Below are 144,179 nucleotides of genomic sequence, written 5' to 3' on the forward strand. Positions count from 1 at the left end.
TAAAGTAAAAAATCCATCGTGTTGAACCCCCATGATAGACTTACGTTTTTGTGAGTGAATCCTCCGGGCTATGCATTTACCCTCACATAGTACCGTTGTTCCTTATAATGAGAAATTCACCCACATTAATGTTCTTATCAATCCATCTCTTGATAATATATAAAATTCAAAACTATCATAGATTCATGAAACATTCTACCAAAGATTGGGGTCTAATGCTTATCATATAGGTATGATCTAGGGTATGTCAAGGATGCACATCATTGCATATGTATAACAAATGGCCTAATCTCATCTAAATGAAGATTTTCTTCTATTGTATTGGCCTTTAAGCTATAAACATGACCATTTTTGTATTGCAATCGAATATTGATCTTGACATCATCTTGCACATGCATTAATGGATTTCATGAGTTCCTTTATAATGTGAGGATATACTACAAAGAAGAATATTTGCCTCAATTCACATAAATCATGGTGGACACTACAACATAGTTGTAGGCCAAAAGGAGCTAGCCATATTTACTAAGAGTCTTATAAGCAACTCTCAACATAAAACTCTTCTTCCCTATCCTTTCAATACTACAAGAATCTCCTCTTTACACCCATAACTATTTAGAGAAGTTATAACTCAAGGTTTTCCAAAGGCATTAATTCTAAATGTCAATATGAAATTATGGAAAATGCACTGAGCCTTCATTGAAATCCTTTATGATCACCAATCATGATGTTATTAAGGTTAATTTGTCCATGAAAATTAGCACACTTCACCCACTTTTTCAAGCAAGACTAGAGGCCTCTCACTTGTTGACACTCCCATACCAAAAATTGAAGTATCTTGTCATGTTTTTTGGAAAAAACACGTAGGTAAGCACTTGTTTTGCTTTGCACAATCTCTCTTATAAGAAATTATTCATTAAGGCCTTCCAAAAACCTAACTTCTAAACTAAATTCAATCTCTTAGAATAAGTTCTTACCCAAATCTTCCTCACCCTCCTTTTTAGGAGCCTCAAATTGGTGCATGGATACTTCAACTTCTAGTATTCAAGTGCCCTAAAAATATGAGGATCCTTACAAGTACACAAATCTCTCCTCTTAAGAAACTCCATAAGAAATATACTTTTCTCAATTTTAATACACTTAACATGGTAGATAGGTTTGACTATGTATGAAGTTGGACAATTATCCTTTCCCTCCTTTTCCATGTCCTCAATTTGGTGCATGGATGCTTCAAGTTCTAGTACTCAAGTACTCTAAAAACCATGAGGAACTTTAGAGCTACAAAACTCACTCCTCTTGAGAAACTCCATAAGAAATTTTCTTTTCTAAATTTTAATACACTTGTCTATGTATGAAGTTGGCAAATCATCATTCATTTTCTAGAGAACTTCTAGGATCCATAGTTTCTCCTTTTCAAAAAAAAAACACACCCATTAAATGCAATCTCTAACTCTATGAGCCATTGAAGAAGAGTACCATGCCATACATGCTCCCATGTTTTTGATAACTCTAACATAAAGTGCCTAAGAAAGTTTGGGGTTCACTAGAATGGGCACAAAGTTACCGTCTGATGCTCCATCAAAGAAACAAATCACTTGCTGTAAGGGATTGTCACCTCTTCCATCATTCCTTCAACGCCATGTAGAATCTTTGACTCGAGCGTTCCAAATAACTACTAATTGCCACATCACTTTGAAATCAAGTATCTTTGGACCAACTACATTACTAGGCAAAGTGTTTGCCCAAATTAAGATTAGGCCAATACCCTTTGTGTCCTGTTATTGGCCATCCAATATTTAAATAACACAACCCAAGGCTCATCAAGATGGCCCATCTTAATCATACTAAAGATGACCATGTTGAAAAAAGCAAATATAGCTAATGCTCAAATTATTATGTTGAAGAAATATAACAAGTAAAATGGATATGGCAGCAAGATACCCACCTCCCACAATGGTGGAGCAAGGTACTCACCCCTTAGCTATGGTTAGAGGTTCAAAAATAGTAGTCCTCAAGGAGATGATTTGATTAATGGCAAAAAGATGGTGAGCCATGTTATATCTCAACCTTTTATATTATTCCCTAAACTTATGCTTCATTACAAGCCTACCCAACCTAAAGAAGGTTTGTCCTCAAAGCTTGGAAATGATAGGAAATTTACAATGAAATGTACAAAAGAGCTTTGGAGGATGTAGATCCATGTTGAGAATAAACCCCATAATCTAAAGAAGGTCCCCATTGAAGTAAAAATTACAAAGAAATGAAGAACTACAGATTGTTATAGTTATCCAATCAGGGCTATCAAAGGGAAAACTACCATAACTTGGGATATCTAGGTCCAAATTTAGCAAATGAAGTGTCATTAGAAAGTAGACACCATATAAAAGCTTTTACATCCACAAACATGACATGCTTTAGCCTCTAAAAGACCACAACAAAGACACAAGACACACTAGTCTACCTGAAATAATCCTAATACTACAACAAACTTCTTGAACAAATTTACAACCATTATACACACATAATATTCAGGAAAGACACTTTGACATGAAACACATATCATATTCATGAATGCTGAATTGCTATTCAGAAAGATATTACACAGTTTACTATCATCACGACCATTCTTGATGAAATAACTTGAAGTAGATAGCATTAATATTCATGCTACATACACAAATAGATAGAATTAGCAATCATCTACAGGCTTTGCCTGAAGAATCTCTCATTCTTCATATACAGGATCTCAACGAATACAACTTGCTCACATTTTTTACCTGCACTTGCCTTTTAAGTGAAACATCATATGAAAGCTAAAGTCACTTTACACATGCTAATCCCATAAACCTAAATGCATATAAGTACTAAGGTATGAAATAGTACTAAATAGATGACAGAATCCAAGCCCTAACACCTATTAGCACAGCCCGGTGGATGACTAGGACACTCATGACTCAAACCCACAAGCATGCAACTAAATGATATGTAAACTAACCCAAAGAACATAATTATACATTGCTAGAGACCTTGCACCCCTGGACAAGCCACACTGAGTAGCAGTGAGTAGAGTCCCTCTAGGATACTCAAAGCTCTCTGGTGCAATTTCATAACCAGCCCTAAGTGTTAGTAAAGTGAAAATAGTAACTAATCCCTTAATGCAAAGTGAAATACACTGCAACCATTTCAAGGCAACATGCCAGTACTAGAAACTGATCAAGTACAATGGCATCCATACTATATCATAGAGAACAAAGATATAGAACCATGACTAAATCAATAAATCACTACTCCAATGGCAAAGAGTAGAAACTTTGATAAGGAAATATATCGATGACACTCTAGCATCTGCATCATAAAAAATATATGGCCATATACCATACCACTTAAATCTCAAACATGAAATTGCATCTCCAAAGAAATATGCAAGATAATCCAAGAAAACTTGTAAAAGAAATCGATTAAAAACTGCATCTACATCTACATCATTCTCATCCATAGCTTTAATTTTCACTATATCACCTCAAAAATATTTCTTTGCATCAATCCAAACTTATAAAACGTGTATCTACTGACTTTCCAGCCTATTTTCAGGTTTCAAAAACTCCTGATCTTCGGGTCGTTATTGTACTTGCTGTTTTTCAGCTTGCTGCAGTACTTCTTGCTACATTTCTTGCTTTTTAGGCTCTTTCCATACCATTTCTTGCTATAGGAAATTAGGTTACTATTGTAAGAATTCAAGTTGCAAGAATTCGGGTTGCAAGGATTCAAGTTGTTGTAATCCATACTATAATTTTGACATTACCAACAAACCTGAATACTCCTAAAATACTGAAAACTTGAAAATTCTGGCAAATCCAAAAAATCATCTTGCAGGTAAAGAACTTGAACACTTTCTGATAAAGAAATTTGCATTATACTTTTGGAAATGTCATCCAACTCATCAAAAATCATCACTGCTATGCTCAAAAACTATTTATCCTAAACATTATTACATGTACTTGCATAATTCTATTGGCTTCAATGTCATTTCCAAATTGATTAAAATACTTCAAAACTTCAAAAATATCAAACTAAACTAGAACATTAACATCTTGATCATCCACATCTTCATTGTCCCACTACAGGCTCAAATTCTTGAGTATCTTGATTTTTGGGAATTTTCTTACTGCTCAGGATTAGGATACATAGCTCTAGAATTCTGAAATAATTTATCCAATTCAGTTCTTGCACTTTCCTAAAGTTTAGACTGTTGCTTCCTTGCCAAAAAGTCTTCAGGATGATGTCATGAATAGTCTAAACTGTGTTGTGACCAATTTACTTATTTTCGGCTATCCCTTTGAGTCTATTTTCAAGATAACATGTTCTTGAGTCCTAATTTAATTTATTCTCCTCGTTCCTTAACCTCTCTTGAAATTCAGGCTGCTCTTGATCTTCAGGAAAACTTCTTGAATGTTGTCCTGACATATTTCAACATGTAGATTGAATAGCTTGTTATTCCAAAACTACATTTCTAGCACTGATAGTTTACTCATGATACCCTTGAATGATGCTCTCCACATCTATTTCAAACATAGGTACCATTAAAGAATTTTCTTTAAAAATAATTATTCCACATCAGTGTCTACTTTATTTACCATATCAATTGTTTGTGCATATAGATCCTCAAGAATAATATCTTGATTTGGAATATGAGAACAAGCCAATTGAGTATGTAAATCAAATATTACATTATTGTTTTGAAAAACAACTTCCTCAAGAGCATTAATGACCTCAGAATAATAAGAAACTTTCAAATCCATTGCAATCCTGACATGAAAAGCCTCTTGTTGAAGCCATGCTTTCTCTTCTTGAAGCCAATTAATGACAACTGCTACAATTTCAACTGCATTCCTCTCCTTTTCCAACTCAAAAGAAAGACATTGAATTATCTCGGTTGAAGATTGAGTCATAGGACATAACTCATACAAATCTTCATGAAAACCACGTGAATGGACTGATTTTTGCAATTCCTGGCTTTCAGCCTAGTGTTGTAAATTTGTACCTTGCTGAAAACTGTTCATTTGTTGTCCTAAAACTAGTTGAAAACTGATATGTTGTGTTGTCCTAAAAATTGCTCATATAGGCAATAAGTGTGAAAACTAGTTGAATTTCTTCAAGTTGAACAATTGAATGACCTGGAATAGTATTCAACATGCTGGAAATATAGGTATGCTGAAAATATACATCCAAAAATGATGGATTTTGTACTATAGGTAGTGGCATTTCAAGTGCTTGTAAAGCCTCTTCAATGAAATCTGACTCATTTGCTGCATAATCTTCCTCAAAACCAGTATTAAGAGAACCAAGAACATCATCCATAATAGCATATTCATTAAGAAAACCATAATCCTCATGCTTTTCATCCATGACAATATCATCTTCTTGAATATGCAAATGATCTTCTTGATCACTAGATTGGTCACCAAATTGATCAACTTCCTTGATGATAATTTCATCGCTTCTTTCTTCTTCAGTAAAACAGATTTGAGACCGATTATAACAGTTGGTGAGACTCCAAAGTATGGAAAATACCTTCAATTTGTCAATGTAAAGTGTGTGATGCTCCACTCTCCCATTGGTAAGCTCGTGTGATGGGTCTGGGGTACTCAAGGAATCTTGGATGCTTTGGCTCTTGTCCTCTCTCACTCCCTCAGTCTCAATCTTTGGAAAATCCATAGGCAAAGGGTAGAAATCATCATCATCTTTTGAACTTGAATCTTGATCCGAATCCAAAACATCATAATACTTCTCCTTGAGTTTCTCAACTGTTCTAAGCAATCTCTGAATCTGCTTCAAACTTGATCAAGACAACCTTCTAGCCTTCATGATCATAATTCCATTCATAGGCATCATCAAGTACATTCTCAAAAGACGTCAGCTTTTTCCATGCTCTATCCAGTCTTGAACCTGAACCTTTCTTTGTTGCTAAAGAGAACTTCTTGTGGATACCATTAAACTGCTTATACAAATCAACCATGCAGAATTACTTACATGACTTTCCTCTTTCACAATACTCTTGAACATATGGATAGCACTTTGAAGTGTGTCCATGATCAAATCATACTTTGCATCTCTTTTCCTTCTTCTTGGATTAACCCATAATGAAGCATACCTAACGTTTGAAAAGAACCTGATTTTCTTTTAGCCAACCTTCTAACTTCTACAATGATGGAGTAGTAGATCTTCAGCCTATGATATTCAAGTTATTCCTGAAGAATGCATGAAAACTCCTTTGTTGGCTAGACCTCTGAGTTTTCTCAAGCTTCCTCCCATATTTCCTATAATTCAAGTTATGCCTATCATTTCCATCCTACAATTCAAGTAACCTGAAATTCTTGCAGTTCAGGTAGCTACTTGAAATTCCTACAACTCATGTAACTACATGAAATTCCTACAATTCAAGCTATTCTTGGAACTTCCTGCAGTTCAAGTTACCATTTCTTTTTGCAGCTTTCCTTTATTTCCTTGTCCAAGTGACCACTAACCTTATCCTTCTTTGTCATCTTCTTCAAAGGATGGTAGTTCATGAAGATAATGAGGATAGCGAGATGAGTGCTAGGTCTTTTGCATGACATTTGCCTTGCCCACTCAAGTTAGAGATTTCTCCATTCTTGAACTAGCAAGTTTGAGTCTAAGGAGCTCTTAAAACACCCATAATACAAAACAACCATAGATTGTATATAATTTTTGGGAATACCATATAGACTTGTTGTAGACATCATAATTGACTAGAAAAAACACACTATCCTAAATATTAGAGCCCCTTTATTTCTTGAATTGAGATCAGCCAAAATAGCACTTGATTTGCAAGAATGGCATACAAACATATAGTACATAACATAATTGTTCATAGCAATGTGTTGTTCCTAAAAATTGAAGATCAAATATTTTTTATCTTTGAACTTCATGACCGCCTTTCTTTATGAATATGCCATCCTAAAATCATGATATCATGGCTTCATCTTGAAACTCTCAAAATGATTAGAGATATGAAAATTTCAACCTAAATTAGAAGTAAGACCTTCAAATTGGAATATGAAACCTGAATGATCTACCTTGAATCCACAGCATTGAAAACTTTTGAAGAGATCGAATTCTTCAAGAATAAGAACTTCAAAATGTCCTCCTTCAAACAACTTGACTACAGGATGTGTCTTATGCAAAGATGACATGATACACCTACAACTTGTAGAAGTGCAAAAAAATGTCTGAAGATGCAAAAACACCTTGAATTTTTGAAAAATCTTGCTACATTTTCCATAAAAAAAGAAACCATGTCTCCTACATCTTCTTGGAAAAGATTGGCTTTCTCTGATCAGCAATTACATAATTGCCAATATTGTCCTCATTCACAGGCTGACCCATGATAATTTCTTGCTTCATTGGCAAACCATATCCCTTTCTTTCTTCCCAAGCTTGAAGCTAAATCATGAGATATTTTATCATGAAATTGGCAGGATCACCAAAGTTTTTTGGCCTCTCAAGACCACAACAAAAACATAGGACACACCCGGTCTACCTGAAATAACCCTAATACTGTAGAAAACTTCTTGAACAAATTTACATCCATTATACGCACATAATATTTAGGAAAGATACTCAGACATGAAACACATATCATATTCATGAATGCAGAATTGATGTTCAGAAAGATATCACACAATTTATTGTCATCACGACCATTCCTGATGAAATAACTTGAAGTAGACAGCATTAATATTCAGGCTACAAACACAAATAGATAGAATCAACAATCATCTACATGCCTACCTAAAGAATCTCTCATTCTTGATATACAGGATCTACATGAATACAACTTCCTCATGTTTTCGACCTACACCTGCCTTTTAAAGTGAAACATCATATGAAAGCTAAAGTCACTTTACACATGCTAATCCCATAAACCTAAATGCATATAAGTACTAAGGTATGAAATAGTACTAAATAGATGACAGAATCCAAGCCCTAACATGACATTTTGACCAAGTTAGGGCAAATCAATTTGTGGCGAAAATTCAATACATCAAGCTGCCATGTTTAGAAATTCATTATTCTTCATGTAAAAGAAAAGGAGACAATATATGAGGATGGCTTCCAAGTAGAATCTTCTATGGATAAACCCTACCATTTAATAAGGTATTCAAAACTTTCTTTCTCTTTTCAATGACCTTATCTAGCTCATAGATAATGAGACCATATTCATCCATGGAAGGTGATTCTTCTAAAACTTGAATGGCTTTTAGTAATTATTGGTTTCTCAAAACTTTCTCTCTCTTTCTATATGATCTTTTCCAGCTCATAGATATTGAGACAATCTTCATCCATGGAAGGAAAATTCTTCCAAAACTTGAATGGTTGGACCCACACTTCTTTAATTGAGAAACATGGAAGATGTCATGAATGCACATTGAAGAAGGAAACTCAAGCTTATATGTAAGCTCTCCAACTCTCTTGAGAATTTGATAAGGATCATAAAACTAATGAGCCGTCTTCTTATGGCCTCCTTTTAAGGTTTCATACTTAGACTTCGACACAAGTAGAAAAACCCTATCACCTTCTTCAAATTCAAAGGGTCTTCTTTTCTCCACATAAGCCTTCATTACATCTTGAGCTTTGCGACTATTATCTTTATATTGACTCATCAAAGCTTTCATATTCTCAAGTTCAACTTTAGCTTGTGGATTCATGTCATCATGGAAAAAGGTAGAAGGTATTTGCACTTTATAACCATAAAGTGCTTCAAATGGCAACATGTCAATGCTCATATGATGAGTATTATTATAGAAAAGGTACCAATTCGCAAGGACAAAATGGAGTTAAGTCTGATCATTGCAAGACGACCATTCAAGAAATGGAAAATCGGCTTCATTGGGCCATTTCAATCCCGCAACACAATACTCACAAGCAAAATACATCATTGTTGCACATACTATCTCAAGAAGTGGGCGGAAGTACGAGCTAGAAGAAAGAATGACCCTAGGAACACTACCAAGTTTCTTTGTGATCTTACAATTCGGATGCCCCATCGAACTTGTTAGTGACCAAGGCACACACTTCATCAATGAAGTGATCGCTCATCTCCTATCCACCTTTCTAGTCATCCATCGAAAATCCTCACCATATTATCCTCAACCAAATGGCCAGACTGAGTCTACAAAAAAAAATCTAGTAAACGTCCTGATGAAGGTAGTCTCTACTTCACGTAGCAACTGGGATAACAAGCTCATGGAAACTTTATGGGCCTACCTCACAGCTTATAAAATGGCCATGGGACGACAAACTCCCTTCAAGTTGACCTACGGAACTGAAGCAATTATACATGTAGAGTTCTTTGTTCCTAGCCTAAGATTTGCTCATCAAGAGAGATGGGATGGAAAGGTGGCGTGGATAGAGAGTTCTTAATCGAGCTGGAATACCTATTGGAGACTCGGCTTCTAGCCACCCATGCACTAAAATACGAGAAGGGATGGAAAGGTGGCATGGATAGAGAGTTCTTAATTGAACTGGAATACCTATCGGAGACTTGGCTTCTAGCCACCCATGCACTAATATGCGAGATGGGATGGAAAGGTAGCATGGACAAAGAGTTCTTAATCAAGCTGGAATACCTATCGGAGACTCGGCTTCTAGCCACCCATGCACTAATATGCGAGAAGGCAAGACACAAAAGCTGGTTTGACAAGTACGTCAAGTAGTGAGACTTTGAATAGGGCGACTTAGTACTACTGTACTTAGTCAAGGGACATAAACAGAAAATGAAATTTCGAGGGTTAGGACCTTTCAAAGTGCGCGCTATCAATCGAACTGGCAATGTAGAACTCAAAACCCTAAAACAAGAGGGCATATGCTTCTTCAATGGCACCTGCATAAAGAGGTACTACCCTCCCATGCACCTACTACATGAGCCTCCGATGCTAGAGTCCCCTACCAATGTACGAGTGGCCACTATCTCACTGAGATAGACGATCAGAATGAGGAAGCTATAGAACCAGCTTACCTAAGCATAATGGTCACTACCAAGCAAACACACACCTTCAATGCATTGATCGATGAGGGAGCCGACTTTAATGTCTTAACTCATGGTCATTAGCTTCAAATCGGCAAACCATAGCTATATCCAACTAACGCTGTTTACCGCAGCACAGAGGCGCAGAAAATGGAAAAAAGGAAATAGCAAAAGGCACAGGACAAAAGGAAGAAAAAGGCGCCTTAACCGGTAACCAGACCCTGAAAAAATTAAAAGCACAAGCACGGCCCTCAGGAAGTCTTAGAGTCGCCCAAGGAAAGTAAAAGAGTAAAAAGCGCACCATTAAGTGTGAAAGCGCTCCCGAATCCTTGTAAAAGAGCGCCAGGCTCACTCCTGTGCAAATTGTATGCATTAGTTGGAAATATGATAGATTATAATGGTGGGAAATGAGAAATGGGCCTAGGCTAATGGCTGGCCATGTAAAAAGGGGAAAAGGGGATGATCGCCCAAAAGGGATTTAGGGTTTTGTATATAAAGTTGAAAAGTGAATGAGAAGCTCATTCTTGTGTGTGGCCAAATCTTGTTCTTCTTCTTCTCTTGTTTCTTGCCTTCTTGCTTGTGCTTGAGAGAGGGATTGAGAGAGTGTGAGGGAGTGAGGGAGTGATTGTGTGAGAGTGAGGGATCTTGGAGAAAAGCTCTCCATCTTCTCTCTTCATCTTCTCTCTTCATCTTCCCCTCCTCTCTTCTCTTCTCTTGTCTCATGCGTGGCTATGGAGGATGAAGCTCATGGGAGAGAGATTGAGGTTGCTTGAGCTTGCCTCAAGGATCGTGGAGCTACCGGTGTGCAAGAAAGAGAAGGGTACTCGATCAAGCATCAAGGTAAGCTCACTACACCCGTAAGGTAGGCATTGCTTGTCGGCTATGTGAGAGGTAGCCATGGCCGCTCGGTTCAAAACACTTGAGCAATAAGTGGTCCGTAGGTCTCGGGGTAGAGCTTGCAACTCCCCTTCAAACGCCAAATTTAGCCCGATCATATGCACTCTTCTTGGGAAGGTGCAAGGCTACAATCTCTATTGAGTCTGAAAGCATACCAATAATCTTCTATGTGTTGTCAAACACCAAAGATACAAGTATGGAATCGTTGTTAGGATGCACATTTAAAAAGCAAACTCATTGCAATGTCAACTATGAGTCCCATCATATTCATCTCGCCATAGGCAACGTACATATAGTCACAGCTTTCAGCAAGGGTTGCGCGATTCCTTCAAAGTCCACAAAGCCACCGGTATAGAAACCCAACGTCAAATCTAAGAAGGGGGATTGTGAGTCGTCACAACTGGCCAAGCCTCAATGCTAGTAACCCATTGAACCCAAAGCTGAAGCGCATGAAGTCCAATTCAAATGGGTACCTAAAAATCAAGGACCGACACCGCCTAGGAGCAGACACCCATGCCCTCACAAGGCTAAAGACCCACATTCGAAACCTAAGTGGCATAGAAGAGCTACCAATATGGGTAACACCCGTATTTGGGTACGTAAAGCCAAGATGGCCAAAGGCACTCCTCAAAAGCCACCCTCAAACTTGACCACACGAAACATCCAAACAAGTCAGGCACTCAAGCCACTAGAGAATCAAGCTACTAAGTCCATAGAACCTCCAAAGCCTAGACCAGTAGGGCCTAAACCAACCTATCACCTAAAACCACAGCTTGCTACTAACAAATCGCCCAAATCTAGCCCCTCTAGTGTCCCTTAGACCTCAGAAGCACCTAGTAGTGCAATACTTGTAGCTCCAACCAAACCCATTGAACATGAGGCCAAGCCACAACCTCAAGAGCAAACCAAGTAGCAACCATCAACATGCTAAACTCTCTAGTTCTATCAAACCTCAACCACCTACCAACCTTAGACCCTCTTATAAGCGGTGATCAATTCTAACCTTGGCAGCGGACTTAGCTAAAAATACGAGGGATGACTTGGTTGCTTACTTTAGACACTTGGACGCTACTTTCATGACACTAGTTAAAAGCTACGATCGACTAGACTTAGGTCTTTTGGAAGAGCCTATGGCAATGGAGTGTGTACACTCCCTTGTTCTTGGGAGGAGTTGGAATTTATATTTGTTAAGGCTTTCGAAGCAACTAAGGAGTTAATTGCCACTGAGATATCCAGAGAACAGGCAATCAAATAGCATCTCATTACATCATATAGCATAAACACAATTATGGCCATAGACCAAGAAATCGAGGAGTTGAAACACCTTGCTGACAACAACTTCTCTTTCTTACGGAAATGGTATGCTCTTCTTTGATTGCAATGGGAGCTAGAGGGATGCAAAATAATGACCAACGCTGAGCAGCGGCGTTTAAAAGGAATTGGAATATGACCCAACCTATGTGGCTCCAACTTCCTATAGGGTGTTGACTACCATCCGTAATCGATCCCTAGAAGAACACATTAGGGGACATCCTTATTTAGATTGTATCCTCACCGAGGAGGAGCTGCATATTGCTAACATAGTGGACTCCGATGACTTCTTGCTTGAAGTCCTCACTTACACTACACATGTAGGCATCCATCCTTTTGACATGGATAGCTATGCTAATTTAGAATATAATCTAAATTTCTATGCTTGGCTCATGTGAAAGTAAAACGCTAAGATTATCTGTTGAAGGCCCTCCATCCTCTAACCCTTTAATCCTAGGAAGGATTCTTCTCATTTCAGAGGGAGGAGGGGATAAGGTGAATCAAACCAAACACATGAATCAAATCAAACACAAAAGGAAAACAATAAAGGAAAAACATAGATTAGAAACCTCAATCAATGCCTAAAAACAAAAATGGAAGGATGAAACAACTTATGATTGAAGAAAATGTCAATAAAATTTGAAATCAATAGACTACTTGAAAAAAAAGTCTACTTGTGCACTCAAACATTTCAGTTCAGCATATGTAATCGTTTCCTTTTGCTTGTAATTATTCTAAAAAGCACTAATGGTGAATATGGCTTCATGATGGCACCCATCATGGTAGGCCAAGAAAAGGCTGGCAAATTGCCTTTTTCAAAAGAAGAGCCGGCAGGATATGGCCTTTTGATGGAAACACGGGCCTTTTACCAATGTAAGTTTTGGCATGTCTTTAACATAAAAGACGTGGCCATCGAGGAACACACCGTGAGGCAGATCATAGACCAATGCCATTTGCAAAAATACATGGAAGCAGTGAACCAAGGAGTCGATTATACCTGCTGTGCAGAATTTCTAAGAACTTTTAACAAGAACCGTGGCCCGTCGCCGTGCGAGAGGGAGAAAGAGACTCGCCAAGTACAGATTGAGCTAACCCCAAACCTGGTAGAAAGGGCCCTGGGATTGGCCAATAAGGTGGAACGCAAGCCAAAGAGAGATGTGTATGCTATACTAGGAGTGGACAAAGTGAAGGTCCATACCAACAATGGCATCAACTTGGCACATATCCCTAACCCTAAGATTCAACTCCAAGCAAAAATGGTGCACACGTTCTCTAGCCAGAGGTACAACACCATTGTGAGCCACATTAATGTCCCTTTGCTAGAGATCATTGCAGCACGATCACTAGATGAGGTGAATCTCAATGGTTTTGTGAGAAAGACCATCGAGACCTCGGCTAAGGCCCTGGCAACAGGAGGAGGGCCAGCAGGAGAAGAGTCCCCAACTCTATCAAGGCCAAAAGGAAAGCCTCATCTTCTAAGGCCTCAACCATTGAATTCGGTAGGGTCCTTATGGCCATTATTAGAGAAGCCTTGGGGCAAAGGGTAGAGAGAAGGAGAAGAAGGAGTTGGAGAGACACCACTAAGATCACCTTCTCAACAAGAGCAACATATGCAAACAAGTGAAGAGACGAAGACTAACGATAAAGGGGAAGGAGAGCTTTATATACTAGTCAACAGAGACACATGGAGCAAAGGAGGAAAGCTTCACACAGAATGCCCAAATACAATGTCCAATAATGAAATATTTTAACCGAGCACCTATGCACATACAATATAATAATTTTTTGTCAAGCACTTCAATAAATAAGTGCACCTAAATAAATATTAGCGCCACATCTTTAATAATAAGACGTGCACCTATAAAAAATGATAATTTTCTCTAAGCAATCTGAATATACACTATCGCCCAGTGAACGCCACCACTGCCTGCTCTACACATCAACTGAAGCATTCACAATTGTTAAAAAATAATAAAATTAAATCGACAAAAGTGAATACCTAGTAGTCTTCAACTACAAAATAATTAAATAGATTGGAACTCTGTCCTAACCTTAATTTAATACGAGTGCACTCTAAACTCATAAACGTCCATTAATTTAAATATGTATTTTGCGGAATCACCTGCTGTGGAGTCACCCACGTACACATTAAATTAACATGACACTCGAAAAGGATAGGCATCCTCGTCAACTTCTCGCACAAGGAATCCACCTTGTGTACGAGTCCTAGCAAATAAATATAGTTTTACGGAATCCACCGCAAAACCTCAGGAATCCACCGTGGAAAAAAAAACTCACGAATTAATCCACCGTGATCTCACATAATCCACCGTGGAATATGCATCCTGGCATCACTCACTCTCACTCACTCACTCGCTCGCTCACTCACACACACACACACTCTCTCTCTGTCCCCTTTTATTCTTCTTGTATTTCTCCTAATTTTCATTTTTTTCTTCTCTCCCTCTCCCTCTTTCTCTTTCTCCTCCTTCTTCTTCTTTCACTTTCTCTCCCCCTAGTCTCTCTAAAAGCACATAAATTTTATCTTTTCCCTATATATAATTCACTCTTTATGTTCATATTCTCTCTCTTCTTCTCCTCTCTCTCTCTCCTTTTATTCTCTCACACACACACTCTCTCTTTGTTCCCTTTTTTTCTCCTCCCCTTTCTCCTAATTTTCCTTTTTTCTTTTCTCTCTTTTACATTTTATATTTTCTCTCTCTCCTCTCTCCCTTCCCCCCTCTCTCAAAAAATATTAAAGTATAAAAAAAACTTTTCTCTTTCCTCTTTTGTCCCATCTCTCTTCCTCTTTTCCTCTTTCTTCTTCTTCTCTCTCCCCCTCTCTCCTCTCTTTTCCTTCTCTCTCCTCTTTTTTTCATTTTCTATTATTCTATCTCTTCATTATTTCTTTAATTGTTTATTTTCTCTTTCTTTTAAATTTTATATTTCCTCTCTCTTCATCTTCCTCTTATTATTTTTCTTCTTATTATTATTATTCTTCTCTCTCTCTCTCTCTCTCTCTCTCTCTCTCTCTCTTACATTTTATATTTTCTCTCTCAATAATTATTTTTCTCTCCGTTCCCTCCCCCCTCTCTCTCTCTCTCTCTCTCTCTCCTTATTTTTCTTTTCCTCTCTCTTTCTCTTTTAAGTTTTTTTCTCACGCTCTCTTTTCTCTTTATTTTTCTATTTTCTCTCTTTCCCTTTCTCTCCCCTTATTTTCTCTCTTTCAAATTATATATTTCCTCTCTCTCTCTCTCTCTCTCTCTCTCTAAGTCAAAAACTATATTAAAAATGCTTAATTTAAAAATGACCATTCTGTTTTCTCTTTCCCCCTCTCTCCGTCTCTTTCTCTTTCTTCTTCTTTTTCTTCTTCTTCTCAAAGTGTGTGATAAACAATCTAAAAAAATTTTAATTAATTTTTTAAAATATTTAATTAAAAAGAAAATTTAAATTAAAATGTTTAATCTGAGAGAGAGAGAGAGAGAGAGAGAGAGAGAGAAAACCTAGGCCCTACATATGAGAGAGAGAGGGGGGAAGGGGAAAATTTTTAATTAAAAAAGGGAGGGGAAAAGGAAGAGATAGAGAGGAGGGGGTTTTAATTTGAGAGAGAGAGAGAGAGAGAGAGAGAGAGAGAGAGAGAGAGAGAGCCTAGGCCCTACAATGAGAGAGAAAAGGAGGGGGGTAGGGGCTTTTAACTAAAGAGGGGAGGGAAAAGAGAAAAATAAAGATTACATGTGTGTGAGACATAAGCGAGAGGGGAGGGGAGGGGGTTTTAATTAAAAAATGGAGGTTTGGAGAAGGGAGTAGGTTCAGGAAGCCCTTTGGAAGTTCAAACCTACAATGCAAATAACAAAGTACCAAGATACTCTAGCACATTTAGAATTTCTAAAGGAAGTTTACCATTTTTTGTGAAGAGAAACAAGATAGTACTAGAAAGGAAAAATAGTGAAGTACCATACCATTGCTACTGTTGTACATATTGCATATGCAAAATTTTTGAAGTACCATACGTGCATACTCTTGTTCATAAAAAGAACTTGTTTTGGTATGAAAACCTTTATGCGTGTACTACCTATAGTCTTGTCTTTTGTATGACAACTTTAACCTATGAGAATGGTATAATCTAAAAATTCTTGTACAAAGAATGATGGTATGGCCTTCTCCACAAAAAGAATGTATTTTTTGCAATGTAAGTTTTCCTTCTTTGAGTACAAATATATATATACACATCCATATATAATTCTACAAATTATTGTCAATACAATGGCTAGTTGGATACTCTTTCATATCTCATTGAACAAACATGTATATCACTTAGCTTATTAAATGTAATTACGAGTCATTTTTAAAAATAACCATATCAAAATGCTCAAGCTATAAAAGATTTTGCATTATAGATCCCTATGAAAAATTAAAGAAATGTTTCAAAAGAATGACTAAAATATTCGAGCCATAAAACTCCTATAAACTAATCAAAGATCATGTCATAAAGATGAAGACGACAACATGATATATTTCCAGTAACATATTGATATGATGCAAACATAGTAAGGTATTTGCTTTAAGATTTCATATTATATCATCTAACAAATTTACATTTTAGATATAAGCTCACTCACCCTTGTTCCAACACCCTTGCTGGTAGGGTATGCTCTATGTGTGTATTGATCAAGGTATCAATCCCTAATTGGGTGGCATGGGGGGTTGTATTCACATTGATGCACACAAGGATATTTATAAAGGATGAATGTCAAGATAAACCTGGTTACTGAACATCACTATTGCGAATGTAATTCTAAATGCATTTTAAAGAGGAGGCTAGGGAAAGACCTATAACTAAATAAGCATACAAAAGCAAACAATAAGAGAAGTGTTTTAAAAATCAACCAAGTTAAAGAAACACTAATTAACCAATAATATGTAAATTTATGAGCTTAGTATAAAATTAATACAATATTCATGATTGATTATGGACGTGTTGGCTATTGCAAATAAAGTGCAAAACGTTTTAACAAAATATATTGCAATTGACAAATAGATATTCATTATTTAATTATCAGCATGTTAGCTAATATGAGTAAAATGCAAAATTATATTATCAATATTTTAAAAATGCATCATGTTTATTAATAAGAATTGAATAAAAAAATGGAATATCACATACCAAATATTAAAGAGATAAATAGAATTATATATTATACAATTGAAAATGTTACTAATATTGAAACAAATTATTTGATTTACATGAGTATAGCACTCTAGATGTTGTGTATTATGAAATATAATGTCATTTTTTATCATGTTGTGAAATAATAACCAATCCAACATGTAGATTGAAGACCTAGCATACAAAGACTTCCACTTTTTGTAGAAAGTGAGAGCATATATTAAGGAAAAGGTTTACTTTCCAACCCTTTTCTTTCAACATGCTAAGGGTTCAAGTCTAGAATAAAATATTGTGCATCGAGGAAGCAAAGTGGAAGCTTTCGCATTGTGACTGAAATGTGAATGTAGGTTTTCTTAGTGTATACCATGTATCTTTTATAGCCTATGCATAATGCTAAAAATAACTTATTGACCAATTTGGATGCAAATATGTAAAAATACACATGATGGAAAACAACTCGTAGTTAAGGACCTAGAGACTTATAAAAATATCCAAATTCTATTAAAACCAAAGTTTGGATTTATATATTTAAAATTTGAAGAAGATGATGACCACCAACATCCTTTGTTGCCTTTTCATGTGAAAAATAAACATGGGAGATTTTGGTTTAGTATTGGAATTGATATAATAAAAGGATGGTGTATACATCATAATATTAAATTATCCAAAACGATATTCCATCAAATGCTTCAACATTTGTAAGTATTTTCACCATACATTTTGATGCTCGATAAGTTTCCTAAAATTTGATAATTCAATACTTGGAGAGTCACAACATTAATTTTCCATAACAAGTCTCAACATAAAGTAGTCATCATGATTGCAAGTATATGGATGAAAGAAGCACCTATTTATCATGAAGCTGACAATGGAGGAATAATAAATACTAGTCTCTTGTCTGGGAGCCACAAAACTAGCTTAAAACCATAGAAGCTACTAAAACAAGATGTGCTAGGATTTCACTAATTTGATAATAGCTTTGATATCCATGATTCAAAAGTTAGAAAATTTGTGGAGTTTAGATAAACAACTACAGTATAAAAACTAGGCGATATTCTTTCAAACATTTGGTTGATTGTTATAAATGGCATTCTAAAGAAAGCAACAAAAGCACTTTTACTTTTTTAGATACCCAAAACAATCACTTTTCTTGAAATCGCCCAATCGTGCAAGGGAACCAATGGCATATTTTTAATTGTTATAAGCAACATGTACAAAAGGGATGTATTTTAATGGATACCCTTTGTACCTATAGGTACAAAGACCTATAGGTACAAAGAGAATAGGTACAAAGGGAATGCATTTTATGGATTCTTCTATAAAGAGCTTGCATAAAATGTAAGAGAAAAAACTCTATGCATAGAGACCCTTTAGAAACAAGAGCCAACGAATGGCTATGGCCTTACCAAACATCAGGAGGGGAAATAAAGTCGATATTACAATAAGGGGAAATAAACTGATATTACAATAATTATTAGTTTATGATGATTTAATAATATATACAATTACAAGTAAAAGAAGAAAAAGTATTAAAATGCATTTACTAAAAGAAGAAGTGAGAAATGACATTTTCTATAGTTAGAGATATAGATATTGCCTTAAAATATGTATGAGGATCAATGAATTTTATATATTTTAATTACTTTATGTGAACATTCAAAGTATTTAAGTATTTATTAAGAATTTTTTGAGAAAATATCAAATTAAACCATCTTTTCCCAAAAATGTCCCATAAAATCTAGACTTTCTCAATTCAAAGCATCCTAGTATTTTCTTCTTCAATTCCTATATTGTGTAAACTTAGCATGCTTGAAAGGGATCTCATTGATCTAATTGATTCAAAGAGTAATAAATTTTGAGAGATACCCATAAATATGAAAATATGTGGTAACATTATTAGAGGAAGAAAGAAATGTATATTGATATCTCTTAAGAGGCCAAAATGGCCTATGAAATCCAAATAATGGTACACCTACTAGTGTTGCTGCATAATAAAATTAAATAAAGAGAGAGAATGAATGAATTGACTAAACTCACAATTGTATGAGAGAGAGAGAGAGAGTCATTGCATATTGCTATCACCTCCAAAGAGCTCCTAGTTGTTAAGGGCCAAGATCTATGAGGGTAGTTAAGCAACATTTGCCCACCTTAGGGAGTAGTGGGCATCAACTTTAATGCTGACTTGGGCCTTTATCTCTAGTGTACAAGGTTCCCCCACAACACCTCTTCTTTAAATAACACATTTTCCCACCTTTTTGCCCTAGAGCACCACCTTTACACACACGCACACACACACACACACACACACGCATGCACGCACGCACGTGCACATCTCCATGCATCTAGTTCACCACTCTGCATGCATCTCATTCACCACTTTGCCACCAACCTGCGTCTTCACTTTCATGGCTACTTTGCTTACTCTATGCCTTCACCACCATGATTGCTCTCGCCAGGTCTTCTCTAGTTGCACTTGCTCCACCAATGGGTCTTCTACCCGTTACCTTCTATGGCTACCTATTCTGAAAGGTACCACCTTTGCTAGCTATTTGTACTCTCTAATATTGTATGCTTGGTTGTCTACTTCCTATTTGCGAATCACCTATGCCATATGCCTACCCATCCACAACGAGAGATGCTTATCTCATAGAGGTCTACATGAGATGCTTGCCCACTATCTTTGACCTTAGTATGGATTTGAGGTAGCTTTGAAGGAGATGATGGAGGTGGCAGTCTTGAGGTGTTGCTTGAGGAGGAGGAGGTGGGTGGCATGTAACTTGAAGAGGGGACTTGCACAATAGTGTGCATACCTTGCCAACACACACACACACACACACACACACACACACACACACACACACAGAGAGAGAGAGAGAGAGAGAGAGAGAGAGAGAGAGAGAGAGAGAGAGAGAGAGAGAGAGAGAGAGAGAGAGAGAGAGAGAGAGAGAGAGAGAGAGAGAGAGAGAGAGAGAGAGAGAGCACCATGATGGAAAGAAAACTACCACGATGGAAGATGATTGCCTCCTCCACTCAACCCTTGAAAAAAGACCTCTTTCTTGTTTAAATACGAAATCTTTCCTCCTTGTGCTACATAGCCTCACGAGTTTTCTTGTTGGTTTAGGATCCTTGGGGCAAAGCTTTAAATAATATATAGAATAGATAAGCTAAATGTGAGTCAAACAATTGAGCCATCTAAATTATTTTCGTACTTTAGTTTTTGTAAAACCTTTAAAGAACGTGTCGTTGAATATAATTCAAATGTTGGCCCCTTATTGTCACTCTTTTGTGAACTCTTCAATATTCAATTACAACTAGGTGTGCTTGATAAAAGCATTAAAATACCCCAAATTCTTTTTTCTGGTACCATATGATGAATTTAGTTGGACTATTTAAAGAATTTTATGCAATTCACGTAGGACGGAAAGGGTAAAAATGAGGCAACATCGGACGACGCTGAAGTGGTGGTTGGGTTACCCCAATGGGAAGGTTTGCATTAAGATTTGCTTGAGGTGGGGGTTCATGTGGATTTGTAATAAAGTGTAGGATACCCTGGTTGGATTATGCGTTGCAATCATATATATAACCGGTATTCACACGCCGCTACATTTCGTGGGATTGTGTGGTGCGAGGTTCAGCACGAGCAGCAACTGCGACAGATACCCGGTTGTGACGGTTTGGGGGGGGGCAACGTGGCGTCCACGTGGCACTAATCATAGGGCCGACCCAGAGGATAGCCCAAAATCTCGCAGCGCTTTGGAGCTCCCCGCTCCCTCCCTCTCTCTCTCTCTCAACTCGCTCTCTCTCTTTGTCTCTCTCTCAGAGCTGTTAAAGCCACAGCTCTGTATGATTTGCACTCTTTCCCTTACGTCTCATTTTGACAGAGAGAAATCGAGCGGTTTAAGAAGCTGAGTGCATGCATGCAAGATTGGATTGGCATCTGTGTGTGTGTGTGTGAGAGAGAGAGAGAGAGAGAGAGAGAGAGAGATGTCTGGACTTCTGGCCGTCCGCGGCGACCTTAATCCCATCCTTCCTACCCCGTTTCCAACCAAACGTGCCTTCCGCTCACATTTCTCATCCCTTGGAAGCGGCGGGGCTCTCTCATTGCCTCACAGATCGCTCGTCAATAAGTCCTGTAAGTGTTTCTTACCGTTCGTATGAATCTGCCATAACCTCCACATTGAAGCTGTTCAATTTGTCACTCTACCGTTCCCTGATATGTTAGTATTATTGTCATATCACAACCTTTACATGGAAGCTGTCCAACTGGTCATTCTGTAGTTGCCTGATGCAATCAATGAAGTGATAGACTCGATGTGTGCGGGACACTCTGTATTGGCTTAGAAGAAATTCTTGCACAATATCATCCCTACTTATAGCCATTGTTTTTTGGAGCTTTTACGTATGCCCGAACTGTGAATTGCTTGGTGAAATAGGCCTTAGAAGGTGCTTGGAATCTCTGTCAGTCCTGTAGAAGAAGGCTTGCGTCTCCCGAACAGATATTTCTGTCCTCCTGCAATCTCTGTTCTCCTGCTGTCACACTTTTCTATGTCTATGCTGTGCCAGTTTGTGCTTCTGATTCAAGTGCTCGAGTTGCTACATTTTCATGTATCTGTAGAGCAATTGCTGATCTAAGTCGGCCAGCTTATCACATTAGAGCCTGAAAAGAGTTGATATATTGTCTCAAGTGAATATAATTGAGTCCATTTTGAGCTTTCAAAACTTCTGAAGGGAGTATAATAGTACACCTGGAACACACTCAACGCCTCTGAAATTAGGAATACACCAACATCGTAAGCCCTCGTTTACTCCAGATAGATTGACACCTCACAACTTTTTGACAGCTTTTTCCAAAAGATCCCAAACAATGTGCTGAACTAGGTGGCTATTTTCATTACTGTCCAACCTTCTATTGGATTGCTTTCCTTGCCTTGGAGGACCTTTGATGAAGGTGGCTCATCTTCTTTATTCTTCATCCTTGAGTATTGGGGGACCTCTTTTATGTGTGTGGTGTCTGCACATTTCTCTCCTGCCTCCCAACAAACGAGGCTTAATCGGTTTCTTAAAGATTATTGTCAGATTTTTCTACTATTGTGGGCAATAAGCACACTTTTACTTATTACGCACTATTGGGGGTGATAAGCATGCTGTTGCTGTTTGAAATTTGGATGGGTCACTAAAGTGGTGGAAATCAAGCCTTAACACATAAGTTGGAAAACTCTTAGTTGCCTTGTGACCTGCCTCATTGTGTGTAATGTTCACATACTGTAAAGACAGTAGCCTATTTGTGTTGGTAACTAGAGAACTATCAGATAGAATTTCCAATAAGCTGCATACCAAATTTCAGGTTCAGGGATTTGGCAAACTTTTCTGGCGGTACTCTCCTCTCAACTTTTGGCACACTTATATATCTGGGTCAAATTCTGGTCTTTTTGGACATGGACACAAGAAAACAGACGTTTTGCGAGCTAGTAATCCCTACTTTTCTTTGATACAGATGGAGTGTTTTGACTCTTCTGCATGTTACTAGCCTCATTAATTGCCATCCACAATGCACCCCTATTCAAGGTTCGAAAATATGATGCTAAATTTATGCAATTGATTTGTTTGAACATACTTCTTGTCTCACCCTTGCAGATGACCAATCTTCCATTAGAGGACCGGCACGGGAGCTTCTAATCTCTTAAACGGGTGTGGCTCCATGGTCCATTCATGTCTCCTTTGCCATCCAGGATAGACTCTATCCTGCCTCGTCTCTACAATCTTTGCAGCCTTGTGAAGCGTAGGAAAATCAACAGAGTGAAGGGAATCATCTCATATCCTCTAGCTCCTCTCTCGTGTGGCCTCTGCTGGGTGTCTGGGACCAATGAAACTACCTTATCCTTTTCTCTCTCTTCCCTTAAGAGGGGAGTCTCCTTCCCATGCTGAGTGCCAGGGACCTGTGAATAAAAAACCAGTATCTGTGGGGGCTGCAGTTGGGTGAAGTTAAAGGTACAAGTGCATCTAACATGGGCACAGGTGACTGAGGGAAAGAAGGATGCATGGGCTGAGCTGCTTCGATCAGTAGTGGATGGGGAGATGAAGGTGCAGCACATCTATCTCTATTCATACTAGTAGTTGAGGATGCCACCAGGTATCCGCAGTTGGTCAGGTCCCTTCTTTACTGAACCAATACTAGGCCTGTTCTCATCAATGTTCTGAGTTGGTTTTCTACCTCTCCTCGTTCGACTCATTGATAGGCCAGTATGTTAATGCTTCACAAAGGTATTGTATCTCTTGGCATCCAGTAACATAGAGGCACTACTCTAAATGGCTACTCAGATTTAGATTGGACTGGCAACATTCAAACCAGGCACACACATGGAGGATATTACTCCATTGTTGGGAGGTTTCATATGATGTTCTAGCTGGAAGTAGCTCAAACTTGGAGCTACAGGTCAGATTAATTTAGGTCAGCTAGATTGCAGCCACAATGGTTACATATGTGGGGCACACTCCTTACATACTCAGTCTTCATGTTGGTATTCACTCTTTTTCTTGTTGTCCATTTCTCCACTTCTCTGTTTCCATCAGAGAGCTTTCTTAGCAGGACAAGTGGTTGGAGTTTATCAAGGGCTTCAAGAGGAGATTGGGTGATTGACGAGTTTCAAAGTTCTCACACTTAACCTAGTGGTTTGGATGCCTAGCTTATTGAATAATAGCTTCTTTACATTAAGTAATTAGTTTTCAATGTTTTGGTTGTGCATGAAATTATATTGTTTGTGATAGAAAGATTATCAACTCAAAGTTTGTTGTATGGGTTATGAGCTACATCTGTATATGGGTATGTTTTTGACTTCCTTATTCAAGCCCATCTTTTTTGTTTGCAGTGGGATGCAAACATGTGCTTTTATGGAAGTCTCGGGTTTCCAAATTCTGTTTACATGCTTCAACAACGGATTTTGGAGCAGACAATCAAAATCACGAAGAGAAATTGCGAGTAGAAGAAAGTTGGGATGATACATCCCTAGATAGGTAATTTCACATTCTTCTTCATGGGGTTTGTAGAGGAGATTTGATTGGTGCTTGTAGATTTTGCTAAAGTCATTTACAATAGCTTTGCTGATTGCTGCTGGACTTCTTCTTAGTTAGTTGATCATTATTAGTTTGTTTCACTATGTGAACCCAAAGCTTCAATGAGATTTACATAAAAAATTGATTTAGCCCTTGCTTGCTAAGTGTTGGTGCTCTTGTGCTTTTGCTATATGTGCATCATCTGATGCTGAATGCTGAATATATTCTGCTGTAGTGGTTTTGGGCTGATTGACCTTTTGGCCATTTTGAAACATTAGCATATTTGTTTACATGCAAGCATGCATGCTTTTTCATGAGAGAGAGAGATCCTGGAAATTGCTCTTCGCGACCATCGCTTTAGCAACTCTGCAGCATTGCCCGTCGTCTCCCTGCAAAAGAAGGCTTGCAGCCATGAAGGTGGTCGCGGCATATCTGCTTGCACTACTCGGCGGGAATGCCTCCCCCTGTGCAGATGACATCAAGAACATTCTTGGCTCCGTGGGAGCTGAGGCTGATGATGATCGCATAGAGTTCTTGCTGAGCCAGTTGGAAGGAAAGGACATTGCTGAGGTGATTGCGTCAGGAAGGGAGAAGTTTGCATCTGTCCCAGCTGGTAGTGGTGGCATAGTTGTGGCAGCTGTAGCAGGTGGTGGTGCTGCTGCTGCTTCGGCTGAGGAGAAGGAAGAAAAGAAAGAAGAGAAAAAAGAGCCTGAAGAGGAATCTGATGATGATATGGGCTTCAGTCTCTTTGATTAGAGCTCTTATTTGAGATATTCTGTAGGTTTTAGCAGCAGATACTCTTGTAAGGTTCTTCTGAATGCATTCTGCAATCAGTTGGATCAGATTTTGTTACCAAATTGCAACGAGAAACACATGTACTAGGCTTGTAGCTGTTTGAATCTAATGAATTGTGCCATTTAAGAAAAAAAAAAAAGATCCTGGAAATTGGTTCTCCAGAAGGCTCAGTGGCATCCAGCGGAGGACCGCTTAGCTACTAACTCTTTTCAATTGGAATTGTTGGCAGCCTCGCGATTACTTTCTTGGGAAGGCAAACATGAGCTCAGACCAAAATTTAACCGCATGGCACGTTTGGGCTTGACTTCAGTTGCAGATGCCACCCTTGCCAGTCGCAATGTGTTGATATCGTTTTGTACAGCCAAGAGGCTTTTCAGGATCCCTCGTGGATACCGTGATTTATGGGGACAGCTTTTGATGGTACTCCAAAGCAGACAACCCTTTCCTGCCCTTGCTTTGGATCGTCCTTGGCAGGACTGGGACCTTGCAGGCCGACTGAATTTGGAAAAGGCCTCAGCTAACCAGGTGTATCATCTTCTGATTAAAGATCATCAATGGCTGATTACTAAAGCTAATACTGTATGGGGATTGCGTAAATCCCAGTCATGGTGGAAGGTAACTGTGATGGAGGGCTGGTTGAACAAGACACCTTTCAAATGCAAGGTCTTTCTTTGGAGGGCGATGATTGGTGGTCTTCCTCTTGCTTCAGCCCTTTCCAAGTGTCGAATCTCCAACGGCAATTGTTTCTTTTGCACCACCAGTGTGGAATCGGCCCATCATTGATTTATTTATTGCCCTCTCGCTAAGAAATTTGATTGGGTTTTTGTGCGGCCCAAATACCCCACACCGGCACAGTCTCATATGAAGATCTTGTTTCACTTTCTTAGATACTGGGGCTGTTGGCACAATTGGACCATTTGGAATGCTTTTCTTTTTGATTCAGCCTCTAATGTTCAGGGACATATTGCTAGGCTTAAAGGTCTCTGGCATTGGCAGATAGATCTCATTCGGCACTTTGACTTACTCCCTCGGGAGGACTTACTTCCCTGGCATATGGCAATTTCCTCTGCGTCTTTGCCATGACTTTTGTAACTCTTTTGTTGTTTAGTATTTTATAAATATAACATCCATTACGAAAAAAAAAGAGAGAGAGAGAGACCTGGTCTTTTATGTATGAAGGGGGAGGTCTTGTGGTTTGTAGTTGTGTATGCATCTAATACAACTTGAGACCATTGCCAACTTTGGGAGGATTTGTAGTCTTTGTCCATGGCAAATTATGGGCTTGTCATGGGCAACTTTAATGTTTGTTTGTCCATGGAATAGGTGACTTTGCCTCACTTTGTTATGGATGGCCTTGTGCGTCAAGCATGGGATCCTATGGTTGCCTTGGCTTTGAAACAGGACATGTGGTTGTAGTTACATTCTTGTGAGTTCGGCTATACATATTGATGCCTTCAACATTTGGAAACCTGGGCCCGATTGGATAAAATATACGTTTTCTAGAGTGATTCCTTCCTTTCAGCAGAGATTAACATGTGGGTGGAGAGGCATCATATTCTTTCGGATAATTACCCCTTGGTTTTGGACATGACTCATCGACTAGTGCATGCCTTCAAGGCTCTTCTTGCTTGCTCGTCTTTGCGTTTCAATCAGATTTTTCTATTGGATGATCAATTTTTTGGATACATGCAGTAGCTAACTGGTCAGTTTAGCATGCAAGTTTTATTTGGGGGACATTGATGCATGGTCTGTTTTTAGGGATAATGCACGTGCCTTGTCTTGACCCCATAGTTGCCAAGGGTTTATGAAATGGTAGGTATGAAACGGGTTTCATTTGAGATCACACACACACACACACACACACACACATATATGGAGAGAGAGAGAGAGAGAGAGAGAGAGAGAGAGAGAGAGAGTCATGTGATGTAGTTTGTGCTTCTTGATGATTTTGGGAAAAGGTCAGCTAATCAGATATATCATTAGATGGTGGAAGCCAAGAGATGGGTCATGGGGAAAGTGAATAGATTATGGCATCGTAGAGACAGTAAAAAGAAGTGGAGGGAAAGATTTATCCAGCTTTGGAAGTCTAAGGTCCCGTATCAGGGAAAAGTGTTCATGTGGTGGCTGCTCATTGGGGGTCTTCCAACGGGCGAAGTGCTCTGTGCTCGAAAGATCTCTACTGGCGTTGTGTTTTCTGCACTACATGTGATGAGAGATTGATTCATCTCTTTGTCTCCTGCCCTGTTGCGTGACAGATCTGGAATTTCATTTCCCGTGTTCGGTCCTCGGTGACTCAGCACCGCCAATCAGTTCGTTCGTGGATTATGGGAGATATGTTCTCTATGCCCTCTTTAAGTTCAGATTGTTCCTGCCTATTTCATTTCCTTAGATGGACAGCTTTGTGGCATATATGGCGTACTCGCAATGCCTTTATTTTTGATTCAGCATCGGGCATCCATGGGCATGTGGTCCGCGTGTGAGGAATAGTGTTATGGCAAATGTCCTCTATGATGTCAGCAGACCTGGTTCTTTTGGATATTGCTGCTCCTTGGATGGCGATTGTTCATTCTACTCCAGTTGCTCCTTCTGTGTGATTTGATAGTACTGTTTATGTAATAGGTTGTTCTGGTTGTTTTGATAGCCTGCAGGCCTCATGTAAATATTAGTTACTTAGTTACATAAAGAGTGAGAGAGACAGAGTATGCTGACCTCTTGGTCTGATGTAATAGAAAATAATTGTTATAGATAGAATGTTGACCTGTGGTATGATGTAAATATTCACTATCTAATTCAATTATATTCACGAAAAAAAGAGAGTCATGTGATGTAGAAAACATAGATTGACATTATTCATTATTCTATACAATGCAAATGAACATTCAACATGGCATCAATATTTGTATGCATCATGATCCACAATCCATTTCCAACATCGACTTTAGTTGTAAAAGGAACAATTAATGTATGCAATCATCATGGATAACAACTCAAAATAAAACTATGGCAATCAATGCCAATATCCATGTAACTGTTGTCATGATGCTGTGGTTGTGAGTCAGATGTTTAGAGTAGCTAAAGTCAGCATCGCTATTAGTATGTTTTGGATTGCCTAATATGGTAGCTTGTATAGAATTTTGATGCTTGCTTTATATTCCATATGTTAGGTAAATAATGACAGGGGAAGAGGAACTCACAATGCTATGACAAGGAGTCTGGAAGGTGTATGAAGGGCTCAATACTCTTGATGGAGAAGCAGGTGTCATTACATGACCAGGGAGTACATTCAGTGTGGCTTCATATGCTTTTTGGCAACGTTTTCCATGTGTTTTTTATGGATGAAGGAAAAGAGAGGGTGTCAAAAAGTGGTGAGACACTCGTTGAACGGTGCTTATTCTGAAGAAAACTATGAGGCCTTAGGATTTGGCAATCACATTGAGGAAAGACATGCTGATGCGGAGGGTATTATGTTGTTATTAACTCACCTTGAAGGACATAATGTGAGATGAAGGAAGGAGGATGATTATACATAGTAATGAACCCATTCAATTTACCTTACTCTACATAGTGCGGTCATTTGTTGCCAAGCATTATCACATTGGAGGTCAGTCTTAAGAATCAACATAGTGGGAGGAGATTACCTCTTTTTGGAAAAGGTCATGCTTTTTGGGAAAGGGCTGTTTTTTTCTGGATGATCTTGGAGGGGAAGAAAGGGCTGCGCATGCATGAGAAAAAAGGCCCTTGTGAAGGAATGGCCTCGGTATTTGTGTGGCTGTGAGCTGAAGATCATATGGTGGTGACCCAACCAAGAAGGATTGCTGCTATCAGTATTTCTGAACGTGTTGCTTGGGAGAGAGTCAAGCTAGTTGGGAAGAGTGTTGAAGACAACACAGACACATGCCATGTTGGAGATACCTTTGCATGAGAAGATGATTACATGAAGCGGACATACTACAGTCGATGTCAGATTAGTGGGAGGCCCTACGTCTGAAAGTAGAGGATCCTGATTGTGATTTTTAGGGAGATTTGGTACTGTATTATCTGATGACTGACTTTTGGTTGAAAGCAGCATACTCTGATGTGGACATCTTCAAACTTTGGTGGACCAGCAGTGGAATCTGTCAACAAGAGCGGCATAATCATGACATGCTCGGAGAGGAACGACTAGTTAAAAGGGTAGCCAGGTGAACTTCATCAATTGGCAACCACAGTCTAATTCAGGGTGGTTGGTGGAATGAGCCATTGGTGTGTTGGAAGATCAATAGTTGTCTAGATCAGCTGAGCTTGTCACCTTGGAACGACTAGGCATGAAGGTTTTGTTGGTGATAATTTCAATACTGTAGTGGCATCGTCATCAAGAGAGTGCAGTGTGTCAGTGATAGTACTCGAGGATTGCGTTGCTAGTTCATGAGTTTGATCCTCCTCTACTGTATGTATGTACTATATGAGGTGGTGGTGTCACGAGTATGAAAAAGTTTACTATGTTGTTTCCTTTATTCTTATTGCCAAAGCTGGGTAGTCTGAAATGTAGTGTCCAAAACAAACATATAATGATGTCTATGGAGTCTTCCCTCAATGGGAGAGTCAATGCAAAGTTAACTTCTTCTATGCAACTCGAATCAAGCAATTGGCACTTGTGGGTTATATGATGTAGGCTCTTTAAGGACTCTTGCTTGAGGGCAATTGCTTTTCTACTTTTGTCTTTCTTTAAGTCTTATCCTCTATGGTTTGTGACTAGACATGAAGCCCCTTGATAACAAGCTAAGTAAATCCATGATAAATGATGATTACAAAAGTACCAAGACATTTAGAGTGCGGGCATTTGTGAAAGTTTAAAATATGTGTTTCATACATTTATGAAACGCCGTCGCCTAGGTATGAAATGAATTTCCTAAACTTATGAAATGGATTTCTTGCCAATTATGGTCCTGGCAGTATGGTATTCAGCATGCATCTATTTTTCATGCTGAATTGCAATATATGCACTCTTTGTTGGGACATTTGCTCAATATGCAATAAGCTGGGGACAACTTTGATGATTTGGCCACATGTTCTGAATGGTTGAAATGTAGAGTTCAAGCTCTACAAGAGGAAAAATGTGCTAAGTTTAAATGGCTGGCTTGTTTGGATGCATTGCATGATACTAATTGTCAGACTCATTACTTTTTGCTCGTTTGTGTTAGAAATATGCCCTTGAGAATATTGTGTGATTGATAAACAACGAAGGGGAAATGGTTGTTGAACCCACATCCATCATTTTGATGTGCCTTTAATACTACATATCTTTGTTGGGTTTGCAAGAAGTTCTTTTTGATTCTATTCTTTTTTCTTAAAGATACATTTGTGACTTTGTTTGAAATCAAGTCAAGCTTGAATGAAAGGAAATGATGGGAGTTGATATCACCGAGGAAGAAGTGGAGGATGTGCTATGCCATTTACCCCATAGGAAAAGTCTAGGTTGGGATGGCTTCCCTAATGAGCTGTTTTCAGCCAATGTGGAATAGCTTAAGGGCCTGTTGACTCGCCTTTGCCAACACGTCTAGAGATTTGGATCGGTCTTCGAAAGGCAGCTAATTCATTGCATGTAGAAGTGTTGGCCACATCGAGGCTACTTCATTGGTCAAATAAAGATTTGCAACGAGATAAATTTAATCGGATGCCTCAATTGGGCCGCAATCGTTACATGATGTTATTCTCAGGCAGTCCCATCTTTATTCTTTCCGGCACATACGCTAGCATTTTTGGGTACCTACAGGTTATAGACAAATTGCAGGACCAACTTTAGCGGTATAATCCATTGCTTGCTTTTCAACTTGCTTTACTGTGGTAGGATTGGATGTTTGTGAAATTGGATGATTTTCAAAGAAGGTTGGCTAATCAGATCTACCACAGATGGTAGAGGACAAGCAATGGGTCATTGACAAAGCAAATAAAGCTTGGCATGCCCGGGATAGCAAAGAGAAGTGGCAGGATAGTTTTCTTCAATTGTGGAGGCCCAAGATTCCTTATTAGGGGAAAGTTTTTGTGTGGAGGCTGCTTATCGGTGGTCTTTCTACCTGCTGGGGATGTCCTACGTGCTTGCAAGATTCGTGGGCCCATTGCATCTTTTGCACTATTTGTGATGAGACACCAATTCAAATTTCACCTCTTCATCTCTTGTTCTTGGGTCTTATAGGCAAGATGCCTTCATTGTCTTCTTTGCACTCGAGTTATGCCTGCCTTTTCCAATTTCTTAGATGGACAACCCTCTGGCACATTTAGCATACCCATAAAGTCTTTATTTTCGACTCGGCCTCAAATATTCATGGTCATGTGGTCGTAGATAATGTAACGTGTCCACTAACATCCTCTAGGACACGTCTTAGCAGTCCATCGGAAAGGTTGTCTAGAAGACTCCACCCGGCACTCCCATGGAATGTTGCGGGTTTTGTAATCTAGGACTTTCCACGTCTGCCCCGTAACGGAAGTGTCCTGGGCGCTTTCCACTTAGGATCGAACGGAATTGTTTGGTCGTTTGCTAACGACTAGCGTCAGACCTGATCGAACTTCTTTACGCAGAACGCCCGGTCTGAAGCGAATTCATACTGCACTTGGTTCAAGGAGAATGGGAAACGAGAGGGATGCAAGGCTCGACCTCTCTGCCAAAAGGCATAGTCCCATTCCGTTCCCCTAAAACAGCTTGAATCGGGTAATTGGTATTTCCAAGTCATCGTTCTCCTTTCTTGTTTCGGTGATGTCCGTTGAAGACCTTGAGAAAAGTTCCCGGCTAACCGGGACCACCCATCCATAGGACGGACCCATGGTCCATCCTCCGTACTTTCCTCGGTTTGTTTTAATTATGTAATTACCTACCACATTAGTTTGACACATACAAACAGCTTCCTTGATTAACCCTGTTAAGCACTGGTTCCTTCACGTAATCTTATCACAGGACATAAAGAAAACAATATCAAACAACTCCTTTATTATCATTATATCCTTTTATCTTTGAAATACAAGGAGTTCCCGCCCGTAGGCGTATTCATAATCCGCCCGAAGGCTATCCAGTAATCCTTCCTGTGATTACTATCCCAAGTTTCCGCCCGTAGACTAGTATGCGGGCCTCGAGATCCAATCCCGAGTCACGTTAGTCTCTTGTGCAGGACCCGGAAGGCGAGGGATTTACAGCCAGAGCCCCCCCTGGCACCCAAGCGTCCTCCTGCTCCAAGCAGAACTCAACGGAGAGACCTCTCACGGCGGGTTCGGTCCACGTTCCCGGCGCGGTTCACAACCCCCTTGGTTAGGGTCAGGCAGGCAGTCGGGGGTAACTGAAGCTGCCTCTCAGGCACCAACCTGAAGCTTTAGATATATTTTCATCCTTTAGTTCATTGAGCAAACAATGCAAACAGTCCTTTCTAAACTGTTACAAGCACAATCAATTTCAGTGGTCTTTTAGCTGGCAAACTGTTAAGGATTGACTCCTTATCTCCGAATGCAACCCGCATTCGATCCGGAATCAATTGCAACTTAGCAAGATTCCTATTATTCTTGGATTAGGGTCATACCCTTCCAATACATTAGGTTTGCTGTGGCAGGATCCAGCGACCCTGTCGCTTTAGTTTATTGTCGGTCATTTGCTTCAAGGCAAATACTTAACTTTCCTTTTCCTTGGCAAACTTTTCCCAAGAAAAGTGAATAACAGGATGATTACTCATCCTCAATAAATTAACTTCCTTCAATAACTTGTCAACCTCATTTCGAGAGATGACAAGACTCTTTGCGGACAAATTCCAAGACTATACAATGTTGCGCCTTGTGCGCAAGTAATGCATCTATTCTACGGAATCCTCCTACCCATTTCTTAGTGTTCCGACCACGGGTTTTAACCCTAGCCGAGTAACAGGATTTTGGGGTATCCTTCAAGTCATTTCTAATTAGGTTTGGCTCATGATTCTAGAATATGCAACTCCGTCGGAGTTCCATCATGATCCTTAGGTTCACAGTTTTTGTCTTAAGCGAGGTCGAATTATCCATGCACTAAATCCTAGTTATCTCTTAGGACTCCTATGTTTATACGATTCCTTGTGGTTTATATTACTTAGCCAATTCAATTATGCCTGTTTGCGACAAGGATGATCCTTCTAGGGTGATAAACCAAATCTAACGGAATCGAATTTGCGTAAACATGCGATTGATTGCCGTTTCCTTGGTGAGGTAAAATTACTTACTAATATGTACGCTAACTTTCCTAATTAATCAAGCCTACTACTTTGTAGTCTATGCTCTCGAACTTATGCATTGGCGAGTCATACAATCTTTCCTTGGTGCATGCTAATTTGGTTACTAACTTTCCCTAGGGCCTACTAGGTCTTGCATCAACAATCGTACCTACTACCTTGTAGTTTATCCTTTGGCATCCCATGCATTTACACCTAGTTACGACTCTTTAATGATTGATCCTTTTCTCATGAAGACTATGCAATTTCATAACATTCTCCTAGTCACTAAGTCGTGATGATACTCAAGCGAAAACTAGTGTTGCTCTATTCCATCGTATAACTATGTTGCAAGTCATACGTTCGTTTTTAGTGCCCTATTAGTTCTTTCCGAATGAAATCTTATGGTGCTAGACTTTCCCTATGAAATCATAATGTGCATATACGCTTAATTCATCATATCTAGGATGGCAACTAATGCACATATAAACTTCGTCTTCTTGCTTAGGATTAGATTCTTACCTTTAAAAATACCATCTACATGCATCTAATTCCCTAACCGTTCAATCTTTCATAATGCTCAAAAAGATGCATTTCTTTCAATGCTTTTAATTTAAACGTAACTTGAATTTCCCTTCCTAAGCGCGCCTAATCATTTCTTATGCGGAATTTAACACGGAAGAACCTGGACTTGTGGTGTCGGGGTGATGTCCACTTGCACGTTTGGAGTCGAACCTTCCGCGGTTGCCTCCTGGGATCTTTTAGGAGCCATCGTAGTCGTAAATTCAACTTACGAGTTGCCTTTGTGTTCGTATGCGGATGGTTTCCTCTTCGGAATAGACCTTGCAACAAAGCTTCAGAATTCCCACGAGCTCGATTCGGCGCGGTATTTGGACGGCTTGCGGAACAATGTCTTTGTCCAAGTCTCGTCGAAGGCTTTTGCGAGGTCTTTGTGGCCTCACCGTCTCCTTCCTTGGAAATCTCGATCTTTAAGGGATCTTCGGGGAATATGCGGTGGGAAAGGCCTTTTGGCCAAATGGTGGGAATTTGCCCTTAAAATGGGTGACAAAGGATAGGAGATTTTGGGTCGTGGGAAGGGGGTCTAGGGAGGCCCCCCCTATGGAAGCTTCTAAGAAGCTTCCAAAGGAGCTTCTTTTTCTTCAACTCTACGTGGGGAAAGGAGGTGTCGTGGACGACGTGTCGGCGGCTCGAATCTGGACGGTGGACAGGCGGCAGAATGGTCGGCGGGGCTGGCGACAGCTGCGTTCGATGGCGGCAGCAGCACGGCGGACCGTGGCAGCGGCGGCCAGGCTGGACTGGGCGGCAGCAATCGGCTGGCGATCTGGCGGCTTCCCACGACGGCCTCTCCTCCTCCTCTCAGAGTCTTTGCCCCTTCTCTCCCTCCTTAAGCACACGACTTCCTCCTCTTCTCTCCCCACAGAGTCCTCTCCAGTCTTCTCCCTTAAGCCATCCCCCCCATCAAGGGGGTGTTTTTATAGGCCGTGGGGGTGGGGAGTGGGTCTTCCCCCACGTGGGGGAAACTGCCCATGCAAACCCCCACCTTCCCATCCCCCCCACATACTCCCTTCCCTCCAGCCGTGCATCGGCTGGGGGAAAGGGATAAATACATAAAAAAATTTTGCAATCAATTTAATTGAATTGCCCCTCCCAAGAGGGTGTTTTCGTGCAGTTAGCGGTTTTTATCCCCCGGTTCAATTTACCATTTGCAGAGGACCCCATTTCACGCGCGCGGGTCACACATTACGCCGTCAACAATTTCAATGCAAGAGATACCCTTTTCACAGGGTTTACACTGTATACAGAAAGTTAATATTTACGGTACGGTACGCGGAAATATTACATTCTCTCCTCCTTAGAAGAATCGAGATGTCCTCATCTCGAGATAAATTGGGGATATTGAAGATTGAGAGAGCTTTCATCCATCCAGGTAGCATCCTCTTCGGAATAATCTTGCCACTGGACGAGGCATTCTCTCAAGGTTCTAGATCTCAACTGTCTCTCCCTGACCGTGCCCAATACCTTGACGGTGTCCCTCGCTGAGCTTGGGGCATTGCTTTCTGAAGTGACCGAGTTCATTGCAGTGGAAACATCGGATGTTTCGGCCATTACCGTGAGTAGGAACAAAGTTGTTGACGTTATTTGTCCTTGCCTTCTTTCTTTGTCCCTGATTGTGGCCTTGAACTCTCTTAACCTGGGGTCTGAATGCTCCTCCGCTTGGGTCGCTATAAGACCAATTCTTAATACTCCTTGGTTTAGCTTGCACTTCCTGAATTATGGGTGCCGCTCGAATGAGTGCATCCTGAAGATCTGATGGTCTCATAGATTCGAGACGGTATTTACAGGTGGATTTAAGCCTGCGCAAATTTTGGACACCTGCTGTGTCGTGTCCATTCGTGGCGCATACTTCAAGAGTGAGACAAACTTAGAGTAGTATGCGTCAAGCGTGAGTCCTAACTGTTTTAGCTCATAGAACTCATTCATTTTCTGTGTACGATATGCGGGTGGCAAATATCTCCCTTGTACGGCTTGCTTTAACTTCTCCCAGGTGACGGACCCCTCTGAAATCCCTTGATCCCTGCACCATTGTTTCCACCATAGTCTGGCTTCACCGGTGAGTTTTAATTTGGCGAGCATGGCCTGATTGGTTGGTGCAGTGCCAGCGGCTTCGAAGTAGTCCTCCATAGATTCAATCCAAATCTCAGCGTCCGTCTGGACGAATCTGCCTCTCCCGTCAAACTCGGGTGGCTTAATCTGTTTGAGGAGGAACTTCTTCTCCTGGATCACAGTAGTACTTGATGTAGGGGGCGAATTTGGAACCTGTACCTCGGGTTGTGCCTGGCGTAAAAAGTTTTCTTAACGTTATTATATGATAATTGCCATTAGCTTATCTTTAGTTCAGCTAATTCGTAACTCATAAAGCAACTAGACTTTTTGCAACAACTTTGATGCACAATCGGATAGTGATAAAAGAAGTCCTTATTTATATTTATATGGCGTAGCCTCATACAACAATTCCAGTCATTACATCTAGTTTGGGGAGAACAACATAGTATTGGATTTGTCTACAGGAACTGTGTAGTAGTAGGGTTTTGGGTCATGTATCTTTAGGAATCGATAATTCATCGGAAGTTCGGGATATCCTTTCCGCTGGAAACCATACTTCCCATGGCGGCCCAATACCTTAACTCTATCAGCTGGAATTACACGGGTTACTTCCTCATAAACATATGAGTTTAATTAAACTCTACGACCTCGAATATGCAAAGTCGAATTCACGTGAGCTTCCATAAAAATGAACAGCTTCACGACTTTCAAATCTTCCAACCACTTGATCCTCTTCAGGTTGGTCTGTAGATAGGCGAACCGGTGGGCAGCTATGTAGTAGATTCCTGAAGACCCAGTCCATCTTCGCTCTATATATAGAGGTGATGGGTTATAAATCCGCTCCAAGATGTTCATCATTTCAATTCTCTGCCTATAATGCGGAGAATGCATCGCAGTCATGAACATGATCCGGAACACCAGAAATTTATTCCACGCCTCGTAATTCTGGAAGACAGTATTGAAGATGAGAAAATGTTTGGACAGGAACAAATTCTTTACTTCACTTCTAATGAAATCTTATGGAAACAATTCCATTGTAAGTCGGCTCTGATACCAACTGTAACGTGTCCACTAACATCCTCTAGGACACGTCTTAGCAGTCCATCGGAAAGGTTGTCTAGAAGACTCCACCCGGCACTCCCATGGAATGTTGCGGGTTTTGTAATCTAGGACTTTCCACGTCTGCCCCGTAACGGAAGTGTCCTGGGCGCTTTCCACTTAGGATCGAACGGAATTGTTTGGTCGTTTGCTAACGACTAGCGTCAGACCTGATCGAACTTCTTTACGCAGAACGCCCGGTCTGAAGCGAATTCATACTGCACTTGGTTCAAGGAGAATGGGAAACGAGAGGGATGCAAGGCTCGACCTCTCTGCCAAAAGGCATAGTCCCATTCCGTTCCCCTAAAACAGCTTGAATCGGGTAATTGGTATTTCCAAGTCATCGTTCTCCTTTCTTGTTTCGGTGATGTCCGTTGAAGACCTTGAGAAAAGTTCCCGGCTAACCGGGACCACCCATCCATAGGACGGACCCATGGTCCATCCTCCGCACTTTCCTCGGTTTGTTTTAATTATGTAATTACCTACCACATTAGTTTGACACATACAAACAGCTTCCTTGATTAACCCTGTTAAGCACTGGTTCCTTCACGTAATCTTATCACAGGACATAAAGAAAACAATGTCAAACAACTCCTTTATTATCATTATATCCTTTTATCTTTGAAATACAAGGAGTTCCCGCCCGTAGGCGTATTCATAATCCGCCCGAAGGCTATCCAGTAATCCTTCCTGTGATTACTATCCCAAGTTTCCGCCCGTAGACTAGTATGCGGGCCTCGAGATCCAATCCCGAGTCACGTTAGTCTCTTGTGCAGGACCCGGAAGGCGAGGGATTTACAGCCAGAGCCCCCCCTGGCACCCAAGCGTCCTCCTGCTCCAAGCAGAACTCAACGGAGAGACCTCTCACGGCGGGTTCGGTCCACGTTCCCGGCGCGGTTCACAACCCCCTTGGTTAGGGTCAGGCAGGCAGTCGGGGGTAACTGAAGCTGCCTCTCAGGCACCAACCTGAAGCTTTAGATATATTTTCATCCTTTAGTTCATTGAGCAAACAATGCAAACAGTCCTTTCTAAACTGTTACAAGCACAATCAATTTCAGTGGTCTTTTAGCTGGCAAACTGTTAAGGATTGACTCCTTATCTCCGAATGCAACCCGCATTCGATCCGGAATCAATTGCAACTTAGCAAGATTCCTATTATTCTTGGATTAGGGTCATACCCTTCCAATACATTAGGTTTGCTGTGGCAGGATCCAGCGACCCTGTCGCTTTAGTTTATTGTCGGTCATTTGCTTCAAGGCAAATACTTAACTTTCCTTTTCCTTGGCAAACTTTTCCCAAGAAAAGTGAATAACAGGATGATTACTCATCCTCAATAAATTAACTTCCTTCAATAACTTGTCAACCTCATTTCGAGAGATGACAAGACTCTTTGCGGACAAATTCCAAGACTATACAATGTTGCGCCTTGTGCGCAAGTAATGCATCTATTCTACGGAATCCTCCTACCCATTTCTTAGTGTTCCGACCACGGGTTTTAACCCTAGCCGAGTAACAGGATTTTGGGGTATCCTTCAAGTCATTTCTAATTAGGTTTGGCTCATGATTCTAGAATATGCAACTCCGTCGGAGTTCCATCATGATCCTTAGGTTCACAGTTTTTGTCTTAAGCGAGGTCGAATTATCCATGCACTAAATCCTAGTTATCTCTTAGGACTCCTATGTTTATACGATTCCTTGTGGTTTATATTACTTAGCCAATTCAATTATGCCTGTTTGCGACAAGGATGATCCTTCTAGGGTGATAAACCAAATCTAACGGAATCGAATTTGCGTAAACATGCGATTGATTGCCGTTTCCTTGGTGAGGTAAAATTACTTACTAATATGTACGCTAACTTTCCTAATTAATCAAGCCTACTACTTTGTAGTCTATGCTCTCGAACTTATGCATTGGCGAGTCATACAATCTTTCCTTGGTGCATGCTAATTTGGTTACTAACTTTCCCTAGGGCCTACTAGGTCTTGCATCAACAATCGTACCTACTACCTTGTAGTTTATCCTTTGGCATCCCATGCATTTACACCTAGTTACGACTCTTTAATGATTGATCCTTTTCTCATGAAGACTACGCAATTTCATAACATTCTCCTAGTCACTAAGTCGTGATGATACTCAAGCGAAAACTAGTGTTGCTCTATTCCATCGTATAACTATGTTGCAAGTCATACGTTCGTTTTTAGTGCCCTATTAGTTCTTTCCGAATGAAATCTTATGGTGCTAGACTTTCCCTATGAAATCATAATGTGCATATACGCTTAATTCATCATATCTAGGATGACAACTAATGCACATATAAACTTCGTCTTCTTGCTTAGGATTAGATTCTTACCTTTAAAAATACCATCTACATGCATCTAATTCCCTAACCGTTCAATCTTTCATAATGCTCAAAAAGATGCATTTCTTTCAATGCTTTTAATTTAAACGTAACTTGAATTTCCCTTCCTAAGCGCGCCTAATCATTTCTTATGCGGAATTTAACACGGAAGAACCTGGACTTGTGGTGTCGGGGTGATGTCCACTTGCACGTTTGGAGTCGAACCTTCCGCGGTTGCCTCCTGGGATCTTTTAGGAGCCATCGTAGTCGTAAATTCGACTTACGAGTTGCCTTTGTGTTCGTATGCGGATGGTTTCCTCTTCGGAATAGACCTTGCAACAAAGCTTCAGAATTCCCACGAGCTCGATTCGGCGCGGTATTTGGACGGCTTGCGGAACAATGTCTTTGTCCAAGTCTCGTCGAAGGCTTTTGCGAGGTCTTTGTGGCCTCACCGTCTCCTTCCTTGGAAATCCCGATCTTTAAGGGATCTTCGGGGAATATGCGGTGGGAAAGGCCTTTTGGCCAAATGGTGGGAATTTGCCCTTAAAATGGGTGACAAAGGATAGGAGATTTTGGGTCGTGGGAAGGGGGTCTAGGGAGGCCCCCCCTATGGAAGCTTCTAAGAAGCTTCCAAAGGAGCTTCTTTTTCTTCAACTCTACGTGGGGAAAGGAGGTGTCGTGGACGACGTGTCGGCGGCTCGAATCTGGACGGTGGACAGGCGGCAGAATGGTCGGCGGGGCTGGCGACAGCTGCGTTCGATGGCGGCAGCAGCACGGCGGACCGTGGCAGCGGCGGCCAGGCTGGACTGGGCGGCAGCAATCGGCTGGCGATCTGGCGGCTTCCCACGACGGCCTCTCCTCCTCCTCTCAGAGTCTTTGCCCCTCCTCTCCCTCCTTAAGCACACGACTTCCTCCTCTTCTCTCCCCACAGAGTCCTCTCCAGTCTTCTCCCTTAAGCCACCCCCCCCATCAAGGGGGTGTTTTTATAGGCCGTGGGGGTGGGGAGTGGGTCTTCCCCCACGTGGGGGAAACTGCCCATGCAAACCCCCACCTTCCCATCCCCCCCACATACTCCCTTCCCTCCAGCCGTGCATCGGCTGGGGGAAAGGGATAAATACATAAAAAAAATTTGCAATCAATTTAATTGAATTGCCCCTCCCAAGAGGGTGTTTTCGTGCAGTTAGCGGTTTTTATCCCCCGGTTCAATTTACCATTTGCAGAGGACCCCATTTCACGCGCGCGGGTCACACATTACGCCGTCAACAATTTCAATGCAAGAGATACCCTTTTCACAGGGTTTACACGGTATACAGAAAGTTAATATTTACGGTACGGTACGCGGAAATATTACAGATAAATTTATGGCAGGCCGCAGATTTCTTTCATGATTTTAGCAAATGTGGTCCTTGACGTGGCTGCTCCTTGGTTTGATATTGTTTGCTCTACTCTAGTTCTATAGTCAGCACAATATTTGTGTGTTATTTTATAGTAGCCTTTAGGATTTGACTTGTGCTTGATAGGATTTTCATGGTTGGCTAGTAGACCTAATGTGAGACTTGTATCCTTTTTGTTTGGATTGGTTGAAGGCTGGATGTAAATATTCCAACCTTAATATACATTTATTCATGAAAAGAAAAAAGAGAGTTGGTGTGTCACTCACCTCATTCGGATGATGTTGTCTTGTCTAGCGATGACTAATGGTGAGGTTGTCGGGCTCTCTCTCTCCCTTCACAAGAACAGTATGTGGGGCAGACCTTGGCATACAACACCTTCATGTTTGTGAAGGCTGATCCGGATAATATTTGAAGTGCAATGGCCACATGTGACTTCTTTGCCCTTGCCTTGGAACTACACATTAATGCATCTAAATCGGCCCTCATAAGTTGCACTAAGAGCAATCTTTGGGCCTTGAGTTGGCAAGGTGAGGTGGTGCTTAAAGGCTCTGTTTTCAGGCACTTGGGCTATCCTTTGGGACATAGGTTTCGCCTAAAGTGCTAATGGATTGGATTTCCTTGGTATCATGGATAAGTTTGTGTATTGAAAATCACAAGCTTGGCCTTTCCATGTGAGATTAAAAATAGTGTAGACAATCATGATACGGATGGTTTCATATTACCTTCCCTTGCTTCCTTGGCCGAAGTCTCATTTATGGAAAATTACTTAACCTGTCTGTTTTTTGCTGTGGAAAAAAGATTCTACATGGATGGGTATCTCCTGGATCTCTTGGCAACACATTTGCACTCCCAAAAGAATGGGTGGTGAGGCTGTTTTGGACTTGGAGTTACATATGATTGCTCTCCATTGGTCATTGTTCTAGCCTCCAGGCCTTATGCAAGGGTAGGCAACCTTGGTCTTTGATTGCCATGTTTTTCCTGGAGGCTTAGGGTATTAAGAATGAGAATACTAGGATTTCTGCCTCACGATGACATGTGGTTAATGCTGATTAGCCTTTCCATCTTAAGTCTTCTATGTTGTTGAATCATTTGGTCCACTCATGGAGATCGGTCCTTACTAAATCTTCTTCGCACCCACCTTCAGATCGGGAGGTGGCAAACTCCCTAAGAGTGGAAATGCTGGTGGTTTCAAAGGTTCTCTCTTGCCAAGGCAAATAGGAACCAAGGTTGATGTTAAATAGGATGGCACGCTTGGGACTCCTCACTATTACTAATGCTTTTCTACTTGTTAGTTGGGCTGTTATATCCTTTAGATCAGTTTGACGCTACTTTTGTATTCCTTGGGGCTATTGCAATTTGTGGAATGCCATCTCCACCTAGTTATGGGCCATGCAACCTCTTCCCTCTTTGGACCAGGAGGCCCCTTGGCAGGATTGAATGATTAATGGTCGGTTGCTTTTGGGTCGCGCTTTAGTCAATTAGATATATCATTTGCTTATATGCGATAAGGATTGGCTTGTCCAGAAAGGCAATACCACTTGGGGTCTCTAGAAGGGCCAAGCGGGGTGGGTGGTAATGCGCTCTCCAAGCAAAGGATGTCCAATGGTTGTTGCTTGTTTTGTCAGATGTCAATAGAAACACCTGGTCATCAGTTCCTTACTTGCTCGGTGGTGCGGAAGGTTTGGTCACTACTATCAGCCATTTGGTTCCGAGTGGTTGGGCTATCAATACTTACAAAGGACTGGGTCTTTGGACATCCCAAGTTTGTGGACCCCATGCAAGCTGATATGAAAGTGCTCTTTTCTTTCTTACATTCTGGGGTTGTTGGCATATATGGACCATGAGGAATGCATTCATTTTTGATGCTTCATCGGGAGTGCAAAGTCATATAGTTCGCTTGAAATCACGTCTTCATTGGCAGCTCGACTTGATTGAGTTAACATGTATTCTCTTGTGATAGGATTTGCTTGCTTGGCATGTTGTAGTTTCTTCTGCCGCCCTTTAATCACTTTGCTTCCTTTGTACTTTGACTGTGATGTGTCAGATTTTAAGCACAATGACCTGGAGCCATCCTATATATTGTAACCATGTAATCTTGTACTTATGCTCTACAAAAAGCAAGGAATCGAATGGGCCACATGTGGGTATCTTGGAAACATGTTACTATGCCAAAAAGGTTGGGTGGTGCTTCCCTATTGGATTTTAAAATCCACATGACGGGTTTAAGGTTTGCTCTTTTATAGGCCTTGTGTATTCAACATCACCCTTGGACCGATATTGCTAGGTTTTTTATAGAAGAGGTTGGCATTTCACATGGGCGCACTACATTCTAGGCCTCCTAGTGGAATATTGTGAATCCCACTCAACCATTTAAAACTCCAAAGTCTTTTCTTCTTACCCACCTGATTGCATCATGGCAACAGTCCCTTCGCCTTAGTAGTATATGGTGCCCTCCAGATTTAGGTTATGAATGTCTTGTTGCATTTTCTTGTGAATAAAAGTCCTAGTTGGGAAGGCCTCACTAATGAAATCATGGAGGCTTATGCTACTTGCTTGGTTAAACTCTTGACAACAATCATGTGTCAACAAGTTTGGGAGACGGGGGGCTATGTCTACATTATGAAAGGAAAGAGTTATCAAATTGATTCCAAAAGTGCCCTTTTTGCATCAATGTTGAAACATTAGAGACAAATCTCTTTGATGGGCTCCATGTATAAAATTTTCTCAAAAGATGGCTACTTACTTGCACAAACATCTCCATAGCATCATGCATCCCCATCAGTATGGATTCATCAAAGGCAAAAACATTTTGCATAATGTGTTGAATGCGTAAATGGGTACTAACTATGCAAAGCACTCCAATTAGAAGGTGGTATTTATTCTACTAGATTTGGAAAGGCCTTTGATTACTTGGATTGGTCCTTGGTTGCAGAGCTTATGCATATCATGGGTTTGGGTGCATGAATGTCTCATTTGATACGCAATCTGAGTTCTGATGCCTTTTTGCAGGTCATGCTAAATGGTGGTGTCGCTAAAAATTACTCTTGCATGCTTAGCTAGACATGGGCCCTTTGAGTCCTTTGTTTTTTGCCCCTACTAAGTGTTGGGTGTAATAGCCATTTACGTTGTCCCGTGCATATATTACTTCACACATGTGAACTCACCCTAGTGGGTGTAAGTGTACCGTACCCTAAATATAAATACATTCTTTTATTCTTTGTGTGTACCACACTAGTACACACCTATCCATTGACTCACTCTCACACTATCTCACTGTTCAACACTATTCAATTTAGTTCAGTACTATTGAGCACCTCGACTAATGTGCTTGCTCTCTCTTTTTTTTTTCCCGTAAAAGGTAATTGTATTAATGTGCTTGCTCTGTGTGTGTGTGTGTGTGTTTCTCTCTCTCTTTGTGCTTCCGCTTCTACTCTACAAACTGGTATGAGAGTTGATGGTTCACGCAAGTAGGCAATCGCGACCGGTAGTCATTGCTGATAGTGCAATCGTCATCATTGGGACCAACACGCGCCAGTTGTGTTAACGCCTGCTGTAGGTGTAACTGACTGGTGGTCGATGGGGGGCGAGGCGAAGACTGCATGACAGGTCGGGCATGACTTCACGATGGATCAAGCCAGTGCTGTGGGGCTTCAGGTCAGCGCGATAGGTGACAAATTCCGATGGGTGACAAGGTACCGATAGGTCACGCGATTGCACTTATCGATGTCCGTCAGACGGGCGGGTCAATGGCACATTATTTTCCTTTAAATATTCAGAAAATTTTCACTTTGTTTTATTCTCTTCTCTCTCGGGTATTCACGCGAGCAAGCACAAAGCATGAATCTGTGTAAATTTACTCCTCAAAATTTGGCTCTTTTCCCTAATTTGGTGCTGGACACGTGTTTCAGTGATCCTTGATCCATAAATTGCAGACATTGAGTACACGGGTGTCTCAGAAATTTTGGGAATTTTCAGATGCAAGTGAAATTCTCACTTGGTTGGGCCAATTTCTTGAAAATTTGTGCACTCTTAGACCCCAAAAATTGGGGCTTTTGCAGAATTCGTGAAATTTCTGCAACATTTATCCAAACTTAATGCTCGGGAAGATGTATTAATGCAATTGGAGTAGATTCATTGCAAAAATTTTGGGGCTTTTCACTTTGGTGATGTATTTTAAGTCAATTTGAGACTGGACAGTGAAATTTGCAGCAGATTCACTGCTGAGTGGGAGTTTTTTTGAGCTTCGGATGCTTCAAATGTTGAAAAAGGGCAGCTTCTCTTGGTATATGTATTGCTGAATACTCACTATGCAGTGAAATAGTGGTAAATACATCATTTGGATATTATGGTGACGTATTACTGAAGTGGGAGATGTCTTTAATGCAAATGTATCAGTTTTGATTCATGTATATGCTGTAATCAGTATTTGAGACTGAAATTGCAGCTAAACATTTGCTTCTTGGACACCTTGGAAATACAAGAGTGTGTACTTGCTGTTACAGTTCAGCAACCTTGCTATTGGCTGAAAGCATTCAGCCCTTCATTGCAGTCGTGTATTGCTGAAGATGGTTGGCAGTGCATCTACATTTGACACAAAGAATCTCTTTGAGATTTGTAAACTCGATGGCAATGGTTTTGATCTTTGGAAAGATTGTATGTAGGGTATACTCTTTCTAAAGGATTGTGATTATGCTTTGGCAAAACATAAGCCTGTTGCTTTGTCAGATAAGGATTGGGCTAAAATGAATAAAAAGGCCATTACTTACATTAAAATGGCCGTCACAGATGATATCTTGGTTGATATAAATGGGCTTGATATTGCCTATGTAGTTTGGGAGAAACTTAAGTCTACTTATGAGAATACAACTCCTGTCAATCAGGTACATCTCATGCGGAAGTTGTTAAACTTGAAGCTTGATGAGTCCAAATCTGCCTTAGAGTATTTGAATGCTTTCATTGGTATTTTGAGTGAGTTACAGGATGCATGTTTGCCAGCTTTTGATCCTAAATTGAGGGCTATTTTCTTGCTCATGATCTTGCCCGATTCATGGGAAGCATTGGTTGTGTCATTGAGCAATAACCCCAACTTGACATTTGATGGTATGCGTGGTTCTATTCTAAATGAAGAGACTAGACGCAAGGCAAGTGGAAAAAACAGTGGATCAGCCTACAATGTAAGAGGAAGAACTGAAAAAAGATCTAATGCTGCAAATAAAAATAAAAGTCGCAAATAAAAATAAAAATCGCAGCAAAAGCAAGGAAAACAGCAAGATGTAACTTGTTATCAATATGGTTGCAAAGGGCATAAAAAGCACGATTGCAGGTACTTTAAAAAGGAACAAGAACGCAAGAAGTAGGCTAACAAAGAGATAGAAAAAGCAAATGTGATATCTAGTATTGTTATTGAGGAAATAGAAGAGGATAAAGATGTTGATTTGTTGGTTGCATTTTCAAATCCGCTTGCTATGACAGTGGAGGACATGCATATCACTAAAATAGATGTGATAGATGCTTTGTTGTCAGCTCATGATGGTTTGTGACAATCGTGGATTGTTGACAGCGGTGCTTCATTTCATGTAATTCCATCTTTGGAGTGTTTTTCTACTTATGCATAAGGTAATCTTGGAAAATTCTACCTTGGCAACAAACATGCATGTGATATTGAGGGAATGGGCACTATACACCTAGCTCTAGAAAATGGTCAGGAATTGATTCTTCATGATGTTAGGTATGCACTTGGCATCAAGAAGAGCTTGCTTTGTGTTGGGCAGCTAGACAACAAAGGTTACTTCATTACTTTTGGTGGTGGAATGTGGAAAATACAGAAAGGGTCTATGCTAGTCACTAGAGGTGGTAAAAAGGGAACTATATTATCTCTACTGCAAGGCACTTCTTGGAAAATTTGTTGCAGTTGCTGAAGTATAGTCACACATGGAGTTATGGCACAAGCGTCTTGGACACGAGCCAAAAGGGTTTGGAGACACTTTCTTCACTTGGAAGAGTTGATGTGAAAAACTCAAAGCTTGACTTTTGTGATGATTGTATTCTTGGTAAACATGTAAAGAGTCCATACTCTCATGGAGCCTCTAGGAAGTCATGTATCTTGGATTTAGTCCACTTTGATATATACACCATGCCAATAAAAACTCATAGCGGTTTCCGTTATTTTGTCTTTTATTGATGACCATTCTAGAAAACTATGGGTTTACTTGCGTAAGCAGAAAAATGAAGCATTGAATTCTTTTTAAAAGGTTTTATGCATTGGTTAACACTCAAAAAGGCTTAAAATTAAAATGTTTAAGAACAGATAACGGGGGAGAGTATGTATCTAAAGAATTCAATAAGTTTTGTGATGTCAATGGGATTAAATGGGAGCTTACAGCTCCTTACAATCCATCATCTAATGGTGTGGCTGAGCGAATGAATCGTATGTTATGTGATAAGATTCGGTGCATGCTGTCCACAACTAATCCCTCGCAATCGTTTTGGAGAGAGGCACTTAAAACCGCGGTGCATATTTGCAACCAATCTCCACATTGTGCACTTGAAAGTGGTATCCCTGAAGAGGTTTGGTATGGCAAATCTGCTTCATATGACTACTTAAGGGTCTTTGGCTGCGAATGCTATGTACATGTACCTGTTGATAACAGAACCAAACTTGACATGAAATCTCATAGAGGCATCTTCATGGGTTATGGCAATGAATGTGAAATAGGCTATAGAGTTTGGGTTCCAAGTATGAAAAAGGTGCTACGTAGTCGGGATGTGGTATTTAATGAGTCAAAGCTGCTGAAAAATGTCACATCTAATGACTCAAACAAAAAGAAAGTTAAATTACAGCATGATCAGTTACTTGAGTAGCCATTAGCCACTGAAAATGCAGCTCCTTTTGATGCTGAGTATGACAATCAACGTATCATTATTGAGCTAGATGAAAATGGGCAGCAAGGGGATGCTGAACATTAGCTTGAGCACCAAAATCAGCATGCTGAAAATGAATTACATCTTGAAATTGTATTACAGCAACTTGAACATGCAGTTCAATAGCCAAACAATGAGGTCATTGACATTCCCTTGGATGTGGATCCATTACTTGATAACACAGATCATTGGGTAAGGTCTACATGTGTTAGAAGTCCTATACAAAGATTTGATCATTCTTTGGACTGCATTTTACTCATAGATTAAGGTGAGTCTCTTATGTATAAAGAGGCCTTATCATGTGAATTAAAGAAAAAGTGGGAGCTAGCTATACATGAAGAAATGAAGTCATTGTATCAGAATGATACTTGGGATTTGGTTACATTGCCCAAGGATAGGAAAGCCATTCCTAACAAATGGGTCTATAAAATCAAATGTGTGGATAGCAAACCCAAATACAAAGCCAGACTTGTGGCTAAGGGCTATACACTAAAGGAGGGCATTGATTTTTAGGAAGTGTTTTCCCCTGTTGTCAAAATGACCACTCTTCGAGTGTTATTTGCATTGTAGCATCTATGGATCTCGAACTTAATCAAATAAATGTTAGAACAACATTTCTACATGGTGATTTGGAAGAAGAGTTGTACATGAAACAACTTGAAGGCTTTGTTATACAAGGAAAGGCGCATTTGGTATGCAAGCTTAAAAGAAGCTTGTATGGCTTGAAACAAGCTCCTAGACAATGGTATAAAAAGTTTAATGCCTTCATGCTTTCACATGGATTTAAAAGGAGTAGTGTAGATCATTGCTTATATATTAAGAAGGCTGATGATGGAAGCCTTATTATACTTGTGCTTTATGTGGATGATATGCTTATTGCTGGTAAGAATAAAAGCCAGTTTAATGCATTGAAAAGACAGCTGAATTCAGCCTTTCCCATGAAGGATTTGGGTGCAGTTGAACATATTTTGGGCATGTGTGTAACATGAGATAGAGAGCAACAACTCTTATTTCTCTCACAAGAAAAGTACATTAGCAAAGTACTTGATCACTTTTCTATGGCTGATGCTAAGCCTCTTGGTGTACCTTTTCCACCTTATCTTAAGCTTAGCAAAGTAGATTGCCCAAAAGATGATAAGGCAGCTAGTTCTATGAAGGGTGTTTCTTATGCCTCAGCTTGTGGATCACTCATGTATGCTATGGTTGCCACTAGACATGACATTGCCTATGCAGTGGGAGTTGTAAGCAGGTTTATGTCAAATCCTGGCAAAGCATATTGGGAAGCAGTGAAATCTATCTTACGGTACCTTAAGGGCACACAAAGAAAATGTATTTGCTATGGCAAGGGTATGTTAGATCTGCAGGGGTATTGTGATGCAAACATGGCAGGTGACTTGGATATTCACAAGTCTACAAGCGGGTACATCTTTACCTTGACTGGTGGGGTGGTTTCTTGGTACTCTAGATTGGAAAAAATACTGGCACTCTCTACCATTGAGGCTGAATATATTTCAGCCACTGAAGCTTCAAAAGAAGCAATTTGGCTTGGTCGTTTGGTCAAGGATTTTGGGCTGCCCACCAAAACACCTGTACTTAGATGTGATAGCCAGAGGGCTTTATGCTTGTCTAAGAATGCTATGTTCCATGCACGTACCAAACATATTGATGTTTGGTATCATTTTATCAGACAATTTTTGGATAATGGTCTAGTCACCCTGACTAAGATCAAATCATAGGATAACCCTGTAGATGTTCTCACTAAAAGTCTTGCAAACACTCAACATGAGCATTGCATTAGACTCGTGGGAGTTGGCTAAAGGTTCGCTTCGGATCTTTAAGTGGGAGGTTGTTGGGTGTAAAGGCCCTTTATGCTCTCCTGTGTATATATTACTTCACACACGTGAACTCACCCTAGTGGGTGTAAGTGTACCATACCCTAAGTATAAATACATTCTTTTATTCTTTGTGTACCACATTGGTACATACCTATCCGTCGACTCAGTCTCACACTATCTCACTGTTCAGCACTCTTCAGTTCGGTTGAGTACTATTGAGCACCTCGACTAATGTGTTGGCTCTCTCTCTCTCTCTGTGCTTCCGCTTACTCTACACTAAGGCTGAAAACGGCCTACAAGACAAGACCATGTACATTGGTAGTCATTGGTATCAAAGTGTATCATGCAAAGTGAAAGATGTGATATACAATGAAAAGGAAAGTGCAAGATGATTTACAATACAATTTGGATATAGAGATAAGAGGGGTAGGTGGATAGAGCACTAATGTTAGCTATATGACTGGATGATGAGCTACTGTGTGTGAAGGATTTAACCATGTGGGGCAATCCTATCTAATTCCATCTAGAGAGGATTGATGGGTGAGTATAGTATATGATACATCCCTGATGAGATGGTGTATGGATAGCATCTAGACTTGTATCTTAGTTCTACTAGGTGTTGCTCGTGCTGCTGATGGATCTTCATCATATCTCTTTGGTTTAATCCCTGTATTTGTTATTTTTGCATCCTTAGTCGGCGTGTGGCTCTAATCTCCTTAGCTCTTTGGAGTGTCACCCCTCTTTGTGTGGGGGTGTTGTGTGTGGTCCTTGTTTGAAAAAAGCTTGTGAGTTCTGATCATCTCCCCTTGCCTCTGTACAGTGCTCGATTGGAGTAATGATGTGTGGAACCTCTAAATTTCAAGGAGGAACTTACCTAGGTGTTGTAAATTTGGGGACTTCATGACTAGTATTAGGTACTAGTCTAACAGAGGTGTCCCCTTTGAATAGTGTAGGGTATCTCGCCTGGATTGTTTTGTAGGCTCGGCATTTGCATATGTAGTGCTCCTCACTCTCCACCTCCTCTTGGCATAGTCTATTAAGTATCTCATTGCTAGGGATACAGGCTGCTCCTTGTCTCAATTTCTAGTTGGTGAGAAGAGACCTTTAGTTAGTCAATGGCTACTCCCATCTCATATCTCGTGCGTATTTCTAAGTAGCTAGGTTTCTTGTTAAGACCATTTGCTATAGTCCTTAGAAAGTGGTCCCTATAGTATGACATCTTCGGGGGAGGGTTTGTTTGGGTGAAATCCACATATGAGAGAGATCAATGTCTGCAAAATGCCAAGGTGGCCTATTAGACCTAAGCATATAGTACAATTATAATGATATCTCATCAAGCAATACAATTAAACGGACGATCAGAGTATATGTAACTAGTGAATTTAATGTAAAGACTTATGGCTAGACTCAAACGAAGTACTAAAAGAAATAAATATAGAAATAAGAAGTAAATTTCAGAAACTGAAGATGATGTGGTCTTTACTCATTCAAGATTGTTAGGAGATTGTACATCTCATGGTTTAGGGTCTATGTTTTTCAAGCATTTATTATTTTGTGCCATACGTTTTTTAGCTGGCCGACTTGTGTTTAGGCGACCAGTTTTGGGCTGGCTGATTGGTCATCCACTTGGGCATACTTTTTGCCTACGTAGGTAGGCTCCCTCCTCAGTCTTGCACTTGCGAATACTCATCCTGGTGGAGAGAGGGAGATCATGCCCATTGCCGGTTTTGCCCTTCAAGGCTGACTTCTTTATTGGTGCAAGAGGTTTTCTTTCATCTCCCATGGTCATATCCCACAAATCCTTCATTTTCACCAGCAAGTTCCTCATCTTGAACTTCCAAATTTGGTAATTTTAACCATTAGGCTTGCTACTCTTAGACAGTAGTAATGTTACCTCCAACTTCTACCCCATCTTTAGCAAGCAAGTCAAGAAAGACGAGGAATAACATTTTACCAGCATTACAATGAAGGATGCCGACTGTTTCTCTCCATACTTTTTGTCAACGTGGAATTAACACAAATAAATAAATATTGAGATTAACACTGGGCTTGCTCTTCAGGGCTTTTGGATACCATATTTTAATCCAGTTGTGTTGTTTAAGATATTAGTGGACAAAGAGTTTTATTTTGAATTTTCACGTTTAGATATTCACAAATTTGATTGGACACCATCACGTGCTTTCATCGTGGCTTTTTGACGTGGAAATGCTGACACCCTGATGTCATCACACTCGACGTACGTACGTGACATCTGAGGGATGAAAACTTGACACTGTTGCCTTTGAATTGCCTCCCAATGCCTTCAGTTCTCATTGTACGTGTTGAAATGTATCACCTGCCCTTGAAACGATCTAATTCATGGTTCACACCTTGTTGAAATATGGAGGCCACTCTGAGACGATCTGATTCATGGTTCATGCCTACCTTGAAATGATCTAATTCATTGCTTCAGAATCAGTTGATTACCGTGATGATTGCCTAAAGTAACTACACTTCTGAAGATTTTGACCAATCATCTTTCTTTTGCATCACTTCTATCATGGGCAGAATTCGAGACTGGATTGACTCTTTTTCTTCATTCGTTTTTTTGACATGAATTCTTCTTCTTATTCCTTTCACAGCCCCTCTCTACATAGAATCACAATAAATAGATGATCCGATACTATTTGTTGGAATTTTCAGAATTATGAAGACCAAATTCAGGACCATTAAGATTGAATAAACGGCAGATTATCGTGTGTAATTAATGACAAAGTGAATGCACTGAAATTGGACAGCAAGAGAACTTCTTCTCTAATCTTCATTCATCTTCTTCTTCCATGAAAACTTACATTGCATGACTTTGTTGGGTAGCTTATCTGTTCAGGCCTTCCCACTTTCATTAATTAAATAATATCCCCTTAGTTTCCCTAAGGTTGTTCACCATTTTGGTGATTTTCACCAAATATGTAAATGTCCAACCAATATGGGTTCAATCGAAAGATATGAAGCACCTCAATTCACCACACTTTAATATCACAAAGCATTATTGTCAATGAAGAAAACATGCTATCATTAAATCCTTCACTAGAAAACAAACTTGTTGTATTCATGGCTCAGTTACCCTTTTTTATCATGAGATTTCATCATGTCTATTCTGTTTCAACTCTTTTTTTCCTGTTTGTTTCTATTTGCTCTCATTTGATAATGTTACTGTCAATGATCCAATATAACAAAGTTAGCTAAGAGGATATTTTTTTCAAGATTTTATGGAAAGGTGGATTGGAAGCTGCCATATTATCATTGATTTTACATCCTCACTGGCATGCATTGTTTTCCAGGAAGAAACAGAAAGGTGTTTTGCAACTGGCCATAACTGTTGCAGCTTTGATTGGTGTGACAACCTTAGTTGGTGTTGCAGTGACATGGGCAGGTGGTGGTCCAGCAGCTTTTGTTAAAGCAGTTGCAAAGTCAGGATTTGCAGCTGCATTTGCATTGATTTTTGTATCTGAGATTGGTGACAAGGTGAGCCATGCTTTCTTGAAAGTTCAATTGGATCCTGAGCGAGTTTGTTTGTGCATTTTTATTGTGATGTTTATCTTAAGGTATTGTTCTTGACCATGTGCTTAGTATCTTGCTTGACTTATTTGAAATTTCTTTATGATGCCACAGACATTTTTTATTGCTGCCTTGCTTGCAATGCAACACGCCAAAAGTCTGGTAGGATGACAAAAAAACCTGAACCCTTAGTTTTGCATTATTTTTGCATAACTTGTTAGATGATTTTTTTGTTAAAATTAAACTATTTATCATCTTTCTGTTTTTTTAACTGAGAGATGAACTTTGACTAACTACCAAAATGAGGGAAAGAATTATTTTTTCACCCAATCTCGAAAAAGAATTTGCCTCTTACATACACATCAGCTATTAGGAGAAGGGCATTAAGTGCATGAGCTGCTGCTGCTTGGAAACCGTCTTCCTCCTACACCACCATCATTGTTACAATACAATCTGGATTTTTATGCTTTTCAACATTGGTTTTATACCATTGGGATAACTTTATTGGAGTGAGGGTGTGAATCAAGAGTGAATTATCATAGGAACAGATGCAAGAGTGTGAGCCAGGGTGCGGGAGCCTAGACAAGCTAATGGGCTCTCCACATGAGTTGTGGCCCAACTGTGTATGAATTAGGGTGCTATGATTGTGGTGATGATTGGATCTAGATTATCACAATTGGGTGAGGTTGTGCGTGCTATCTTCTACTATTTAGGGTTAAGGTTTTTCATCGTTCCACGTCTTCCATTTCCAGGAGACTGGGTTCATTACGATGGTATCAAAGAAACTAAAGAAAAGAGACAATTCGAGAAAACGTTGTGAGCATGTTCCAAGATTTTTGTTGTGATGGGTGTTGCAGAAAAAAAGAAATATAGAGAAAATCAAAATATTGTTTTTATCTTCTTCGATTTGTGGCTTAGATTTTGCCATATTTGTTGGTTGTTTCTCCTTTGGGTGGGTATTTTTCCCAAACTAGCCAGTCTTCAATTTCTTGGAGTTGCTTGGGAATGGGGGTATTTACAATGGTATCAAAGAAATTCAAGAATGGAGATAATTTGAGACAAGGCATGGTGAGCTAACTCCATGATTTTTTGTTGATGGTGGTTGCAGAGAAAGAGAAAGAGAAAGAAAATTGCGGTCATGTTTCTCCCCTTCAATTTGTGGGCCAATTGTTGAGCTAAAAAATGCATCATAAACTGATAAGCTCTTTATTACAGCCCCAAAACTCAAATTAGCAAACTTTCATTGAAAAGAAATGCATTCTTAGAGTGTCATTGTCCCTTAAGCCAAACCCTAATTTGGGAGGATCCACTTGTATGTAAACAGAGAGGCTGCCCACCACTCGGCCCATCCTTGTTTTGCAGATCATTGGCGCCTTGTCTTTGCTGTCCACACCCCATTTTCCGGAGGACATCTCAGTTTGAGCTGCTATCTACAGCCAAGCGCTTGCATCCAGCCCTCCGTCTGCTGCGTATAGCTGATGGTGGCAGTTTTCCAGCGTGCTGCTACTACTGGCAGCCATCGCCATGAGCTGAGCGACCTTCTACTCCTGTGTTTGCTGCTGTATGACCTGTACCAGCTTGTGTTTGCAGCTTCCAGCTTTCACCAGCCTGCCATGTCATCATCAACAGCTGCATTTTCAGTCTGCTGCAGCTGCCCACCTCATTCAGACTCTTTTCAGCATGCTGCCTATTGTTCAAGCTGTCCTAGTCATTGGCACTGATCCAGTCTCTCCAGATCTGTGCTTGTTGCTGCTATACACTTTCAGAGGCTATCTATTGTGTTTTGGGATCTGTACAAAGGATAGTACACTCTCCACGATCGTTGAGACATGGGCTTTGCCTTGATCCTAGAGACATGGGAGTTCGAGGTTCAGTATTCACCTTGCATAGTGTGTCTATTGCATGAGCATTGTATTTATTTATCATTCTTCATTCACCTTTAGTGTTCATTGTCTCTAAGCTACCCATGAACCCTACTGAGTTCCCTTATCAGTATGTGCATTGCTATATGATTGTGTTTATTATCTACAGGCAAGTATTTTTTTAGAAGAACTTTTGCCATGACTATTTCTCCTTTGCAAGTGGATTTTTCCAACAAAGACATGACTGCTTTTAAAGTTGTCCCAGCATGCTTTTAAACAAAAATATGGGTTGACATCTTTTTGCACAAAGCTTATAGAGAAAAAGAAACAATGCATGAGGACAGGCTATCATGTGGGAAAAAAAGTCATGAAGGAGCTTCATCAAGCCACAATGGCGATGGAGAGGCAGCTAGAACAAATTGTGTGCACCCACAATCTGGTTGGAGAGTAGGCATCACATGCAGGAGATAGTGGTGATCAGGCTGGAAGTTTGCTGCACTCCAGCAAAAAGGGGCAAGGCTGCACCTTGGCAACAAGCAAGGGTTGCTTCTTATCTTCCCTCTTCTAGCCCAATGTTGGCATGGGATTGTTTTTTTGAGTTTTGGGATAGATTCTTTTTCTCTTTTAAAAGTTAAAGAATTCAGGCCAGCTTTTGGGACCATTTTGAATGCAATTAGAACAACTTTGTGTTCCAAAAAAGAGTCTAGATAGTCAATTTTTATACAAATGCATAGTCGAATACCAAAGGTACTGATAGTTTGTCTTCATTTGAAACTTAAGGGACTTCCCACCAACCTATGCTAGAGTCCGAGTCTATCAAGAAACCAATTGAGTTATGACAATCGAACTTTGTACCTCTTGCTATATAGAAAACTTCTAGGCAGAGTTGAACCCTCTCCAGGATCATCCTTCGCATATAAAGGTGCATCATCTCCATACTTCAAACCAAAAAGCTCATTTTCACTTTTATCTCACGTACCTCAATTTTGTGGCTTAGGGTGGAGGAAGCATGACATCTTTACCAAAAGAAATAGCAAGAGCATGGCAAATGGGTGGCCTTGTTAGATTGATCTCTCTAAAATAAGGCTCCTCCATCTACCTTCCTCTAATGTTTACCTTCTTGTTGGCTTAGCAATAGAATGTCAATACCTGTTAGAGTGCACGGATGTGGAAGCGAATGCATGGATGGGTGTAGATGCTAAACATGGAGAGAAGAAGAAAGAAAGAAAGAAAGATATATTAACATCTACATAAGGCCAATGTGGCCTATGAGACAAAATCCAGAGTACATCCATGTCTAATGTCATCTCATCAGTGAGGTAAAGATAACATTACGAATAAGTGGGTGGCCTACGAAACAATACTGAAAATAACTATATGATGGGACTATACTAGGGTTGAACCATGTGTAGTGTTATCCATCGATAGAAAAGAAAAGGAAAGGAAAGGAGAACCAGATCTGATAGAACCATGTACAAAAGTGTGGTGGGGACTATGGGCTGTAGTTGATCTCAAGATTTGCACATGATCTCAGCTACGATGCGGTCCCTAGTTGCTTCACTGATATGCTTGGTGGTGAGTCTGCGGTGTCTCGTGATAATGGCTCTAATCCGACTGTGGTGTGGCCTCCTCGAACATGGTCCTGGTAGAGGGGTCGTTGTGCTCGACGAAGGAAAGTGGCTCTATCCAATGTGACGCCACGGTGTGGCCTGTAAGGTGTTTGGTGGGGTGGCTCTGTCTCTGCTAGGTTGGTAGTGTCAGTAGGGTCGGCTCTGTAGAAGAAGTTTGTCACTGCTCTTTGTGTGTGTCCCTCTGGGTGAGTTGGCCTCCTGTCTCGTAGTAGTGTAGTTCGGCGCCTCTCGAGCTCCAGGAGGAAAAGATCTAGGCATCTCTGGTCCTCGTAGTCCATGATGCGACAAAGGGGTCCAAATCCATCACGGAAGAGGCAGTGGTACCGTCCTCGTATGTCATAGTATACTGTGCATGTGCATATGTAGTGCTCCTCCGTCTCAGGCTCTCGACCACAGAGCTGGCAAGTCCTATCCTCTGCTAGGGTATTTATCCATTTGCCTGTCTCCATTTGAAGCCTATGTGAGGAGGTGCGAATCTGTCCGATAGCAACTCGTACGCTATGGGAGAGATGAGTGTCCATATATGCTGGCACCATCATCAGAGAGACACGAGAAATGACTCCTGTAGAACTCCATCCTCGATCCTAGAGGGAGTGGTGGATGGATCCATGTCCTTGCTGTCTCAATCCTCAAGATATCAGCTCTGATCACCTGGTTCAACTCTGATCGGCTGAGAGAAAGTATAGGGCAGTCAAGGCTATATTCCAAAGGTGGAAGACAATCAATATCCAAACCATGTAGGCTCATCCAAATAGTCATCCGTGAAAACCAACAGTTCTTCTCACCTTCAGTTGCTAGTTGTCTAGATGAGGTTAGTGCCAATCTAGAGTATCTATGGTGTGGAAATTCCCATAGTCTGTGCCAAAAGGTCACTGCCCTGAAGAGTGCCTCTGTAAGTATAGGTGTTGCCCCTAGCTCTGCTCAGACAATGGGATGTGGGGTGGAGGGCTTACTCCTAATCATGCATGCTATCATCATGATCAATGGCCTTTCCACGCTATACCAACCATCATAATAATCCCTCTCTATTCCAATCTGATCAGTGAGTGGACTAAGACGCCTGTGGTACAAGCTGCAACCCCATACCTCTGCTCCATATAGTAATGTAGGTGTGACTAGGGTGTCAAACATTAGAGTTTGGTGCAGGGCTCGTGGAACTGTATCTGAGCACATTGACTCTCAAGTGCCCCTAGTGCTGCATATCCACGTGCCAGACGTGCCTCTGATGCCCCTCTCAACGAAAAACGCGGGCCAGAGAAGGTGACTCCCAAATAGACATATTCCCTCACATGCTCCAGTATGTCTCCCCCAAATGTGAACTGGTACATAGATCTAGTCACCCATGCTGCTGAAGTATTGAAAACCATGGTTTTGGTCTTCCCAAAGTTCACTGTGAGGTCTTTATCTCTACAGAAGATGTGCAAAGCATCTATATGGCACTGCAATCCCTCCGGTGAATCTGAAATGAGAACAATATCATCTGCATAAAGTAATATCGGTATCAGCACCCCTGCCAGGCTGGCTCCAGCTCCTCCTCCTCAGTCTATGTAATCAAGCACTTCATCTATGTATGGACCAAACAATGTGGGTGAAAGCGGACATCCTTGTTTCACTCCTATGGTACTGTTAATCCTCTCTAATAGCCCCCCAGGTGCTCGTCCATGACCTGTCACTGCCTCATACAATGCATAGACACCCCATCGTATACCCTCTGGTACTCCAATTTCCTGCAATCTCTGCATGATGCGTGTACGAGGCACTGTATCAAAAGCTTTGCGAAAGTCTACAAAGCAACAATAAATCCTCGTCTCGATCCTCCTCAATAATGGCTCTAAGTGTGAGAATATGGTCCAGCGTGGTATATCCTCGTCTGAAACCTGCCTGTCCTTGTGCTCTCTTGCCTTGCATTTCAGCCCACTCACTGAGTTCATGCTCCAATATAGATCCATATATCTTGGCCAAAGTATGACCGATCATGATAGTCCTGTAGTTGCTAGGAATCAGGGGATCACCATTTTTAAATAGCGGGATTATAGTATTGTTTGACCAACTCATAGGGAAACGTTCACATACTTTTCTATTGAACATGTGTGCTAATATGGGTGCTAATATGTCACAAGCATGTGAGAAATGTTCTGCTACTAGTCCATCTTCATCCTGTGCCCTCCCATTTTGTAATCTATAAATTGCATCCCTAACCATTTTCCATGTGAAGAATGACCATTGTGTTGGCCTACAAGCTTGTGGGGGCTGCATAGGTGGCTGTCCTGGCAGGTTATACAGCTGTCTCCCGTAGTCAAGCCATGCATCTGGTGATGTAATCTGTATGGGGGGCTGTCTTTCATGGAACATCTTCCTTGCGCTTTTGCTATCCCACCCCAATAATAGCTGATATATCTTTGCTTTTGCTTTCGCTAAGTAGTCTCGTTTCTTCTTCCGAACAAGGCGTTTGAAGAACGCCTTTGCTTGGCGATGTGTCTGAGTGCCTAGCTCCACTTCTCTCTGTAGGCGAGCTTGTGTGACTACACACTCATCATCATACTAGCTATTTTGGGGAGCAGTAGATCGTGTGGGTCTACATCAGGGTAAGGTGTGTGGGAATGCATACATGGCTGATCCATGTATGGCCTCTGCTAAATCCCTTGTACATTCTTCCAACGATCTACTCAAGTCCAATGTATGTAAACTGGTCTGCAGAGAACCACTGTAGATATGTGACGTGTCATCTGTAAAGTAGTACTTGGGATGTTTAGGGAGGCATGGTGTTTTATCTGTAAAGTAGTACTTGGGATGTTTAGGGAGGCATGGTGTTTCATGTTTCATATGTACACAAGAGAGCATGAGTGTCAAAATAACATGATCTACTGCTATGCCAATTGGTCTCTTAGATATCTTAAAGTTTTGGATGTCTGGTATCAATGCTGGTGAGCCTATCAAGTAGTCCACAGTACTTGCCCCTCCTTTGTGATTCCAACATGTGAAATTGTCAGATCCTAGCCATTGTGGCACACCATTAAAGATGGCTAGTTTATGTGCACTTCCCAAAGTCAATAGGTGTGTCCCATAGGTACTCACTTCTTTATCTTGGGCTCTCCTACATAGGCCTATTTCATCTATGTCGATCTCTTTGAACATGGCATTATCGTGCATATAAAAGTCACTCTGTCTATCTCCAGTGTGTACATTGAAATCTCCTACTAATAATATGTCTCCAATGCTAGCATATCTCATGATATCCTCATAAAGTACATCAAAGGTTGATCCATCTCGTGTGGCATAGGTAGAATTTGTAGGAGGAAAGTAGCATATTGCAATGAATATATCCGTGGTCTTCCTGCATGTATCCTAATCCATAAATATCGTGCATCATCATCTCTTTTCATTACTTGCACTATCCCTTTGAGGTCTTGCCAGTATAGTATGGCCACACCTCCAGAACCCCTAGTGCTTCCTGGTTTTCTAGCTGCTGGACAAAATGCACTTTGCCACCTGTATCCCTGCACGTCCGGTAGTTGGCTGCCTTTACATTGGTGTGTTTCTGTGTACATTGCTATATCTATGTTTCGGAAGCTATCTTCAAAGTAACCAACATCCAAGTGTAGAGCTCCATTACAATTCCATATTGACATCCGAAGTGTCTCGTAGGTCTCATACCGTCATGAAGTCCTTTTGTCAGTGATGATGACTCGTCCATCCCTATAAACAGCCCAGTTTCCCTCTTTGCGAGCCTCCAATATCTTGGGCATGTGTTCTCTGCGATGTGGTATTTGTGTTGGGGTAAGGTCCTCATTCAAATAAATCTTCTCACCCTTGAGGGCTCTCCTCTTGGAGAGGAAGGCCTTTTTTTTCTCTTTGTCTCCAAAGCGAAGAATAAGAGCCTTGGACTTAGAGTCCTCTTTCCCCACTCTCCAAGCACTGATGATAGGTACGTCAGAAGCCCCAATTTTGTCAGCAAGTGTCTTAGCATCTACCTGTGGGCTGCTCTTCTCCTCCCATCCTACTGCCCCTACATGTAAAACCCTAGCCCGTCTCCTAGCCTCTTCTTCCAAGGCAGCATTCATTACTTCAATTTTGTTCACTGATGTTCCCTTATTCTTTTTTACTACCTCAATCCATGGGTTGGCTTCTTCTATTTGCTTTTGTGTTGTCTTTGCCAATTCTGCCCATGAGTGAACCTCCCTTTCACATGCCTTTAAAGCCGCTTTCTCTTTTTGTAATTCTTCTTGCTCGTTCATTTCTTTTTTCTAAAATGTATTCAATTCTTCCCTCAGTTCTAAGATTTCAGATTTGTAGACATCTACAACATTCAACATTTCAGTTTTCAACGTGTGCATTTCGGACAGCATTTGTGCCTGTAAGTCATTCTTAATCTTTATGTGCATGTCTTGCATTTCTGCCCTCTGATTTACCATCAGTTCGGCTTTGATCTGCTCTCGTATTTCTTTCTGTAATTCTTGTCTCATAATTCGTTAGTTCAGAGCAAATCATGAGATGACTTTCTTCGTATTTCTTTTCATTCATAGTGCGTGAGGTCTTTCCATGCCTGTTAGATGCTGGGGAGACGGTCCAATCACGGACCCTACGGCCATACGTCTTGTACCGTGTGTTCTTAGAAGGGGTGTTGAACATTGCTTCCATGGACGGTTGTGTTAGTTTTTGATGAAATTCGTCTCCCAAATATTCATTTTCCACGGTTTGATGCTTGTATTTGTCTACATTATCCATCTCTCACACACTGTGTGCAAAGCCACTCAACTTGTACTTTGTACTGTCAAATCAGAGCAATTTCTACGATTCCTGCAAATTTTCAGGGTTTCCCTAACCCCTCACTAAATTTTTGTAAGCCTAGTAATCTTTTACTAGCCCAAATGCCTTCACATTGTTTACAATCACTTCAGAAATACAGATTGTAGCCCCAGCCAGTGCATTACTGCATACTCCAAGACATGATCAGTACAAGCGTCCCCGACACGCCAGGCACATCAGACACATATGCCAACGTCACGCCTATCTCGTCCGCATTTGTCCTGTCATGCCCGTCATGCGAGCGTCACGCCAGTCTCGTCAGCCTTCGTCACGCCAGTCTCCGTCACGCCAGTCCCGTCAGCCTCCCGTTATGCCAGTCTTGTCATCCTCCCATCACACCAGTCTCGTGAGAGAGAGAGAGAGAGAGAGAGAGAGAGAGAGAGAGAGAGAGAGAGAGAGAGAGAGAGAGAGAGAGTTATATTAACGTCTACAACAGGCCAAGTTGGCCTATGAGACCAAAGTGTTGCGTACAAAATGTCTGGGAGATTTCAAAAGTCCCAGTGAAGCTAACATTTATGCTATGTTGAATTAAATTGAGTAGGTACAAAATGATATCTGGACTAGATACAATCTAGAGGTACTCCCAGTGCGGTGTGGAACTGCTTCTGGAGTGTTCATCCTAGGATGTCCCGCATGGGTTGGTCTAACATGGAGAGACTAAAGCGGCGGGGCAAGGCCCTCCGATGGCGGCGTAGTATCCCGTGTATCTTTGACATGTGTCTTCTGCGGGGACGGGGGCCGGCGGGGCGTGGGCGCCGGGCTTTGTCTCTCGCTGTGGCTATTTCTAAGGTGGTCCCCCGGGGTCAGGAGGCCGGTTGGGCTGGTGGGGGCTCGGTGGTGGGGAGGGTAGCTGGTATTTGGTAGAATTCGTTGAGTGTGCGTTGGTTGGTGGCTCCTTGTCTTTGCTCCGTGGTTCGTAGGAGGTGAGAGAGAGAGAGAGATCTATCAATGTCTCTAGAAGGCCAAAATGGCCTATGAGACCATAATTAATACAACTGGTATCATCATCTCTCATGGGAGAAGAAAACAAAATTATGTCTAGGTCTATATGATAAATTGAAATGTAAAATGAAAAATATGGAAAACTGAAAAACTGAAAGAGTATAGAGTATCTCCCTCTCAGTGTATGGAATCCACCAAGACTTTGCAAGCTACCTTTGACTGAGTGTTGAATAGTGAATCAATCAGGGTCCAAAGAATACAATAGGATATGTGTGTATGCTAATAGTTGGAACCTCACACTTTTAGTACAAAACTAAAGTGAAAGTGACCAGTAGATAGGGTGCATATAAATAGGCACAAAAGAAGGAGAGACGTAGCAGCCAGCTAGTAAATGTGGTTCAATTGATCAGATCAGGTCGGATTGGCCACATGGCAGGTCGAGTGCATTGTTTGATTGTGTAGACTTACCCATTGCCCAAAACCCTGTCCACTTGCCTTGGGCTGTCTTGACTGCCTGAAACTACTTTGTTGGTCTTTGCCCATGTTGCCTTGCCTACATATCCAAGAAGTGATTGCTATCCCCTCACAAATATTGGATGCATCATGAGGCTTAGGAATATGAATTGCTATCGAAGAATGGCATGAGGAAGAGCTTTGGTGAAGAGATCCGTCAAGTGGTCTTCTATCTTGCAGTACTTCACCTCGACTATATCATCCAAGTTCTCTCAAACGAAATGGTGTTGGATCTCAACGTGCTTTGTCCGTTTGTGAAACACTTGTCAGAAGTGGATGCAGCAATGGAAGTACAAACATGTGCTGAAATAAACTGCTGAACACAAGACAAAAGAGAGAGAAAAGAAGGAACACTGAAGAACACAATACAAATGAGAACTCATATGTATGCTTGGGAAATGGAATCCATATATCCAACATGAGACAATTGCATTCAACAGTGAATCACTGGTTGTGTGGGCATCGGTATCAGCTCTTGTGAGAGGGTGAGAGGCTCAAAGCTCAGCTGAGAGTGCAGTAGATAGTGTGGAGAGTGAAGCACGACACCCAATGCAATAGACTGAAAGAGAGTAAGCTTTCAGGACTGTTTTGACCATTGCTGATCAGGCAACTGCTGTTCTGATCAAGGCGGCTTGTTTACCTGCATTTAATGCTGCGTTTGCTGATGTCAGCATCCATACAGCCTATGTCAGCTCCTCTGCTGCCTGCGTTTCTGATCCAACTTGCATTTGTGACATTTTTCTCCTGTTGGCAGCAGTGTTCCACTTGCGTTTTGGTATTTTTGCATCTCCTCCTGGCTGGGCGATTGCATCGTCAGGTTGATCCTATTTATTCAGGCCCCCCTTCCTCAGTCAAACACTCACCATCACAGGTGTGAATCTTTTGCTGGAGACAGGAGCTGTTGGGTTTCACTCACGCCTATGTATGAGGTCGTCTACATGTAGCACACACACCTCATGTTGACCGGTTGAAGTGTGGACATATGAATTTGGATCAGAGTTTGCCCTTTGATACCTCAACCTCTCCCTAAGAAAGGTGTCAATCTTCTTATTCCTTTTTAAAGCCATTAAAAGCCTTCTTCAGCTTGTCCACCTTATCATGTGAGCTTGAGAACCTAGAAGACTGTTGGGCCCTAGTTTGTAACCTTAGGGGGAAGGTGTCATTCCAAGCTGCTCTTATTGTAGACAAAGTTTGCTTGTTATGTCATGGATGTGTTAGTATTCTCTATTTGCAATCATCTCCTGGTTGTGAGCTCTCTTTGGAGGAGCTCTGACATGTCTTTTCATTTGCATGCACTAGGATTCATGCCATAGTGCTGGTTTCAGCCTGGTCTATGAGGTGCATTTCAGATTTTGCTATGTGGCTGCCTTGGTGACATCTTTTACAGCATAGGGGCCTATTTTGAATCTTCACTAGTTACATGGACAATAGGTTGACCACATTTTTGGGGTGCATAAGGTTGGGCATTTTTCATGGCAAGAGGGCGGCCAGTTCCCCATGTTATTGCCTACATAGGCAGCTATATTCAGTCCTCTTGCACCCTCCAGCAGCCTGTTGCCTCAACAGTAACATCATTGCCTCCGTCGTCCCCTTAAATTGCCACCAATCTGGCACCTTCATGGATGTGGCTCTCACAGTGCAGGTGCTGATTGTTCACAGCCTCATATTGTGCTCAGATTAGAGTTCTTTTCTTCAGTGTTTGTCTTCTTTCGCTCTCTTCTCCTCTCCATGTTCAATTTTCTTTGGTTGCACTCTCTCACATATTATCATTGTCACTACACATGGAGTATCACTAGTTCTATGTACTAGTCACCATGGATTGGAATGCAGATGGCTATAGTTTGTACCATGGCTTTGTTGGGACAAGGGCACTTGTGCCTATGCTGCCCACATTTACTACACATACAATGGCCGCACACTTGTACACTGCAAGTGGTGGCCCGCCTATCACTATCACTTATTCTTTATTCTTTTAGTGACTATTGAATAAGGGAAGGCTAGTTACACATTGTGATTGTTGAAGTTCCCACACACACACACTCTCTCTCTCTCTCTCTCTCTCTCTCTCTCTCTCTCTCTCGCTCCCAAGCTTGGATCTCCATTGCTTATACTTCGCCCTTGCTTCCGCTCATGTGCTTTCACTCCGGCTCTGATAAGGTGGGTGTACCTATGCTGCCATTATTTACTAGTAACTACACATGTAGTGGCCTTTACGCTTGTGCACTATAGGTGGTGGCCTGGCCATCACTGTCACTTATTCTTTATTCTTTTAGTGACTATTGAATAAGAGAGTTTGGTCATACATTGTGACTGTTGAAGTTCCTGCATATTATGTCTCTCTCTCTCTCTCTCTTGCTCTCAAGCTTTGACCTCCATAGCTTATGCTGTTAGAAGTGGAGCAGCGGTGAAAGCATAAACATGTGCTGAAATAAACTGCTGAAACACAAGACAAAAAGAGAAAAGAAAAGAACACGATACAGATGAGAACTCAGATGTATGCACGGGAAATGGAATCCATATATCTGAACACGAGACAGTCGCATACAACAGTGAGTCACTGGCTGCGTGGGCACTGGCACTGGCTCCTCTCTCCACAGAGTCTGCAGATGGTGAAATGAAGTGACTGACTGAGGAGGAGCCACTGAGTATAAATAGGCTGAAAAAGTGGGGAGCAATAATGCTGGTCGGACAGCATTAATGCTGGCCGACTGGTGCATAAAATACCCCAATGGCATAAAATGCCACACTAGAAAAATACCTAAAATACCTAATAAAAATGCCCAGCCCAGATCAAGCTCAGACTCACATATGAGCTGACAAATACTCTGCTAACACCCTCTCTCAGATCATGGGTGATCTGATACAATACAATAGTACAATGAAAAGGGATCAGAAACTATACAACATAGAACCACCAAGTAGAACCATGGATACCCAAGCAGTGGGTGATCAAGCCACCACCAAGGTGCCTCGGAGAGAACCTGATGTCGATGTCGATCGTACCAAACACCTAAAAAATAGAGAAGATCATAGCATGTCTCTGTGTCCATCATCAATGTCTCGCAGTAGCATACAAGACCATCCTGTCAAAAATGCCCCTGAACATAGGTGACCATGGATTCCCTGCCTTTGGCCAGACTGCCAAAGTGTCCCCTCATGTGAGCTCCAGACGAAAGCCTCCCGCTCTCTGTCAGATAACCAGCTCAGCATGAACCTGGATGTCAATCCCAGCTCCAGGATTTGATTCCGCCAGACTGAAGTCGATGCGTCAGGGACATCCCTCTCTGGAACCTATGCACCTGTATAAAAGTATAGATGAGGCGCGGCTGCCCCATCTGAAGACCCGCTCACACTCCCTCTCTGGCACAAGAGAGTCGTGAGGGATGACCTCATCACCACCACTAGAAAGCAGCCGAGGAAGGGGCCACCAAGCCCTTCCCGCGATCCGAAGAAGAGGATCCCTTCCGCGCCTTGGACTTCACCTTGGTCGGAGGATCGGAGTCGGAGTCTGATGAAGGAGAGGACTCATCGGTAGAGTCAGCATCCCGCTTCGTCTTCTGCTTCTTCTTCCTGGAAGCCGCTAACTTCTTGCAGTCCTTCCGCAAATGTCCCTTCTTGCCACAGTGGTAACACTGGGCCTTCGACTTCTTCTTCCCGTCACCCCTCTCTGAAGCTACATAAGCCTCACCTCCATAATGTGCCGGAAGCCGCCCCTGTAATCTCAAGGATGCCTCATGCTTAAGAAGCATCGAGGTCATATGTGTAAAACTGACAGGAGTCGATGATGTCTGCGCCCGCAAAGCATTGGCCACTCCATCAAACTCCGGGGGAAGCTTGTAGAGAACCGTCCCGACAAGATGCACCTCAGGAAGAGTAGATTGCATGTGCCGAAGCTAGTCCTGTACCTGCGTAATACGAAGAAGAAAAGACTGAATAGTATCTTTCGGCTCAAACTTCATCTGCTGGAGCTGGCCATAAAGTGTGACGGCCCGCATGGTGGAAGGTGCCTCGTACATCTGCTGTAACTTCAGCCATACTTCAGGAGATGTCCTACAGGAGGTAACCTCCGGTAAGACCGCTTTAGAAATACACCGAAGCAACGCCGAGTAAGCACGGGCATCGTCCGAGTCCCATGTGAGCACCGCTTCCTCATGGTTGTCCTCATCAAAGTCTTCAGGAAGAGGAAAAGGACGGAGAGGTCGAGGATTAGCTCCACAAACGATGTACCATAACCGCTTCTGCACAAACCAAGTTTTCATGACAGCACTCCATGTGAGATAATCAGGTCCATGTAACTTATCATCAGTGGAAGTGCACGGAGGAGCCATATGGAGAGGATAAGAAGAGAAGTAGAGAAGAGATGGAATTTAGAGAGGAAACACAGCCAAAACACAAGCACAGACTACAGAAAAAGAGAGTTCACATGCAATATAACCCAAAATCTGATCAATAGAAGACAAAATCTGCTGTAGAAAGTCAAAAAATCAGTCAAAAACTGCCAAAAACAGCAAAAACGGCCTGAAGTAACAGTCACCCAGCCACAAGAGATGCTGAATCAGCAAAACGCAGGCTGTAAACTGGAGAAAACAGGTAGTAAACTGTCGCCAGCAGCTGCAGATGAAAAACGCAGGCAGCAGAGGGTGCGGAGGCAGCAGGCGATGGCAAAACTGCAAAAAACGCAGGCTGAAAACAGCCCCAAAACAAGTCGCCTGGCTGCGACAGCAGTCGTCTGATCAGTAGGGGTACAAAATAGTCCTGAAATCAGCAAGAAAACACAGCAGAAACACAAATCCTGAAAACTGATACCATGTCAGAAGTGGAGTAGCGGTGAAAGCATAAACATGTGCTGAAATAAACTGCTGAAACACAAGACAAAAAGAGAAAAGAAAAGAACACGATACAGATGAGAACTCAGATGTATGCACGGGAAATGGAATCCATATATCTGAACACGAGACAGTCGCATACAACAGTGAGTCACTGGCTGCGTGGGCACTGGCATTGGCTCCTCTCTCCACAGAGTCTGCAGATGGTGAAATGAAGTGACTGACTGAGGAGGAGCCACTGAGTATAAATAGGCTGAAAAAGTGGGGAGCAATAATGCTGGTCGGACAGCATTAATGCTGGCCGACTGGTGCATAAAATACCCCAATGGCATAAAATGCCACACCAGAAAAATACCCAAAATACCTAATAAAAATGCCCAGCCCAGATCAAGCTCAGACTCACACATGAGCTGACAAATACTCTGCTAACATATGCTTCACTCTTGCTTTTGCTCGTGTGCTTCCACTTTGGCTCTCCTTTCAATTGCTATTAGAGCATTGGTTCGAGAAGCTTCATCTGACCATTTTGGTTTAGTTTGCAGACATCCATAGTAGTCAAAGATTCAGTGCAGCCATATCCAAGGTAACCGTTGAACCTACAGCTTGTTTTAGGGATTGAAGAGGCTCTATTGAGTATCATTGAGTACCCCATAGTCATCGCCATCATCAGCAATAGTAGCAAAAACGTCTGCAGTACGTGCACAGACTGCACTTGTTAGGCTAGCCTTGTTTCAGATCAGATTTGGCATTGTTTACTTCACCTAAAGCTCCTAGTGTACTTGGATAATCATTGGGCAACTTTGAGGCCTTGTGTGAGCCTTAGGGCATTATAGTGGCCATAACGTAGAAGGCTGGCATTGCAAAGAGACACTTTTAGGTTATCATGGGAGTGCTCTATAAGAGAGACAAGAACAACCCGTTGTACTGCATGAGGCATATGCAGGACTGACAGGAGGCCATTTTTCTGGTGAGATTATAGGCAAGAAGGTTCTGCAAGCTGGTTTATGGTGGCCAACAGTGCTCAAAGATGCTTCTCAATATGTAAAGGAGTGCATTACTTGTATGCGGAAAGATCAATCTTAGACCAGAGACAGGATGTAGGATCATCTAGTCTTGCCTCTAGAGCCTTTCCAAAAATGGGGCATTGATTTTATGGATCCTATTAAATCATTAGCCCATCAAAGCAAAAATCAGTGTATTTTGGTGTGTACGGATACTTTTACTAAGTGGGTTGAAGCCAAAGCTTTGGGGGATAATAAAGTAGCAAGTGTAGCATAGTTTCTCTACTCCAATATAATGACTCGGTTTGGTTGCCCTATTGAGTTGGTGAGTGATTGTGGTAAGCATTTTTTGAATGAAGTGATTAAGGAGCCGACTTTTAAATATATGATTTTGCATAAGAAGTCAACACCTTACCACCCTCAAGAAAATGGGTAGGCCAAGAGTTCTAACAAGATCTTGCTGTAGATTCTTAAGAAGATAGTCACTGATAACCTTAAGGATTGGGCACTAAATTAGATTCAGTTTTATGGTCTTTCCACATAGCATATAAGGTGTCAACATGTTTGATTTTTTAAGTTAGTCTATGGACTTGAAGCAGTGGTCCCAATGGAATTCTTAGTTCCTAGCCTGAGAGTGGTAATAACTCATAGATTATCTCATGAGGATTTAGTATATGATAGGTTACGAAAGTTGGTGCAACTTGAAGAGGATCCGATCATAGCTCTCTACTTGTTAGAGGTAGTGCAGTCAAGATGGCAAGCATGGGTCAATCAACATATTAAAAAGAAGATTTTTAGGGAGGGAGATCTTGTGATGGTATACAATTCTAAGCTTGGTAAGTACCTAGGGAAGTTGAAGTTGCAGTATATAGGTCCGTATAAAGTTGTCAAAGATGTGGGCCAAGGAATTTTTGTTTTGGCTACACTACAAGGTGAGATAATTAAGCCAATAGTTAATGGATTTAGATTGCGGAGATTAGTACAGCTAGATTATGATGACTCAACTCAAGAGGCACGAGAAAAGCTGACAATTGCAATTAATTTAGTTCAGCCTTCAGCAGTGTTACTTGATACAACAAGCTATGATTTTCTCCCTAATATGGCAGCCTATGTTTTTTTAACTCTTATGGTTGTTTGTAGGTTTTCATGGATTGATTCTCTACATGGAGTACCACTATACTACTGTGAGATTGTTGCTGATGTTATTATCTTTCAGATTATTTTTGATTCTCATGTGGAAGTTAAGTCAAGTTTTGACTTTGCTATTTGCTATATGAGGTGTAGGATATTTTGAAATTGTTTGCAGTTCTGTTACAAGCAATATGGGACTTCATGAAGTGGTGGTATTATCCACAAGTAAGGCTTGGCCATGGGAACTTAGGCTATGGTGGATATATATTTAAAGGATTTTTACAACCTATCATGACATGGGAGAATATCATCATGGCATTGGTGGAGTATTCTTTGAAAGGACTTTCAATTTCTAACCATGAATTTGTCAATGATGGGACATTGGAGTAACTGACTTCAACTGAAGCTATTTTATAGATGGAACTGTATGAAGTCATGAAATGTTAGTTGGGTGAAGGCCACCCAAAAGACACGTATCAAAGTCACTACGAGTACTTTGTGTAATTAGTATGTGGAACATTTCCTCTTTTTTGGGAGTTTCACTCAGTGTGAGTTTGGAAAAGAGGGAAAAAGGGGAACTATGGCAAAGAGGGCATGATGTCTTGCTCATGCATTTGGAGGAAATGACCAGCAGCACCATATCTCGCTCCATCATCTTCATCTTTCATCCTATTCTCAGCCTCTCTTACAACCTGATTTTTAGTAGGTTATTGCTGATGCAAACATGGTGAAGACTAGGGGAAAGAAGGCACAAAAATTGTCCATGAATAGGAGGTGACAGCAGCTGAAAGAAGTGTATGATGAAGAGGAGGAATGGAGTGATAGCCCCCCTGAGATTATCCTTCAAGGGCAAAGGAGACGACCCCAAAATCATCGTCGGTCATGTTCAGTAATGAAGATGGTGAGTTGGCAACCCCTTTGATAGATTGCTCTATTTACATGGATACATCAGAGCCTAACACTAGAGGTTGGGTGATGCAAATTGGGTTATTGTCTTTTGCCAAGTTGCCATGGGAATCATGGAGTAATAGTGTGCATGCAAAGCAACAACTTGCTATACTTTAGGAGTGGTAAAATTGGAGGGAAGTTGGAGATTGCACCTTCTCTTTTGTCTCAAGTTTTTTCCCTTGAACTCAATCGTCCTAAACATTGGTGTTGCACGGATGAGGCAATGCAATAGGAATTTGGGAGTGCCACAAGTGCAAGGAATTAGTATGTTCTTAGACATGTCGATCCTAAGAGAAGGTATTTCATTAAATGATTTATGGAACTGTTTCTTCTCTTTATCAAGATGGACACAATCACTAAGGATACATTTGGAATCCTTTGGTATGCTGAAAATGTAGCTATTCCCAATTGGCTAGGAACTCTTCATGACAAGCTTATGCAGGAAGTCCATGTGCCTACTATCAGAAAACACCAGCAGAAGAGTTGGATTGATCAATGTTAGTGGCTTTATATGCACACTTGTAGGTTGTATGTCCGACTATTCATGCATCTTTATGGGATTCGCAAAAAGGTGACAAGCTTAATGCATTCTAGAAGCATACGTTAGTGGATGGTATCCTTGTGGATATATATGACAAAGATTTAGGTCACTCTAATGCTTTATTGGATAGTGGAAATGATCATGGCAACAAGCCTTTTGCTCCATTGAATATGGGATTTTCTTTACATGAAATACCACATGGTGATGCTGTGGGTAGTGCTATGCCCTTGGATTTTTTTGAATGGTTAAATGATGATGCTAAACATGATGTGGTTCATGAGGATGTTATCATGACATGTATGCAAAAGAAAGTCAAATTCTCTAAAGTGAAGATGGAAACTATGTCCAAGCAATCGGATTGCATGCGGCAGGGGGATGTCATGTCTCATGACAGGAAATCATTGGCTGCAGGTTATGTTTCTCATAGCCTTGAGGTAGCATGTTCACTTATGTTTGGATTGCATAGGTTTATGGTTGACATGAATGCATGTGGTGCTAAAAAATTGGATGTTGTTCAATCATTGCAGGTTTAGTTGTCTTGTATGAAGTCAAAGAAGGATACTATGCTCATTGAGATGGATAAAATGAAACATTTGCATGCTAGTGAAGTGGATGCTTTGAAAAGACAGATTGATGATTATGGTTACATATTGTCAAAGTGTAAGATATCCTTGGCTGCATTTAAGGAGTGGATAGATACTATGCAGGACAAGTTTCAGAGTGAGCTTGATTTAGTGACACGAGAATGCTAAACTTAAAGCCGAGAGGATTCTCTTAGATGCACAGTTGGAACCTTTGCTTAAGGTTGAGAAGCAACTTTTGAATGACATGGAAGTGGACTTAGATGATTCTATTTTTATGTAGAAGATTTGGCTGTTATGAAGACTACATTGGTTAGGGTTATGCATGATCAATGGGTTTTCATGTTGGGAGGATGTCTCATGTTATCTCTCGACCCTATGCAGTGCTGCAGCAATCATTTATTTTTGAAAATTTGGAATCATTAATTCATGAGAAGTATGTTCTCAAGCAGAAGCTTGAAGGTACGCAGGTTGAGTATGATAGAATTTTGGGCATGATTTCTAAGTTGCAAAGTGTTAAGCAATATGACAGTGCTGAAAATCAGTCCTTGGATATTGATGTTGTGAAGGCTGATATCAATGATGTATTGCATGATATTAGTAAACAGGTTATGATCAGGAAGCTTACATCTGTTAGGATTCATTAAGTTGATGTTTTGCCTTTTGTATCACACGAGTAGCATGCATAGGAGTAGTCCATTATTGACTCTCATGATGCTCATGAGCCTCAGAGCTCATGAGACTCTTTTGTACTACTATCAGACTTTCTCTCTTTTCCATTATACTTATACTCTGTATGCCTATGTTTTGTGATTGTCTTTTGAGGAGATTATGCAACCGTACTAGAGGGTTGTAAGTATCCTACTAGAGCAGCTCTACTTATCATTACTCTTTGTGGCTTATTTCATGGTGCAAGGTTGTAAGGCATAATTTTTTTCACTAGTTATGTTAGTTTTGGATAAGGCATTTGACACCATGAATTATGCAAGGGTTCGAGTCATGGCTGCATTAGCCATCCATCGGGCTATGCCAAGTGTTAGCTATGGCTTCACACATCGCGCATCATGTTTGCCCTTAGCATGATCTATTATCTTAGTCTTTACTATTTTTTGTATGAAGTAGACGTAAAATGCCTTATGAAGTTATAGTTATGTAGGCAGTTTTCAGCGTGGTGGTCTGAAGAGGTATTGTAGGTGTCTCGTATTTTTGCTCATTGTTGATATTCACGACCTGTTGTATGATGGATTTCTATGATCATGTATGAGATTTGACAGTAAGCGTCATGATTCACTATGTTTTTGTCTATTTTCAGTATATTCTCTGTGTTCTATGTTTCTAATTCTCTGAGTATTAGTGTTGTAGTATGTATTCTCATGTTTCTGTGTCATTATATTTGGGTTTCTTATGAGTTTCTTTATACAGGATTGTGTATTCTCCACACTGCCTATAGCATTGACATGTATTTCCGTATGAGGCATTGCAGTCTTATTATGCATTCTGCATAAATGAGGGGCTGCAACGCACACTATCATAAGGATCCACAATAGGTCGGGGTATAGAGACTATAACAAAATCCTAAAGGTCATAGTACTCGAGGAGACACCATGCGGCACAATGATAGAGGGTAGTTTGTTCCATCCAACTTGTCGAATGCAGATGGAGAGGGTAGGATGGGCTCTTTCTCAAGAGATGCCATCAATGCCTATCAAGGACTAGAAGCCCTGGAAGAATATAACGGAAAAGAGTAATAGGATGGTGGTCAGTCTGAATGATCTTGAACCACACGATCCCCCATAGCATACACCTCAGCCATAGATGTCCTTCAATAAAGTACCTGTAAGAAAACAAAAGAAGATGATGCCACTGGAATGTCCTCCGCCTGTATAGGTGCCTTGAGATGTGAGGCAACAAAAGATCTATCCACAACAATGTAGGCCGGGAGTATCCAAGGTTAGAGAGATGACTCAATGCCGAGCAGAGAGGGGTAGATTTGCAAAACACAGATATGGCTGCAAGAAATGTAGTCAAACAGGGCAAAAACCTGTTGCCCAGCCAAGGAGTAGGCCGCTTGGCAGAGTGACTATCCAGTAGAAAATACAGCGTAAGGTCTGCTCACCTGTAAAAATAGGCTGCCCAGTACACAAAGATGTTGCCCAGCCTGGAAACGTTTTTCCCAGCTTGGACAAGGTCTCTCGGGTGTGTATCAAGGCGCCCAAAGCTGGAGACTGCCCTGGAGGAACAAAACGCAGATGTGGCTGTGGTTTAGCTGCCTGAAAACAGGCCGCCCAGGCTGCTGTGATGCCGCCCAGGTTAGGGGGTGATGCCCAATTGTAAAACGCAGGGTTTGACAAGCATTTGTCCACTTGAGAATGAGCCACCTGCACCTGGAAATGGGCCACTTGTTTAGAAAATGTCGGATCTAGAGCATGGCTATGGAGGTTGAAAGAGGAAGAGTGAGCTCATGAGGTAACAGACATCAAGACCAAATGTCACACAAGTGAACTCGGTTCCAAGATGGAAGCTTGGACTCATAAACAATCTTGTGTGTTGACAATGATACATATACTTTGCAGGAAGTACAAAAGTACTATGACATTGCATTCAAAAAGAGAGCTGTATGGAATAAAGGGCCCTCGTGAGGTAACAGACATCAAAACCGAATGTCACACAAGTGAACTCGGTTCCAAGATGGAAACTTGGACTCATAAACAATCTTGTGTGTTGACAATGACACAGACACTTTGCAGAAAGTACAAAAGTACTATGACATTGCATTCAAAAAGAGAGCTGTTGGGAATAAAGGGCCCTCGTGCCTTTTATATGTGCTCGGGTGTGAACACACCCTTAGTACACTTGTACTTTCATATATATATATATACATATATATATATCTCAAAAAACCTAAAGAGGTACACTCGACATTGTACCCACAAGTCGTGCTCACTCTCACTTCCTACTCTGCATTCTCTCTCTGTCTCTTTGCTGCTAGCAAGCACTGTGTCTCAATCCTCGCCACAGGTGGCAACAAACTGGTATCAGAACTTGCAGGTCGTGCACTCTTTCCGGAGTTGGCATAGGAGTCGTCAGCATTTGGTAGGTGTAGGAGAGGTATCGTTGGGGAGGAGGAAGTGTTGCAGGGTTGTAGGCAGGTAGGTGGACGAGCAGCAGACGGCAGTTTGCAGTTGTCACCATAGTTCAACAGGTCATACTTTAGTCAGGCGTGGATAGTTCCAGGGCTGCACACAAGTCAAAAGAGTCGGAGTTGCAGACGACATGTTGCAAAACATGTGGCGCTAGGCGACAGGGTCGGTGAGTTGTAGGCAAACATAGCCTGCCTGACGGGACCAGTCGACGGGCAGGCATGTCCAGTGGGAGCGACGGAGCGAGTAGGTGGAGGCCACACAACTATTAGTAGGTGGACCCATAAAATTTAGGGCTTTTGTTGTATTGGTGAAATTTTATTCAGCTGAGTCAGATTGGCTGACATTGGTGCACATTTGGACTCAAGAAATTTGGGGCTTTTGCAAAATATTGTGAAATTTTGCTAGTTTTTTGTCCGTTCTATGCTTTCGGGAACATCTATTAAAGCAATCAGGACAGATCGGTCAGTGAAATTTGGGGGTTTTGATGAAATTGCTCTATTTTGGCAAAATTGGCCTATTCTATGTATGTTAGAGACAGTGCAGATGTATGGTTGATGCTTTGAGTACAAAATCTTGGGGCTTTTGACCGTGCGTGTCAAATTTTGTGCTCGTGGGTGCATGTACAATAGAAATTGCAGCTAAAATTTGGGACTTCTCATGTAATGTGACGTATTTGCCCCTAAAAGAGCTGTAATCAGTTGTGGAGTGGTGTAGCACGCTTCTGAAAATTTATCTGCAGAATTGAAGTTTCTGCTTCTATATGGTTATTTATTGCTGGTTGGTATTGTTTTGTACCTTGGTCACTTGTTGACAGTTTGGGCTTGCATTTGCTGAAATTTTTAGTCACATTTGGGCTGAAAATCATGGCTGGCAGCAGTCATCTCATGCACATTAAGAAGCTTGAAGGAGCACATAACTTTGCAGTCTAGCAAAAACAGTGCTACAATATCCTATTGCAGAAGAAGTACGCAAAGCTCATTAAGACCAAAGGGGCAAAGCTTGTAGATATGGAATAGGAAGATTGGGATGAGTTAAATGAGCTTGTATGCTCAACCACTATCAATTTCTGATACCTTGGTGTTTAACATTGAAGATTTGGATTTTGCCTATGCTATTTGGACTTGGTTGGAAGAATTGTATGCACAGAAGAGTGCCACAAGCAACGTATATTGGCTGAAAAAAGCTTATGGATTTGCGTATAAAAGGGGGTACAACAATGTCTACTCACTTGAGTGAGTTAACTCCATTTTCAGCCAGCTGGTTGCCTTGAAGTTCTTGATTGATGAAGAATTTAAGGCTACGTTCTTGCTTTGCACTTTACCAGAGAGTTGGGATAAATTCAAGACTGCTATGAGCAATTCTAATGCGATTCTTTTGTATGCTGATGTAGAGAGTGGTCTACTCATGAAAGAAATGAATAGACAGAACAATGCATCCAGTAAGTCTTCAAGTGCTTTGCATACTAGGGGCAGATCACAACAGAAAGGCAAATTTGATAGCAAGGGACACAGTAAATCATGTGGCAAGGATGTTGAATGCCATCATTGTGGCAAGAAGGATCACTTTAAAGTGACTGCTACAAATGGAAGAAAGAGAAAGGAAAGGGCAAGAAGATAGATGATAGCAAAGGAAGAGAAGAAAGAGAGTCAGTCTAAGAAGAGCAATGTCAAATTGAAGAGGTGAGTGTAGTCACTCATGACAGTGATAGGGGAAACGACGTACTCTTGGTCTCTTCACACTTTAGTGCACATGCTTTACTTGCAGATACAGATGATAACATGCATACTTGGATTCTCGATTTAGGTGCTTCCTTTCATGTCACCCCTCATTGTGAGTGGTTCTCTGACTTTACAGGGGGTCGACATGGTGTTGTCCATCTTGGGGACAACTATGCATGTGACATTGCAAGTATTGACAGTGTGCAATTGCAGTTTGAGCATGGTTCGGCGGGGTTTACCTGTACTAGGTGAGGATCAGGGGGACTGATCGGTAGGGGAGATGGTGGGGAGGAGGAAGATCGAGGGATGGTGGGGTGATTAGAGGTAGGAGGCGTGTGGGGGAGGGGGGCGGTGGCCTTGGAAGGCCGATATTTTGGAGGAGGAAGTGGAAGAGGTGCTATCTCATTTGCCTCGAAGGAAAAGCCCTGGCTGGGATGGGCTTCCTAATGCATTGTTTTCGGCTCATGTGGAGCAACTTCAAGACCCATTGTCTCGTCTGTGTCAGCAAGTGTGGAATTCTGGTGAGATGCCTTCAGACTGGAAGATTACTATCATTCGGTTATTGCCTAAGGTTCCCTCTCCATCCTTGAAACAATGGTTGTTATGGGTTCTTTATATAAAATCTTTTCTAAAATCATTGCCAACAGATTGCAGAAAGTATTTTTGCAATTGGTTCATCCATGCCAATACGGGTTCATTAAGGCCTGGAATATAATGCACAATATTTTGAATGTTCAACTGGGGATTGACTATGCAAAAGCTTCAGCCCAACAGGTTGTTATGCTTCAGCTTGATATTGAAAAGGCATTTGATCATGTTAGCTGGTCTTTTTTGTGGTAGCTAATGACCACCATGGGATTTGGGCCTTGTATGATTTCTCTTGTGGATACCATTAGTCAAGTTGTTGGAGCCCGCATCGCACTTAATGGAGGGATCAAAGATGAAATTGCCTTATCCTAGTCTCTTCGGCAAGGCTGCCCTCTCAACCCTCTGTTGTTTGCTTTAGTCACTCACCCGATGCTTTCATTGTTAGACAAGTTGGCCGATCAAGGTGAGATTGTTGGTTTGACTCTTCCCAGTGGGGCCCAACTTTTGGGGCAATCTTTGGCAGATGATTCCTTCATGTTTCTTAAGGCTGATTGCTTGAATGTCAATTGAGCAATGGTTCTTGTGTGTGGTCTATGGCAACTTTACATTGGATATCGGTTCGTTCGTGGATTATGGGAAAGATGACTTCTTCGTCCTCTTTGCACTCGGATTATTCATGCCTTTTCCATTTCCTTAGATGGACAGCCCTATGTCATATTTAGCGTACTCGGAATACCTTCATTTTGGATTCAATATCGGATATCCATGGTCATGTGGCCCGTGTTCTTGGTTTAGTGTTATGGCAGATTTCCTCTATGGTCTCAGCTGATCTGATTTTTCCTGACATTGCTACTTCCTGGCTAGATATTGTTTGCTCCACTCCAATTGTCCTTTCTGAGTGACATTTTTGTGTTAGAGTTGTGGTAGTCTTTCAGTTGTATCTGTGTTTTTTTCTTTTCTGACCTAATGGTCTAATGTAAATATTTTCTACTTGATTCAATTATCTTCAGGAAGAGAGAGAGAGAGAGAGAGAGAGAGAGATATTAGTGCGTGGATATAGGCCTTTATGGGAACAGCTTTTGACGGTGCTCCAGAGCAGACAACCCTTTCCTGCTCTTGCTTTGGATCATCCTTGGCAGGATCGGGACCTACAAGGCCGGCTGCATTTGAGCAAAGCTTCTGCTAATCAAGTGTATCATCTTCTGGTTAAAGACAATCAATGGCTAGTTACTAAAGCGAATGCATTATGGGGATTGTGTAAATCCCGGTCATGGTGGAGGGCAACTGTGATGGAGGGCTGGGTCAACAAGACACCCTTTAAATACAAAGTCTTTCTTTGGAGAGTGCTGATTGGGGGTCTTCCGCTTGCTTCGGCTCTTTCCAAGCGACGAATCTCCAATGGCACCTGTTTCTTTTGCACCACTACTATGGAATCCGCCCGCCACCGATTTATTTCTTGCCCTGTCGCTAAGAAAGTCTGGTTGTTTTTGTTGGCCGTTTGGCGAGGGGTGGTTGGTATCACACTGCGCCCCTTTGATTGGGTTTTGGGCCAGCCCAAATACCCTACTCCCGCACAGCCACATATGAAGCTCATGTACCACTTTCTTCGATACTGGGGCTGTTGGCATAACTGGACCATTCGGAATGCTTTTCTGTTTGACTCCGCCCATAATGTTCAGCGGCATATTGTGAGGCTTAAGGGCCTCTTGTATTGGCAGTTAGCTCTTCTCCATCGTTCTGATTTGCTCTCTACGGAGGACTTCCGTCCTTGGCATATGGCAATTTCCTCCGCATCCTTGCCATGAAATTGTAACTCGTAGTACTTAGCACCTCTTCACATGATGGCCTGGCTTGTCGTCATGTATCTTGTAATCAAGTAATCTTGTATTTTTTTCGTAATTAATACAATTACCTTTTACGAAAAAAAAGAGATTAGTGGGATGTCTTGTGTGCGGTTGAGCACAAGAGTCACGGTGAAGTAGGAAAAGTTGTGGATTGCCATGGGTTTCGCCTATTTTATGCAGGGACACATGCGATGCACTATTCTGGCGTGCTTATGATTGTTCATGAGAAATATCAGCCTGTTCTTATAAAAAATGATGTACAGGGCCGCTTTGTGGTAATAGAAGTTTTATTTGAAGGAGAGATCTTATGGTTGCTGGGCCTCTATGCTCCGAATGACCCTGCATCTAGACGGGATCTTTGGAAGACTTTGCAGAGCTCCATGTCACTTGGCAGAAGGGGTTTTTTGATGGGGGATTTCAATGTGTGTTGACTCTTCTCAGTCCACTTCAGGGGATTCGGTAATGGATGCTCCGGAGTGTCGGGTGTGGAATGACTTTGCTCTTCACACACTTAAGCAAGATCTCTGGTCCTGGCTCCACCCTTCTTCTTCAGGGTTTACTTTTCATTCCGCTCAATATGCAACTACCTGGTTGCGGTTGGACCGAATGTATATCATGCAGGGGGATGATTTTCTTCCCGAGATGCTGGAAATGAAAGTCTTGCAACAATATGCCTTGTCGGACCATTTCCCTCTCTAGCTTGAGATGCTTGCGCAACCTATTGCACCTTTTATGCAATGGCTAGAAAGACTCCCGTTACGTTTCAACTCGTCCTATTTGCAGCATCCAAGCTTTCAGGGCTATATGCAACAATTAATTGAGAGATTTCTATTGGACTTCGCCTCTGAGGGCTTGGCTTCTTTTGCATGGCTGCATCCATCATGCGTCTATTTCTCGCCGGCGCCAACAGGCAGCGGAGAACTTACTGGTGTTGGTTCGGTTGCTGCTAGTGGACACCCCAGATGATGAATTTCTGCTGTCACTGGCAATGCGTTTGATTGATCTTATTCAAGTATTTCAGTTAAAATCTTATCAGTAGGCCAAAATCCACAACTTCACCGACACATTGCAAGATAGTGCTTGTCAGACTCATAAGTTCTTTTGCACATTGCATGCTTGTCTTGCTCGAGAAAATATGACTAGACTCCAGGATTCAAAAGGTTGCATGGTCACTGATCCGCAGACCATTGTCAATATGTCCAGGAATTACTTTCAGGATCTTCTTGGTTCTTCTCCGTCGCCTTCTAACTAGGTTACGCATGCGCGTTCCGTCTTCTATGATCTGGTCCGCCAGCAGGTTCCACTTGATATGCAAGCAACGTTGGAGGCAGATATTAGTAAGGAGGAGGTTATGGATGTTTTGTTACACCTGCCTAAGGATAAAAGCCCTAGGTGGGATGGTCTCACCAATGAATTCTTTGAGAACTTCGCCACCCAATTGGTGAAGCCACTGGTGGCTTTGTTTCAGCAGGTTTGGGAAACAGGGGTGATGCCTTCCTCATGGAAAGAAGGCCTTATCAAGTTGCTTCCAAAGGTTCCTTCGCCGTCAAGGTTGCAACACTAGAGGCCAATTTCTTTGATGGGTTCGATGTACAAAATCTTTTCCAAAGTGCTGGCGAATCGGCTTCACAAGCACCTTCCAGCTATTGTGCATCCTCTTCAATACGGTTTCATTAAGGGCCGCAACATTCTGCACAATATTTTGAATGTGCAAATGGCTATTGACTATGCGAGGCACTCCAGTCAAGAAGTGGTATTGATTCAACTGGATCTGGAAAAGGCTTTTGACTATTTGGACTGGTCTTTCATTGCAGAACTTATTTCCGCTATGGGTTTTGGTCCTCGGATGTCCCGATTGATCTACACCATTAGTGTTGCGGCTTCTTCGCGCGTCATGCTCAATGGTGGGGTTACAGAGCCATTTGTCCTTGCACGCTCAGTGAGACAGGGTTGCCCTTTGAGTCCTCTCTTCTTTGCCCTGGCAACCCACCCGTTCTTTCAATGTTATCTTCAATGGCAGCTTCTGCTCAGCTGGCCGGATTGTCGCTTCCTTTGGGACAACACTTTATTAGCCAATCACTAGCTGATGATAGCTTTATGATTTTGCGTGCGGACAAGGACAACATTCGCAAGGCATTAGATGTTTGGACGCTCTTTGATCATGCTTCTGGTCTTCGCATCAATGCCTTCAAATCAGCCATTCTCAGTTGCACAGAGTCTGATTTACAGTCATTGGGCTGGCAGGGTCAAGTTGTTCCCCGTGGCTCCATTGTCAGGCATCTTGGATACCCATTGGGGGTTGATGTTCGGCCAAAGGAACTGTTGGAGTGGATTTCACAGAAATTGACAGCTAAGTTTATGTATTGGAAGTCGCAAGCGTGGCCATTCCATGTCCGCCTCAAAGTGGCGCAGACAATTATGCTGCCGATGCTCACATACTTCTTACCATTGCTGCCGTGGACGCCTACTACTTTGAAGGCTCTCACTCGCCCCATTCGTTTCATGTTATGGAAGAAGGATTCTTTGCACGCAGGTATTTCGTGGATTTCATGGTCACATACATGTACCCCCAAACTCCTGGGTGGGGGGGCTATTTTGGATGCTGAAACTCATATGCGGGCTCTTCGTTGGTCTCTTTTTCGCGCGTTGTGTGTGGATCATCACCCATGGACCATTACAGCCCGCTATTTTCTTGAGGACAGCGGGCTCCGGCATGGTAATACACGACTTCGGTGCTCCTGGTGGCATGTCCTTAATGCAGACTCTCGGTTTTCCAGTCCCGCCTCCTCTTTGTTACTGCATTTGGTTGGCTCTTGGAAAGTGGTGCTCCAAAAGGCGTGTTGGTAGCCAGTGGGGGATCGCGTGCATGCTAACTCCTTTCAACTGGAATTGCTGGCAGTCTCCAGATTACTTTCATGGGAAGCCAAACATGAGCTCAGACCAAGATTTAACCGCATGGCCCGTTTGGGTGTGACTTCAGTTGCGGATGCCACCCTTGCCAGTCGCAATGTCTTTGCATCCTTTCGTACTGCCAGGAGACTTTTCAAAATCCCGTGCGGATATCGTGATTTGTGGGACAAGCTTCTGTCGGTGCTTCAGAGCAGGCAACCCTTTCCTGCCATCGCTGTGGATCGTCCTTGGCAGGACTAGGACCTTGCAGGCCGCTTGAGTTTGGAAAAGGCTTCTGCTAATCAGGTGTATCATCTTCTGATTAAAGATCACCATTGGCTGGCTATGAAAGCTAATACTGTGTGGGGATTGCGGAAATCTGAGTCATGGTGGAAGGCTGGTTGAATAAGACCCCTTTCAAATGTAAAGTCTTTCTTTGGCGCGTCATGATTGGTGGTCTCCCTCTTGCTTCAGCCCTTTCCAAGCATCGCATCTCGAACGGCAATTGTTTCTTCTGTACCACTACTGCAGAATCGGCCCGACATCGATTTATTTCTTGCCCGCTCGCCAAGAATATCTGGTCGTTCTTGTCACAGGTTTGGCGCGCAGTGGTGGGATCCTCACTAACCCCTTTCGATTGGATTTTTGTGCGCCCAAAATATCCCACACCGCCCCAATTGCATATGAAGATCTTATTCCACTTCTTCAGATACTGGGGATGCTGGCACACTTGGACCACTCGGAATGCCTTTCTTTTTGATTCAGCATCTAATGTACCGAGACACCTTGCCCGGCTTAAAGGTCTTTTGCATTGGCAGATAGATCTTATTCGGCATTCGGACTTGCTCCCTCGGGAGGACCTGCTTCCTTGGCATATGGCAATTTCCTCTGGGTCTTTGCCATGACTTGTGTAACTTTTTCGTAGCCTAGTATTGGGTTTTTACATACGTTAGCTTAGGGCCCTCGTGTATTTTGTAATCATGTAAACTTGTACCTTTTTTCGTAATTAATACAATTACCTTTTACGAAAAAAAGAGAGAGAGAGAGATTCTTTTACGAAAAAAAAAGAGAGAGAGAGATTCACACCCCTCCGTTACCCTTAGCGGCAACAAATAAAAGAGTTTCTTTCAAGTTTTTGTTGAACTTGTATAAACACAACCCTATTTACACCTATCAATTACGAACTAGCTATTGTTATGAAAGACAATCCCTAGGCTCAGTCATAGCAATGAGTACCAAACTGTCATTCCCATGGCTATAGTACTAGGAGTTGTGAATCTATCCTTACATCTTGACTACCATTGTACAAGACTATGCATATTACCATGCCCTGTCAAATGGACCTATGACTTTGAGAACACAGTGCTCAGCTTTGATGTTAGGGCTTCAAGTACGTTATAGTGACTTCCCTCTGAGTTAGACATAGCTGGGATAATGGCAAATAGAAAGTTTATGCAAGTGTATTATAGAGAGAAAGCCTAAACAACACCTACAATTTATCCCAAAAGTAATCCCAAATGGTTACAAATAGGCACTTTGAAACACTCCAATAACTTCCATTGGATATGTCTTGCTGGATAGGATGGATTAGACGAGTTGATCCATGTTTTGGATAAGGTTAGTATGCTTAGTATACAAGAAACAACTCGTTGTATGTTTAGTCATGTAGGTTTACTACAACACTTTTGGACTGAGACAATCTCTACTACCATATACTTGATTAAAGGATCCCCATGTACTGCCATTGGTTGTCAAGTTGCATAAGACGTATGGTTTGTGGAAATTTTTTTGTCATATGCCTATTTGTGGGTCTTTGGATGTGAGGCTTTTTGCCATATTTCCAAGGACAAATGCAATAATCTAGATCCAAAAGTGAAATGCACCTTTCTTGGTTATGGGAATGGAGGTGAGATGGGCTATCTCCTATGGGATCCGTGGGCTCAGAAGGTTATCTATGCCATGATGTTGTCTTTTATGAAGAGAAGATGCATAAGCAGCCTAAGCAGGTATTTGAGGTATGTAGGGTGATCTTCTAGGAGGAGCCTCTTGCTACAATACAATCTAGATAGCATGATGTTGGACATGGACAGGATGTATAGGTACCACAGAGATGCTTTGCTAGAGCTAGACATCCTCCTAATTGTTTTGAGCCCTCTCTGGATTATGTCACGGTGGCAAACTTTGCTGAGCCATTGACCTATGGGGAGGCTATATGAAGAGATGATTTGAGCTATTGGGAGAGGGGTATGCAATGTGAGTTTGGCTCAGTGTAGAAGAATTTGTTGGGTTTTATTCATGCCTACGCTCACACAAAAGTGTCAGTGATTCGCATGTAGGACATTGGAGCACTTTTTAGTCTCCGTAAGAGAGGTTTTTCCCCCCAGTCACATTATTCTTTATTTTTGTATTTATGTTATACTATTCGATCACTTACTGCACATTACTATTCGATCACTTATTGCACATTACACACTTTCATGTGTGAACACACCTTAAGCCATTTGCACAACCCTAAAGTCTAAGGGTTGTACTTTGTACTTGAGTTCCACACTTTCCAACTAATCAAGTGTCGAGTAGTGACCACACACTCTCCCTCTACTGTCTATGCACTCTCAAGCTGAGCTGAGCTACTTGTTGCCATCTCATGACCAACAAGTGGTGTCAGACCACAAGGTTAACCGGGCTGCCTACGCTCCACCCTGTCCGCTAGCTGCTCCAGCAGCCACCTTCTGTCACAGCCAGTGGCTGCCTGTCCAGCCAGTGTCGCCTCTCTGCAGGCCGCCCTGGAGCTCCCACGCCCAGGCAGCCTGCCTACTGCAGCAGTTCCTACCCTGTTCAATAGGCTGTGCCTCCTGCAGCCTGTCCAGTCCGCCACCTGCAATCTGTCCACACCGCCCCTGTAGTTGAAGGATCCGAACAATTGGTATGCAAGTTGGGAGTGTTGAGATTTATGCAGTCACACTCCTAAGACAACCTCTTTGTATGAAGTAGTAGGGCAAGGGACATGCAACATCGTAGAAGAAGTTGCCTTTATCCCATAGGCACAGTGAGAAAAGTGGTACCATCCCGCAACTATAAAGCAATATACTTGACAATCATTTGATGTGAATGCTATTGTACTTTGTACTTTCAATCTTGTCCCTAGCTACTCAAGATTGTGTTTATAAGTCCAAGCTAATCTATCTTGAAACCTTATTCGCTTGAGTAATAGTCAGTGTGTCTAGTCTCAGTCATCACGCATCTTATCATTGACTTTCATCCTCCATAGCTAAACCTTGCTCAAGGATCCGTGTTTCTCAATAGTTATAGCACATATCAGGCTGCAAACGATGTGTTTGAAGGGTTGTTGCTTACTTTTTTTAGTGATACAGCTGGAGCCTCATTAAATGAACAAAATGTTCAGCCTCATTAAATGAACAAAATGTTTAGTCAACAACTCGATTAAATAATGCATAAATTCAGCCTATTCAGCATCAAGAGTATGTACATAATCAAGAAGTTAGATGTATAACTAGATGGTACTTGCAGACTCTACAAGACAGTCATTTGGATGCTCCTCTTGCCAGTTGTACTCAAAGATAAACACAGTTGCATGATCATGCTAATACTATGGAGTTTGTTATGGTAGCAAATACACTTGATGATGATGAGCCCGATTTTTTTGAGGATGCACAACACAGTGTGCATTGGATGGTACTAGTGCAGGTTGAATATGATTCTATCATGAAGAATCAAACATGGGATTTAGTTACATTGTCTGTTTGAAAGAAAGCCATTGGTATTAAATGGGTCTATAAGTTGAAAAAAAAAGCGAATGGATCCATTGATAAGTACAAGGCCAACCTTGTGGAAAAAGGCTATGTGCAAAAGAAGGGAGTTGATTATGAGGAGACATTTTCTCCTACATCCCATATGACCACTATCAGATGTACGATTGCATTGGTTGCCCATTATGGTTGGATTGTGCACCGGCTTGAGATTAAAACTGCATTTTTACATGGGAAACTTCAGGAAGAAATTTACATATGCAAAGAGGGGATCCTTGTTGGTCATTTGTCTTTATATGAATGATCTTCTACTCATAGAGACACATGCTGGTCAAATTTCAGCATTTAAGAAAAATTTGCAGCAAACTTTTGAAATATCAAATTTGGGACCTGTGCATTACTATTTGGGTGTTCAATTTATTCATGATACTAAAGGCATTGGATTGCCACAATTCAAATGTATTGGTAAACTCCTTGAGAGATTTGACTTCCAGGATTGCGAGCCTGTAAGTACACCAATGGAGAGTGGACTTAAGCTTCCTTTGCATGATGATAGTGACATGTTTGACATTCATATATATGATCCAGCAGTTGGATGTCTAATTTATTTATGCAACACAGGGCTAGATATTTAATTTGCAGTTTCAGCCTTAAGCAAATATATGCATAGCCCACGCATGTCACATTGGCAAGCTATGAAGTGTGTTTTCTATTACTTGCAAGGCATTGACTCTTGGATTGCTTTATGCCAAGGGAGGATCATTGCAGTTACATGTTTACAGTGTTTCCGATTGGGCTAGAGATTTTGATTCTTGTCACTCCACAAGTGGAAATTGTTTCTTTCTTGGCTCTTTTTACATTTCTTGGCTTAGCAAGAAACAATCCACTACTGCCACATCGTCTTGTGAAGCTGAATTCAAGGCAGCTTTCACTACCACAATTGAATATGTATGGCTGAGACGTTTGTTGGCTGATCTTGATGTATGTCTCACGGAGACTACTCCTTTGTTTGCTAACAATCAGATTGCCATTGTAGTGGCACGAAACCTAGTGTTTCATGCACACACGAAAAACATTGAGATGCATTATCACTCTCTCAGAGAGAGGCTACATGTAGAGGATATTAGCCTTGTCTATTGTCCTGCCAACAACAATAATGTGGCAGACATCTTCACGAAAGCTCTTTCTCGCGACAAATTTGAAGCATTTTGCAATGCTTTAAATTTGATCTCCTGTAGTGGATGATCCTTGTATGCTGATCACTTTTCACTCCAGGGGGGTTTGTTGGGTTTTACTCACGCCTACGCTCACACAGGAGTGTTGATGGTCCACATGCAGGACACGTGTACTTTTTACTCTCCGTAAGAGGTTTTTTTCCCGAGTCACATTATTCTTTATTTGTGTATTTATGTTATACAGTTTGGTCACTTATTGCACATTACACACTTTCATGTGTGAACGCACCTTAAGCCACTTACACGACCCTTAAGTCTAAGGGTTGTACTATGTACTTTGTACTTTGAGTTACACACTTTTCAACTAATCTTGTTGCCATCTCAAGACCAACAAAATTTTACGTGGGACTCGATTTCCTTGTCAGATAGTAAAGCTGCATTGCCATGCAAATAGGTGTATAAGCTAAAGAGTACCCATGGTTGCCCTAAGCTAGCTAATAAGGTTAGATTGGTTGCAATGGGTTTTAAGCAGGAACATGGAGTTGACTTCGATGAGGTCTTTTCTCCTATGGTCAAGATGATGACCCTCTGCTCGGCATTGGTTGTGGTTGCACAATTAGATTTGGATCTCTATCATATGGATGTGAAATGGTGTTTTTGCATTGGAACTAGGATGATGAGATTTATATGCAATAGCCTAAGGGCTTTGTGGAGAAGGGCAGGGAATATCTAGTGTGCAAGTTGAGGAAGAGTCTCTATGGACTTAAGTATGGTACCACAAGTTTGATGCTTTCATGCATTCACAAGAGTAGTTCTCGTAGTGATATGGATTTGTGTTTGTACATGAAGAAGACCCGTGATGGTAGCCTTATCATTTTGGAACTATATGTGGATGATATATTGATTGCTGGGAGTGCTCATGATGAGCTGGATACCTTGAAGACTTAGCTCATGAAGAGCTTTGAGATGAAGGATTTTGGGACATGCTATGCACATTCTTAGTATGTGCATTATGTGTGATCGCTCTAATAAGTAAAGGGCTCCTTTACCTATTGCAGGAGTATATCCATAGGAGATTTGTTACCTAGGGTTCTAGGTGGGACTCGACATCACTCCTACCTAGCAGTTTTTTCCAGTCCTTGACTCTATTCAGAGGAAGCTGACCTATTGGAGTACTGCTGGTCTCTCCCTAGCGGGCTAAGCCCTAGTGGTCAACCAGGTCCTCCTAGCGACGGCTTGGTACATTGCCTCATGTTGGTGCTTCTCCTCGTCCTGTGTCGTTCAGCTTCGCCGCCTAGTGTGGAACTTCCTTTGGGCCAGGTCAGATGGTTCTAAGGACTCTTGGGCCAAGGTGGCGTGGACAACCATCATCCGGCATCGGTCAGAGAGAGAGGGCTTGGGATCATTGACCCAGAGTATCAGAGTACGGCCCTTTTGGGCAAGCTTGTAGTTTGCGGTCTCACACCAGGAGGGCAAATTTGGAAGGTCCTACTGCAGAAGGGTCTCTAGAAGTGCAGATCGAGGCTTGGCGGGGATTGGAGACGGTCCTTGAGATGGATCTTCACGACGGCCCTGATCATGCCCCCCAGATCCCCCTTCCCATGTAGCTTACTTCGGGCGTGGCGGGGCCTTCGTAAGGCCCTAATTCAGAGCCCCCCAGGTTGCCAAGAGGAGATAGACGGCTAGTCGGTGATATGGAACCCCTAGGTCAGAGATTAGGAGGGGATATAGATCGGCGACCGCTCCCACATCCAGTGGGCTGGTTGCGAGGTCGGCTCGGCTCGCACCATCAGGACCTGGCGGGAGGTATATGTCAGAAGTGGTGCAGCAATGGAAGCGTAAAGAATATGCTGAAATAAATGCTGAAACACAAGACAGAAGAAAGAAAGAAAGAATGAACACAGTAGACAGATGAGAACTCAGATGTATGCTCGGGAAATGGAATCCATATCGAACACGAGACAGCAGCATACAACGGTGAGTCACTGGCTGCGTGGGCTCCTCAACACCGGCTCCTCTCTCCCAGAAGGATCTTCACTGATGGCTGAAGTACCAAAGACTGTGGAGGAGGAGCCCTATAAATAGCCACAAAAGTGGGGAGCATAAAATGCAGGTCGGCCAGCAACAAATGCTAAATAATACATCATAAATGGCCACTAAAATGTGCCATAAAATACTGCATAAAATGCCCAGCCTCTAACACAGACTCACACCATGAGCTGACTAATATCTGCTAACAGTATATAGGTTGGTGGACGAGGAGATGTTGCAGCAGGCATTAGGTTGCCGGAGAGAAGTCAAATTGAGAAGGGAGATCGACGTAGCAATACCTCAGGAGTGGCTTGGCCCCCCGATACGAGAGATGGTAGAGCTCAGGGAGATATGGGCCGCTAAGTTTTCACCGATTGGTATCCCCCTATAGGTGATAGGTAGAGTGGGCGGCACCTCGCATGGGACTTTCTTCATCGTTCAGGAGGGGGGGCCTTGGGCGCTTGATAGAGGGCAGCAGGATAAGGGGATAGCTATCCTTGCGTGGAGGAGGATTCGGGTGGTGGGCCTTTAGGGGAAGACTTCGTATCTGGACCCCTGTGTTTTCTGGGAGGAGCTCTGGGAGTGGCGCCTTTAGATTTGGGAGGGCAGACCGTTTGATGAGCTGGAGTGGGATCCAGGAGAGTGGCTATGGCCGGCCACTGCGGTCGCCAAGAAGCCACCAAGGTACCTGGAGTACACAGCCAGGATTGGTAGACACGTGGTGATGCAGGAGGACATGGATTGGGCGCCGTTATGTGGCAGGTATTGGGCGGAGCACAGCACCAGGGATGCTTTCTGACGGACTTTTTGGTGCCACCTATGGGGCTTTTGGAGGCCGAGGATGGTATCGTATTTCGTATGATTGGTGGCACATGGAGGCCCGGCGATAGGGAGTTGGTTAGCCCAGATGCAAAAGGACGGAAGATGTAAACATTGCACACAGTAGTTTCTGGAAACTCCAAAGCACTGCCTTTGGTCGTGTGAGGCGGCGCAGCTAGTGTGGAGAGGAGCATGCCGCATCCTCCGCCGCATAGCACCCAACCTTGGATGTATCTCATGGGGAGCTTTCTGTTGGCAGGCAGTTAGTGAGGGTCGTCACCTTCTGTATGAGGTTGGGATGCAGGACACGATGCTCCTTATTAAGACCGGGTCATGCGCAGTAGTTGGCTTGGAGGCTCTACCCATCCGCCAGGTACTGGAGCCCACAACAGACCGCTCTGAGGTATGGGAGATCATTGGAAGTCTTACTGGATGGCATATTTGGAAGGTGCGGTGTTAGGGGGTTTTGGGCGGGGAGAGACTTTCAGTACAGTCAACTTTAGTAGAGCTTTGGACCTCCATCATCCACTCCCTCCACGGTCGATGGGACCAGGTGTAGGGCGAGTCTCGAGCAGGAGCTCTGATCTCATTTCATACGCACTTGGGGCAGCTAGGACGTGTTTTTCGTGATGCAGGCAGGCAGTCCTAGATGGCGATACACGGCTCCATGGCTTCTTGCCCCAAACCCCCTAGACCGCCCTGAGAGGCTTGTATACTTGATATATTTGTGACTCTGAGCAGCTCCAACTAGTCTGTTGAGCATGAGCACTTCCTTGTACTCAGGTTTTTTCTGAAGTAATATAATTAGCCACACTTTATTTGCAAAAAAAAGATACTTAAGCGGTTCCATATGCAAGGTGGTAAGCTAATTAGTTGCTCTTTACCTTCTCATGTGAAGTTGAGTCAGGCTGATTGTCCCTAGACTGATGATGAAAAGGTTGAGATGGCCGAGATCCCATATGCATTTGCAATGGGAAGTTTGATGTATGCCATGATGGCCACTTTCCCTTGACATAGCATTTGCAGTGGGAGTTGTGGCATGTTATATGGTGACACTTGGTCGGCATTATTGGGACGTTGTGAAGGGTATCATGACGTACCTGAAAGCCACTATAGATATGTGCATTTGCTATGGTGGCTAGGATACTACAGTCGTGGATTACACGGACTCCGACTATGTAGGACATGCAGATAGTAGGAAGTCCACCTTTGTGTATGTCTTCATTTTTGCGAGAGGTGTTGTCTCTTGGATGTTCAAGGTCCAAAAATGCACGGCCTTAATCTATTATTTGTTCTTGCTTCCGCTCTTGTGCTTCCACTCCGGCTTTCCTATCAGGCTCTAAGACTGTACATTTGCATGGGATACATCTTAAGAATTGAGGCATTGTTTTTGCTGGTCAGAACATATTCAGATTTTTTGCATATTAGTTTGTTGCCTTTGGTTTTGACAGTAGTTATGATTCATGTATGGATTGTAACTTGGATTTATTGGGTGGAAATTTCAGCATGCTGGGGGCTTAAGCATTGTTGAGCAATAGTTGCAGATATTGTTTGGTTGTGATGCCACATTTATTTTTAGTGCAAACTACTGCCTTTGTCTCATTGCAATGCAATCGAGGTAATTGTAAGATTCTAAGGGGGAGGTCTGTCGTAGGGTTGTGAAATTTCAACTTATTTCTCTAGGGACAATTAATTTGTGCACATGTGAAATCGAGTTAAGATCTAAGTCACGGTGATTGGTAAAATTCATTTGGGCTTTGGGGGACAGTGGCAGAAGTTGTGGAGGACAGATGCCAGGTACTCCAGTGAGTACCTGAGAGAGATCTTGGGTGAGAGACATTAAATTGCCATTTGTGAACGACTTTCAGTATCAAAGGGGGTTAGGGAATTACATTAATCAATGAATGTCCAAAACTAAGGTTTGTAAAGGATTGGCAGTGAAACCTTGGTCTACTACCAAAGCTTCAGCCTTTGTCAATTGTCCCCCCTTTTTTTGGAATAAACTATAAAGAATACAACGAGTCAACAAGGGTTTTGGTGGTAATAAATTATTCAGTGAGCCCTTAACCTTTATTGTGCTGAATTTTGTTTATTTATGTGAGATCTTCTTGCTGGTATCTTTTAAGAAATAAGGGATTTAGCACCCTCTTTGGCAAGGAAGGCTGGTTTCAGCAAGCACTTCTCCAGCACAAGATTCTCTTCCAACACATTACTAAAAATTTGGGCATCACATGAAGATTCGAAGACAATACAATGGTTTTGGGATCGCCCTCTAGAATAAGGGGGAAATATTTTGGCAAGATGTTCCAGGTGAGTTGTTTAGGCGTTTCATAAGTTTGGGGAGTTTTTATGATAGAAGCTTATTTGCAATGTGGAAGGAAAAACCAATCTAATCAGTACAGTTCATCCTCTTTAGAAGAATGACTTAGATATCACTAGCTAAATGTATGTTAGGTATACATAAACAAAACTAGATTTTTGAGTCCAAACGTGCTCACATTTGCTGTCATTTTAAGGTTTTTGCACCTTATGAGCTTATTTCTGTTCTCAAAATAGTCAAAACCATACAAAAGCAAGCATATCTTATAGAAATTTCAAGGAGCTAAGGAGTGATGTTATCTTTTTCCCTATTCACGTGTGAGATGCATCAAAACCCTTCTTTCTTGGATTTTGGCAAGCAAAAGATATGAGTGGGGGGTTTTGATCAATGTTCATGGTTATGATTAATAGGTACATGCACAAAAAGTCTTGTCTAACTAGATACACATCCCCAAAGTTGGCTGAGAAAGCTTGCCCAAAAAAGTGTACCTCTATCAGAGGATATTTAGCAAAGAGCTCTTAGCTGGTTTCTCAGATTTGGATGGTCCTCTACTCTGGGCCAGTTTTGTATTGCTAGATTGTGCACATGACATGGATAACTAATTTTTAGATACTCAATGACTCTCTTTACCTTTGGTATTTTTGCAAATAGAGATGACAGGGGGAATAGAGCCAAAGATGGGAGATGTAGGGTGGTTGGATCAATGTTCATGGTTACGATTGGTAGGTACATGCTCAAGAAAGCTAATAAGTGAGGGGGTCATAAACTACTTGATTGCAACTAGGCTGGTTTTAGTGCAGACCCATTGGGTACTCCCTTTTCCTGTTGTGGTTTAGGTCTTGATATGTTTTATGGCCTTCATGTGTTGATATACTTTTCAGCTCCATTTTTGGCACGTCTATCTTCTTGTTCTGGTGGTGCACCACAATTTTACACATTTTGTTCACAGTTGATGGACCATGAATGGTGTCCATTATTACCTATTTATAATCACGCAGCTGTATCTCACTGATCAGTTAGTTGGTTGTACTATCACTTAGTCGATTGTATCGTTTGTCACAGATCAGTTGGTTGGTTGTACTATCACTTAGTCAGTTGTATCGTTTGTCAGTCAGTCAGCTCCTTGTACACATTCATTTCATCCCTCCATCTTTGTAAGTTGAGTTTGAGTGAATGCTCCTGCATTCAGTTTTCTTCAATTGTGGATGTGTATTGCTGTACATAACCCATGAAATTAGTGACATATACAAAACCTCTAAAAAGTGTGTATCATGTAGGTATTTGTGTGTCTGGCCTGTTCTAGAGCTCATGTATGCACTTGTGTGACATCCCAGTAACAGAAACTGGAGCAGAAGCCCTCTTGGGTCTGTTTTGGCTGACCTAGTTAGCTGTATGGAGAAGCTGTACCTGTCTTTGCTATTTCTTTTGACTCAGACAAAGATCAAGTTGTATTTCAATACTAAAGTGGACCAGATAACTTATCTGAGCATTTTAAGTTAAGAGCCTGCTAACAGCTCAATGCTTTATTTTGATTTTGCCCAGCTGTATGGTCTTCACAACTTTTAACATTGAGCTCTATTCTGGTCTAATTAAACTTCTAGTCACACTTCTTTAAAATCAAGCTTATGTTCACCTCTTTGGTTTGTGCAGGTTCTTTTGGGCTCAACAGCAGCATTGACACTGATGACAATCATTTCTGTGGTCATTGGGAGAATTTTCCGGGCAGTGCCAGCTCAGCTGAAAACAAGTTATTTCTTTTCCTGATGCCTTACAGACTTTACTAGGCTGGACAATCTTACATTTGTAAAGGAGATGCAAGTGCTGATTCCCCATGTGATTATTGGTTCCTCTCTGTATCTGGAGGACTCCTTGGCAACTTACTTTTGACACGTTGATGAGTTAAAAGACAGTTCTCTCACTGCTGTTTAATTCTAGTGATTGCAAGGGTTGTGATTGTCTATAGTAGCTCGTGTTATAAATGCCATCCTACCTTGATCTTATGGTTCCCTTCTCACACTATGAAATGGACTCAATGTTAAGGAACATATTTGTTCCAGAAATCAAAGTAGGTCTGGTGGTAGCACCGAAGCAGAACCATGACCCCCTTTTACTTGAAAATAGGAGTTGATGAAGCCATGTATAATCAATGGCAGTTCATGAGGACCCTCCGAAAGAGTTGCAACAAATCTAAGTGTCAAAACTGTAGTATGTCTTTGAGATTTGTCAACACTCCACAAAGGCCGAGTCATGCTTGTGAGAAAAGGAAAATGGATTTGAGTGGAAAGATAATCATATGGATGACAAATGTATATATGTGCACCATGTGCTCATGTTAAAGCTGTTCTTTCCCAATTGAAGCAATCTATTGGTTGGTCTTCCTCCATGAAATTCGAAAATTCGGCACTTTTATCTCTCCCACAAGAAAGTTGGCTGTTGCTTAAGATCTGAGAAACCCTGAAATTCAAGCATCTGGTCTCTCTGATGTAAGTGCTTGCTATTCGGAAAATTCATGTTGTTCAACGTGCTCATTGGTTTCTTTAAGATAGAATGCAAAGTGAAGGGCATATCTTGTTGGGAGTCTTATGGTAGAGGACATGCTGAAGCAGCTAGTAACAGCATGCGTGCTGATCAAAGTGGCATTGATAATGCCCTATGGGAAAAGTATATCAGTTGCATTTCAACATAAGAGAAAGAGTAATGTATGCGAAGAAATCAATCTGCACAGAATTATGAAGGCAGATCTGCAGTCTGTATGATAGATAGATATGTATCTCATTGATCATAGCAGATGATGTGGGCACTTAAGGCAAATGGACATTCACCTGTGTGTGGAATCAATGGGCTCACATGATCAGTATTGACTTAAAACTTTGCGTAAGCAGATGATGTGGGCATATAAGGCAAATGGACATTCGCCTGTGTGTTGAATCAATGGGCTTAAATGAACAATGTCAACTTAAAAATTTGTGCATTGAGCTCATCCCACTAGGCTGACAGCCCTATGTGTAGAGAACTCTGTTGATCAGACTTATTGAAATTGTCCTATGACACGAGAAAAGAAATCCTTTTTTTGGTGCTGTGGAGGAGGTAAGAGGGTTTGGAATGAAATGATCGATCAACAATGCCAAAACTGCTAACATGTATATTGCTAACTGGTGCTTATGCCATCTTGGTCCATGCTGCACATGCACTGGCTAATACTGTTGATGAATAGGTGAAGGGTAGCAAAACAGGTAATTGGGGGAGATGAAGTTGGAACCTGTATAGCAAGAGGTGGGGCTCTATTTGAGTAACCTTTTTGGATAGAGGAGCCTCTGTAAAAGAGCAGGGTCTGAATAGGCTCATCAAAGAAGACATGATGGCTTGCTGCAACCTCTCATCCCTCCAGAACAAAGGACTAGTAGCTGCCAATCAAGTAAAAGCAATTGATAATGATGGATCTCATTGGCAAAGAGTCAAATCCTCTGTGCTCGACCTCATATGTGCTAAGGAACACTGCCAAGGATAGCCTTGTATATTGTCAAACCTGGAACAGGCTACTGGAACTGAAATGTGTATACTATGTGTCTGTCCCAAAGGATTAAAACTCTAGCCCATAGCATATGGTCCACACCAATGCCACAGATGATAGTAGTATAGTCTTGCTAGTATCTTGCCCAATCAAAGTATGAGTAAGATCTCAAGGGACCCAAAACCATGTCAGAGTTCGAAGTACTCCCCAAAGTACTAGTGGGAGTTTGAACTCTCAAATATATTGAGATATGGATGAGGGACCGATATGTAGGGAAGCCTCGTAGAACATTGTACTGTTTCTTATGGTGCCCTAAATAGACATAAGTTGATCATGCCAATGCTGCGCTTTGCAAGGAAGCTGTCCACAGGGAAGGCACCCAACAAAAAAAATGCCATAAGATTCTAAGAATAATCATGATTTGAGAGAGCTTCCTTTTTCAAATTCACCGATGATGCTTCCACCACCATTTCAATGGTTGTCCATATGCCACATGCTTCTGGATCCATGGCGAAGAGATGTTGATGAGGTACACTAATTTAGCAGACAATGTAGATAAAGGCAGAGGTCTAGTGGTGGAATGGGTCGTTGTAAACTCTAATCTTATAACTTGGAATGTTGATGGTAGTGGAGGAATGGGCTCTAATGGAGACTGACTGTCTAAATTTATGCCAAAATAGTTGATAGTGCTTTCGTAGACTACATTTGGCAAAAAGGTCCACTAAGGACAGCACATGATCATGGTCACCAACCACATAGTGCAGGGCTCTTGGAACTGTGTGTGAGGACACCTCTCTAGCCCTCCACGACAAGAAGACCAGCGTCGCTTGCTTGTCGACTTAGCTACCGAATTGTGGGCCTCCATGGACCTGAAACGAGATCAGCCCGCCAATTTTGCCACTCGCATAAGTGTGAGGATACAATCCAATGTTGGAAAACCCCCCTTGAATTCAGCTTGCCCCTATGCCGTAAGGCCCACTCCCTCTATCCATTGACTCAATTCTTGCTGAAGGATGGAGGCATATAATTTGACCAATGTGTTGCCAACCATGATGGTGCAATAGTTACTGGGTGAGGTAGGATCTCCTGACTTAAGGTTGTGTACAATGATATTAGTGCTCCAACTCTTAGGGAAGCCTTCACACATGGCTCTATCAAACATGTATGGCAAGACTTTTGCCACCATATCTCTAGCACATATTAGGTGCTCAGCTACCAATCCATCATGATCCTATGCCTTACCTGTGTGTAACCCATCAATGGCCTCTTGTACCATGCTCTTTGCGAAGAAAGTAGATGATTGTGGGAAATATGCTAGTAGATCTAGGAGAGGGGGCTGATCTGATATTGCGTATAGGCTAGCTGCATGTTGTCTCCATGTGTGGGGGGGATGTGATAGCTGTGGCCGGACAATGCGCTCTAAAAATTCTCCGTGCCTCTTTGAAATTGTGGCTTGAGAATAGTTGATACAAACACTCTCCATGTGGGCAAGGAAAGCTCTCTTCAGCCACCATATGAGGTGCTTAGAGAGTATCCTTGTGTGTTAGAAACAGAATGTGCATGCTTTGGAATACCTCTTGCAAGCGTCCCACTTGGCTATGGGTGCACATTTTGCATTTCCATCTCAAATGGGGAGCCTTTGTGGGACATTGCTTCAATTGCAGAAAATTGGGTCACTTTATTGTAAAATGTACTAAAGCCAAAGAAGGGACAACACAGACAAATGAGGTTCTTGCTGTTCAACAGGATGGTACTGCTATACATATAGATGCCTAGCCGCCCGCAGAGGGAAATCTGGGCAAAGGCAAACAATTGCTTTCACCCCTCATTGATGGTGTCCATGATTGGGAAGAGGTGCAGTTGAAAAAGGGCAAAAAGTCAAATGATGTTCAGAACATTGGATCCTTGGAGGATACACAGAACGTCTTCCACAGCTATGTGTGCTATAAGGACAAGCCTTTGGCTCGACTCCCAAGGTGCTAGTATTGCATCTTCGAGCATTAAAGCAACCTCTAACCTTGAGGCTTGATAGGAGTCATTACATGCGCCCCCTAAGCGTCTGGCCTTTGACAAGCATGATAAGGTCATTACTCCATGTGACTGCAGATACCCGCACAGTAGCATAGTGGATGTGGATCAGCCCTTGACTTCAAAAGCACATGGTAATTGGAAAAATGCCTTCGTTGTATTGGTAAATTTTTTGGATGAGGATGTTCTTGCTGTTTTGGCATAAAGCTGTAGCAAGGGAATTGCAACCCCACCCTTGATCTCCCATCTCATCGTGAAAATGGGTACATGGAATGTTCGAGGTATTTGTTCACGTGGCAATAGCATGCTATGTGGAAAGCCTTACACTAATACCTGGGATGTTTTGTGTGTGACAGAGCACAAGAGTCAAAAAGAAGCAAGGAGAATCCTAGCCTGTCATGGCTTCAAGCTTTTTTATGTTGGTGTTTCAATAGGAACCAATTCCGGTGTGTTGGCAATTGTCAGGGAGAAATTTCAACTAGTAGTGATCAAGAGAGATGTACTGGGCAGATTTGTAGTTGTGGAAATTACATATGAAGGGGAAGTGCTATGGCTGGTGGGTCTCTATGCTCCTAATGATGTACTTGGAAATTACCACCTTGCCTTACCAGCCCAAGGCCCGGAGATCACCCTTAGTGCAACTAATAGGGCCAACTTAGATATATTAATGTGTAGTCCCGACGCAATGGTGTTCATGAAAAAGAAAAAGAGAGCGAGAGAGACCAATGAATGTAGATCAACTGCTCAAGTTAAATGGATGTCGACTAGATGGTCTTGAGTTCAACTCTTACATTTGCAAGGTCATTTAATATAGGAATAAAAATGAGAGTTTTGAAATTGGGTTAATGGATTGATAAAACAGGTGGCTTATCATTGGGGTAGCCACTTGATTACAAGGAGAGACACACACACACGTGCGCATGCGTGCGCGTCTTCTGAGGTTGAAATTGGCCTATGAGACAAAATCATGTACAATGTTGATCATCACTAGACATCAAAATGAGTACAATTGGAAGATGAGATAGTACAGGTCTAGTTGTGTGGCTATCTAGTTCCACTTGTGTAGGTGCCGTGTGGGTGGTCACTGCCTAGAAGAAATTAGTAACATGTGATTGATGCCCCCCTCTCTGTGTAGTGCTAGCCTGTAGTAGTGATGTGTCGAGCCTCTGGATCTCAACTAGGAACTAACCAAAGTGGCATTGGTGTGGGGACTTCATAGCTAGTCTGAGTGAGGTGTCTCCTCCAAATAGTGTGTTGTATGTAGCTCGAACTATGCTATAGGCTTTGCATTTTATAATATCCTCGCTCTCACATAGAACCCCCCCCCTTCGCCGCGGTTGTCATTGACGCGGAGGGAAGAAGAACTGGAAGATAACGTTGGGGAGAAAGCAGTCGATGCTGACGAGAAAGGAGTGGAGGAGGAAGGCGACGACGGCGAGGAAGATGAGGACGACGACGGAGATGATGATGGAAGCAGGGGCACAAGCGTGCAACCTCTCTCCTCCCCCCCCAGGCTAGAGAAAAAAGGGCCTAAATGACAGATGAAATGATATATTAATGTCTATAAAAGGCCAAAATGACCTATGAGACCATGAGTTACAATCATGTGTATGATGGTACAATTGTCTGGGAAAAATATGTAGCACAAAGCAAAATAAGAAAGGAAACTAACTATGGCTATGTGCAAAACATAGAGCTCTATCTAGTAACAATGAGCTCCAAATGGTACAATCTCATGTGGATATGGAGGGCCTAGCTCTAGCCCGAGCAATAATCCCCTGTATCTGCCTATGAAGGTGTTGTCGATGTTTGTGTCGAGGCTTAGGACATTTGGATCGGCTAAGCTGAACGGCTCGATCAATCAGTACTCCTTGTTTGTGTGTGGACTGTGGCGGTGAGAGAGGCTCTTGTGTGGACTGTGGCTGTAACTATATTGAAGTCTTCTGAGTCTCCTTTGCAAAGAAGTCTGTGAGCTGCCTCTGTGAAGGGCCTTGGGGTCCTGGAGCAGCTATACTCCTGAGGCGCATGTCACGAAGCCGTCGTATCTCAAGAAGAAAGAGGCCAAGGCATCGCTGATCGGTAAAATCCATGACTTTAGATAGCGGTCCAAATCTATCTCTAAAGAGACAGTGGAAACGACCACGGACCTCATAATACGCTAGGCAGCGACAGATATAATGCTTCTCTGTCTCTGGCTCTAATTGGCATATTTGGCATATGCACTCCTTTGGTGGGATAGATCTATATCTGCTAGTCTCAATCTCTAGCTGATGTGAGGAGGTGCACAACTGGCCAATAGTACATCTGATCCCATGGGAAAGGTGGGTATCCATGTATCTCGAGCGAACAATAAATCCATCATCTGTAGTATGAAGAAAATGCTCGCGGTAGAAAGCCATCTTTGTCCCTAGCTCCTGCCCTGGCATCAACCATGTCCGCTTAATATCCAATTGGGTAAGATCCATCCTGATGATCTTGCGAATCTCTAACCTGCTCAGATCAAGAGATGGTGCATCAAGGGAGTATTGGAAGGAGGGTAACTTGTCCATGCTAAAGCCATGCAACTCAAACTAGGTTGACATGTGTGCATACCAACATGAAGTATCACCCTCTCTAGCAAGCTACTTGGAGGACTCAAGGGCCAACCGTGTATATGTGTGTCTGGGTAAGTCCCATAGGCTATGTATGATGCGATCGACGATCGGGTGAGGGCCTCTATCACAATCGGTGTAGCTGCTAGCTTGGCTTTGATGATCTCATGTGGCACTGAGACCTTATATCTGATCATCCTGGATATCATGGACACTAGGGGTTTCTCCATTGACCTCCATCTGTCATAAGTGCGCCCTGATCTGCTATGGTGGTCAAGACTGGGCCCCCATATCTGTACTCCATAAAGTAGTGTGGATGTGACCAGTGTATCAAAGAGCCATTGCTTGGTGTGGGGTTCTTGGAATTGCACCTGTGAGCACATCCTCTCCAAACCACTTAGTGCTGTGTATCCGCAAGTCAGTCTAGTGTCTGCTGCCTCTCACATAGAAAAGGTGAGCCTTGTGAATAAGACTCCCATGTATGTATAAGAATCCACATACTCCAGCTCCTCAGATTCATATGTGAATTTAGCTACTGATCTCTTAACCCACTGTGGTGTAGTATTAAATACCATCACCTTGGTTTTACCAAGGTTCACTGAAAGCCCACTGTCCAAAGTATAGGAGTGTAATGCATCCAAGTGTCTTTGTAAACCCTTTGGAGAGTCAGCTATCAATACAATGTCATCTGTATACAATAGGAGAGAGAGAGAGAGAGAGAGAGAGAGAGAGAGAGAGAGAGAGAGAGAGAGAGAGAGAGAGAGAGAGAGAGAGAGAGAGAGAGAGAGAGAGAGAGAGAGAGAGAGAGAGAGATGAGAACAGCCTATTCTTCTTAAAAATGATGTACATGGCTGTTTTGTGGTGATTGAAGTTTTATTTGAAGGAGAGATCTTATGGTTACTTGGCCTTTATGCTCTGAATGATCCTTTATCCTACCGGGATCTTTGGAATACTTTTTAGTCCTCCTTGTCACTTGGCAGAGGGGGCTTTTTGATGGGGGATTTTAATATGTATGTTGATTCTTCACAGTCCACATCAGAGCATTCGGTGATGGACGCTCCAGAAAGTCGTGTATGGAATGTGTTTGCTCTTGCCGTACTTAAGCAAGATCTTTGGTCTTGGCTACACCCTTCTTCTACAGGGTTTACTTTCCATTCTGCGCAGTATGCAACTACATGGTCGCGGTTGGACCGCATGTACATCATGCAGAACGATGATTTTCTTCCTGAGATGCTCGAAATGAAAGTATTGCAACAATATGCCTTGTCGAACCATTTTCCTCTACAACTTGAGATGCTTGCACAACCCATTGCACCTTATAAGCAGTTTCTGGATAGACTCCCTTTGCGTTTCAACTCGTCTTATTTGAAGCATTCAATCTTTCAGGACTATATGCAGCAATTGATTGAGAGATTCCTATTGGACTTCTCCTTTGAGGGCAATGCTTCGTTTTAACGATTGCTCTCTAATGTGCAGCAGGTTGCTCGGCAGTATGGGATCCATCATGCCTCTCTTTATCGGCGGCGTCGACAAGCAGCAGAGGACTTACTAGCTTTGGTTTGTTCTTTGCTGGTGGACACTCCAGATGATGTATTTCTACTGCCACTGGCGATGCGTTTGGCTGATCTTATTAAAGAGTTTCAGTTGAAATCCTATCAGCAGGCCAAATTGCAAAATTTGACTGAGACTTTGCAAGATAGTGCTTGTCAGACTCATAAGTTCTTTCGAGCTCTACATGCATCTCCTGCTCGAGAAAATATGACTAGACTCCAGGATCGAGAAGGTCAAATGGTTATTGATCCTCAGACTATTGTGAACATGTGCAAGAATTATTTTCTCGACCTTCTTGGTTCTTCTCCTTTACCTTTTGACCAAGTTACTCATGCACGTTCAGTTTTCTATGATTTGGTCCGCAATCAGGTTCCACATGACATGCAAACTACTTTGGAGACAGATATTTGTGAGGCAGAGGTTATGGATGTTTTACTATACCTGCCCAAGGATAAAAGCCCCGGTTGGGATGGTCTCACCAATGAATTCTCTGAGGTTTTTGCTACTCAACTGGTGAAACCATTGACGACTATGTTTCAGCAGGTTTGGGAAACGGGGTTCATGCCTTCCTCATGGAAAGAAGGTCTTATCAAACTGCTTCCCGAAGTTCCTTCGCCGTCAATGTTGAAACATTGGAGACCAATTTCTTTGATGGGTTCGATGTATAAAATCTTTTCCAAAGTGATGGCGAATCGGCTCCACAAGCATCTTCCGGCCATTGTGCATCCTCTTCAATATGGTTTCATTAAGGGCCGAAACATTTTGCATAATATCTTAAATGTGCAAATGGCTATTGACTATGCAAGGCACTCTAATCAAGAAGTGGTATTGATTCAATTGGACCTAGAAAAGGCGTTTGATTATTTAGACTGGTCTTTCATTGGAGAACTTATGTCTACTATGGGATTTGGCACTCGGATGTCTCGATTGATCTACACCATTAGTGTGGCGGCTTCTTCGCGAGTTATGCTAAATGGCAGCGTTACCGAGCCATTTGTCCTTGCACGCTCTGTGAGACAGGGTTGCCCTTTGAGTCCTCTCTTCTTTGCCCTTGTGACTCATCCGGTTCTTTCGATGTTATCTTCTATGGTAGCTTCGACTCACATGGCTAGATTGTCGCTTCCTTCTGGACAGCACTTCATTAGTCAATCTTTGGCTGATGACAGTTTTATGATTTTGCGGGCGGACAAGGATAATCTTCGCAAAGCATTGGATGTTTGGACGCTCTTTGGACAGGCGTCTGGTCTTCATATCAATGCTTTCAAATCAGCCATTCTTAGTTGCACGGAGTCAGATTTACAGTCATTGGGCTGGCAGGGATTGGTGGTTTCCCGTGGTTCCATTGTTAGGCATCTTGGGTACCCTTTGGGTGTTGATGTTCGGCCAAAGCAACTACTAGAGTGGATTTCACAGTGTAATGACTCATGAGGGCTCTAGATTTTGGACAAGAGACTGATTTTTTTATGATTTTGTTTAGTTATTGGACTTTTCTCGATTTTGACATTTTGTCAGTTTGTTTTGAAATGAGAATCATGATGTTGCAACTTGACTCGGTCCATATTGTAGATAGGTTATTTACATGTTAATTTCAATTTTCTTTGTATGATATGTATGAATCATAATGTTTGAGTTCTAAACCATAGTATAGCTGTCTAAAGACTAACTTTGACATAAGTGACAAGTTAATAATGGATCGTGGATATGTAACGTATTATTCTCAATTGACTCTATTATCACTCAAGCTCAATTGACCATTCTTTGTTTAAGAGAGAGTTCCATAGAGATTTAGAACCTCTTTCCCTAATCAAAACTATTAAAAATCCCCATATAAAAAAGCCTATGTCTTTTATTTTACCCCCTCTTGAAAGAAACTTACAAAACACGTTTTTGATGATTCGTTTCTAAACGTTTTTGATGTTTCTGGTTGCTATGAACCTCAACATAAGTCTCTTAAGTAAGTAACTATGCAATCTTAGTCAGTCAGTAGGAGCCTTAGAAGTCAAACCTAATCTTGGGAGGTAAACTTACTCTAGCATTAACAATAAGGGGAAAAATTAGAGTGAAACCCCCAAGAAAACATCTACAAGTTGTGAGAATCCTTAAGTTAATCAAACTTAGGATATTACTCCAACTTAATAACTGAGTATGAATCCCTTGTTGATGGCCAAATATAATGTTTTTTAATTACTACTGAGTGCTTATAAAGATGTGCTATTGTGCAAAAAAGACTATCACTATGAGATTGTGAGAAACTTAGAAAAAATGGTTCCTACATATGGGCTTTATTCGTTCAGTATTCTTAAGATATTGTTTCTTATAAATTCCCTTTCAATGTATGGAATGTACAAATTAACCTAAGTAGATTCACAAGTAGAATTTGTGGTTGGTTGACACTTAGGTACCAATAACCTATGTATTAATCCCTAAGATAATCACACTCTTTGGGAGAAAAAGACATTCAAATGAAATTGTTTTGGTTTATGTCAAAATATTTTGAGATATACATTGTTGCTAGTTAAAAGTAGATTGTTTGTCTTAACTCTTGATTGAAATGGGAAAACTCCTTAAGAGGGAGAGTTTACTTGTTCCGAGGCTTATCAGACATAGAAGGGTTTACTTAGGACTAAAACTAAGATGCCTTGAGATCCGCCGTCTGATAACTACTACTATGTTTATCAATCCTGTTCGAGGCTGGGCTAAATACAAACAACAACTCCAAGCCTTAAAGGCAAGTGGAGGGAAAAAAGTTTGGGTTATCGAACAATATAAGTGATTAATAGAACATATGTCTTGTACAGTGTTTGAAACCTTAACATATGCCTTAGTGAAAGTGTTAAGTAAAATTTTGCATAGTATCGCTCTTTGATTCCAAGGGGGAGAGCGAATATATGATGGAATTATTATTGCGTCGATTCTTGCATTGTTTAAAAAAATACAATTGGTTTTGTTAGATTGATCAAATAACATCCTAAGTTCTTTTACAGTCAATTGATTGTTGGATTGTCGTTTGGATAATTATTTCAAGTACTTGTGATTGATGGCAAATTCATGGCAGGAGTTTGTGACGACAAGTTGCCATGGGAATAAAGGAATGTTTTCTTGGAAGACGGTATTAGGTTGACTGCCTTGAATGTGCTTGATTCTTAAATGATTTAATTAAAAAAAGATTCTTTGCACGGGTGAATCACCTCCGAGATCACATCGCGGATTAACTCGAAAAGGGCACTACTCGATTTACGGGTTGAAGGTCGAGTTGCGGAAAGGCCAATCACAGAAATGGTATTGCACTCCTAGGCCGTTTATGGGTCAGGTGGAGCTCTGGACACCCCTTACCAAGTCCGGAACGGAGTTGAAGACTGCCGTGGCCCCAACGTCTGTGGCGTTGAAAGATCCTATTCTAGATAAAGGATGGAAATTATGGTGCCACGTGATTTAGACTGGGTACTTCCACAGGGCAAAAGGGATATATAATTTCTCCTGTATGGACAGGAAACAAAGATTAACTTGAAGATAAGTTAAGGAGCTTGTTTGAACTTGTTTGTCAAAAGGACTGCTTGCTCCGTTTTCGTGTCAGTGCTATAAGTTACAGAATGAACCCTGTTCCCTAAAAGGCTTAATTAAGGAAGTTGATTTTAAATGTTACACATAAATGTGATAGGACCTAATTAAATAACTAAAGAATGCCTATTGAGGGAAGCGGGTAGGTGGAACCCCCAACGGGCCCGACAAGGTGGACCCAGAGAACTGGGCGGCTTCTCACAAGGTTTTTCCGACGACCGACCCTTAGTAATTGTTAGGTTAGAACCTCGATTCATATCGTTTTAGGGGAGCAGAATGGGACTATGCCCTACGGGTAGAGAGGTTGAGCGGTGCATCCCTCTCGTTTCCCATTCTCTTTGAACCAAGTGCGGCATGGATCTACTTCGGCTTGGGTATCTTAGCGAAAAGTGGGATGTCCAAGACCCGATGCTGGAATGTTGTCAGGAGACCTTGACCACTAGGAACCTAAATTTCAGGTCGATCCCAGTGGGTTCGGCCACGAATGTTCCGTGTTGTGAGGCAGACTCGGCGACAAATCCCGTGACATTCCATGGGAGTGTCGGCGGGCAGCGTCGCTTAGATTCGTCTCTCGATGGACCACTAAAAACGTGCTTGGACAGCTGATAAGCGGGCATGTTACACATTTGCAGATGTAGTGCTCCTCACTCTCTACCTCCTCCTGGCATAATTTGTAGATCTACTCAACTCTAGGGATGTCGTGGGTATGTAAGTGTTGAGAATCAGCAATCACACTCACTAAACAGCCTCTTTGTATGGAGCTTCAGGGCCAAGGACATGCAGGCTAACCTATCCCATATGCACAGTGGTGCCTACTGCAGTTTCCTACTTTCCTATAAAGCATTGTACTTGCTTCCTTTTCTTAAGCAATGATAGTACTCTTTTCTTTCCAGTGAAGTGTCAGTGTCATTGTCCACATACACAAGATTGTGTTTATGAGTCCAAGTCTCAATCTTGGAACCTAATTCACTTGTGTAACAAACAGTGTCTTTGTCTTCTTCATCATGAGTCCACACTTCTCCTTCCATCCACCATAACTCACTGCCATGCTCTAGATCCCGTAACTTTAACATGGTATCAGAGCCCAGTCGGGCATGGCTCAGCTCGGCTTAGCTCTTCTCTGCTCTCTCTCAGCTCATGTTAATCTCTGGTCAGCTTAGTTCCATCCCATGACTTCATCTCCCAACTCTACCCTCACTGAAGCTTCCATGGCAGCCATAGCCAGCAGCACCCTGTCAGATTGAGCTACTTATATCTCACTCCACATGTCAAATCTCTTGGAGCTTCCTTCTGGAAAAGTATTCCCCAACTCACAAAGCTTCCCTGTATCACATCAATCCATGACATTTGGCTATCTGAAGCTCAGCATTGTGAAAATTCCCAGTCACTGCCATAGTCTTCAACTGTGACCTGCAGGACATACCCTCCATGCAGCCTTCATATCTCTCTCTGTAGAGCATATCTTCATGAACTTTCTTCTAGATATATCTTCCTCTACTTAGGGCGCTCCCTCCTGGCACAACAATCGACCACATTGGTGATCTACAGCCCTGGCATTGCAGACATTCGACATCGCTGCCCAAAACTGCGCCGTGCCTGTTCGTCCACTCTGCGCGCGCCATACAGGCCACGATCTTGACGAGGAGGATAGGGCTTTTGAAGAGCTTGAAGTAAGCTTCATTTCCATAAAAAAAGTTTTGGAAATGATCAACCATAGCTCTTGCAATCTGCAAAAAAAACCAGGTCCCTATCTGAAACCCTAAACTGTCAGCCATAGCCAATTTCATTAAAGCTCAAAAATCTCATCATTTTTTTCTCTCCTGCCACCTGGAGAAACCCACTGCCACTCTGAGCTACTGTTCTAGCACCAAATCAAGGAGGGGAAGAACCTGAGAAGATTAAAGAACGACCGAACGATCTCGAACAAGAAGAATCAAGCTCAACATCAACACTGACATAGTGTGTTTTCACACTGTCATTAACTGTGTCTCTTGACACATTGCAATCTGCTCTTCTACTGATAAAATCTCAGAATTCTGGTGTTGATTTATTGCTGATCTTGCAACCTCAACATGGGAAAAGACTCTCCAAATGCTCGATTCAAAGGAGTCGGGTTTCACACCTGGCAAACCCGCATCAAGCTCATCTTGATGAAAAAGGGTCTCTGGGCCATCACAAATGGCAAAGAGAAGAAACCTCGGGATGCGGACCTTGCAACTACTTGGCAAAAGAATGATGACAGAGCCCAGGCCATTATCAAACTGGAGCTAGACGACAGTTATATCCACCATGTGGATAACTGTGAGACCTCACAGGATACATGGAAGAGACTTGACACCTTGTTCGGTGCACAATCTAAATCATCAAAGTATGGTCTCCTGATTGAGTTCTTCAGGCTTGAAATGAAGTCCAGCACATCACTTGCCACACATCTAAATTACATGGAAGGACTCCTAACCCAACTTGTAGAAATCAACATTAAAATGGACGAAGATGTTTGCATCGGTGTTCTACTTAAGAGTTTGCCTCCTGAATATAATAATGTATCAACAACTTTAATCAACATGCCAAATCCTGAACTTGTTGATATCCAAGCATCACTGTTAGAAGAGGAAAAGAAGCTAAAAACTAAGGAAGAACCAAGTACCTCTAGAGATGAGCATGCATTATATGTTGGCAACAGGTACAAAGGCAAGAAGGATCAGCTCTTCTGTGACTTCTGCAAAAGGACCGGACACACCGAGAAGTTCTGCCACACAAGAAAGAGATCCCAAAAGGCCTATCTAGTCGCAGTCAAAGAAGAAGAAGAAAATGGAGTAAAGAAAGAAGAAGAAGAAGAAGAAAACCACCAAGAGAAGGATAAACCTCATCAGTCCTTCTATTCAGATAGACTTTTTTAGTTTTGTATTTCCTTGCCCTAATGCTTCCTGCCATAAGCTTTGTAAACTCCTCATGTAACTTGGCATTACAGTCCCTGTACACTTTGTGAGGCCCCTGTTACAGCCTCTGGATGTCCATCATGTTTTGGTGCCCACACTTAGCCTTTTCTGCGACAGCCTCTGGTGTCTACCATGTTTGTGGTGTGCCCACACTTTGCAGGTGGTTCTCATTACAGCCTCTACACACTTTGTGCCTTTCTAGTTGTGATTGAGGAGGGGTGTTGAGAATCAACAATCACACTCACTAAACAGCCTCTTTGTATGGAGCTTCAGGGCCAAGGACATGCAGGCTAACCTATCCCATATGCACAGTGGTGCCTACTGCAGTTTCCTACTTTCCTATAAAGCATTGTACTTGCTTCCTTTTCTTAAGCAATGATAGTACTCTTTTCTTTCCAGTGAAGCGTCAGTGTCATTGTCCACATACACAAGATTGTGTTTATGAGTCCAAGTCTCAATCTTGGAACCTAATTCACTTGTGTAACAAACAGTGTCTTTGTCTTCTTCATCATGAGTCCACACTTCTCCTTCCATCCACCATAACTCACTGCCATGCTCTAGATCCCGTAACTTTAACAGTAAGTTATGGGGTCAGCTTTATAGGATGCTGTAGCCTATGCAACCCTTTCTTGCACCTGTTACTGATCATCCCTGGTTGGACTACGACCTTGCTTTCTTAATCTTCAAAAGGCTTCAGCCAATCTGGTCCACCATCTCATGATTAAGGATCATCATTGGCTGACCAACAGAGCCAATGCTATTTGGGGTATGCATAAATCTAAGGTTTGGTGGAAATGACTATGGCGGAGGGATGGGTTTTGTATTCCTTATGTGATTTGATATAATATAACTACCCATTATATATATATATATATATATATATATAGAGAGAGAGAGAGAGAGAGAGAGAGAGAGAGAGAGAGTGTGTGTGTGTGTGGGTGCAAGTTGATGCTGCTTTCTATTTTTTTTTACAGATCTCTCATAACACTGAAATCTTCATGTATGTGCAGCCCTGCCAGTGGGTGAATATGCTGCAGTGGCTCTTCTTTTATTTTTTGGCTTCAAGTGCATCAAGAATGCTTGGGACATGCCCTCAGCACCACCTAAAAGTGAGGAAAATGAACCTGTCGAGATAAGTGAGTTGACAGAAGCAGAGGAGGTCATTAAAAAGTCTGAAGTGAGTATGTGAAGCAATACATCTGAGTTTAGAAACTGCTATCTCCTATTTTCTTTGGTTGGTATGCTCTTCGAATTGTGTTGCTTGTTTTGTTGTTGCGAATGAAAATATCAGGCTATCATTCCCATGAGAAGGGGGGAGGAATGCAATTCCTCCCTTGGTGATTTAATGTTTATCTTACAAGTGAATTCCTTTATTAAATTACTAGTACACATGAGCAAAAGTGTCTCCAAGCATGCGATTTGTCATTTGCACTCCTGAAGTTTTGGTTGATAAAGAAGGAATATTGTCCCAGTCTAACATTGGCTTTAATACTGGCTCTAAATATTCAGGTGGACAAGAAAAACTCGCCATTGGGAGTTTTTGCAGAGACTTTTAGTCTAGTCTTTGTAGCTGTAAGTGTCCTTCTATCTACTTCAAATGTTAATGAAACATGCACACATACATTATTTTATGGGACATGGGAGCCATGTACTAGCTATGAGACCTCACAATTATGAAGCGAAAACTCTCTCTCTCTTTCTCTCTCTCTCTCTCTCTCTCTCTCTCTCTCTCTCTCTCTCTCTCTTCGAGGAGAACGTTAAGTTGTATATTGATAAAGGTAATAAGGTAAAAACAGATATGCTTAATCAGATTAAGGGTGGATCCCCTGCATGGAGGTCCAAATTTTCGTCTTCTCATTTAGCTGCATCATGTTTGTCAATGGTACTGTGAGATAATCTGATGTTTTATTTTGGAGTCATCCATGAGAAATTCTACTGAATCTGCTTCAGAATTGCTAGTAATAGGCTTTATTTTGTTAAATACATCTGATAGTAAGCGTGAATTTTGCAGGAGTGGGGGGATAGATCAATGCTTGCAACAATAGCTTTGGCTGCTGCTCAGGTTGGTGCTAACTTGTAGATATGTGCGTGTACGCACCCTGCTACATTCTTAATGTTTGATAAACTTAAGATCCTTATAACTTGATTATGATTAGCAGTTTTAATGATGACTTTCCTGTTACTTGACCATGAGTTTCACTGCTGTTTTTCTCACTGGGCTGAATACCTATGATATAGGCTCCTCTTGGTGTCGCTTCTGGTGCAATAGCTGGACATGTACTTGCCACTGGTCTTGCTATTGTTGGTGGGGCCTTCCTTGCTCAGTATATCTCAGAAAAGATGGTATGTCCTGTCCTGTCCTCATTATTCCCTAAAAGGAATGGGTAATTAGAATTGGTAGACCACCTTTGTCTCATCATTTGCATTTTGTTCACAGGTTGGATACATTGGTGGAGTGCTGTTTCTTGGATTTGCTGCTGCAACTCTATTGGGAGTGTTTTGATTTTCTAGAGTTGCACTGGTGATGTGTACAATGCTTATCAAATTCTTGATGTCACAATGAGATCTCAACATTGCTTTTGGGAAGCAAAGGTGTGAAAGAGGATTGGATTGTCATAACCTCCAGCTTGATAGCTTAACAATTGTTGTGGCTGTTGATGTTTCAGTTTTTCTTGTATATGAGGCTAGCAGAATTGTAAGCTCTGCACCCTCTAAATCTCAAGTTACATCAAGATGATTTCTGATATGGTTTGCATGTGTTGCAGCAATCTGGAAAGTTGATAAACATGTGATCGCTGTCCTAAAGAGATGCCTGCTCTCCCATTTTAACTTGCTGATCAGGCAATGAGGTTCACTTATGACGTGAGAGCAAGCTCTCGGTATGAAGGCATCCACGAGTGTTTACTAGCTAACTGTACTATCAAGAATGTATTGTAACTTGTGAAGGGACTGCAGGTATGCTTATTAAAATGTAGGACATTCTGTAGCATCGGATACTGACAACTAGCATGAGAGTGTCCCTTACTGTTTAGTCCATCTGTTCAACCATTTTTGACCATACAAAGCGCAGGCTTTTGTTATCCCTTTGAGATAGACTTTGTGGTTGGCACCTCCAATTCCCCAAGAGTAATGAAGTTACACAAAGAAAATTAAATGGTACTATAACTTGGTAATGTTATGATAGCCACTCTGATAATCTGAGCTGAGCAGGACTAATAATCCGGTCGGCTTTGCCAAAAGATGTTTGCCTGTGTGTTGAATGTGTGAGTTCAAAGGTTTAAAACTATTCAATACTGAAACGACCCAAACTAAAAGCAAAGGGAATCCATGTTATAGTGGAACCTTGGCAACTGAAACAAAGCATAAAGAGATCGTTTGGTATAGAGCAATACCTGTCCCCCCTCCTAAACAAGCATATAATAAACAAATTTTAAAAAATTGCAAGAATACCGGTTGTTTTCCGATTGTCCATCTTATCTAGATATGCCATCTCTGTCAATTCAGAATGCGGACTGAGCGTCACAAAAATCTAATGATCTCAATAAGATTGAACTCGTCAAGGATACATAAGCATTGATTTTTGCTTGTTCATGTAGCCCTCCGTGCCAGCTCTGTCAAATCAGAATGGGGAAGCAGTGGGTGTTATGAGAGTCTGCTGTATAAAATTAGATACTGAGAAAGAGTACATAGGCATTAAAGTACAGATTATAAAGCTAGCACAGCTGCGAAGATAGAAGCTTAAAAGGCAAAATCTTGAAGGCAGGCCTTACCTTTCCGAGGCAGTCTAGCAATGCCAAGATTCCAGAAACACAAGATCTAGACAACAGCTCTTCTTCTCCAGCTTTGCATGTCTGTTTTCCTGTTGCACTACTACTACTGAGAGTACAAGGATTCATTGGTTTTTCGCCATGTCAGTCTTGCTTAGCTTACCCTGTGTCGACAACATTTCTAAGCACCATGTAGCTTTAAAAGCTATATTGCTCCAAGTTACTTCAAAAGTGGCCCAAAGGTGTTTTCTTGAACCTGAGTAGAAGAGGATGGGATGGAAGGAGGCTCAAGGTGAGCCAAGGGTGGGGAACAGTTGCGGGCTCTCAATGGAGTGGACTTGGGAGGAGATGTGGACCATGGTAGCCCCTAGACCCAAAAATGGATGGTGGAAACCTCCATGCAATGTGGTGGTCTCTAGGAGGACTAATTGCCTCGTGAGGTCTTAGTGCTTTGTCTACTCGTGAGGACTTAGTACACATTAGATGTGTCTTATTGCCTTGAGCATAATAAGCTAAGAGCCAATGAAGAACAATCTCTGTGGCCCACAATGGAGAGGTAGCACAAGGAGCGTGTCATGTCCCTGGACACCTCGATGGGTGCTAGTAGTGCATTCACACAATAGTGCTCATGAGTTGTGTGAATGCACTAAGGACACATTGGGGTTAGGGCAACCGACATACCACCAACGCACATTGGGAAACCTTAGGGTTGCCTTCCCATACCACTAGCCCACATCCTTAGAATGTGGTCGTGGGTCCTGATGTATTGCTACTTCGCAGGCTTGGGGGTGAGTCCATTTGGCTCTATAGCTAGTAGGTGAGTTTGATGTCTAGTCCCTTTTATGTTGCGTTTGTTGGCTGGTGTCGTGTCGCATGTGTAGGTTGGATCTTAGGGGGACATTTCATGGGTATCAGAGCATCAATCTGCAATTGGACTTGAGACTCGATGAAGTGCACAAAACCACTTTTGCTCACGAAAGTGTGATGGTTCATGCCTGATAGGTAAGCCTTTTATCTCATTAAAGGTGGGATGGTATGGGACACTGGTGGTAGGAGGGGTGTGCACGGGGGGCATGTGTTGCAGGTGGTGGATATGAGAGCAAGGTTTGTTCCGTATGCGTGCTGCTCGAGTTTTGTGTTGGGGTGATGCTAGTGTGCAAGAGTTTTTCGGTTGTTCCAATGGTGGGAGTCCGGGGAGCTGCCACTCCGGGGCTATGGCAGACCATTGACGGAAACTGAAAATGTTGAAGCTCGAACCAGCAGCAGAAAATTTTCATTGAAAGCGACTAGACATTTGAAATTAATGTTAGCATTTTTAATGTCGGCGTGGCATTAAATATTAGTATCGTTTTCACATTTAATATCACAATTAATTTTGATATAAATGTTTTCATGAAGCGTGCCAAATTTGGCTGTCGGGGAGAGAGAAATATTAAGAATAAGATGGGGTGAGAGAAAGTCTGACATTTTGGGAAGGAGTGAGAGAAGGTGGGCAGGGAATTTTCTTAAATCGTCCCGTGGGGCTTAGGACAGGCGATCACGGAAATGGGACAGCGCTTGGCCAGCGGCCTGGTAGGGAGGCGAGTCGGCGCTTCATGGTTGGTGGTGAACGAGCAAGTGCCAAGAACAGTGCGAGAGGAGCCGCCGACGCTTGGCAGGGCGGGGGGGGGGGGGGGGATTTACTATTTCCTACTCCCCGTAGGTTGTTTCTTTATTAAGTTGCATAAGGTGCTTTGACACGTTAAGACTCAACTTCTTAAACGTTGGGCTCTTTCTTTCACTCTTTAATCGACTTCTCATCCAAGCACAAATCTAAGCCTTTTAAATTGTCCCCATGCCCATTTCCACCCAAGAAAAGTTTTGCATTCTATGCTGAACGTTTTTGCTTCTTGTGCTTCTCTCTCTCTCTCTCTTTCCCATGCCTTGTATAAGCACTCCACAAGGCATGTATTTATAAATTTGTTAATTTCTAAGCTAAAAAATATTTTAATTTACAATTAGTATATTTTGGCTTTTGTGTTTGCTTTTGCCCAAATAAAGAATAAAACGGTTGGGCATCCAAAAAGTCGAGTTGTGTCGAAATACAATATTTAATAATGAAATATTTAAACCGAGTGTCTATGCATATACAAAATAATAAATGTTTGTCAAACGTTTTAATAAATAAGTGTGTCTAAATAAATATTAGCGTCATGCCTTTAATGATAAGACGCACATCTATAAAAAATAATAATTCTTTTAGGTGATTTAAATACATGTCATTGCTCTATGATTTCCAACGCCATCGCTGCTTGCATACATAAACTAAAGTACTCACAATTGTTAGAAAATAATAAAATTGAATCGACAAAAGTGAATACTTAGCAATCTTCAACTATAAAATAAATAAATAGGTTATAACTTTCTCCTAACCTTAACTAAATACGAGTGCACTCTAAACTCATAAACATCCATTAATTTAAATATGTATTTTGTGGAATCACCCGCTGTGGAATCACCCACGTGCACATTAAATTAACATGATGCCTAAAAAGGACAAACGTCCCTGTTAACTTCTCATATAAGGAATCCATCTTGTATACGAGCCTTGAAAAATAAACATAGTTTTACGGAATCCACTGCAAAACCTCACAGAATCCACCGTGGAATATGTCTCGTGGCATTATATCCCCGGGGTGTGATAGCAATTGTCCTCAATTGCTATTAGCTCAATGTGGAGCGAACAGTGAGGGATAAACACTTAGATCACATGCGTGCATGCATTGGGCCTCTTTAACAGGATGTTTTTTAAACTTAACTAGATATCTAGAATATCTACGGTCACTTCTAGTGGTCATAAAGTCAGTGTCTAAAATAGTTTCAAGTTTAAGGATTTCAGTTTTTTCTTCTAACAAAGGAGAGTTTCCATAGACAGGATATGCAAGTAATTGGTATCTAAAAGATGGTAACAAACTGATATGAAAAGTATTATGATTTTTTCAGTATTGGGATAGTTCTAATTTAAATGCATCATCATTGATTTTGTGAATGATTTTAAAAGGTCCATAAAATCTAGGTGCTAACTTAACAATGGGATGTTTCTCAACACTTTGCAATTTTCTCTTTTCAATGCGTAACCAAACATAATCATCAACTTTGAAACTCATGGCTTTTCTTTTCTTATTAGCTTGTTTAGTGCATGATTGCTGGGCTTTCGCAATCATGTCTTTGAATTCAACAAAAATAGTAGCATGTATATTTGCAATATCATCCGCAACTTTTGTTTGATAATGATGTAATAGATGAATGCAATTTATGTTCATAAATGATTTCAAAAGGTGTTTTTTGAGTAGCTGTGTGGTGTGTTATTGTATGTAAATTGAAGTAGATGCAAGTACGTATTTCATGTTTGTGGTTTTGAAATTGTATATGCACATAAAAGATCTAAAATTGTATTGTTAGTAGTTTCTGTTTGCCCATTAGTTTCAGGATGGAAATCAATCTTAGTATCTAAATTAGTAAATAAAGTAGTCCAACAATTGTTCAGAATCTAGAATCATGATCAGAAATAATAACTTTTGGTAAACCATGGTTAGTGAAAATAATCTTAAAAAACAATTGTGCAGCTTGAGATGCACTTAATATTTTCTTGCATGGTAGAAAATATGCTTGTTTGCTAAATTGATTTACTATAGTCCAAATCATATCACGATTAACTTGTGTATTAGGCAAACCAGTTATAAAATCCATTGAAATATGTTTCCATGGTCGTTCAAGAATTGGTAAAGACATTAACAAACCATATTGCTTACCATGGTGTTACTTGACTCTTTCACAAATTAGATACTCAAAAATAAAGTTAAAAACATTATATTTCATTTGTGGCTAGTAAAAATCTTAAACGAATATTCTTAAAGTAGAAATAATCTCTTTGGCCTTGATATGGGAGACAATGAATTTTGTGCAACACAAATGATCTAAATGGAACAGTGACACACAATCTTTTTAAAAAAAATATAAATTCATCATAATAAGACAAATAATCAATTGGAATCCAATTATTAGCAACTAATTTATTCCAATCAGCTTGAAAATTGGGGTCATGGTGATCATGTGTATCTTTCATAGAAATAAGAGAATCAAAAGATATAACGGAAATATTATGGATACTTGGTCTTTTACTTAAATCATCAGCAACAACATTATCTTTTTTGGGTTGATATTGGGTAAGTGAATGGAAACTTTGAATGATGCAGTTCATTTGATATGACAGTCAGAGATTTGTGGCTAACTAAGGAGATGTTTGATACTTTGTTAGTCAGTTTTGATCATAAATTCGGATTCCATTAGATAGTATTTCAATTGACGTAAGGCTTGTACTACAACTAACAATTCCTTATTATAGGTAGAATACTTCAAAGGGTTTAAGTTTGCAAGTAGAATAGGCTATGGGATGTGAATCTTGCATAAGGACAACTTCTTTTCTTGATTTGCTAGCATCAGTGACTACTAGAAAGAATTACCGATTAAAGTCAGGTAATTGCAAAATAGGTGCATGTGTTAAAATATTTTTCAGTAAATCAAAAGACTTTTGTTGATTGTCAGACCAATGGTATACAACACATTTCTTTAACAATTTGATTAAAGGCTATGCAAGTAATGAAAACTTTCTTATAAATTTTCTATAAAAGCTAGCAAGACCCAAGAAAGAATGTAACTCATGCACATTTTTAGGGATTGGCCATTTCAAAATTGCTTCTATCTTTTTAGGATAAACTTGAATACCATCAAAAGAAACAATGTAATCTATGTATTCAATTTGGGTTTGGAAAAATTCACTCTTGTCAAGGTTAGCATACAATTGATTCTCTTTTAATAACTTGAAAACCAAAGATAAATGTTCATAATGCTCATTCTCATTTTTACTAAAAACCAATATGTTATCAAAGAAAACAATTACACAATGCTAATACTTCAAAAATTTTCGATTCATCATATGACTGAATGTAGCTGGTGCATTAGTCAAACCAATCGTACTTGATATCCATATTTGAGATTTATTTTTCTAAAAATAGTGGCTCCTTATAGTTTATCCATGAGGTTGTTTACCCTAGGGATTTGATATCTATTCTTTACAGTGATCTTATTTAGGGCACGATAGTCAATGCACATCCTATATGTATTATTTTTCTTCTTGACTAATAGGACATGTGCACCAAAAGGGGAACTACTAGGCCTAATAAGTCCTCGGGTTAACAATTCTTTAACTTATACTTGGATTTCTTTATGTTCAATCTGATTATGTCTATAAGGTGCTTTACATGGTGGTTGAGAACCAGGGATTACATCTATTATATGATCTTCAGGACGTGTAGGTGGTAAACCAAGGGGTAAATCAACAGCAAAAAAATCTTTAAATTGTGAAAGAAATTGTGCGTACCTAGGATACATCTGATTTTTCTTAGCTTCAATTTCATTCACCCATACTAATTATGATTTGCTATCTTTTCTCAATGCATATTTAGGTTGTGTGTGACTAAGCAATGGAAATTATCAAAGGTGTGTGTTCCATGTAATGTGATTTGTTTTTCGTTCGAATGAATTTTCATTGAATGTGTAGAATAATCTATGTTGGGATTATATTTGTGACGCCAAGGCGTTTCTAAAATAATATCACTAGCTTGCAAAGGCACGACCAAGAAATTTTTGTGCTCAACATAATTGTCAATTTTAATTTCTAAATCATGAACTTCTTATGTACCATTGTATCTAGTGCCTAAGAATGTATCCTTTATGCGATAATGAGTTGGAACAGTATGTAAATTCAATTCTTTTACCAACTTTGCAGAAATAAAATCATATGTGCTCCCATCATCATGTAGAACAATCTTTTTGTGACCATGCATAAGACATTTCATTATTAAAAATAAATGAAAATTTGGCATACCTAGTAAAATATCTGAAGCAATACCGATATCTTCAATAAAATATGGCATATCTTCATAGTCTTTGTCTTCAGCCACTTCCAAGTAATTGATTTCAATGACTGGCCTCTTGGATTGACAATTTATTGCTAAGTGTCCAGGTCATTGATACTTGTAGCAAACTATAGTGGTGCATAGATCGGATGCCGTAAGTGCGTGTAGTGAGCGTCAGAAGGACCCCAAGAACAAAAGAACTCTACTTTTTGCAAAAAACTTAATGTAGAAAGCATGCACAACATAAATAAGAGACCAATTAGGTACAATCTCCCTCCATACCTTGTGTGAGCATTCCATAAAGCATGTATTTTATGTAATAATTATCTTCAAGCTCAAATAATAGCCCAAATTACAAAATAGCACGCTTTTGGCTTTTGAGTTTGCTTTAGTATCAAATAGAAATAAAGCTAATGGACAGGTATTCAAAAAGTCAGGCATACCCAATACAATGTCCAAATACAAATATCATAATCGTGCGTCCATGCGCATACAAGAATAATAAATAAATATCCAACGCCTTAATAAATAGGCGCGACAAAATATAGGCGCCATGCCTAAGGTATGCGCCCATCAAAATATAGATGATAACTCGAATACATGCTATCCTCTAATGCTTTTCTCCGCCACTACTGCTATCTCTATACATCAACTGAAGCATTCACAATCGTTAGTAAAATAATACAATTAAACCGACAAAAGTGAATACCTAGCAGTCTTCAGCTACATAAATAAATCAATTTGTTAGAAATCAATCCTAACCTTAATTTATCACAAGTGCGCACTCTAAAATCATAAATGTTTATTAATTTAATATGTATTTTGCAGAATCACCCATGTACACACTAAATTAACGAAACGCCTGAAAAGGATAGGCGTCCCCATCGACTTCTCGCACAAAGAATCCACTTTGTGTATGAGCCCCGATAATAAAAGTTTACGGAATCCATCGTAAAACCTTACGGAATCCACCATGTATTATGCCTCCTGGCATCATACCCCCGGGGTGGGAGAGCAATTGTCCTCAATTGCTATTAGCTCAATATGGAGCTAACAGAGTGGGGAAAGCATTTAGGTCTCTAGCGTGCATCCATTGGGCCTCTTCAACAGGATGGTTTTTAAACTTGACCAAATATCTAGAATATCTACGGCCAATTCTAGTGGCCATAAAGTCAGTATCTATAATAGCTTTAGGCTCAAGGATTTTAGTCTCTTCATCTAACAAAGGTGGGTTTTCATAAACAATGTGTACAGGTAATTGGCATCTAAAGGGTCGTAGTTCTAACTTAAATGCATTATCATTGATTTTGTGAATGATCTTAAATGGTCCATAGAATCTAGGTGCTAATTTCACAACTGGGTGTTTATCTACACTTTGTAATCTATGTTTTTCTATTCTTAACCAAACATAGTCATCAACTTTGAAATTCATGGCTTATCTTTTCTTATTTGCTTGCTTTGTATATGATTGCTGGGCTTTGGCAATCATATCTTTAACTTCATAAAAAATAGTAGTGTGCATGTTAGTAATATCATCAGTATTCTGAATTTTATTTGATAAAGATGCAATAGGTGTAGGTAATCTATAACCATAAATAACTTCAAACGGTGCTTTCTTTGTAGCTGTGTGTGGTGTATTATTATATGCAAACTGAAGTAAATGTAGGTGTGTATCCCATGTATGTGATTTTGAAATAGTATAAGCACGTAAAAGATCCAAAATAGTACTGTTAGTAGCTTCTGTTTGACCATTTGTTTCAGGATGAAATGCAGATGAAAAATCAATCTCTGTTCCTAAGTTAGCAAACAAAGTAATTCAAAAGTTATTACAAAATCTAGAATCACGATCAGAAATAATAACTTTTGGTAAACCATGATTAGTAAAAATAGTTTTAAAAAATAATTGAGCTGCTTGAGATGTTAAAGTTTTCTTGTATGGAATGAAATATGCTTGTTTACTAAACCTGTCTACAACAGTCCAAATCATATCATGGTTAGCTTTAGTGTTAGGTAAACCGGTAATAAAATCCATAGAAATTTGTTCCCATGGTCTTGATGAAATAGATAAAGGCATTAGTAAACCATACTGTTTACCATGATGTCTCTTAACTCTTTGACAAACTAAACATTCAGAAACAAAGTTAGATACATCAGTGTCCATATGTGGCTAATAAAAATCTTCAGTCAATGTTTGCAAAGTAGAGATAATACCTCTATGACCTTGATATAGAGGACAATGAATCTCATTCAAAACAAAAGATCTAAATGGAACTGTAACACATAATCTCTTTTCATAAAACATGAATCCATCATTGTAAATCAATAGGAATCCAGTTATTTGCAACTAATTTATTAAGTATAAGGGAATCGGTTGTAAATAGCTTTAGTGTTAGGTTAATCGGTAAGAAAATGATAAGTATCTTTCATAGGGATAAGGGAATCAAATGATATGACAGAGATATTATGAATTGTTGGTCTTCTACTTAAAGCATCGGCTATTACATTTTCTTTTCCTGGTTGATATTAGATAAGGGGATGAAAACTCTGAATGAAAGCTGTTCATTTGATATGTCTATCAGATATTTGGGGTTGACTAAGGAGATGTCTAATACTTTGTTGGTCAATCTTAATCATAAACTCAGAACCCATTAAGTAATGTTTCCATTGTCGTAAAGCTTGTACTATAGCTAACAATTCTTTATTATATGTAGAATATTTAAGTTCAGATGGTTTCAGTTTACAACTAGAATAAGCTATGGGATGATTATTTTGCATAAGTATGGCTCCTATTCCAGATCCGCTAGCGTCAGTAACTACTAAAAAGAATGGTCTATTGAAATCAGGTAGTTGTAATATAGGAGCATAGGTCAATACATGTTTCAATAAATCAAAAGATTTTTGTTGATTATTAGTCCAATGATAAACAATACCTTTCTTTAAAAGTTTAGTCAAAGGCAAAGCAAGTAATGAAAAATTTTGCATAAACTTTCTATAAAAACTAGCAAGACCTAGAAAAGAACGTAACTCATGCACATTTTTGGGTATGGGCCAATTCAATATTGCTTCTATCTTTTTAGGGTCAACCTTAATACCTTCTGATGAAACAATATGACCTAAATACTCATTTTTGTTTGAAAGAATTCACTCTTTTCCGGATTAGCATACAATTGATTATCTTTTAACAACTTGAAAACTAAAGACAGATGTTCATAATGCTCTTTTTCATTTTTACTGAATACTAACATATCATCAAAGAATACTATAACACAATGCTGATATTTCAAAAATATGCGATTTATTATTCGACTAAATGTAGCAGGTGCATTAGTCAATCCAAAAGGCATCACTAGCAATTCATAATGTCCAAATTGTGTTCTAAATGTAGTTTTGAATATATCAGATTTATCTAATCTCACTTGATGATAACCAGATTTAAGATCTATCTTACTAAATATGGAAGAACCTTGTAGTTTATCCATAAGATCATCTAACCTAGGAATTGGATATCTATTCTTTACAGTAATTTTATTCAAGGCATGATAATCAATGCACATACGATAAGTATTATTATTCTTCTTTACCAATAAAATAGGTGCGCCAAATGGAGAACTACTAGGTCTAATTAATCCTCTAGTTAGCAATTCCTCTACTTGATTTTGAATTTCTTTTTGTTCAATTTGGTTATGCCTATAGGGTGCTTTACAGGGTGGTTGTGTACCAGGAATTACATTTATTTTGTGATCTTCAAGACGTGAAGGTGGTAAATCATCAGCAAAACAATCTTTAAATTGAGCAAGAAATTATGTATGCCTAGTATGCATATGTTTTTCTTTAGCTTGAAGTTCATTTATCCAAATTAAATAAGATTTACTACTTTTATGTAATGTACGTTTAGCTTGAGTATGAGTAAGCAGTGGAAAATTATTAGATGCGTGCATACCATGCAATGTAATTTGTTTTCCTTGGAAATGAATATTAATTGAATGCGTAGAATAATCTATGTCAGGGTTATACTGATGACGCCAAGGCATACCTAGGATAATATCACTAGACTGCAAAGGTACAACTAAGAAATTTCTACGTTCAGTGTATTCACCAATTTTAATTTCTAAGTTATGCACCTCTTGTGTTCCATTATATCTTGTGCGTAAGAATGCTACTTTAATGCGATAATACGTAGAAACAATTTGTAATTTCAATTCTTTCACTAATTTTGCAGAAATAAAATCATGTGTACTACCATCATCATGCAAAATAATCTTTTCTTTACCATACACTAAATATTTCATTGTCAACAAAGAACGTGGAGTTGGCATACCTGGTAAAATATCCGAAGTAGTGGTAATGTTGTCTTTATCTTTCGTAAAGTCAGGCATTTCCTCACGTTCTTCTTCATCCACTGCTCCAAGATAGTTGATATGGACATGTGGCTTCTTCGATTGGCAATTGGCTGCTAAATATCCAGGTTAATGGCATTTGTAACAAACTATTGGTTTGGCTTTAGATACATTGTTGGCAATGACAGGAAGTCTGAGAATATTAGGATTTGGCTGTGAGGATGGCTTAGGGTTTTGATTGGTATTTGATGGCAAAGCAGGTGGTTTTGTCCAAGACTTATAGAAAGATGATGAAGGAAAACGACTTTGATTGAATCTTCTAAAATTTGAATTGAATTGCTTGGAACCATAGTTACCATTTGCTTGAAATTGTTGTGGACGCTTGTCTCTTCCTCGAATCTTGTCTTCAGTGTCATGAGCCAAAGAAATTGCATCTTCAAGGGTTGTAGGCTTGAACATATTGACTTCAGCGTAGTAATGTCCAAGTAAACCAGACATAAACTTGTGTTTGTGAGTCGCTTCAAGTACATCTTCTAGCATACGTAGTTGGAGTAGGGCATTTTAAAAACGTTCGGTGTATTGCGAAATAGGCTTACGATCTCTTTGCTGTAGAAGATCCCATTGTTTTATGGCTTTTTCATAGAATTGAGGAGGAAGAAAATTTTGCAGAAACTTCTTTTTGAAACTCTCCCAAGTAGTGGGACAATCAATGCTCTTGCGAACCACGGTCCACCAAAGAGATGCTCGATTGACTAAATGATTAGTAACACATTTAATTTTGTCTTTTTCAGTGTATGTCTCTTCATGAAAGTAGTCATCAAACTGACTGATAAATGCAAGGACAGCCTTTCCATCTCGAGTTCCATTGAAAGTACAGAATTTGAAATTTCTTTTACTTATCTTTGTTTCTTTGCGGATGGATTGAGCTTCGAGTGTCGCATCGATGGTACGTCGGATAAGATCTTCGGGTTGTGGTCCATCTTTGTCAGTGGTAGATCGTTGCAAATTGGCCAATTGAACTTGCAAAGCTTGTCGGGCTTTTTGTTCTTCATCAAGCTGCATCGTAATTAAATCCAACTTTTGTTCCATCGTAGGTTTCGGAAGATCACCTTCAGCCATTAAATCATCCATATTTTGTTTCATCATCCTGTAAAAATCCAAAAGACCTCACACTCTCAAAATCCAATTAGTGGGATGAGCGTAGCTCAAAGTCGGGTATACAAGGCTTATAGGTTTTTGTTTGGCTTTTACGGTCTTTGTCTTTTGCGATTGCGGGATTTGTAGTCTTCGTAGAGACTGCATATGACCTTCTACGTGTGCTGAAACTGGTTCAGCAAGTCTGCATATGTGAACAGAGTCTTCCAGGAAACAATTTTGTAGTTCTGTGCTTTTGCGCAGGAACAGTCCTTATGGGAGTAATTGGAGTTAAGTCTGTTTTGATCTCTGTGGACTTAGTTGACTTGTAGAAGTTGTAGACTTGAAAGACTTTAGTGATTAAGCTTTGGTAAAGCTTGAGTGACTTGAGCTTGTTAAGTCTGAAACTGTCAACGAATTTTTGAGGGGGAGGGCCGTTTTTGACACTAAAATTTACGCTGAGATGCCATTGATGCTGCTGATGATCAAATTGAAGAAACTAAGCTTTTTAAAGCTTAGTTCTAAGCTTTAACTTTAAGATTAAACTTTTTTTTAAAGATATGGAAGCTTATTCATTGACTGTGGAAAAACGACTTGTAGTGAGAGATGTTGACGTGGTCCTCTGCCTCCTCAGGCCGGTCCTTCACGGTCAGAGGCTGTAGACAAAGGTTCTTTACCGCTAGGAATCCACCCATATCGACCGTTCGCGATGAAACTCACTGTAGAGCTCCATTGTTCCAAGAGCTCTGCCTTCGCGCAAGATGGGTAGCGATTGGAAGCTTTTGATCTGAGCTTCGCTCTGATACCACTGGTGCACAGATCGGATGCCGTAAGCGCGTGTAGTGAGCGTCAGAAGGTCCCCAAAACAAAAGAACTCTACTTTTTGAACAAAACTCAATGTAGAAAGTATGCACGACATGAACAAGAGACCAATTGGGTACAATCTCCCCCCATGCCTTGTGTGAGCGCTCCACAAAGCATGTATTTTATGTAATAATCATCTTCAAGCTCAAATAATAGCCCAAATTACAAAATAGCATGCTTTTGGCTTTTGAGTTTGCTTTAGTGCCAAATAGAAATAAAGCTAATGGGCGGGCGCCCAAGAATGATGCCAGGAGGCATATTCCACGGTGGATTCCGTGAGGTTTTACGGTGGATTCCGTAAACTTTGATGACCGGGGTTCATACACAAAGTGGATTCTTTGTGCGAGAAGTTGATGGGGACGCCTGTCCTTTTCGGGCGTTTCATTAATTTAGTGTGTACATGGGTGATTCCATAGCGGGTGATTCCGCAAAATGAATATTAAATTAATAAACGTTTATGAGTTTAGAGTGCGCACTCGTAATAAATTAAGGTTAGGATTTATTTCTAACCAGTTGATTTATTTATGTAGCTGAAGACTGCTAGGTATTCACTTTTGTCGGTTTAATTGTATTATTTTACTAACGATTGTGAATGCTTCAGTTGATGTGTAGAGATAGCAGCAGTGACAGAGGAAAGCATTTGAGTCTAGCGAGTATTCGACCTATGGATTATATTTTGTTAGGCGCCACGCCTATATTTTGCCATGTCTATTGAGGCATCGATTATTTATTATTATTTTGTATGCGTCTATGCGCACGGATATGTTATTTCTATTTGGGACATTGTGTTGGGCGTGCCAGACTCCATGGGCACCGTCCATTAGCTTTATTTCCTATTTTTGTAAAAGCAAACTCAAAAGCTAAAAGCTTGTCATATTTTTGTAGATTGGGCTATTATTGAGCATGAAGATGGAAATATACATAAAATACATGCTTTGTGAAGCACTCACACAAGGCATGGGGGGAGATTGAATCCAATTGGTCTCTTGCTCTTGTCTTCATGCTTTTTACATTGTATTTTGTGCAAAAAGGTAGAGTTCATTGTTCTTGGGGACCTTTTGGGATTCACTACGTGAGCATACTGCGACCGATCTGCGCACCAGTGGTATTAGAGCGGAGCTGAGATCAAGAGCTTCCAATCTCTACCCATCTCGTGCGAAGGCGGAGCTCCTGGAACAATCGGGCTCTACGGTCAATCTCATCGCGAACCGTCAATACAGGCAGACTTTTGGCGATCAAGAACCCCTGTTTCTGCTATCAGATCGCGAAGGACCAGGCTGTATAGGCGGAGGACCACGCATTCATCTCCTTCACCAAAATCGTGGATAAACAGACAAAAAGAGTAATTTTCTTTTCATTAAACTTCAAAGACAAAAGTTAACAATTAGTAAGCTTGATTAGAAGCTTCATAAAGCTTCAATTAAGCAAATCGAATTGAACGCGGCGTGAGGCTGTTCAGGGCGGCGCGAAATCCGTTAAGGACATATTTTTGTCCTAAAAATCAACGACGGATTAAGAAGCTTCTTAATCCACTAAGTAATTCAAAGCTCCTAACTCTCCAAGTCAGCAACTCCAGGTCCTGCACTCCACAAATCAAGTTCTGCAAGTCAACTGTGATCAAGTCCTGCAAGTTCACTAAGTCGGCTAAGTTTTGCAAGTCTGCAACTCTGCAAGTCACCTCAGTCTGTAACTCTGCAAGTCAGACTAGTCAACTGGAGTCAGAATTGACTTGTGCTCAAAACTCCTAGAAGGGTTATTCCTACGCAGAAACTCCGAACTGCAAAGTTGTTCGTGGCAAGGTATTCTACCTATACGCAAGTTCGCTGAAGTATTTTCAGCATACAAAGAAGAAAATATCGCAGATTTTCTATAAATTGAGAAAGAAATACCAAAAACACATAGCCTTGTAACCCCGAATTTGAGCTACACTCATCCCGCTAACCTGATTTTGAGTGAGAAAGGTCTTTTGAGTTTTACAGGATGACGGAACCACATATGGATGATCCTATGGCTGAAGACGACCTACCTGAGCCTACGATGGAGCAAAAGCTGGACTTAATCATGATGCAATTGGAAGAAGAACGAAGGGCTAGGCAAGCATTGCAAGCGCAATTGGCAAAATTACAAAGAGCGTCCACCGATAAAGAAGAACCTCAAGCTGAAGATTTGATTCGACGTACCATCGACGCCACTCTTGAAGCTCAAACCATTCATAAGGAATCAAAGATAAGTAAACGAAGTTTCAAATTTCACACTTTCAATGGCATACGAGAAGGAAAGACTGTTTTATCATTCATTAGTCATTTTGATGACTATTTCCATGAGGAAACCTATCCAGAAAAAGATAAAATCAAGTGTGTTACTAATCATTTGGTAGACAGAGCATCACTTTGGTGGACTATAGTACGCAAGAGCATAGAATGTCCTGCTACTTGGGAAGATTTCAAGAAGAAGTTCATGCAGAATTTCCTTCCACCGCAATTTCATGAGAAGGCTATCAAGCAATGGGATCTACTTCAACAATGGGATCGCGAGCCTATACCTCAGTATACAGAGCGTTTTTGGAATGCACTCTTACAGCTACGCATGCTTGAAGATGTACCAGAGACGACACATAAGCGAAAGTATATGTCTGGACTTCTTGGATATTACTACGCTAAAGTGAACATGTTCAAGCCTGCTACCCTTGAAGATGCCATTTCACTAGCTCACGACACTGAAGATAAGTTACGCGGTAGAGACAGACGACCACAACAATTCCAAGCCAATGGCAATTATGGATCTAAACAATTCAATTCCAATTTTAGAAGATTTAATCCGGGTCGTTTCTCTTCATCATCTTTCCGCAAGAATTGGGCTAAACCACCTGCATTACCATCCAATGTCAATCCAAATCGTAAGTCTATTCCACAAGCAAATCCAAATGTACCTAGACTTCCCGCCATTGCAAATAATGTAACCAAAGCCAAGCCAATAGTATGCTATAAATGCCACCAGCCTGGACATCTCGCAGCAAATTATCATTCAAAGAAGCCATCAGCTCATATCAACTATCTTGGAGCCATGGACGAAGACGAACATGAGGATATGCCTGATTTCACTGAAGATGAGGTCGACACTACTACTACTTCTGACACTTTACCAGGTATGCCTACTCCACATTCATTATTGACTATGAAATGTTTGGTGCATGGAAAGGAAAAGACTATCTTGCATGATGACGGTAGTACTCATGATTTTATTTCAGCAAAATTGGTAAAGGAATTGAAATTACAGACTGTACCTACGCATTATCGCATAAAAGCTGCATTTTTAGGTACTAAGTATAATGGTACACAAGAAGTGCAAGATTTAGAGATTCAAATTAGTTCATACACTGAAATAAGAAATTTCTTAGTTGTTCCATTACAGTCGAGTGACATTATTTTAGGAATGCCTTGGCGACACCAGCATAATCCAGATATAGATTATTCCACACACACAATGAATATTAATTTTAAAGGAAAATCTATTACATTATATGGTATGCATGCATCTAATGTTTTTCCACTACTTTCGCATACTCAAGCAAAACGTGCATTACGCAAGAGTAGTAAATCATATCTCATTTGGGTGAATGAATTGCAAGTAAAGGAAAATCATATGCACCCTAGGCATAAGGAATTTCTTGCATATTTTAAGGACTGTTTTGCAGAAGACTTACCACCAGGTTTACCTCCTTCACATCCAGAAGACCATAAGATTGATTTGATCCCTGGCACACAACCACCTTGCAAAGCACCATATAGGCACAATCAAATAGAGCAAAAAGAAATCCAGAGTCAAGTTGAAGAATTACTAAATAGAGGTTTAATTCGACCTAGCAGTTCTCCATTTGGTGCACCTGTACTCTTAGTCAAGAAAAAGAATAATACCTATCGTATGTGTATTGACTACCGAGCTCTAAATAAGATCACTGTAAAGAATATGTATCCTATACCTAGAGTTGATGACCTTATGGACAAACTGCAAGGATCTTCTATATTTAGTAAAATTGACCTTAAGTCTGGTTATCATCAGGTGAGGCTAGATAAATCTGACATATTTAAGATTGCATTCAGAACACAGTTTGGTCATTACGAATTTTTAGTCATGCCATTCGGATTGACTAATGCACCTGCTACCTTTAGTAGAATGATGAACCGTATCTTTCTAAAACATCAGTACTGTGTGATTGTTTTCTTTGATGATATTTTGGTGTTTAGTCAAAATGAGAAAGAGCATTATGAGCATTTGTCATTGGTTTTTTAGTTATTGAAAGAAAATCAACTCTTTGCAAATCCTGAAAAGAGTGAATTCTTTAAGACAGAAATTGAGTATTTAGGTCATATTGTATCATCTGAAGGAATTAAAGTTGATACTAAGAAAATTGATGCAATATTGCATTGGCCTGTTCCTTAAAACGTGCATGAGTTACGCTCATTCCTTGGTCTTGCTAGTTTCTATAGGAGGTTTGTACGTAATTTTTCATTACTTGCTTTATCATTAACCAAACTTCTCAAGAAAGGAATTGTTTATCAATGGACCGAAAATCAACAGAAATCCTTTGACTTAATGAAACATGCATTAACCAATGCCCCTGTTCTACAGTTGCCTGACTTTAATAGACCATTCTTTCTAGTTGTGACTGATGCTAGCGGATCAGGAATAGGAGCCGTACTAATGCAAGATAATCATCCAATAGCATATTTTAGGTGTAAGCTGAAACCTTCTGAGCTGAAATATTCCACATATGACAAAGAACTATTAGCAGTTGTATAAGCATTAAGACAGTGGAAACACTACTTAATGGGTTCAGAATTCATGATAAAGACCGACCAGCAAAGTATTAGACATTTACTTAGCCAACCCCAAATCTCTGACCATCATATCAAATGGGCTTCCTTCATTCAAAGTTTTCATCCTATCATTCAATACCAACCTGGAAAAGAAAATATAGTAGCTGATGCATTGAGTAGAAGACCTGCAATTCATAATATTTCTGTCATATCTTTTGATTCTTTGATTGTTATGAAAGATACATATCACCAGGATATTACTTTTCAATCTGATTGGAATAAATTAGTTCAAAATAATTTCATTCCTGTTGATTCATTGTCATATAATGGTGGATTTATGTTTTATGAAAAGAGACTATGTGTTCCTATTCCATTCCGATCATTTGTTTTGAATGAAATTCATTTTCCCCCATATCAAGGTCATAGAGGTATCATATCTACATTACGTATGTTAACTGAAGATTTTTATTGGCCGCATATGGATGTAGATGTATCTAATTTCGTTTCTGAATGTTTGATTTGTCAAAGAATTAAGAGACATCATGGTAAACAGTATGGATTACTTATGCCTTTGTCTATTCCATCTAAACCTTGGGAACAAATTTCTATGGATTTCATTACTGGTTTACCAAATACTAAATCTAACCATGATATGATTTGGACAGTTGTAGATAGATTTAGTAAGCAAGCATATTTCATTCCATGTAAGAAAACTTTAACAACATCACAAGCAGCACAATTGTTTTTGAAAACTGTTTTTACTAACCATGGATTGCCCAAAGTTATCATTTTAGATCGCGACTCTAGATTTTGTAACAATTTTTGGATTACCCTGTTTGCTAATCTAGGCACAAAGATTGATTTCTCATATGCATTTCATCCAGAAACTAATGGACAAACAGAAGCCACAAACAACACCATTCTAGATCTTTTACGTGCATATACTATCTCTAAGCCTCAGACATGGGACACTCATTTGCATTTATTACAGTTTACATATAACAATACACCGCACACATCTACAAAGAAAGCACTGTTTGAAGTTATTTATGGATATAGATTATCTACACCTGTTGCATCTTTGTCTAATAGAATTCAGAGTACTGATGATATTGCTAGTATGCATAACAATATTTTTGATGAGGTTAAGGATATGATTGCTAAAGCCCAGCAATCATATACCAAACAAGCCAACAAGAAAAGACAAGCCATGAATTTCAAAGTTGATGATTATGTTTGGCTGAGAATAGAAAAACGTAGACTGCAAAGTGTAGATAGACATCCATTTGTCAAATTAGCTCCCAGATTTTATGGACCATTTAGAATCATTCATAAAATTAATGATAATTCATTCAAGTTAGAATTACCATCTCATTGGAAAATTCACAATACATTTCACATTAGTTTATTGAGACCATTTAGAGGCCAATTACCTGTCCACCCTGTTTATGAAAACCCACCTTTATTAGAGGAAGAGACTGAAATACTTGAACCAGAAGCTATCATAGACACTGATTTTATGACTACTAGAACTGGCCGAAGGTATTCTAGATATCTAGTTAAATTTAAAAACCATCCTGTAGAGGAAGCACAATGGATGCATGCTAGAGACTTAAATGCTTTCCCCACTCTGTTAGCTCCACATTGAGCTAATAGCAATTGAGGTCAATTGCTATCCCACCCCGGGGGTATGATGTCACGAAGCATATTCCACGGTGGATTCCGTGAGGTTTTACGATGGATTCCGTAAACTTTGATGACCGGGGCTCATACACAAAGTGGATTCTTTGTGCGAGAAGTTGATAGGGACGCCTGTCCTTTTCGGGCGTTTCATTAATTTAGTGTGTACATGGGTGATTCCATAGCGGGTGATTCCGCAAAATGCATATTAAATTAATAAACGTTTATGAGTTTAGAGTGCGCACTCGTAATAAATTAAGGTTAGGATTTATTTCTAACCAGTTGATTTATTTATGTAGCTGAAGACTACCAGGTATTCACTTTTGTCGGTTTAATTGTATTATTTTACTAACGATTGTGAATGCTTCAGTTGATGTGTAGAGATAGCAGCAGTGGCGGAGGAAATCATTGGAGTCTAGCGAGTATTCGACCTATGGATTATATTTTGTTAGGCGCCACGCCTATATTTTGCCATGTCTATTGAGGCATCGATTATTTATTATTATTTTGTATGCGTCTATACGCACGAATATGTTATTTCTATTTGGGACATTGTGTTGGGCGTGCCAGGCTCCATGGACACTGTCCATTAGCTTTATTTCCTATTTTTGTAAAAGCAAACTCAAAAGCTAAAAGCTTGTCATATTTTTGTAAATTGGGCTATTATTGAGCATGAAGATGGAAATATACATAAAATACATACTTTGTGAAGCGCTCACACAAGGCATGGGGGGAGATTGAACCCAATTGGTCTCTTGCTCTTGTCGTTCATGCTTTTTACATTGTATTTTGTGCAAAAAGGTAGAGTTCATTGTTCTTGGGGACATTTTGGGATTCACTACGTGAGCATACTGCGACCGATCTGCGTACCAAAGAAGTTAGGCATACCCAATACAATGTCCAAATACAAATATCATAATCGTGCGCCCATGTGCATACAAGAATAATAAATAAATATCCAATGCCTTAATAAATAGGTGAGACAAAATATAGGCGCCATGCCTAAGGTATGTGCCTATCAAAATATAGATGATAACTCGAATACATGGTATCCTCCAATGCTTTCCTCTGCCATTGCTGCTATCTCTGCACATCAATTAAAGCATTCATAATCGTTAGTAAAATAATACAATTAAATCGACAAAAGTGAATACCTAACAGTCTTCAGCTACATAAATAAATCAATTGGTTAGAAATCAATCCTAACCTTAATTTATCACAAGTGCACACTCTAAACTCATAAACGTTTATTAATTTAATATGTATTTTGCGGAATCACCCACTATGGAATCACCCATGTACACACTAAATTAACGAAACGCCCGAAAAGGATAGGCGTCCCCATCGACTTCTCGCACAAAGAATCCACTTTGTGTATGAGCCCCGATAATAAAAGTTTACGGAATCCACAGTAAAACCTCACGGAATCCACCATGGCACGGAATCCACCGTGTAATATGCCTCCTGGCATCATATAGACTTTACTTTGAAAACATTATTGGTAAGGGCTAAAAATTTGGGTATGTTGGGATTTGGCTAGAGAGAAGGCTTAGGGTTTGAATTTGTATTTGATGGTAAAGTAGGGGTTTGAGTCTAGGGTTTATGGAAAAAAGAAGGAATAAAGTGATTTTGATTGAATCTTTGAAAGTTAGAATTGAATTGCTTTGTACCAAAGTTACCGTTAGTTGGAAATTGTTGCGATCACTTTTCTCGTCCTTGAATTTTGTCTTTAACATCATGAGCTAAAGAAATCGCATCCTTCAAAGTCTTTGGCTTGAACATATTCACTTCCATATAGACGTGACTAAGCAAACTAGACATATACTTGCGCTTATGGATCGCCTCAAGAACATCTTCAAGCATTCAAAGTTGTAGTAAGGCACTCTAGAAACGCTCAATGTATTGTGGAGTAGGTTCACGATCTCTTTGTTGCAGAAGATTCCACTGTTTGATTACTTTTTCATGGAATTGAGGTGGAAGAAAATTCTGCAAAAATTTCTTTTGAAAGGCCTCCCAAGTAGTAGAACAATCAATATTCTTGTGGACAACAGTCCACCATAACGATGCTTTGTCCACTAGATGGTTAGTGACACATTTGAGTTTATCTTTTTCAGTATACTGCTCTTCATGGAAATAATCATCAAACTAATGGAGAAAAGTGAGAACAATTTTTTCCATCACATTGCCCATTAAATGTATGGAATTTGAAATTTCTTTTACTTATCTTGGCTTCTTTCCTGAGAAACTGTGCGTCAAGTGTCGCATCAATCGTACGTCGAATAACATCTTCGGGTTGCGCTCCATCTTGATTGACATTGGATTGTTGAAGAGTAGCCAGTTGTGCTTGCAAATTTTGACGTGCTCTTCGTTCCTCTTGAAGTTGCATCATAATTAGGTTCAATTTTTGCTCCATGGTTGGTTCTAGGAAATCACATTCGGCCCCATAAAATCTTCCATGTTTTGATTGGACATCCTATAAAATCTCAAACAACCTCACACACTCGAAATCTCGTTAGAGGGATGAGCATAGCTCAAATTTAGGTTTTCAAGGCTTGCTTCTTAAAAAAAAAAAGGTTTTTTGCGATATTGCTTCTTTTGTGAGTATGGAAATTGATGTCGGTCTTCTTCCAAGCGAGAAATAGTCTGCGTATGTCAGTTTGCTTACTGGAAATCGACTCTGTCAAGGTGCAGGTGTGAACAGAGGCTTGCAGAAATTGCGAAACGGATTCGAGATAAGCTTGGTGTGAACACCCACTATGGGAAAGAGATTTAAGATTGAAACTTTTAATCTTTAAGAAGCTTAAGATTTATTAAAAGCTTAATTGGTTTTAAGAAAATCGAATAGGACGGCGGCATCTTGACATCAGATTCGGCACCGACGAGTTATCCTACCACCGCTGACGATTGAAATTGAGAGCTCTTAAGTCTTTTCTTCTTCTTTTTTGTTTCTCTGTCAATCAAAGAGACTTACAAAGGATTTTTAGAGGTGGTCCTCCACTTCTTGGGAGTGGTCCTTTGCAATCTAACAGCATAGTAGGGGGTTCTTCACCGCCAGGAACACGCTGCTTGTAGAGCATGTTCGTTCCAAGAGCTTTGCCTTCGCACGCGATGGTAAGAGATTGGAAGCCCTTGATCTCAGCTTCGCTCTGATATCATTGGTGCACAAATCGAATGCTGTATGCATGCATAGTGAACGTCATAAGGTCCCTAATAATAAAGAACTCTACTAAAACTCATAAAGCAAGAAGAAGATTTTGCACGATATGAAGCAGAAAGACCAATTGGGTACAATCTCCCCCCATGCCTTATGTGAGCACTCCACAAGGCATGCATTTATAAATTTATTAATCTCTAAGCTAAAAAACACCCCAATTTACAAATACCATACTTTGGCTTTTGTGTTTACTTTTGCCCAAATAAAGAATAAAGCGGTTGGGCATTTAAAAAGTTAGTATGTGCCCAAATACAATGTCCAATAATGAAATATTTAAACTGAGTGTCTATGTGCATATAAAATAATAAATATTTATCAAGTATTTTAATAAATAAGAGCAGCTAAATAAATATTAGCAGCATGTCTTTAATGATAAGGCACATGCCCATAAAAAATAATAATTATTCTAGGTAATTTAAATACACGCCATTGCCTGGTGCTTCCCAACGCCACTGATGCTTGCTCTACACATCAACTAAAGCATTCACAATTGCTAGAAAATAATAAAATTAAATTAACAAAAGTGAATACCTAGTAGTCTTCAGCTACAAAATAAATAAATAGGTTGAAACTCTGTCCTAACCTTAATTAAATACGAGTGCTCATAAACATCAACTAATTTAAATATATATTTTACGAAATCACTCACTGTGGAATCACCCATGTGCACATTAAATTAACATGATGCCTGAAAAGGATAGGCGTCCCTGTCAACTTCTCACACAAGAAATCCACCTTGTGTACGAGCCCCGTCAAATAAATATAGTTTTATGGAATCCACCACAAAACCTCACGGAATCCACTGTGGAATAAAAACCTCACGGACTCCACCATGGAACATGCCTCCTGGTATGAAGGAGGCTACATAATATTTTTTGATCGAGTTTTTTCAAGATTCATATATTTATGCTACTCATGCACATAGACTTACACTTATAAAGAAAGGCATGATAATTCTTAGGAGGTTGAGATACAGATCTTTAAAGGTCCTTGAGCCAGTCTCCCTTATTGATGAGAAAAAATTCAATATTTTAAATGTGTCTCCATATAGAAAAAATAAAGATGATCTAGGTTCTAAGGTTGAAGATGTTACCCATGAAAAAGACACAAGACAACATAAGAAAGATGAAAAGGCCACAAAAGAGTAGGCATATAAATAGAGGGAGTATAGAAGGAAGAAGACATAATAAAATGAAGTAGAGTAGCTACCATCTTTTGAAAAAAAGATATATATCCTTCTTGAAAGGGCTGAACTTGAGGGTTTCAATGTCGCTTACTTTTTACCCCCGGTGATATTAACAAAAGATCTAATATGATATTTTTTGACTCTTGTTATATTCAGATCCTCAAGAATAAAATGAGAGAAGTAAATACCTCTATTCTTGTTGGGATGAGGTATAATATATCTAAATTTATTTTTACTTACTATATTTTTCTAGCAAATAGGTTTTTTATGTTTATGCTCACTATCGATATTCCTTTACTAGGTGTGTAATGCATTAGCTTCCCTTGGATATACAACAAAAAATTAAGGTTCTTAATCTATCTATCTCACACTATATGAGGAGTAAGCTTGATACAAGTGTATTTGATCATTAGTTCAATCCAATTGAATTTAACACTTTGGAGCTCCTTATTCCATACAATGAAAAGTAAGCAATTTGATATTCTATTAGATTTTATGAGTTTTTGTTTTGCTAAATGATTGAAATATGATTGTTTTTAGCTCGCACTGGAGTCTAATTGGAATAGACTGTGTGGACAAGGAATGTTTTCTCATCAATTCTTTGAAAGAAAGCCATGGAAACACTAAGTTGTAAGTTATATAATATAGGGTCTTCTTGATATTTTGATATTTTTTTAATAAGTGCTCTAAATTTTATTATCCTTTTGATAAAGAGCTATAAAAAGATTGATTGAAGTTCTAGAGAAAAAGTCTTTCATACCTACTGATTTATTGGCAATAATGCAATATAGAAAAGTTGTGGTAAGATCCTAATTGATATAGTTGGAACATAATAATAAAATTTATTCTATAAACTACCATAAACAATTTTTATAGTTTTACTTTATATTGTTGGTTGTAGTGTCCTTATCAATATGATAGTCATTCTTGTGGCTAGAGAGTAATTACAAATGCTAGAAGATTGGTTAAGTTTATTTATCTTAACTATGATAAACTTGTAAAGGTAATGTGAAATATACTAACTTTAAGATAGAGGTTCATTGAAAAATAGTCCATTGATGATAATAATATAGTCCATTGTAAAAAATAACAATGAACTAAAAATATTTTCTTATAAATGTATGATAGTTTTCAAGGGATTCTATACAACTGAGCATGCCTTCTTATATGTAAGAGTAAAGCTCATGAAGTACATAATGGTCAATTCTTATAAATGTATGACACTTTTCAAGGGATTGCTAGCGTGTTTAGTATATAAGAGCAAAGCTCATGATGTACATAATGATCAGTTGTATGAAACCAAGGATGGACAATGAAGGAGAAGAGATGCATGTAATTTCAATAAGTGAAGCTATGATTTTAACACCTAAGGCAACCAAAGTATCAAAGAAAGGTAGAAGGACTCCTAAAAAGGATGTCCCTTATCCTAGGAAAAGTCCTTAAAAAAAGAAGTAGCTTTGCCATATTTCTTGTAAGCCCTTGTGTATATAAGTCATAAGGATAGTTGATAGAAATTTGCCAAAAATTTTGTACGTGTATTTTGTATTGATAGTAAAGAGATATTTTCTTAAATACCCTTGCATTATATTTTCTTCTCTCTCCTCATTGATATCTATAAAAGAGTAAGGAGATAAATGGAAGGAGTATAGAAAGAAGAAGGCAGAAGAAAAGAAAGTAGAGCAACTACCATCTTTTGAAAAAGAGCTATCTACCCTTCTTGAAAGGGCTGATCTTAAGGGCTTCAATGTCTATTACTTTTGATCTAGTGATATTAATAGAAGATCTGATATGATATTTTTTAACTCTGATTGTGTTCAATAAAATGAGAAAAGTAAATGACTCTATTCTTCTTGCTGGGATGTGGTATAATATATCCAAATTTGTTTTTGCTCATCACTATATATTTTTAGCAATAGACTTTTATGTTCACACTCACTATCTCCATTTCTTTGTTGGTGTGTCATACATGAGCTCCCCTTTGATATACAACAAAAAATTAAGCTTCTTGATCCATCTATCTCATACTATATGAAGAGTAAGCTTGATGCAAGTGCATTTAATAATTGGTTCAATCCAATTGATTTTGACACTTTGGAGGTCCTTCTAATTCCATACAATGAAAAGTACGTAATTTGATATTCTGTTAGATTTTATAAGATTTTGTTTTGCTAAATTATTAAAGTATGATTATTTTCAGTTCTCATTGGAGTCTAATTGGAATAGACTGTGTAGAGAAGCAATGCTTCCTCATCACTTTTTTGAAAGGAAGCCATGAAAATGCTTAGTTATAAGTTATATAGTCTAAGGTCTCCTTGATATTTTGATATTTTTTTGTAAGTATTATAAATATTTTGATCTTTTTTTTTTGTAATTACTCTAAATTTTATTATATTTTTTATATAGAGCTTTAAAAAGATTGATTGAAGTGCTAGAGAAAAAGTCTCCCATACCTTCTGATTTACTTGCAATAATGCAATATATATAGATAAGTTGTGATAAGATCTCAATTAGTATGGTTAAAATATAATTAAAAAATATTCTATAAACTACCTTAAACAACTTTCATAGTCTTACTTTATATTGTTGATTGTAGTGTCCTCATTAGGATGATAGTTACTCTTGTGGCTAGAGAATAATTGCAAATGTGAGAAGATTGGTTAAGTTTGTTTATCTCAATGATGATAAACTTTTAAAGATAAAGTGAAAGATACTAAACTTTAAGATAGAGGTTCATTGTAATATATTCCATTGATGATAATAATATATTCCATTGTAAAAAATAACAATGAACTAAAAATCTTTTCTTACAAATGTATGATAGCTTTCAAGGGATTGCTATACAAGTGAGCATGTTTGGTATATAAGAGAAAATGTCATGAAGTACGTCATGGTTAATTGTATGAAACCAAGAATGGACAATAGTGGAGGTTTGGACAATAAAGGAGAGGAGGTGCATTTAACTGTAGTAGTGTGAAGCTATACCTGTTAGAATATCAAGCTCATACTATTCTTCTGTTAGTATGTATGACTGACATTAACCTTGTCCAACAGTATCAGCAAGTGTGGGACATTAAATAAGTTGGTGGTCTTAGACCCAGTGTGAATAGTCCTACGGACCTTAGTATTATTGTATACACTTACTCTATGTGTGTGATTATGAGATAATGAATGAATGGAAGAAGGAGAGAGCATGCTTGCTCTTCACTCTATCTCTGCCTCTCTCAATCTTAACAAAGTGTGGGACATTAAATAAGTTGGTGGTCTTAGACCCAGTGTGAATGGTCCTACGGACCTTAGTATTATTGTATACACTTACTCTATGTGTGTGGTTATGAGATAATGAATGAATGGAAGAAGGAGAGAGAATGCTTGCTCTTCACTCTATCTCTGCCTCTCTCAATCTTAACATGGTATCAGAGCCATGCTAGGCAGGCTCTCTAGAGCAAGAGGAAGTTAAGAAGACTTGCAGGAGTTGAAGATCAGGATTTCTCAAAGACCAAACAGGCTGCCATTGTTTCTCCAAGGTATGCATTTGTTCATGTGATGTTCTATGCTTCATGGCAGTGGTGAGGACTTGTCTGGGACACTTTGGGAACATCATTGAGCACATTTGAGTGCTTGAAAATCATTATTATCTTTACCACGTGTTGCTGGAAGAGCCTAACAGGCTACGTGAATTGCGCATGTTTGCAGGCTGAATGCATCTGTTGTACTCCATGCAAATAACCTGGTTTTTTTACTGCAATTAATTGCAGCAGAAAACTGTCATAAATAGTTGAGGATTGAACTTGGTCAATCATACTTGTTGGCTTGCAGGAAGTCAGGCAGTGACTAAATAGTGTCTGGAACAACATGGCTAATGCAGAGAGGACTAACAATATAACCCAGATAGTGGGGAAGAAGCTTGATAGTAACAATTATGCCATATGGAAGTTCCGCATGGAAAACTTCTTAATAGGGAAAGGCTATTGGGAGTTGGTGACTAGAGCAGAAGCTGAACATGAGCTCCCAAATCAACCTACGACTGATCAGAGACGATTACACCGAGCTTGGACAGAAAGAGCTCGTAGAGTCTTGCACTGGCTCTCTTTATGTATCTCAGATGCCATGGTAATGCAGATAATGAACTGCAGCTCTCCTAAGAATGCATGGGACATTTTGGTCAAGTATTATGGCACAACCACAAGTGCCAAGAAGATACAGTTGAAGCAGAAGTTCAACAACATGGAGAGGAAGAGCAGATCTATACTGGATTATGTTACGGAGATTAAGACCATTGCGGATCAGTTGGCATTTGTTGGTTCACAGGTTGAAGATGAAGACATGGTTGTTGTGACTTTGAATGGCTTGGGGCTTGAGTATAAGTCTTTTGACACTTTTGTGTCTGTGTGGATTGAAATGCCTGATTTCAATGAGCTGGTTGTATTGCTTATCCATGAAGAGGTTAAGCTTGGCTTGGCTACAGGATCTAGTAGTTCTAAAAACAAGGATACAGTTTTCTATTCCAATCAACGCGGCCATGGAAACCATGGTAGAAGCTATGGATCTGGCAGAGGAGGCCAGCAAAATGCATCCTATGGTAATAACAACCAGTAGGTATCAAATGCAAGAGGTGGTGGAAACTTTAGAGGCAAGGGGAGATCTAGCCCTAAAGGTAGAGGCTCCTAGCAACAGCAACGTCCATCTGACAATCCGAACAAGGATAAGGATTGTCATTCCAAACAAGGATAAGGATTGTCATTACTGCGAGAAGTATGGGCATATTGCCAAGGACTATTGGAAGAAGCAGGGTAATCAAAAAGGCAAACAACATGGACATTTTGCTACATCTAGTCAGGGAGGTGATACTTCAGGAGATAGATTGTTTGCCATGCAGTATGTAAAAGACAGAGTTGCTGAAAAATGCATTGATGATGTAGTTTGGTACATTGATTCAGGGGCATCGAACCACATGACTCCTCACGGTGATTGGTTCACTGATATGGTGGCTGAAAAACATGGCTATGTCTTTATAGGTGATGACACGCAGCATAGTATTGAGCATAAAGGCAAAGTGCCTCTTGTGGTTCATGATGGCAGAAAGAAAAATTTGCATGATGTATTGCATGTTCCTTTGATTACGAAGAACCTACTGTCTATTGGCCAGATGACGAAGTAGAACTTGCAGGTTAGATTCAACAAGCATGGTTGCTTTATTGAAGAGTTTGGCAATGGATGCAAGTTGATAGCTTGTGGCCACAGGAATGGCAGAATGTTTACTCTTGATGCTACCTTGCTAGAGTTGAATTTAGCTATGTTTGCCCATGAATCTGGCACTATCAGAGATTTTGAAATTTGGCACAAGAGAGTGGGGCATGTGAATTTGCAAAGGTTGCAAATTATGCAAAAAAAGCAGCTTGTTACAGGTTTACCCAAGTTGCAATATTCAGATATTGGTCATGTATGTGATACTTGCCAGTTTGGTAAGCAGTCAAAGTTGCCATTTGTCAAGCATGTAAGGCAGAGTACACGTCCGTTGCAGTTAGTGCACTTTGATGTTTGGGGGCAAGCCCATAATGCATCCATGGGAGGCTCGAAGTATTATGTGACATTCATTGATGATTACAGTCGCTATACTTGGATTTACATTCTGAAGACAAAGGATGAGGTGTTTGCTATTTTTCAGTAGTTTAAAAAGCATGTTGAAAATGAATTTGACTGTTATATCTCTTGCTTGAGATCAGATAGCGGTGGAGAGTATGTGTCAAATGAGTTTGACAACTTTCTAGCTGAAAATGGCATACGTAGGCAGCTTACCTGCATCTACACTCCTCAGCAAAATGGGGTAGCTAAAAGAAAGAACAGGGTATTGATGGAAGCTGCTCGTGCCATGATGAATGAGAAGAAGATGCTACTCTATTATTGGGCTGAAGCTGTTATGACACCCATGTATATCTTGAATCGGGCTCCCACTGCAGGTATTCATGAGATGACACCGTTTGAGAAGCTGTACGGCTATAAGCCGGATATAAGTCACACAAAAGTCTTTGGCTGTCTTGCTTATGTGCATATTCGAGATGAAAAAAGGAAGAAGCTGGACCCAAAAGCACATAAGTGTGTTTTCATTGGATATTTGCAAGAGAAGAAGGCATACAAATGCTATGATCCCTCTATCAGGGAGACCTTGGTGAGCAGGGATGTTATTTTTTATGAGATGGGTTCTTGGTATGTATAACTGGCTGCAATGCCATCGGATATGCCTTCCATTCATGTATCTACGGTTAATATGCAGTAGAGCACTGCTATGACAGGACCTAGTAGTCAGATGGTATCCCCATGGATAGGGAGGTTGAGGAGCTCATCGTCCAATGACACCAATATGTCAGTGAGGGGGAGTTATGATGTCGTGGACAGCAAAGGAAAAGAGAAAGCGACTGAGGATGTATCTGGGATGATGACAGCTAGTAGAATGACTTCTAGATATGAGTTTGCTGACACTTTAGACAGTGAACTTGGTATTCCGACTTTCTATACGCCTGGTGCAAGATAGAGCATGTACATTCCACCTCATAAGAGAGGGGAATCGAGCAATGCACCACAGCCTAGACGCTCACATAGAGTCAGATACCCTGTTGACAAGTTGACATATAGTGGCTACACTGCAAAGCATTATTCTTACATGACAAAAGTGATGGAGATCAAAGAACCAGGTACATATGCTGAACCGGTGGAAGATGAGAACTGGTGTGCAGCCATGGATGTAGAAATGAATGCCTTGGCTAAAAATAAGACATGGGATCTTGTACAACTGCCTGAAGGAAAAAAGACCATTGACTGCAAATGGGTCTACAAAATCAAATGCAAGTCGGATGGCAGTGTGGAAAGATACAAAGCCAGGCTGGTTGCTAAGGGGTATGCCCAACAGTATGAACTTGATTATGAGGAAACATTTAGCCCTGTTGCCAATATGGCAACCATACACACTGTGATTGCTTTCGTTGCTGCTAGAGGCCGAAAATTATAGCAGATGGACATTAATAATGCATTTCTTAACGGTGACTTAGCAGAGAATGTCTATATGGTTCAACCAGAAGGGTATGTTCACCCTGATTTTCAGCATTATGTATGCAAGTTGAAAAAGGCACTGTACGGGATGAAGCAGGCTCCGAGAGCTTGGCATGCTAGGATCAGTAAGGTTGGGATTTACTATTGGTAGGGCTGATCCCAACCTATTTACAAAGAAGATTGATAGTGGATTGGTAGTGCTGGTCATATATGTTGATGATTTGATAATCACTAGTAATGATGACTTGGGCATACAGCATGTAATGAAGATGCTGAAATCTGAATTTGACATGAAAGATCTAGGTGAATTGAAGTACTTTTTGGGTATTGAGGTAATCAAGGCTAAAAATGGTTTATGGCGGATGTAGAAACATTATGCCATGGAAATGCTGAAAAAGTATGGCATGGCTGAATGCAAACCATTGGATACACCCCTTGATCAGAATGTCAAGTTGGACATTAGCATTGGAGCTGAAATTCAGGATGTGACTATGTACAGGCAGATGGTTGGAAGTTTGATCTATTTGACCATCACTAGGCCAGATTTGAGTTATGAAGTTGGGCTCATAAGTCAGTTTATGCAGAAGCCCAAGAAGCCACATTTGGATGCTGTTAGGCGAATTTATGAGATATGTTAAGTCCACTGTAGATTATGGGTTGCTCTATATGAGACAGAAACCCTTGAAACTGGTTGGATACATAGATGCGGATTGGGTAGGATGCTCATATGATTGCAGATCTACGAGTGGTTATGCTTTTGGCTTTGGTGGAAGTGGCATGATCAGCTGGGGCAGCAAGAAGCAACCAACAGTTGCATTGTCTAGTACTGAGGCAGAGTACAGGGGTGTTGCATTGGCAGCATGCGAGATTTCATGGATGCTCAAGCTTATGGCTGATTTGGATATCCAGGTGGATGCTCTAGTGACCTTATTATATGACAATCTTAGTAGTGTACTCTTGGCAACGAATCCAATATACCATGCCAGGACAAAACACATAGAGGTACACTACCATTTTATCAGAGAGATGGTTCTTGTAGGGAGAGTAGATCTTATGCATGTGAAGATTGATGAACAGGTTGCAGATATCTTTACCAAGTCTTTGGGTAAATATAAGTTTAGTAGTTTTAGACAGCTACTTGGCGTTCATCAGATGATTTGAGCTTGAGGGGGATTGTTAGAATATCAAGCTCATACTATTCTCCTATTAGTATGTATGACCGATATTAACCTTGTCCAGTTGTATCAGCAAGTGTGGGACATTAAATAAGTCGGTGGTCTTAGACCCATTGTGAATGGTCCTACGGACCTTAGTATTATTATATACACTTACTCTATGTGTGTGATTATGAGATAATGAATGAATGGAAGAAGGAGAGAGCATGCTTGCTCTTCACTCTGTCTCTACCTCTCTCAATCTCAACAATACCTTCAACACCTAAGGCAACTAAAGCATCAAAGAAAAGCAAAAGGACTCCTAGAAATGATGTCTCTTCTCCTAAGAAAAGTCATTTAAAAAAAACTAGCTTTTACTCATTGCTTGCAAGCCCTTCTGTGTATAAGTCATGGAGATGGCTAACAAAAAAATACCATAAAATTTGTACATGTATTTTATATAGACAGTAAAGATATATTTTCTTTAATCTCTTTGCGTTGTATATTTTTCTCTCTCCTTGTTGATATTTTCAAAAAATATGTTACAAATGTTTGTTAATTAGGA

The 144,179-nt window shown here is 40.6% G+C and overlaps 3 protein-coding genes across 3 annotated transcripts; 2 read left to right on the plus strand and 1 right to left on the minus strand.

Moving 5' to 3' along the window:
- Nucleotides 1-21,078: 21,078 nt before the first annotated feature.
- LOC148008526 (protein PAM71-homolog, chloroplastic-like) lies at nt 21,079-111,619 on the plus strand. Its single transcript, XM_087674201.1, has 11 exons — nt 21,079-21,552; nt 24,287-24,431; nt 52,990-53,173; nt 53,321-53,368; nt 93,933-94,029; nt 109,471-109,637; nt 109,970-110,032; nt 110,472-110,522; nt 110,699-110,803; nt 110,898-111,052; nt 111,226-111,619. The coding sequence occupies exons 1-10, from the start codon at nt 21,405-21,407 to the stop codon at nt 110,961-110,963; spliced, it is 1,074 nt and encodes a 357-aa protein (XP_087530327.1). The 5' UTR covers nt 21,079-21,404; the 3' UTR covers nt 110,964-111,052; nt 111,226-111,619.
- LOC148008527 (large ribosomal subunit protein P2A-like) lies at nt 24,816-25,374 on the plus strand. Its single transcript, XM_087674200.1, has one exon. It carries the CDS (start codon nt 24,882-24,884, stop codon nt 25,224-25,226), a length of 345 nt encoding a protein of 114 aa, XP_087530326.1. The 5' UTR covers nt 24,816-24,881; the 3' UTR covers nt 25,227-25,374.
- Nucleotides 99,750-100,370, minus strand: LOC148008528 (uncharacterized). The gene has a single exon (XM_087674199.1). It carries the CDS (start codon nt 100,368-100,370, stop codon nt 99,750-99,752), a length of 621 nt encoding a protein of 206 aa, XP_087530325.1.
- Nucleotides 111,620-144,179: the final 32,560 nt, after the last annotated feature.

The sequence above is a fragment of the Lygodium microphyllum genome, unplaced genomic scaffold (assembly GCF_053477565.2).
Source record: "Lygodium microphyllum isolate KBCC unplaced genomic scaffold, Lygodium_microphyllum_v1.1.10 scaffold_128, whole genome shotgun sequence".
Classification (NCBI taxonomy): domain Eukaryota; kingdom Viridiplantae; phylum Streptophyta; class Polypodiopsida; order Schizaeales; family Lygodiaceae; genus Lygodium; species Lygodium microphyllum.

Excerpts from the sequence above, each read along its gene's own strand:
- LOC148008526 (XM_087674201.1), top strand. The coding sequence starts at position 21,405 with ATGTCTGGACTTCTGGCCGTCCGCGGCGACCTTAATCCCATCCTTCCT. Across the intron at positions 53,369-93,932 it reads TGCAACACGCCAAAAGTCTG|GTTCTTTTGGGCTCAACAGC; the intron begins GTAGGATGACAA and ends TGGTTTGTGCAG. Across the intron at positions 109,638-109,969 it reads AGGTCATTAAAAAGTCTGAA|GTGGACAAGAAAAACTCGCC; the intron begins GTGAGTATGTGA and ends CTAAATATTCAG.
- LOC148008527 (XM_087674200.1), top strand. The coding sequence starts at position 24,882 with ATGAAGGTGGTCGCGGCATATCTGCTTGCACTACTCGGCGGGAATGCC.
- LOC148008528 (XM_087674199.1), bottom strand. The coding sequence starts at position 100,370 with ATGGACAAGTTACCCTCCTTCCAATACTCCCTTGATGCACCATCTCTT.